The sequence below is a fragment of the Peromyscus californicus genome, unplaced genomic scaffold (assembly GCF_007827085.1).
Source record: "Peromyscus californicus insignis strain IS unplaced genomic scaffold, ASM782708v3 Scaffold_8__1_contigs__length_139910024, whole genome shotgun sequence".
NCBI lineage: Eukaryota > Metazoa > Chordata > Mammalia > Rodentia > Cricetidae > Peromyscus > Peromyscus californicus.
The window spans coordinates 88,629,897-88,773,352 of NW_026294606.1; the positions used below are offsets into that span (position 1 = coordinate 88,629,897).

General features: G+C 49.1%; 3 protein-coding genes across 16 annotated transcripts in view; 2 read left to right on the forward strand and 1 right to left on the reverse strand.

Moving 5' to 3' along the window:
* Positions 1-2,205: 2,205 nt before the first annotated feature.
* On the reverse strand, positions 2,206-80,205 carry Banp (BTG3 associated nuclear protein). 14 transcript variants are annotated; one of them, XM_052727421.1, is made up of 14 exons: positions 80,096-80,205; positions 57,543-57,683; positions 55,797-55,888; positions 52,935-53,134; positions 42,304-42,420; positions 40,654-40,829; positions 33,533-33,772; positions 27,697-27,864; positions 20,996-21,126; positions 19,417-19,488; positions 18,707-18,745; positions 8,194-8,319; positions 4,711-4,854; positions 2,206-2,770 (listed from the first exon to the last, which is right to left on the reverse strand). In XM_052727421.1, exons 2-14 carry the CDS (start codon positions 57,610-57,612, stop codon positions 2,699-2,701), a joined length of 1,647 nt encoding a protein of 548 aa, XP_052583381.1. In that variant the 5' UTR covers positions 57,613-57,683; positions 80,096-80,205; the 3' UTR covers positions 2,206-2,698. The 14 variants fall into 14 exon arrangements, with proteins under 14 accessions (XP_052583381.1, XP_052583380.1, XP_052583385.1 ...); XM_052727420.1 differs by lacking the exon at positions 80,096-80,205 and adding an exon at positions 79,377-79,804; XM_052727425.1 differs by lacking the exon at positions 80,096-80,205 and adding an exon at positions 79,666-79,801.
* A 6,317-nt stretch (positions 80,206-86,522) lies between these two features.
* Positions 86,523-115,042, forward strand: Ca5a (carbonic anhydrase 5A). Its single transcript, XM_052729338.1, has 7 exons — positions 86,523-86,661; positions 92,629-92,826; positions 103,719-103,837; positions 107,953-108,048; positions 108,721-108,783; positions 113,737-113,892; positions 114,899-115,042. The coding sequence occupies exons 1-7, from the start codon at positions 86,523-86,525 to the stop codon at positions 115,040-115,042; spliced, it is 915 nt and encodes a 304-aa protein (XP_052585298.1).
* Positions 115,043-125,327: 10,285 nt separating this feature from the next.
* The window catches only part of Slc7a5 (solute carrier family 7 member 5), a 30,065-nt gene continuing 11,936 nt past the window's right edge, over positions 125,328-143,456 (forward strand). The window contains exons 1-2 of the mRNA XM_052728101.1: positions 125,328-125,886; positions 137,306-137,431. Of these exons, the coding sequence (XP_052584061.1) occupies positions 125,343-125,886; positions 137,306-137,431 (670 nt within the window). The 5' untranslated portion in view covers positions 125,328-125,342. The remainder of the gene's footprint in view (positions 125,887-137,305; positions 137,432-143,456) is intronic.

The following is a 143,456-nucleotide window of genomic DNA, read 5'->3' on the forward strand; positions in this document are numbered from 1 at the left end:
GTTTTCTCATCTGAATCTAGATTTAGTTCTCCATCCCTAGTGTCTTTAGATTTTTCTCAGCACACCTGATATATTCCACATGTTTTGACATCACAGTCATTCGAAGAAGACTGTCTTCATGAGTCCATCTTTATTTATTTGACCTATGGGTGCTTTTTTCCTCATTAAAATTTACCTTAGTTCCATCTGGCCAGAGAACACACAACACTCACCAAGCCTGTGACAGGCTGAGTTCTTTAGCAACGTTCCAGAGAACACCTAAAGAATATATGCCTTTCTCAAGCTGCCAGCTGATGTTCTACAGGGGACAAGGCCAGGGCTATTAGCCACTTGGGCACGCATTCTAGTCTTTACAGATTGTGTTTCTATATGGTTTTCAGATTCTGAAGGCTTAATATTGCACACCACTCCCATTCTTTCTTCAAGGTGGTCAAAGTGCTTGAAAATAATTCACTTATCCTCTTGCCTGTCCTGAGGTAGTCAGATTTTCCACTATTTGATTTCTTTACTCTCAAAGAGTCCATTTTATATAGATCACCTCAGATCTGTTTCTATTCCATGTGGTCCAGTGGTCTCTCACTGCGAACCTCCATCAGGGTCCATCTTTCTAGTCTTGAAAATCCCCTAGAACCATCTTCTCAGGGGGCATCTCCAGCACAGGGCCTCAATTTTTATGTTTTTGCCAAATGTAATCCATTTATCAAAAATAATCTTGAGATCTAACGGACACCAAACATTTCACCTTTTTGAGTGACCTGGTGTACAGGACAAGAATAACTGTTATCCAATCCAGACCATTTTTACCACCCCCACAAAGACACACTATCCCCTGTGTGTAACTCCCACCATCCCTCTCTTCAGATCCTGATACTTTGTTTCTATCAATCTGTCCATTCATATAATCTTCCAGAAGTAGTCTTTTACCTCTGGTTTCTTTCACTCACTAATGTTTTCAAGTTCATCATGCCATGGTGTGAGCCAGAATATCAATCCTGTGGCAGCTGAGTAGTCTTTTACCTCTGGTTTCTTTCTCTCACTAATGTTTTCAAGTTCATCATGCCATGGTGTGAGCCAGAATATCAATCCTGTGGCAGCTGAGTAGTCTTTTACCTCTGGTTTCTTTCTCTCACTAATGTTTTCAAGTTCATCATGCCATGGTGTGAGCCAGAGTATCAATCCTGTGGCAGCTGAATAATCCTCTGTATCCAGAGGCATGCCTTTGCTCACCTGTTCATGTGCTGGACCTTTGGGCTATTTCCACTTCAGGTTGCTATGAACGAGGCTGTTGTGAATGTGCACACATAGGTGTATATATGAAAACAGAGGGTATTCCTGAGATTATAACTATGGGGTCATATGGTACATTGTCACTAGCTTTCAGAACACGTTTTCTGGAGACCTGACTGTTGAAAGTACCTCCCAGTACTCCGGTTTCAAGGATTCGAGTCTGTGGCCATCTCACATCCTGCATGTCTGGGTGTGGGTTTATACCATGCTTCTCATGGCGGGTGCTTTCCTTTCTGGACCCTTCTGGAATCATTCTTCTGTCCTCCATTCTTGCCTGGGATCCTGCCCAGATGTACTATATAGGCTTGTAACCTCCAGCCTCCATGCCTTTCCCTATTTTCCCTACTCAGGGCCATCTTCAGTAGTGGCCAGTCTCCTGTGAGGATAGTCACAAACCGTGTCAAACTGTCTGTTCCAGAGAGCTGCCCTCCTCTGCTACCTCTGCATGACTAACCAACCCAAGCATTCAGAATGTGGTGGTGTGAGACAGAGGCACAATAATTGGGGACAGAAACTTTGAAGTCTTCCTAGGAAAGGTCTTGAGCATGGCATTATCAGTCAGTAAGGACAACTTTACTGGCATTTCATAAGCCACTGATGTGACTATTGAAACTGCTTTCTCTGCAGAGGCATGGCCTTTTCCACAGGGCATTCTCCAAGGACCTCTAGGGCTGCACCTTATGGAGCCTAAGCATTCAGAAGAGGATGGGCTGGAGTGACCTTGCCTTTGAGAGCTCCACCATGATGAAATGGGAGCCAGCTGCCCCAAGAGTGACCCATAGCTCCTGCTGCCCAGCATCAAGGGCTAGAGCAGGGATTCCCTGGTGGCATGGACCTGGGAGTGAGTGTGCTTCCCAGCACCCATGCTGGGAATGGGCACCCTGGGGAAGTCCTCTCATGGTGCAACAACACTGAGCCTCTGTGGCCATAAATACACTTTTATTTCATTAGAAATGCATAATTACACTGTGGAGCACTCCCCTAGCAGCGGGTCCGAAGTGCTCCAGCATCGTCAGCTGGCCCCAACACCTACGTCAGGACCCTGAAGAGAGCACACGGCCAAGGCTTCTGCTACTCCACAGTTGTGTTTCTGTTGTGTGTGGGTTTTTTTTTTCCATTTTCTTTTTTGTTATAAACACCATAGCAAATTAAAAAAAGCTGTTAAACAAAATATCGTAGTTCTTGTTTTTCTGAATGTACTCAACACGCTCTGCACTATGCTTCTCCGGAGACCAGCAGTGGGACTCAATCCTGAGGTGCCTTCCAGCAGGGGATGGCCAGGACCCTTCCCCAGGAGGAGGAGCTCTCATGTGCCCTGCAGAATCCACAGTTGTCCTGCTGAAGCAGGAGAGCAGGACACAGGGCAGGGTCAGTGAGCAGCTGTGGTGTGGTACTCCTACAGTGCTTAATCTCACTGGATCTGGATGGCTCCATGTTCAAGCTGCATTTCAGGCTGCAGAGTGGGCTGCAACGCCTCAGCCGTCTGCAAGGTGGGGGAGAAAAGAGAGCTGGTCTAGAAAAACACAGCAGCACGTTTGTGTCAGCAAGCCACCTGTATGTTACACAGAGCCACAACTTTCCCACACACAGAGAAAACACACGCCAGCCTCAGAAGCTCAGTGTGTATCAGGCTACCCCCGACTGGATGGGAAACAAGCAGACCTCACACTTGCCCAGGAGAACTTGGGCTACTGGGGCCACACTGCTGCCAATTCTCCATCCTTACTCGAGGTGTCCTGAGAAACAATGCAGATTAGCCAGGCCATGTTCTTAACCTGAAATATTTGCTTAGAATCTTAGGGTCACGCTGACTTCCTACAGAAACGGTCCAGTGTTCTAAAGTGGCATCTTGAGACAGCTTAAAGACATGGCGCCTGTCAGTGATGTACTTTAGAAAGAGAATGCAGTCACTGTTTCAAGGTGTGAACTTGCAACCTTGGAATGAGTCACCAATCTTCCATCTCAGCTGTACTTCAGGGGCACCAAAGGATAAGTTGCCTGGGCTTTGGTGCCGAGTCAGGAACAGGGCCTGCACCACATGAGGCAGAAGACTCATAGCCACATCCTCACAGCGCTGGCACCTGACAGCTCTTAACGGACATCTAAGTCTCTGCTCTTTAAAGATAAACACTTGACAAACTGTCTCCTTTAAGAAAGGAGGAGAGCAGCTGGGCATAGTGGCGCACACCTTTAGTTCCTGTACCCAGGAGGCAGAGGCAGGCGGATCTCTGTGAGTTCAAGGCCAGCCTGGTCTACACAGTGAGTTCCAGGACAGCCAGAGCTACATAGAGAGACTCTGTGTGTGTGTGTATGTGTATGTGTATGTGTGTGTGTACGTGTGTGTGGGAGTGTGGGGGGGTGTTGGTGGTGGCTTGCTTCCTCTCTCCCCAGTGGGGATGGCATGGCTGAGGCTGTGTTCAACTCACTTACAAAAAAAAAAAAGAAGGGAAGAGAAGAAGAGGATTACCGTTCAGTTGGAAGGTGTAGCCTGCAGGTGCTTTCTATGAAGCTTTGTGCTCAGCAGGCAGGAAAGCGAGCGACCCTACAGCTTTATCAAAAGTTTGCAAAAGTGAGATCAAGTGGGCAGCTGTGTGGCAGGCTGAAGGGGGCAGCCTCTTGCGGCTTGACAGGGATGATGGCTGAGGCCTGCAGACTGGAAGGCCTTCACCTTAGCCCAAGTTCCTTCCCTGAGAACCTGGAAGAGTCATTCCTAGTCTTCAGGGAAGAGATCTCACAGTGCCCTCTCCTAGGACGCCTGGCCTGGCAGCTCCATAAGCCCTTCCAATTCTTGAGGCAGACAGGCCTCAACAACTTCTGGGAGAAGTAAAATCATGACCAGCCTAGGGCCAAGGCCTGGTTCTCAGGCTCAGGAGACCAGAAACTTCTGTGAGAACCTGCACTGCTCACTATACCAGGCCCACAGCACACCAAGGAAAGAGCTCCTGCCAGAGCTAGCTAGAGGTATACAGAGGGAGGGAGGAGACTTGTCCACATGATGCAGACTCAGACTGTCCTGGGTCTTCTGCCTCCCTTCCATGGTCACCTACCCTGGTTGGGCTGAGATCACATGAGCTCACAGCTTCTGGCCTGTGACCTTCAACAGAACGGGCAATGAGTTCTCAGGAAACAGAGGCCCTGACTCTGGGCACCTCCAGGAATGGCTCTCAGGAAAGGGGGCAGGCAGAGCTTTGGTCTAGTTTTAGATCTAGATAAGCATTTCCAGACAGGTATCTCAAGTACAGCTCACACTGCAAACTGCCAGAACCGCCTTCACATCATGATTTCAGGAGTGAGGAGCTAACAGAAGACCCACGCCAGAGCTGGATCTGTGGCCTCTCTACAAGGTTCCGAGCTCTAGAGGAATGTCAGACACAGCTCCAAGTTCAGTATCTACTGGGGAGGCTGGAGGGGCCGAGGACTCACCTGGGCTGCAGCTGTGTGGTCACTCACAGGTGCCAGTTGGACGTACTGAACCTGAATGTCACTGCCCTGGAGAGGCGACCCGTCTACTCCCGTAGCAGCAGGGTCTGAAGAGGCCACGGCTATGAGCTGAGCACCCTGCAGTACCTGGGGTTGGGGACAAAGCCAGGATGGTCAGTGGAGCTTGGGTCAATCAATCCCCATCCTCTTCTGGTCCAGAAGCAGCAGGCCCACAGTAAGTGCAATGTAGCCCACTGCAGAGAGACACCTGGTTAAGTGAGTGTTGAGCTGTTGTTGACTGCCATGGAATCTGCCACATCCACATATAGCCTTCTCGAAACATCCTTGTTACACATAGACATTAGTCTTTTAAAGCCTGTGTAAAAACAAAAAAGCTAGAACTTGAAAAGAGCTGACCACAGAAAAATGCACAGGCACACTGAAGACACAGCAGGAGAGCTTAACAAAGCCCTGGGCAGAGCCCACGTGGAGCCAGTAGCTGTAGAGAGGAAAGCAAAAGGAGAGGGAGGGCTGCAGGGATAGCTCAGTGGGTACACTGCCTGTGTGCAAGTGTGAGGACTAGAGTTTGGACCGTGAGCATCCACACACAAGTCAGGAATAGCTGTGTATACCTGTAACCCCAGCAGGAAGACTGCTGGAGCCAACTCACCAGCCAGCCTAGCCAATACAGTGAGTTCCAGGTTCAGCGAGAAACCTCATCTCAGAAAAAATAAGTTCAAGATAGATGAGGACACCAACATCCACCTCTGCGTGCAAACACAGGCACAGGTACGTACACGCACGCACGCACACACGCACATGCATGCACACACAAAGAAAAAAGAAGAGAAGAGCTACACTATGGCAGAGAGACTGGAGGAGTGAACAGGCTCCTAGGGGAGGGTGTGACACCCAGGAGCATAGGTCTCGGGTGACCCCACCTCTGGGTATCCTTCCTACTGGCTTACTTCCCACAAAGTCCACTTGGTGCTCACACAACTGGTCAGGTGGCTCTAGGCAGACAATACAGAGCCTCTGTCTGGTCATTCATAGTTGCTAGGAACCAAGGAGCCCTTCCTTCATCAGGGCTGTGGACTATTCTAGGAGGGAAGGCCAGGAGTCCCAGACAAGGAACTCCAACAATGAACAGAACTGCCCATATCTGAGACACCTTTGGCAAGATGGCACACCCACCTGTGGTACAAAGAAGACAGCATGTGGCATGGTTCCCCACAACCAGAGACAGCAGTACAAACTCACCCAGTGAACTTCTAAGAGCTTGTAAATAGTGTTGGCTTGTCTGTCAGATAACATGTGCCTTTTTAAAGGACACACTCCAAGTAAGAACAGTGTCTTTTATGCTAATGAGGGTCTGCCAAACCAAAACAGACTCAGGTTCTCAGGCAGTGGGAAAAGACTTTTTTAATGACTTGAAAGCCCCTTTTCATTTTTTTGAGTAACTAAAAAAAAAGTCAGACAACTACCTGGGGATATGAATGCCAACAGACTGAATATAGCTGTCCCCTCAGAAGCTCCTGCTGGATGCCATAGTGGCAATGTCAGGAAGTGGGTCTTTCATAAGGGACTGCCTAGGATTCCTTTGGCAAGTGGTCTACCTCCTTCTTGGAGAGTGCAATGGTTGCTGGGTCAATCTCACTTCCAGTTTGATTCTGTTCACCTATGGAGGCCTTCACAGACTCTGCTCAGGAGGAAGCCGAGAGACAACACAAACAGTGACAACCTAATGTCTAGCCTGTCTCTGCACATATCCAACCTCATGACCTACCTCTCTGGACCTGCTTTGCACATATCCAACCTCATGACCTACCTCTCTGGACCTGCTTATTGCTGCTTGTCTTTATGTCAACATGTGGGGCTAGAAGGGCAGTTTCCTTGGCCTCACAGGAGCCACACATCCTGGTCAGCCACTCCACGGGCCACGATGACAGGCAGAAGGCTGTGCAAAATCAGGGAAAAGCTGGCCTTCACCCATCTCCAGGTGCTCAAGTTCAAGTTAATTAAAAGGAAAAGAGTGTGCAAACACATATCTGTGTAACTGGTTTCCAGGCAAGCTCAAAACTCAACATAAATACTTGCCTGGGACTTCTACCCCAAAATACCTCAGCACTGCCACTACTTCCCACCCGCTGCTCTGGCACAGCGACTGCACAATGCTACTGGCCAATCCTGCCCTCTTCTGAGCAAAGCAGGGCAACAGATGCTAAGTTGCCCAACAGTTGGCTGACAGTAAACACACCCTGTTTTAGACAAAGGTTAGCCCCTCTTGGGGGGGAAGCCTGAATAGAGTAAAATGATCTGGTTTGTCAAGAGGCATTGACAGAAGCCTCTGGCTTCCTCCTTCCACTCTGACTTGTAGTCAGGTTCATTATTTTTGCTCAGAACTACATTTCTCCAGGCATTGTGCTTTGCTAAGCAGTCCAGCTTCAAACAAAACCAAGAACTTTATATTTAGGGAAAGAGCAAATGGAGCTCTTGTTTTGGGCACAGCCTTTGGTGGTAGACTGGCTCTTCTAGACCTTCCCACTGTGTGAGCTGTCCTTGACCTCTCATGGGCAGCCAGGGTAGCTGGGGAGCTCTCCTCCCCTGCATTTACTCACCCATAGTACCTCCTGCCCTCCTACTCAGCTGCTCAGTGGGTCCCACATGCTCCTGTGCCAACCCTGCACCCCATCAAAACTATGCTCTGCAGAGGAATGGACTATTCCCACCCAGGATGTGAGTCACAGGAGCTTCTGCAGGAACATAGGGCCAAACAGACAGGACAATATCTATGGCCCACTTGTGCCCGGCTGTCTCCCCTGCCCTGCCCTGGGTCATCTAACAGGGCAACCCAGCTGGAAGCAAAGGGTGGCTCCCCATGTGCTCCTTGATCAGCAGAAGCAGCAGGCTTCAGAAGGTAGGAAAGAACACTAACAGCAGAACTGCTGCAATAGCAGCATGATCCTGCCTCCATGAATAAAAGGCTCTGTGGTGTGAGGGATCTGAGCTTGTCAGATGGGCCTGTGTCACTAGCCACTCATCAAACCATATGCTTTTATATGCCATCAGTAGTTTCAAGTATGCCTGTACACATGTCTTCAGACACATATGGTCATATGTGTGTACATGCATGAATGTGCATATAAGGCACACACCTGTTCACAGACACCTCATCAGCTCTGCTAAACTCCTAACATGCCCCTCTCTTATGGTGTCTCTGGTGTTTCTGGCTACCAAAGCAAGCTCTTATCCTCAGATCTCTGTAGGTATCCGAGCATGGACAGTAGCCGTTATGTGGCAGCCTTATAAGCCTGGGCTCACAGTGTAAGGCACTGTCTAACTTGCTGTAGGTTCTGAAAGAGCCAGATACCTGTGGAAAGCAGGCCCTGCCTGCTCTCCAGGGCTCTAACCTGATACTTCTTCTCATGGTCCCTGGAAAACACTGGTTAGGCCACCCACATCTCCCAATAAGAAACACTTACAAACCTGGATCATCTCATTTCCAGCAGGCAGATCAAGTGTGTCTCCTCCCAGAGGCCAAAGCTGGGAGGGATTAGCCTGGGCCACTGAGTCACCGCTGACAGGAATGGGATTCTGGCACAGGCCCCACGACTGGAAGAGATCAGAATGGGGGCTATAGGCTTGGCAGTGACTTGTCAAGCCACAGACCCCACCTTGTGGGGAAGAGGTGGGAAAGGGGAGGTGCTGGCACACTGGGGCTGCCTGGTTTGCTATCTCCTGGGAACTCAGAAGCCAGGCCACCTTTGGAAACCTCAAGTCAGGAGTTATAACATAACCACAGTTCCCCAATCATCTTACATTTTTACAGATTCCTCCATAATGAGTCTAAGGTAACTGTAACTGCTTTTAAGGAAACTTCTGCAATCATGGAACCCGTTTCCCAGAAACCTCTACCTGTGTTGATTGCAGCAAAGCAGCAGCCTCCCTGCTCAGCAGCCCGACAGTGCTGTCCTGCCCGCACTGCCAATAAACCACTCTCTATATGAAACATGAAGCTGGTAAAATCTGCAGTGCGGTACTGTAAGAAAACCTCAATTTGCAATGTTAAGACAAAGGTGTAACTTGATCAACCAATCAATGAATGGAAGCAAAATTCTCATCTGGGAAAAGCTCAGAAAGTCATGGCTTTCAAAGACAAGAGCTACCAGGCCTGGCTTGCAAACTGTCTCCCAGTGAGGAAGCTGTAGGGCCTGGACCCTGGCTATGGGATCTGACCACATTCATTTCAACTGTGGGAAAGAACTGGTGAGCTCTCACCTTGGCTGGCTGCTGTGAAGAAGAAACTTGAAGACCAAGATCATGTCAAGGGTGCTATCATCATGCTCACAGGGAGGGCACTTGCCTGGGAAGGCCTGGCCATATCTGAACTGTCCAGTTCTGGCCATGCTTCTTGGGCCTGCCCCTGTGTGTCTCTGGTCCACACTCAGGATTTATCATCCTAGTGACCAGTCGTCTTCTAGCAACAGGGGCAGACACAAACCTGTTCTGCTGTGTGGGCCATTTCTGAACCTGCCTCTAGCACCAGAAGAGAGAACGCTCCAAGGCACTTCCCAGGCACTTACCAAAACAAGCACCTTTTAGCATTATTAGCATGATGGCTAATAATCCTAGCACTCGGTAGGGAGAAGCAGGAGATCAGTAGTTCAAAGCCAGCCTTGGCTACTTAAGTGAGATGGAGGCCAGCCAGAGCTATATGAGACCACAACAACCCAAGTATGGTTTCACTGGAAATGCTACCCCTGGTGAAGGGTGACAGCCATGAGGACTGATGCAGGAAAAGTCAGCTGGGTGGGTATGACCTGTTCACCCCCAAGAGCTTCTTTGAAACACTGCAGCCTGGGATAGCAGCCAGGGCAGGGAAGATGACACCTGGCATCTATCCTTACAAACAAGGCTGAGGAAGGTCCCAGCAACACCAGAACTTGCTGTGACTGACACAGTAACAGTCGACTCAAGCACTCAGCAGGTATCTACTACAAATGTTGGAAAGAGATGGTTCATGTGCTCTGCCTTGTTTAGAGCATCCCTGTCACAGCACTGTGTAAGAACAGCACAGGCATACTGCAGTGAGCACAGGGAAGGCCCGCTGTACTCCCTGAATCAACTGCATCCCAGTCTCTGGCATGTCCTGGCAGTGATTTGAGAGACCCACTGCAGGTTGAGGCTTGACTTTAATGTTAAGTTGGTGGTGAATAAAAAAAAAAACGGAAGTCAAATCCCGGCTGCAGGATAGCAAAGATGAGCTTGTGTTGGGTGCCCAGGGTACACTCTGGCCGCCCAAGAAGACCGACTGCTCAGTCTGTTTAGGGGACCCTACTGAAGTAAGAGTCTGGCAGACATGAGCCCTCAGCTACACAAGGAATGCAGCAATGCAGGCCACCATGGCATGGCACACAGGGGCAAGTTTCCCATTATCTCCCAATAACAAACTTTCAGTTCCTTCACTCTTCCTGCTCACTCTGCATCTGGAACAGAGCCCTGATCTGCAGGTTCTCCAAACAGGCTCTGCAGTGTGGAAATGTCTGACTGCACTGAAGTGAGTGCTGGCGCCCAGACCAATAGCCAGACCCATCACCTCCAGGCAGCCAACTCCAGCTAGCCTGTAGCTGACCTCCAGTGGACTTCCCAAGGGACAGCACAGCACTGACAGGCCAGAGACAAGGACAGGGAGCAGGCGTGTGCTATATTCTCAGCTTCAATGGTAGCCGTTCCCCTAACACATTTTTGAAGCAGTGCCTATTTTTCAGACATACGAAAAAGTGGCAGAGGGCAAGAATTCAGAGCAGGGCACTCAGAGAACCTGGGAGCACTGTGCTTTGGAGCACACACCATCTGGTTTTCCTCCATCCACCGCCAATTCTGAAGCTCTACTTAAAACCCAACTGAGATAATGCAAAACTGGTGCAAACCCTAAAAATAAATGCAAGAAGCCCAGGACCTTTCAGCAGTATCTGCATATGAAACTGAGTCCCACCAAAAATCTATTAGGAGACAAAACCAAAACAAAACAAAGGGCAACACTTGTGCTCGGGTAGACACTCACTTGTGTTGATGAGTGTGTAGCCAGCCCGGCCCACAGCTGTGGGAAAAGTCTAAGAAGCTTCCACTTCTTTCTCTTACTCACTTGATACAGCCGAACAAGGGTCTTTTCCCAACCTCAAAGGGTAGTTTTCTCCAGAAGAACAGTGAGGTGCTAGAAAGAACTATCCAACCACTGACTGGCCCAGACAGTGACCATCCACCAACTTTCCACACACACACACACACACACACACACACACACACACACACACACACACACTCCTATGACAAAGACAAACTTATGCATTGTTGTCCCTCTCCTGTGTGTATGTTTGTGTGTGTGCACACAACACACATGCTCGCCCACATTCACATACATTTCCAGCAAAAGATCAATGCAAATTGTTCTCCACCTTACTAGACTGAGATGAGATCTCTCACTGAATCTGGAAATTGCTAATTTGGCAAGCCCAGCTGGCCAGTAAGCTCCAGGAAAACTCTTCTATCTGCCTCCCAGGGCTGGAATTACAGATGTACACCGCCACACCAGGCTTATTTACGTGGGTGCTGAGGATTGGAACCTAGGCCCTCATGCTTATGTGGCAATCACTTTACAAAATGAGCCATCCCCCAGCTACTAATTTTTTGGTCTCTGTTCTAGTTAAGGTTACTATTGCTATGATTAAACACCAAAAACAAAAACAAGTTGGGGAGGAAAGGGTTCACTTGGCTTACACTTCCACATTGTAGTCCATCACTGAAGGACAAGACAGGACAGGAACTCAAACAGGGCTGGATCCTGGAGGCAGAAGCTGATGCTGAGGCCATGGAGGGGTGCTGCTACTGGTCTGTTTCCTCTGGCTTGCTCAGCCTGCGTTCTTATAGAACCCAAGACTACTAGTCCAAGGACAATACCACCCACAATAGGCTGGACCCTCACCCATAAATCACTAATTAAGAAAATGCCCTACAGGTTTGTCTACAGCCTGATCTTATGGAGGCATTTCCTTTTTTTTTATTTTAATTAATTAATTAATTTTATGTAGCTTCTCCTCCCTCCTCTCCTCCTACTTCTTCCCTGACCTCCCTCCCCCTAATCTTAATTGAGGTTCCCTCCTCTCTGATGATTCTAGCTAATGTCAAGTTGACATAAAATTAGCAGCACAGTCATGTAGCCTGCCTGGCCTGGAGAGGTGAATGAGCGGCTGTCTACCTCCGCCTCTTGAGTGCTGGGATTAAGTGCATTTGTACATGCTCAACTCAGCTACAGAGTCTTTAAGCCCTCTAAGCGAATTCTACTGAACACATGTCCTTGAATTCCAGTGTGTGAGTGTGAGTGTGTGTGTGTGTGTGAGTGTGTGAGTGTGTGTGTGTGTGTGTGTGTGTGTGTGTGTGTTTACATGTGTTTGCATGGGAGAGAGGTAGTGGCACGCACATGGTAAGGCCAGAGGAGAACATCAGATGTCTTCCTCCACTGCTTTCTGTCTCACTCCACTGAGATAGGACATCTCACCAGACATGAATCTCGCTGCTTTGCTTTCCTCCCTGGATTTGCCTGTCTCTGCCTCCAACGCTGGGGTTCCTAGATACATGGCCATGCCCAGGTTTTACATGTGCACTGGGGATTCAGACTCAGGTCCTCATGACTTTGGTGGGTTCAGGGGCTGCAACTGTTTGATAGTCCATGCTAGAGCCCCTGGCTGCATCTCATCTCCAGAGCCCCCAGGAAGAGCAAGGAGAGAACCTGGGCTGTGAGGCAACAGGTGGTGCAGTGATCACATGCAGGCTGCCTGGGAGAAGCTCCCAATCTGCAGCCTATCCACACCTCCAGTACAGAGATCTCCCTGGCAGAGTGGGCTTGCGACACAGAGCTTAGCTACAGAGCCCTGAACGGGGCAGGGGGGCGGGGCGCAGGTGTTAAGGTAGACTGGACAGCATGCTACCTATGTGAGATAGAGCTGGGGGAGGGGGTCCTATGGACTGGATTGTATCCCTTCAAGTTTGATTAACCTCCATTTCCTAGTATGACCTCCCTTAGATATTTCTATTGGATCCCTAGTAGATAAGGACAGATTCTAACCTAAGGACAAGTATCTCTCCAAAAAGTAGGGACATCTAAACACAGGCATAATCTAGAAGGCCGTGCAACAATAGAAGCTATCTGAAACGATGTGACCACAAGCCAAAGACTACCAAGAACCTAGTGTAATTGGCAGGAAACTCCTTCAGAAGTAACAGAGGCAGTCTGGCCTTCTCTGTACACTTCTGTACAGGCAGCATGGCCACCGCTGAATGCCTCTGTACAGGTGGCCTGGCCTCTTCTGGACACCTCTGTCCTCTAGAACACTGGGCGAGGACTTTTTTTTTTTTGTTCTAAGGTCCAAGTAGAGACCAGGAGTTTAAGGGTCCAAATTCCAAAACACAAAAGAGCCTTTCACTTGAAGCCCTCAACTGGACCACAGGCTGATAAGAACTTCCCAGAATACCCTGAGGCCTCCAGAGGCTCCTGTCCTCTCCTGCAGCTGCTTTAGGCCAGCTCACTGTCCTTCAAAGGAGCCACCAATGGTCTCCCCTAACTGGCTCCCTAACAAGGGTGGCAAAGGTGGGTGCTGGATTTCTGCAAAGATTCCTGGATGTCAGTAGGAATCTGCAGTTATCTTAATGTACATGAGTCACCAGTCCAAAATATACAATCAACAGTGACTTAAAAAGCCAAAATCCAGTTCTGAACTGGGCAGAGCAGGCCCTTCATATAGCCTGAGGAGGAATGGAGGAAAGATCTTCACATACCCTTCGGTAAAGACAAAGCCCTCCATACCCACCAGAGCATGACCCATTTGGCCGACAGGGCAGAGCAGCAGTTGCCCATCCTCTGTCTTACTTGTAGTTTGAGTGCTGAGTGCTGCCAGGCCCACAATTTCCACCTGAGCCACAAACCTATGATGCGGCCCAGGCCTCCTGAAGTCCAAGCATTTCTCAGAGCCCTGTGCCCCAGGCCTCTGCTGGCAAGGAGTGCAGCACTCAGTCCTAAGACCCTGACTCTGACCCCAGAACTCAGAGAGTAAAGTGGGAAGCAGGAGAGGATGGGACACTGACTAGCCTACCAGCCTTGAGAAACTCTTGAGAAGCACCCCAGCCTCTCACTTGGGTACCTCTCACCCCTACCTCAGAAGTCCTGGCCTGAGGTGGGAAATAGCAACTATGTCCCCACTAAAGCACAGTGGCTGCTCTCAAACACAGCTACTTAGAAAACCAAAAGCTTCCTTACATGTGATGGCAGTTGGTCTTTATGCTAAGTTGTGACATCAGCAAGAGGCCACTTTGACTTAACTGAGTCCAAAACACCAGTACGTGGATTGTTTTGGGTGTAGAGAAACTCTGCAAGCAAAAAAGCACTCCAAGAGTGGACTAGGGGCGGGAGGAGAGTCTACGTCCTGATGCACAGGTGTCCTTGTTTCCATGGTAACACTGGACACTAGAAAAAAGGCCCAGCACAAGGAAGGCTCCTTCCTGGATCTCTTCACTGTGGCTCCACATTCCAGAGATAGGAGTTCAAGCTATAGAGTCACCCACTGAGGAAGCCATGTACACTCTTCCCTCCTGTCCAAGGCTGAGAGGTGAGGGAGGCAAAAGACTGGACAAGAGGAATGGGCACCTAGTGAGTGAGGGGTCTTGGAGCTGTGTGGAAACACACAGGAAGAGCACCCTGCTGTGGAGGCAAGCCAAAGCCAAAGACTACAGTGGCAGTTTCTGAAGTCTATGTGGAGAATCTCAAATGTCAGAGGATCTCACAGCCCTGTCTGTCATTTAGCCTAATCAAAACAGAATGAGGATGCCTAGGACAGGAGAGACACAGACTAGGCCTGTGTGAGAAGCAGTCAGGGAGTTTGGAGCCCCAGTCCAATAGTACCTGGGGCTACCTAGGTTGGCGCCAGCCAGGATTCTGGGTACTTAGCACAGATGTTACCTTTTCTGTTATTCCGAGCTGCATTCTGCCTGTTAGGAAACACAGCATGGGACACTGACTCATTTGTCCAAGTTCATAGGGCCAATAAAACCAATGGACAGAGGAGGCCTTTAGGGCAGTGTCCCAGCCTGCTGTCCTCCATGACTGGAACCACCACTTGTCTGTGACAGGTTTATTAGAAAGGAGCAAGGAGCCGGGCGGTGGTGGCGCACGCCTTTAATCCCAGCACTCGGGAGGCAGAGCCAGGCGGATCTCTGTGAGTTCGAGGCCAGCCTGGGCTACCAAGTGAGTTCCAGGAGAGGCGCAAAGCTACACAGAGAAACCCTGTCTCAAAAAACCAAAAAAAAAAAAAAAAAAAAAAGAAAGGAGCAAGGAGAACGATGGCTCACAAATCATGCCACCAAGAAGTTCTAAGATTTACTGGGACAAGCCTAAGCTAAGGCTGAGCTCTCATAATAATAAGTCTCCGTGTCCTCATTTGTGAGCTGGCAGCCCAAAGAAAAATCTGACTACATTCATCCAATTCACACAACAAGCCTCTGTCTGGAAGCATCCAGCCACCCATCCTGCTGGGGCTCAGCTCCTCCAGAGGACATGGAGCTGTGGAGATGGCTGTCCAAGGCACCTGAAGTTTGCTCAGCTCAGTTTACCTGGAGGCAGGCACTTCAGAAATGTTTAAAAGTTTGAGGATCACCAGGAAGGAAACTACTGCAGGGAATGAGACTACCTGCAATTAGAAACAGGCCTGTGCCTCCAGGCCTAGCACACACAAGTTTTTATAAAGTTGATTTTTAACCTTTAAAAAAGTATGGGTAGGCCTGTGCATCTGTTTGTGAGTATGAACATATAAATACAGGTGCCCAGAAGCCAGAAGTGGGCATCAGATCCCCTAGTGATGTAGTTACAGGCAAATGTCAGCCAGTCACCTGACATGAAAGCTGGGAACTGAACCCAGGTACTCTGCAAAGCAGGCAAGTGCTCTTAGCCAGCCCCAATAATGTTTAAACAAGGTTCTAATATAATTCAAGAATTACCTTCTGACTTATCAAAATGAAGGAAAATGTACTGATATTTACAGTACAAGTGTCATTCGTCTGAAAAACTGGAATATCTTAGACCACTAGGCTAAGCTGACAGCAGTAGTCATCTATCACACTGTGTTCACAGTCCATGTGGTATGTCATAAGCAGCATTCAGGAGCTAATGCACGGGGGCTAGAAAAGAAAGTGAACATTACTACAGCAGCTACAGAAGCTAGAGTGAAGCCCACGCTGCCTTCAAGAGCTAGTCTGACTACACACACTCAAGAGAGAAAGATCCTGGAGTCATGTGTGAAATCACTTTCACTGAGGCTGGAAACCCAAACACAAGCAGCTTCAAAGGCGCATCACCCCTGTCTAGGCACGCTGCTCTCCACTACAGAACCAAACTACCCTTCCTGGGTAGCTATCAATGTCAACAGCCCACAGAGAGGAAGCTCAAGGGGCAGTAATGGCTCACTTCAGAGCTCAGGTCTGTGGGCAAAGCGACGATCCAAGACCAAAGTCAAGGCCAGCCCCCAGGGGCCTTCTTAAGGTAGCCACTAGTTTACTGGCCTCAAGAAGTCCTCATGACTTCAACCTCACTGTTCACCATTTTCTTCTTTTTTTTTTTTTAAGATTTATTTATTATGTATATAGCATGTATGACCAGAAGAGGGCACCAGATCTCATTACAGATGGTTATGAGCCACCATGTGGTTGCTGGGAATTGAACTCAGGACCTCTGGAAGAGTAGTCAGTGCTCTTAACCTCTGAGCCATCTCTCCAGGCCCTGTTCACCATTTTCAATGCACCCATCCACTGTACTGCAACCTTTAATCCTATGGCTCTTCGCATTTAAGGACTTTTATTTTCCAGAAACTTCTGACAACCCACACAAATTAAAGACTCCACTATACTGACATTGTGAAAACTGAAATCCCTCTGACAAGAAATTAGTACTGTATCAACACATTTGTCACACCCACAGTCCCCACTCTGGAGCCCTACCCTGTCGTAACCCCTTGCATGAGGAGCCTAGATTTCCCTGACCCTGCTTTGACTTCCCACCAAAGCTCCACCTAAGCAATTCCATCAGACCATTACAACCCTACCCAGACCACTCCAAATGGTCCTAGTCCTGAACATGCTCACAGCTACAAAGACAGGAGCAAGGGCAGCAGTATGTCACCCACCTTCAGTAAAACATTCCAGCATTCACACCAGGATGAAGGAAGACCTAAGACCAACTCGGGATAAAGAATCTAAGATCCACAGGCACAATCTTCTTGTGGACCCAGGAAGAGGACAGGTGACAGGGCTAACTGTCCCCTGCACAGGTCTGGTGACTTTAGCTCCACTGAGAACAAACACCAAGGTAAATGGAACATTTGTGCTTTCTGAACCATAAATGAAGCCATGCTGGGTAAGGTTACTGAACAGACTGGAGAACTGGCCAGATGACAAAATGAGGACAGAATCTCTATAAGTGGAAAGCAAAGACAACTGGCTAATGGGCCTGCAGAAAACAGTTGCTTCGTGAGCACATGCTGTCCGTTTCCATCAGAAGACAAGCTGCCTCCAAGAGAGAAGAGGATGCCAGCAGTACCCTTTGATGTGTGGTCCCAGATACAGTGACACTGGGAAGGGGGGTTGGAAACAAAGTATGGGGTTTACAGGTGGAAAGAATCAGAGATGTACAAGTTACTTCTCAGTGTGAAAAGTGACCAGTATTACAGCTTCTTGCAGGGAGGCTGCTTAGAGCAGAGTGGGTAGTGGATCATGGCTGGCAGCAGTGACAGGCTTCTGAGGCACTGGGCCCAGGGGCAGAACCAGGTGTCTGCCTTGGAAGCTCAAGCACTGGCTCTTTCGTAGCCTCTCTGCCCGACAGAAGCCTGTGGCTGTGGCCTGATAGAAGCAGCCGGTCCGGGTTAGACGTTGGGCTCTCTGCCCTCAGGTCAGCAGACAGAGCCAAGCATCAGGCAGGCACTTCTGCCTACAATCAAGCACAAGCATCACACTTAAACTGTGAAAAGCCTGCTGTGTTGTTTTTTCCAATTCCAGGCGAAACTTTATTCATGATAGAAACAGTGGGAAACTGAGGTAATGGGCTTTGCTTTCTCATCTATGAAAAGGTGCATCCTTTCATGTTATGGGGAAACACCAACATAACAAACACAGACCACAATGTCAAAAAAAGCAGAGAGAGGAACCAACTACAAGGCTGAAACTCCCCAAGAGGAAGGCTATGAGAACCAATTTCTGCCACAAGCTTTGCAGAAAGGACTAGGGTTCTCTTTAGCTCTGACTCTTTCCCAAAATGGGTAGCACAGGGAAGACACATGGGTCTTCCAGCACAGAGAGTGTTAGTTTTGGAAAACAAGGAGCAGAGCCTCCTGTACGGTGAGTGAACTCTATGTGTCACCACAACTTCTTAAGCTGTATTATGCAAACAGAAGCCTGTCCTGACTATCCATAGTGACCTAGAGCTCACACCAACCTTCACAAAAACTCCTTGAAGGCCACAGAAGTGCAAATCCCAACTGCCACCATGAGCTTCCCTCCACCCTGTGGCACTCACTCCTCTCCTGAGGAGCCTGGGATACTTCACTAAGCACAGAAGTCCTTCCAGGTATATCCAATAAAGAACTGTTCTCCTTATCTCAGAACAGGAAGGTGTTTAAGTTTGACAGCAATAAGCAAGAACCAAGTCTACCTTGTCCCACCTGTGCAAATGTCATCAAACTTCCATGGAAAGTTGCAGAAAGCAATGAACTTGGGGAGTTTCTTCTCTGGTGCAGAAACTAATGTGAGAGCCCCCAAAGCATCCATGCAGGCCAGAGCCCCACCTGCACACTTCATCCCAGCTCCCTCCTGCTGCAGGCAACCCCACCCCACCCCCACACCAGTGTCTCATGCTGAGGAATACAGACTGTGAGAAGGTATGGATGGGGGACAGGTGAACACTTACCTGTCCATCCTGGCCAACATGATGGATCTGTAGATTGCCCTGCACAGGGAAAAAAGGAGACAGAGTGAGAACTTCCCTACACTATTCAGAAATAACCAGGAAACCACTAACTGTACAAAAATCCAACCCCTTTTAGCAATAAAACCCACAAAAATAAAACAAGTACTATAAGGTGAATCTTTTTTTCTCTTGTATTAAAAGCATAAAACTCGGCCGGGCAGTGGTGGCGCACGCCTTTAATCCCAGCACTCGGGAGGCAGAGCCAGGCGGATCTCTGTGAGTTCGAGGCCAGCCTGGACTACCAAGTGAGTTCCAGGAAAGGCGCAAAGCTACACAGAGAAACCCTGTCTCGAAAAACCAAAAAAAAAAAAAAAAAAGCACAAAACTTTAAACCTGTTCCCTCAACTCTGACCCACAAATGAAAATGTCTTTCCTTTTCCTTTTTAAACAATTGCAGATTCACAAGGCATGTACACAGTAGCACAATATGGCCCACAATAGGTAGGAAGTTACTCCCACCACTCTGAGTCTACAGTGTCTCTTCATAGATCCCATTACGCCATCATCAATTATAAAAAACACCAGTCACCCACTGAACCAGGCAGACTCTCCTAGAGCACTCTTCAGGCTCTTCTGGAATAGCATTGGTTCCATAAACTGAGTACATGACTGTGTGGCCTTGTGAGCTTGCAGGGTGACACCTGACTCACCTCACTGTCCTGTGTGATCTGCACCTGCTCCCCTTGAGGCACCTGGGCAATGTGGAGGTGGCCCTGTGGAATCCACAGCAAGAGAAGACACCAAGAAGCATCAGAGAAAAACAAACCAAAAGAAACAACAAGCACCCTCTGCCAACTTGATGCCTACCTGCTCTCAGCCCAAGAGAGGGCAGGGTCTGATTACCTTAGTGCAATGTGTGCACTGGCTGAGCTCATCCCACAGCCTCGTAAGTAAATGTTCATCACATGATTTATGCGATTTGCTGAACTTTTAAATGTTACTTAACAACTAAGAATGTGCAGTCACAGGGGGAATACTGGTAAGGGTGGCAGATGGGAGGAGTCACTCGCATGCACTGCACTGAAGTGGAAACACTTCACGGAAACACTAGTAAATGTGGCTCCACAGAAGCCCAGGGTCCGACTCCTATCAAAATCCTATCTGGGGCTGGAGAGATGGCTGAGGTTAAGAGCACTTGTTGTTCTTGCAGAAAACCTGAGTTCAGTTCCCAGCACCAATGTAGGACGGCTCACAATACCCCATAACTCCAGCTCCAGGGGATCTGAAGCCCTCTTCTGGCCTCTGTGGACACCTGCACTCACATGCACAAACCCCACACAGACAGACACATGCATATACATAACTAAAAATAAAAATAAATCTTTTTATTTTTGAAATCCTATCTTAGCCCAAATAAGATCTTATAGCAAACAACCTGCGGCAGGTGTTGGGCTGCTTCTGCTTTACTGTGCACAAAAACCTGTGCCAAAGGGATCTCTTCCCACTGCTTCCCAGACTTCCCCACTAACCAGGTGAAAATACATGCTGTCTGGTCAGTTACACAAATCGACAAGCCCATGAAACCCATCACTTACAGTCACTGTTTCCTTTCAAACAGCCCCGTAGCCAGTGGACAAAAAGCACCAGCATGACCCTAGAGCTGCCCTCAAAGCTCCTTGCTCTCCAGCAGTTTCTGAGGTGCATACTTCCCATCTGCCACTGTCTGTCTGCTTAGAGTATACAGAAGACTCTGCCTAGCCTTTGTGCTGCCTATGGCTCAGAACACAGCACCCTGGCCGAGGCTTGCCTCTTTACTGTGCAATGCCTGTAGTAACCCAGCACATGTTAAAGAAATGCTGCAGAATCCAAGGCCATCGGCTTAGACCTTTTCCACTATGAAAGGCTGCCTGAGATCATGAACCAAGAATTATGCTTCCAGGGAGACAAGCAGAAAGAGATTCCTTCAGACAGGCTGCACACATATGGGTGACCTCAAAATTAGTACAGGACCAAGAGATGAACCATAGGGACCAGTCAATGTCCTGCAGGGATTTCTATCACTAGGTTGTTCAGCAGCAGCCAACAGCCATGTGCAAGGTTGTCATACTACTTCTCTAAATGAAGCACTTTCACCTCACCTCAAACTATCAGTGTGCTGCTTTCTCTCCCTGCGCCATCAACATTCCCCCAGCTCCCTCCCCCAGCTCCCTCCCCCAGCTCCCTCCCCCAGCTCCCTCCCCCAGCTCCCTCCCCCGAACTCCCGAGACATGTGAGTGAGAAGGTACGTACTACTTGCACCTGGCCATCCTCTCCAATCTGGTGGATCTGCACTTGCTGTGCATTGGCCAACGCATAGTGTAGGGCCTGTGGCTGCGACTGCTGTAGCTCACTGGCGGGTGGAGGGGTACCAATCATGGTCTCTGTGGAACACAGGAGTAAGTGTTAGGATCCTCAGGTCCCACATACAGGGTGACACTCAGTCATCTTAGCTCCCTCATGTCTCCCCTCTCAATTCCTGAAGAAGAGGGAAGAAGGCATCTTGTTCCTAAACTCAGGTCAGTACTTCTCTGCTCTGAGAGCTGTCAACAGCAAGTCAGGGGAAATTGAGATTTGTGACGACAGAGGCAAGCATTGTTAAGATTCAATTGACACTGTTGTAACCAACTCTTTTTCCTGCAAACACATAGACAAACTACTGACCTAATGCAGGTCTGTCCACAGATATGACCCACAGGGCTATGCTGAAATCAAACTACATCTATAACACACTTAATTAAAGTAAGGTACATTTGGTTTGATATCTGGTATGCTAATTTTAACTGTAATACAAACTATAATGAATTTTCTTCCAGTACTGGAGACTGGGTCTAAAGCCTCCAGCATGCTAAATGTGTGTTCTGACACTGAGCACATCTCGGCCTCTAACTGTAATGACATCACAAGCAGAATTTCCTGAAACAGGCTATTAGGGCTTAGATTTTTTTTATACATTTTTATACATTCAATTTTCAATGTATATTATGCAGTTCCATGGCAGAGAGTTGTACTAACTGGTCAGAACAAACCTGCTGGGCAAACCTTGAGAACGTGGACTGTCATTATGTGTGGATGCGAAGCTGACTCTAAAGGAAAGCTCTATGTCCTTTCCACAGCAGCATCAGAGTGCTGTGGTTTTAAAAAGCACCATGACAAAATTAATTAATTAATTAATTAATTAATAAAAATAAATAAATAAAAGCACCATGACAACAACTAAACTGTGGAGTCACACACATGTACAGGCAGAAGATAGAAGAGCTGGTCCCTCTGCCACTTGAAACTAGTAGCTACCACACAGATGCTGCTTCCTGTGTCCAGAACAGTAAAGCACAGCATGTATGAATGTTTACACAGTGCTGACTTTCAGAAGCTTACAAGAAACTATTCGTGGTTGATGTCCAAACTGACAGGGACTAATCCATCATTAAATAAACTAGCTTTGCTGGGCATCATGGCACACCTGTAACCCCAGCACTCAAGAAGCTGAGGAGGAGGGTCACAAGCTGGAGGTCAGCCTGGGCTATACTGCAAGACCTTGTCTCAAAAAAATAAACAAGGGATGAAGACATAGCTCAATGGCAGAGCACTAGCCTGGCATGCATGAGGTCCAAGGTTCCATCCCCTAGCACCACCAAACAAAAACTAGCTAGCTGTCTTGGTTATTTTTCTATTGCTGAAGAGACACCATAACTAAAGCAACTTGCAAGAGAAAACATTTGGGGGCTTGCTTACAGTTTTAGAGGGTGAGTCCATGACCATCATGGTGGGGAGCAAGACAGCAAGCAGGCAAGAATGGTACTGGAGCAGCAGATGAGAGCTTACATCTGATCCACAAGCACAAGGCAGAGAGAAAGAGACTGGGCCTGGCATGAGCTTCTGAAACCTCAAAGCCCACCCAACTGACACATCTCCTCCAACAAGGCCACAATTTCTAATCCTTCCCAAAAGAGTGGACCAACTAGAAACCAAGCATTCAAACATATGATCCTATGGGGGCCATTCTCAAACGACCACATATCCTTGGCACAAAACTCATATACAGGCCGGTGAGAAAGCTCAGTAGGTAAAGGCACTTGTCACCAAGCCTACCAATCTGAGTTTGATCCCCACAATTCACACAGAAGGAGAGAACCTACTCTTGCAAGATGTTCTCTGACCTACACTCATGTGCATGCCACATGCACTCTCACTACCATGCCTACCCGACACACACACCCATACACACACACACACACACACACACACACACACACACACACACACACACACACACACACACACACACACACACGGAGCATGTACATGAAAATACACATACAAAACAAATAAAATAGAATAAAAGATGAATACTTATCTATATAAATATTTGTAAGGAAAAAACATCCTTTGCAGTATTGTGTGGTGGTCCCTTGTCTCTCTGCTAACAATTCTAAGGTAACAAGTCAACCCAGCTGGAATCAATACCAATTCCAAATTAACAGAATTCTGGCTTAATTACATTTTACCATCACCAAAATAGCCTTGAATACCAGAATAGCTTTGCGAAGGCAACAGCAGATGCAGACAGAACAATGACAAAGATTCCAAAAGTCCCTTAGCCTAACCACCCACTCGGCTTAATCAGATCTTTGCCAAGAATGTGGCATGTTAAAACAGACAAATGTCTCCTCGACAGTTTACAAAGCTGTGCACTGTCACAAGACCCTGTGGATGTCAAGTGGCAAGGACTGCCCCAAGCCCAGGCCCTTTTCTGAAAGCAAGTGCCTGTCTGCCTCATCAGCCATGGCCCGAAACTATATCTACTAGTTCAGGGGCAGCTCTAAGGCTAGTCCCAAACAGCACACACCCAAAGCCACCACAAGAGGGTTATAATAATCATGCCTCATGGCGGTGTGTAGCCTCCCCATCCCCATCCCCATGAACAGCGCCCTCCCAGCCCCAGGTTCTCTTCTACTCTAAACCAAAGAGCACAGAATAGGATCAGCACTCTTCTTCCTCTAATGATGTCACTGGCAGGAGGACAGAGACCACAGGTCAAGCAGAACAACAGCCACCTGGCAGTGCCTTCTGGGAATGATGCCTCGGTCAGACCAGCATACATACTACAGGGCTTGTCCATTCCCCAACAGTCACCCCAGGGGGCTGACAGCTGCCAGGGCTTCTCAGACACGCCATTCCTGGGGACCTGCCCAGAACCTAGGCACTTAATACAATGCACAGTGGCTAGCCGCCTACACAAGAAGCCAGCAGCATCCATGGCATCTTAGAGAAACTGCCAATATGTTTATAAACGGAGCAGCAATCAATCAATCAAGTAGTGTGACTAGCTACTAATAAAAAAGAAAAAAATTGAAAATTAAAAAACGAAATATAAATATCATCACGCTAAGCTACTGTCAAGCAGTGGAAAGAAACACAAATAATTAAAAAAGTCCAACCACTAATAAGTAAGCAAGCCTGACAATGACTAGAGCAGGAGCCACAGAAACAGGCACAAGCACCTGAGTCTGCACCTGCAAAGTTGCTGTTGGCTTAAAGACCCAGAAGACGCCGGGCGGTGGTGGCGCACGCCTTTAATCCCAGCACTCGGGAGGCAGAGCCAGGCGGATCTCTGTGAGTTCGAGGCCAGCCTGGTCTCCAAAGCGAGTTCCAGGAAAGGCGCAAAGCTACACAGAGAAACCCTGTCTCGAAAAACAAAAAAACAAAACAACAACAACAAAAAAAAAAAAGACCCAGAAGACTCAACTGCTTAAAGGGTGAGTTTGGGCCAGCAAAGTGGGTGCCAGTGGGTGCTGGCTAGAAAATGCAGAGCTTCAGGCCACTCCACTCTACCTGAATTAGAATATTAACTGACCATGATTCCAAAGTAGCATACCTCCACCTGACAACCTGAGCACCTTCAGACCCAGATGCATGTGTCTGTAAGCAATCCACCTGTGGAGGGAATGGTCTATTGATTGTTTGGGATATATATGGAGAACTGATGACCTGCTTTTTCTACGCCGATCTCTTGGTACCCGCACCTCTGAAGGCAGTCTAACTCACCAATACCACCACTCCTCAGGTCCTTCATGTACACTACCAAACCCTGTACAGTTGGAGTGTCTCATCCTTTTGCTCAAATTCCACTGTCACCACAAAAACTGACTCTGGACAGGCTCTCAATGGCTGTTAAACACTGCCCTGTGACCATGGGTCAGACTATGACTGTGGTGGCTTGGGCAATGTGCCCACTGCACAGACAGGTACCAGAGCTCAGCATGCATCTGAATGCAGCAGTGGAGCCTACAGACACATGCTTCTGGGCTCTACATGTACCAAGGCAGGCACTCTGGGCACCTCTACAGCTACAGAGCCCTGTCTCCATTCACCCTGTGCTCGTCATCAAGCTAGCAATACAGGCTACAACACCTCAGTGTGTCAGATCAGGGGTAAGACCTGGTTATCAAAACCCTGTCCAATAAACTCTACCTGACTGTAATTCCTTACAATTTCTAAATAATCAACCAGCTTCAACTACATGAAATGCAGATACCTAGAGTATGTTTCATCTCTAACTCTGACTGGCAATTTTTTAAAAATCTAATTTCTGCCGGGCGGTGGTGGCGCACGCCTTTAATCCCAGCACTCGGGAGGCAGAGGCAGGCGGATCTTTGTGAGTTCGAGGCCAGCCTGGTCTACAGAGCGAGATCCAGGAAAGGCGCAAAGCTACACAGAGAAACCCTGTCTCGAAAAACCAAAAAAAAAAAAAAAAAAATCTAATTTCTTTCCTTGCTACTACATTTCTATTCCTCTTTTAAGTCCTTGAACATAACTTTAATAACATTTTAGTGCCATGGGCTGTTAATTCCAGACTGGGCCTCCTTAGTCACTAGGTTTTTTGTTTGTTTGGTTGGTTGGTTGGATTTAGGTTTTGTCTGTTGTCTGTTTTGGTCATAGGTCACATTGTCCTTTTTCTTGGTATTAGATCCAAGACCGTGTGAATGTTCCCAGACTAGGTGTATGGATTTTGTTGTCTTCCTATAACAGCTGAAACCTATGGCCCAGTGTGATCTTCTCAGGCTGTCTTTAAGTTCTGGCTTTACATGGCTGGAGATATGGCTCAGAAGTTAAGAGCACTGGCTGTTCTTTCAGAGGACCTGGGTTCAGTTCCATCACCCGAATAGTGGCTCACAACCACTAATAACTCATTCCAGGGAGTCTGATGCCCTCTTCTGACTTCTCCAACATCAGGTGTGTATATGTTGCATAGACTTACATGCAGGCAAGAGACAATACACACATACGCATGCCTGCACGCATACATACACACACACACACACACACACACACACACACACACACATATTTTTTTTAAATGTTCTGTCTTTACTCTGGGGAGAACTCAGCCATGGCCCTCTAGCTCTCTCCCAAAAGTTGGACCTGAATCCAGGGTTTTTTTCTCTGGCTGGCAGATATATGGGCACCTCTTCAGCCCAATGTGAGTATGCTTGGGTACACTGACTAGGATGTCCTGCTGATATTCACTGCAGGCACGCTCAGCTTGGAAACCAGCAAGAATCCTAGGGGACTCTGTGTGACTTGGGACCTCACTTCTAGTTCACCAGGTTCACTACTTGGGCTCTCACAGTACCATTTGGGGTCCTCAACAGAAGGTTCCTTGCTGCTCCAGGTTCCAAGCTGTGTGAGGACAGGCAAACCAGCTTCTTGTTCTCAGGGCCACAGACCTAGGTCTGCACTTGTCTACACAGCAGCTTTCTACAGCCAGGTTCACTCCAGTGCCCAATTCTGCCACCTGATGAAAGCAGTATCTTCCTAAACGTTAAACTATCACATGGATGCAGAGCTCATGGACAACAACACGGGAGCCACAGTAAGACAGAGAGAACTGATGAGCCACTGCCAGAGAGCTGCCACCATTGCTCAAGCAAGAAAGGAGCAAACCACAACCTGTGTGGGTTGACAGCACTCAAGAGCACATCTAAGGTTAGTCACAAGTCATGTCTGACCCATTCAACAGCTGCACGTGAGTACACACACACACACACACACACACACACACACACACACACACCCCTCAGTCAAATATAACTCCACCAAACTCCACCAAACACATTCTAGCCATGCCTAGAGGCTCCCTCAGGTTTCCAGGACAGAACCCAAACTTCTCATCCTACATGTGATCTACACTACAGAGAACAGTGAGTGTGACCCACACAGCTGCCACTCTGCAACAACTAGAGCTAAGTATCTGATAACCACCAAAACAAGGAAGGAAGAGCACTTTCTGGAAGATGGTCAGGGAGGGCTCCAGGCGACCAGCTTTGCAGCTTCCAAAACAAAGTCCCTGGACAAAGCCTGTACTGAGAGGGAGCCCTGCCAGCCCCATGCCCACTGCTGCTCTGGATCCTGAGCTGACCCCCAAACAGGACTCAGCTTACAGGAGCTACTGCTATTGCCAAGAAAGCTATGAAAAAGAGTTTAAAAGACTATTTTAGAATTGAGAACATAGCTCAACACAAAAACTCAGCCAAGACTGCCCAGGACCCTGGGGCACAAGCCCTAGCATTGGAGTGGAAAGAGGAGGACAGGCCCAGGGGTAAAGCTCCGAGAGTTTGTCTTGGTGATCTTGAGGACAAGCCTGAGTCTACAACCTCAAACTAAGACTAAAGAGCACGATGGGGGCCCTCCAGCCACTCTGCAAGTAACAGTAACTACTGTTAAGCTGCAAGACACTCAGGAAATGAGAAACCAGGCAGCACAAGGAAGGTCCTGCATGAATTCTTCTTGTTGGAGCTCCAGGGTAAGAGAAGCAGGCCTCATGCTCTTGCCACTGCCTAGGGAGCTCCCAAAATGCCAGCCTCACACTGGGTGGGGCCAGAACTGACGAGCTCCTGGGTTGTACTCTGCATGTGAACAAAGGCTTTAGGGCAATCTTCTCCTGAGCATACCTGAGGCACTGTATGAGGATGAGGATGGTGTTCTCCGGGAGAAGCTCTTGACCGCCAGGCTCTGGCCTCGCTGCTTCCGCCGCCATGCTGTACGGCACTTGGAGTCAATGCTCTGCTTGATCCGATACCAGTCGGACTCCGTGATTCCAAATTTATAGAAGAGGTGACCTGAAAGAACATGTCCCAGATAAAAGCTATCAGATACAGGCCTTGACCTGGACCCCACTGTTGAGAGCAACAAACACAGAAGCTGAGTGCTGCTAAGAGACCTAGCTGACCTGTTGGCCTACTCCTGGAGGGCTGATTCATCTTCCAGAAAACAAGCCAGAAAAATCTAACTGCATCAGGAAAAAGAGTTACTCAGGTCACTAGGTTAGCAGGATCAGATGCAAATACTTATCTCTCTTCTTGTCTATTTAACCTTTAAATAAGCTGACTTCACCCCAACACCAAGGGGATTCCATTTCTCACAGGCTCCAGACTCCCCAGCCTCCAACTTCTCTTGCCCTAAACTTACAAGACAGCACACGCCATCCTGACTGCCTGGGGAATCAAATGGCGACTTTACACTGTACTCATGCAGGTCCTGCTAGAGCTGTAGTCCATTACCCTCTGCTCTGCTAGGCCCACCCACCTCTGCCCAGACTAGTCCTCCCTCCTCATCCAAAACTCCCCTCAGCACAGCACACCTGCTTTCTAGAACACCCATTACTTCCCTAAATGTATAGGATTCTCACACAGTGTTTATATACCCCTTCTTCCTTGTAAATGCAGGAAACTTGGTTTTGCACACTGCTGGCACTCAGTAGACACTGGCTATCTGCTCAGTGAGCAGCAGTTATCTGACGCTATCTGGCCAGTGCTCCTTGTCAGATGCTTGCTCCTGTGTTCTTGCAAGCTGTCTCCCAGAAAGCAAGTTCCTTGAGCAAACGGACTATTCCCGGAGTTACTTGATGCCCTGGGGTAGAATAGAACCCACACCTACCACTGGAGGATGGAGCCGAAAGCCATGCACATGGCAGAGCACCCACTGGGACCCAAACTGCTAATCCTTATGTATACAGAGCATGCGAGGAGCATCAATGAACAGCATGCAGATACTCTCACTCAATAATAAGGAAATCAAAGATACACAAGGCCACCAGAAACAGACAACAGAATAGAGGTGTCAGACTATTCTAAGTCTGGCCCCACATTTCATTAGCCCATGTGATACCCCTCCCTCTTTTCTTTTTAGGACTTCTTGTGCTGTCACTTGACTTTGCCAATTAAAAAATATTTTTACTAAACCGTGTGTTGGGGGCAGGGTGTATGCATGCATGTGCACGAATGTTTTTGTGCATGTGCACATGAGGGCAGATGCCCACAGAGAGGTCAGAATCATTAGATCTCCTAGGGCTGGAGCTATAGACAACTGTGAGCCATTGATGTGGGAGCTGGGAACCAAATTCAGGTCTTCTGGAAGAGCAGTAAGTGCTCTTAACCACTAAACCATGTTTCCATCCCATGGTCCTTTGTTATATCCAACAGCAGCAGGAAAGATGGTGGTGAATGACACAAGACATTCTCTTCAACACAGTGACCTCTGTAGCTGGCTCATGCAACTTCGCTGATTAACAGGAAAATAAGTGGAAGAAATTCAAACTATAATAATGAAAAGCCTAAGTTGAAAAACTTCCTGTTTTGACTATTAAGGCTATTGAGTTTGGATCATATACTGAGAGTTAAGTTACCACCCAAACTCTAAAACTGCTTCTGTTGATACCAAATACAAGAAATAATGAAAACGAAGCCTTTAAATGCTGTGTCAAGTCTCAGGCATTAGGAAATATCTTGACTTTTCTGTGAGCATATGCTCAGAGAACAATGACAGGAAGACTTCCGTGATCTGGAAGGAGGCTGGACGCTGAGAGTACCACATGGAGCCCAGCAGCACTTTTCACCCTCCCTCATGAAAGGGAATCTGAGTGTGAGCTAGAAACTCTGGTCACCTAAAATAAACACAGAGTTATTATTCAATAAACCACTGAGCAATTATATGTGTTGCATGTGGCTTTAGGTATGGATAAAGGCCTCACTAGGTCACAGGCTAGTTATCTGGCCACCAGTCACAGTCACCACAGAACCCACTACTGACCAATTACCTTATCTGATGCACATTTGAAAACCTTATAGAATAACAATGTCATCGCCCTTGTGACCATTTTGAGGCAAAAACTAGGAACAAGAGACACATTCTGTAAGACCAGCCTCAGCCTCAATGTATAGTTTCTGGCTATCCTCCTATGCATCTACCTTCATCATACCTGAGGACCTCAGGTGAAAGCTTCAGGGAGACAGACAAGAAAAGGCCTGCTGCCACACCTTACTCAGAAGGCTGCTCTGAGGTCACACAGTAGAATCAGGCTCAAAACCAGAAGCCCTCAAAAGAACAGAAGCCTCCATTTGCTGGCCTGTGGATCACCTGTTGCCCAAGGAGTGAAGCATTTAGCCCAAAGGAAGACTAAGGTCAAGGGTACACCTGTGCTTCAAGCTGTGGAAGGTGGCCCAGCTTGCTCTCACCCACTTGCAGTGGAGCCAGGAAGCACCTCCCATCATTGCTAGCAGCTTTTCCACCCTCCAGAATTCCACTGCTAACTCTTCAAATCAGAAAAGCAGCTTCCCAGCTCTCACTTAATGAGCCTACACAGGAGACTGCCAGGAGCTGTGGGAAAGGCAACAGACTAGAGGAAACAAACAGAGCCCCTCAGTGGGGGGCACATTACATTATCAGTCACAAAGGAAGGAGGGCACTATTACTGCTGAAGCAATCTCAAGTCCATGGAGAAAACCATGCAGGGAACTGCACGCCAAGAACTCATTTCTCATATTACAGACCTGACATAATAGCAGCCCCCCAGGAAAACAACAGACCCCACCCATGGACAGGAAGGAGCACTGGGCGAGGGGGCACTCTGAACAGGCCTATGCCCATCCAAGCCTCCCAAGGAAAGCCTGTCGGGCTTTCCCCAACTCATCCTGGCCCGTACATACTTCCTTACAACTACTCCTGCTCCTCTTAGTCTGTAGTCTCTGATGGCCAATCTAGGTCAGGTCCACAGCAGGGTCCAATCCCTCTGAGAAGAGGTCTCCCACCTATCTCCAGGATTCACAAGCTCCTTGGCTACCAGCTCAAATTAACCAAACTCTTCTCTGGCTCTCTGGTCAAACTGGTGCTCTTAGTATATCCCAAGACCCCTGCCAGGCCACAGCAGACCAGTGCCACACCTATGCATGGGCTGTATCCAAAACATATGAGCAGTTTTCCCAATCTACCCTTCAGGATCTAAGAGGAGACAGCATCTGATTATCGAAGCTCAGAAAAACCCACATCCCTGTGCATTGATGGGAACAGTGTCCCTCAAAATTCATGTCTTTCTCAGGACCTCCAAATGAGACCTCACTGGGAACCAGGATCTTTGCAGTATGACTGAGGATGAGGTTACATTAGTGGATTTCACTCCAGTACAACTGGTATGCTTATACGGAGAGGGGAGAAACAGATACAGACACCCAAAGAGGACATGGCCAATAGAAGCAGCACCAGCAAGCACCGAAGCTGCCAGCCACCACCAGAGGTAGAGGCAAAACCCCTTTAAAGGAGGAGGAGCTGCCCTGCCAACAGCTAGACCTTGCATCTGGGCCTGTGTCTGAATGCTCAGTCCATGGACTCTGTTAAAGCACCCCTAGGAGCCCAATATACCCCATGATGCATCAAACCAGGAGAGCTCTCTGGCTCCCACAGAATGTGTTACCTGCAACTTATGACCAAGAAACTACCTGCTCTAGGTAAGGGTAGCTTAGGAAGAGCCACTGCATGGGTGGTGGTGACGCAAACCTTTAATTCCAGCACTTGGGAGGCAGAGATAGGTGGATCTCTATGAGTTAGAGGCCAGTCTGATCTACATAGTAAGACTGTCTCAATAAAAAGGAAAAAAGAAAAGAGTCACTGCATTCATCTATCTGCTGGTTATCTGTAGGCATGTATGTAGTTTTGTACAAATTAAGAGCCTTCATTCAAAGCACTTTCAAAGAGCCTGGAGTCCTCGGGGTCTCTCATCCACACCAGCACTCTTTACAGATATACAGAGATCAGACTGTGTGTGTGTGTGTGTGTGTGTGTGTGTGTGTGTGTGTGTGTGTACGCGCGCGCGCACGAATGTACCCATGTGCATGTGTGTACGTGTGTGTGTATGTTTTAATTAATTTCTGGCACCTGGCAGACTGGAGCATGCTCATCTGCAGAGTTCAAGCAGAAGCTTGGATGATCCACTAGCAAAACTCTCAACAACTCAGCCTACATGCTCACTTGAAAGAGCACCACTTCCATCCCCAGTGCACTCCCAAGGAAAACACTCAAAACCATTCAAAGGCATACTACTGCTCTTTCTGCACACACTTTCACTGATGACTCAAATCCTGGGGAGCTAACCAATCCTTTATTTCTCTCCCCATCTTCCACTGTGAAGACGGCACTTAGAGACAAGACTACAGCTAACAAGACTAGCCGAATAAGGCCAGCAGCAGGCATTACCATGAGATTCTGAAGGAGGGGTAAAGCCAAAGTTTGAGGTAATACTAGACAAGTTAAGGCTTGGAGGTCAAAGGTGAACAATCATTTTTTTTAACACTCAATGATTCCATGTGAGCACTAACACAGTACTGATAGATGGGCTGGGGTAGGAAGCTGGGTAGGTTTAGCCCCATCAGTAGCCTCTGAGGGTGGGACTACTCCAAGGGAGGAAGGAGTCTGTGTGGTACATCCTTATTAACAGCCTGCACTCCTTCCCTCACACACAGCCTACAAATTCAGCTGCCAAGTGAACACAAGTGCAGACCATGGTTTGGGGAAGGCAGGCAGACTCTTCTGCAGATGCTCATAGCCTTAGTGCCCTTTTCTCCCCAACCCACTACAAGCCCCTGCAGCTAGGTCAGGGTGTCTAAATATGGGGCACACTGGTCTAACACTCTGAAGCCCCAAGGCCAGTCTCTCTTTCTAAGGAAAGTGTTAAATACCTACCTTCTGTTAGATATTTGATAGAGCTGTGGTTCTTCCGGCCCCAGTACTTCCCCATGTGGCTGTCTCCTCAGTAAGGACAAAGTAGCTGCCCCCTCTGGGATGATGGAAAAGCCAAAGGTGTGGTGGCCCCAGTAAAACTAAACATACAACCAGCCCAGGAATCATCCTACATGTGAGCAGAGGCCCCACCTGCCAGTTCATTTCAGGGAGTTCTGGAAATGAATAGTCTAGGAGGTTGGGCATCAGACTGGGTCACTGGTAAGAGGGGTCTGGGCTTCTTACATGCTTTCCAAGTATCACCAGGAAGACAGAGAGAGAACCAGCTTGATTGAGTAGTATTCCTCAAATAGGAAAACACCAAGACCATGTTGGGTACTAAAATTGGTCCCAGAGTGCTACTAGCCTCCAACACAGCCAGATCAGCCCATGGGCATGTCACAGTGCCAAGGCCAAGACCTCCCTGAACAGACCCCACTCATGCCACTGGGCAGCTCAGGAGCACTGTGGCCGGTGGGCAGGAGGGAATCCCACCTCTGTTCTCTCTTCTTCAAGAGCAGCCTAAGGATGACTGACACTGGAATCTGCAACTCCCTGGAGAAGCACATTCCCAAGTGTCCCTCTCAGCACAGGGCACCACACAACATCTTGCCAAGCAAATCCTAAGTCCAGATCCCCATCTCTGTGATGACCAGAGTTTGGCATCACCCCCAGCACTGGAAATACGGTCTAAATTCGGCTCCCTGACCACCTCAGCTATTATCAGCTGTGTGAACTTACACCGGATACCGTAGATAGTGAGGGGGTCCAACTGCTTCTTCCCATGCTTGCCCTGGCCCGACAAGTTGGACACAGCCTGCACCTCTCGATGGAACAGGTAGTCCAGCAGCGTTAGGGCCATCTTCTCGGCTGTGCGACAGTTAGTGCTGATGTGCAGCATATCGGAGGGGATGATGGCACATCGTACCCGCATCTCAGGGTTATTTTCATCGCCCAGCCAGGTGCCATTGGGATAGTCCTCTGAAAGAAGAGACAAGTCTCAGCAAAGCTCAGAAGCATGTTAAGACAGCACAGCACACAGCTCAACTATAAGCTCCCTGGGGCTACTAAGCCAAGCTCCCAGCCTCCATCTGGTTGCCAGGAACACCAGAGCTGAGATACAGCCACTGGTGTTAGCCAGTAGCAGGCCCAAGCCATCCTGATTGTAGAAGAATACATCAAACAAAATATGGGCCCAAATACCAGGAGCCCCTTGGGATAACAGAACTAAAAATGAAATCTTAAAGGGGGATAAGTGTGCTGTTGCCGTAGAGTCCAAGCACTGCCGGTCTCTAAGATCTACAGGCCCAAGATCTTTGACCACACTGCAGTCAGTGTCATGTGCACCTCGCCCAGACAGCCTCTGCCAGGTCCCTTTATCACACTACTGTCTTACAACATCATGGGGATAGCTAGGCATGGTGGCACACACCTTTAATCCCAGCACTCAGGAGGCAGAGGCAGGAGGATCTCTGTGAATTTGAGGCCAGCCTGTTCTACAGAGCGAGTTCCAGGATGGCCAGGGCTGTTATACAGAGAAACCCTGTAAGAAAGAGAACAAGGGGGAGAGAGAGAAAGAAATCCAGGTTGAGGGAGAGACAGAACATGATAGAGAGACATGCTAGCAGGGTGGAGCATGGGCATGACCTCTCAGCTATAGCTAAGGATGGAAATAACTGAACTTTGGAACTCAGAGTCAGATGAATAAATAATCTCTTTCTCAATGGTATCAATGGAATATAAGTAGAAAGATGGTTCTTGGAGACAGATCCTGTTCTGGAAGTCAACCAGTCACCGTTATATCCAGTATGCATATAAAAAAAATTCAGTGGAGCTGGGCATAGTGGCACACGCCTGTAATCCCAGAACTTGGAGGGCTGAGGCAGGGCGGGTTATGAGATCCAGACCAGCATGGGCTACATAAGGAAACCTGATCTCAACAAACAACAAAACAAAGCAAAAGTGGAGACGATCTAAAGACACATCACTAAATGAACCATGAATTGTGGGTGTACAGTCCCCTCTTAAGCAAGAAGCTTAAGTGAGCTAAGCAAGAAAACCAGTGGCAGCAAGTGTGGCAGTAAGTGTCCCCTGTGGGGACAGGAAAGGCCTAGGTCTGCTGTCAAGTCAAGAGAGGCCTAGGTCTGCTGTCATTCAGGGATACAGAGGACAAACAGGAGGGAGAACTGCCCCAGAAGCTACCTGCATTAGCTTCCACAAACACAAAGATCTGGTGCCCTCTGACCTTGGGCAGACTACCATAGAGTCCAGGTTCCCACTGCTAACACTGAATCATGTCTCTACACAGAACAAGATACAGCATCCACTCACATCGCTATCGGGAACACACCTTTTGTAAATTCAGGAGGAGTATACTTACTTTACTAAAATGCTAATCCAATTTTAGCATCTGAACAATGCATTCTTGTAGTTTTACTTTATAGTACAAGCAAAATAAACATGCTTTCTCTTCCAGTCATATAAATCTTCAATGACATCACCACTTTTGAAAACTGTTAAAATGAAAAGCTTCCACCAGCAATTTGGATTTTTTTTTGCTCTTCTTTAAAGAGGATCAGAGTACAAGCAGCTGCTCTTAGTGTATCTTAAGTTCCAGAAAAATAAAATTCACGAGGAATACCTGGATGAACATTTCTATCCCCACCACTACCACCATACCCACCAAGCCCCAGTGTGGAGCCATTCTGGTTCTATGCTTCCACTTCCCTCCAGAAGGAAAGCCGACCATGGAGTAACTCCTTCCTGAGCCCAAGCTCTGTGACAGTCCTGTCTCACCGACGCCCTTGTCCCTAGTCAAGAGCACCAGTCACACTTATCCTAAGCCATTCCTGGGTCTCTGCTGAAGTCCTGGAGGCCAATGGCATATGCCATTCTCCAGCAGAAGGGTAATAAAAAAAAAAACTAGAGAAGGTGTGATCCGTGGAGGCTTCAGGGCTGTTCAAATACTACAGACCCCAGGTCAAATTAGCTACCTGGGGTCAGCCTCAGCCTCCTACACGCAAGTTTTCAGACAACAGACTTAGAGTCACGAACTAGTGTTAAGTATATTTTTCCATCCATTCAAAAAATTAATTCTCATGTGGCATTTGTAAAGCCAACCTAAACAGTTTACCAAATTAAGGCACATGCTTCATGAGATACTCGTGGTTCTGAAAATAAATATAACCAGAATGAAGTCCCCTGGAACTTACCAGACAAGAAACAAGAATCAGCATCCACTGCTTTCCAGGCCACACTGCCACACAAAGCCCAGAATGTTCTCAGACCCAGCCAAGGGCTGATCATACTTATTTAACCCAGTTCTTCCAACAAGTGGGCAAGAAGAGCCTCTTTGTAGTCCAGAAAACACCTTATTCTTGTGCATTTATAAGTATCTGCCACTCAAAGGGGTCCAGGAGCACCCATGGAATATGAGGCCACATCTGTGTCCACATACCCATTCTTGATAACCTGCAGCTAGACTTTGAAATGCTCTGACATAACCTCGCTCCACACATGGATGGCTAGGTATCTAACCAATGTTCCACATGGGAAAGAGGAGCAGAAAGGCTGGAAGGTGGCGTATGCCTTGAACCAAGGGAAGGCCAGCCATGTGCTAGAGTACAAGTATAACAGCCAGAAGCTACTTCTATGGCACAGAAGTGGAGAATATTTGAAATTCATTCCATAAACTACAAATTCAATTTAGAAATGCCATACTCCACCATTTTCTTTTCAAAAGGGTTTTTTGGTATATATATGATTTTTGTTTCATTTTTCTTTTTTTAGTAAGCTATTTTAGATCAACAATTCTATTATATAGTTGTGGTTTCTAACCAGTAATGCACAGGTATTTCTTAGCATATGAAAACTAACCACAACCAAGAAGGACTCTGTTATCCTATACCATGTGGTCATTCCAAAAGCAAGATCCATGCATCTGCCATCAGCTCATTTCTCTGTGGTTGGGCATCTCAGAGGTTGGTCACAATAAAGGAAAACAGCAAAAACTAAGCTGCAGGCTATTTGGAGCCTGCCCAGGCTGCCACTAGTTTCACAGTGCAGGACCTAAAGGGCATTTGTCACAGGAGGTTGTCAGTAAGTCTTGACTGATCAGCAGAATGTGGCATGGAACTATACTTGCAGAAACCATGGGCTGAAGAAAGAGCATTCTGAATCAGTGATAACTGAAACACAATACTTCCTCATTGTAATTAAGTGTTCAGCATTTTACATGGAGGATTAGCCCATCCTCTAGGAATTATCAAATGCCTGCACTGTGGGAAAGGAAACCCAACTAAATCCCTTAATTAACAGATCTGTTTTGATTCATTTAGCTAATTTGTATCTGTCACACAGCCAACTTAGCCTCTGAATGACTATGTCCCTCACATTCTCAGTGTTCAAGAATGACCTGACTACCACAGAAGATATGGGCAAAAACTAGGTTTAAGAAGTACTGCTCCAGGAGGCTGGAGAGATGGCTCAGAGGTTAAGAGCACTGACTGCTCTTCCAGAGGTCCTGAGTTCAATTCCCAGCAACCACCTAATGAGATCTGGCGCCCTCTTCTGGTCATACATGCTGTATACATAATAAATAAATAAATCTTAAAAAAAAAAAAAAAAAGAAGTACTGCTCCAATATTTAGAAGGCACCTTCTATCTCACCCAAACTAAGTTTACATCACTTAAAAATTACCTAAGTAAAAAACTGAACTACAATGAAATGGCACAGGCCTGTCATCCCAGCTACTTCAAAAGCTAAGGCATAGGACTGAAATTTCAAGGCCTATCATTCCTGGCTGCAGAGCAAATTCAAGGCCAGCCTAGACAACTTAATGAGATACTGTCTCAAAATAAAGAATGAAAAGAGGGCTGGGATATAGCTCAGTGGTAGAGAACTTGCCAAAGGCCCTAGGTCCAATGCCTAGTACCCTAAAAACGAAACAAACCAGGAAATGGTACCTTCGTGCTATAACCAACTGATTTCAAATTTTATATAAAACATTTGGAATTCTTAAGTAATAACTACTTCGAGGTCTGGTTCTCAGACCCCAGGCACACAGATACTCAGATAAGAAGAAGCATCTGTCAGCTTGCAATTCTTGGCTCTTCACAGGGGACAAAAAGACTAAATAAACCCTACAAGTTTATCATCCAAGCACCCCATATCAATAATGCTTCTATGGCATGAGCCAGATGGCTTAACACTTCTTGCTGAGCAAGGAGACAAGATCATGACTCTGAGTCCCACAGGGTAGAGGCCAGTACTGTCAGGACTAGTGGGCAATGAGTCTGAAGTGAGACACTGTAATGCTTGGTAGTCCTCCTAGCACCTCCATGTGAAACAATCACTTAATAATGATGCCACCTGTCTGCACACACTCTTTAGAAAACCACTGTGCCAGCACATGGCTCAGCAGGATCATTTACACTGCTAATAAGACAATGTGATCTACCTTTCCCAAAGAACAAGAAAGCCAAACGGTTCTGAACCATGACCTCTTCTGCAAAAGTAAAATCATAAGTTGGGGAATGTCCAGTCCTAGCACTGGAAAATGGAGATTCCTAGTGCTGCCCACCAGCACCATGATTATGGACATAGGCGGCTTTTAGTATGGCTGTGACACGGCTCAAAGTCTCTTCTAACAACACATCTTACTCAGAGATGCAGCCTCTACTTAGAGAACCTGAACTCCGACACATGTTTCTGATCCTCCTTAGGATACCAGTAACAAAGCAAAGGTGCCTAGCATGGTTCCTTTTCCTGAGTTCATTTCAATACAATCTGCTATTTCCCCAAATGTATGTCACACTCATCACATCACCAAGTCAGATTCAAAAGGGAAAATTCTATTCTTATGATAATCCAGACTCCCTGGATTATCAAGGTTATATTCCTTAGCGGTCTATACCAGGCCTAAGAAGCTGGTCAGACCAACCAGAGCTTGCACAGCTCCCACAGGAAAGGAGGGAGATCAGCCAGGCTCCTTGGGCTATTGCAGGCATGGTCCTTATGCAGCTTCCTTGAAAAAGGAATGATTGGTACCTTTCTACTCAGTTAGTGTTAAAACAGCCAGCTGTCCTAGCCTTGAGTCCAAATGGATGCCAAAACTTACACACAAGTGTTCACACTTCAAAACATACAACAGCCAAAAGCAGAAATGATCCAAATGCCTGTCAACCAACAATGTCACACCAGGGCAAGCCTGGAGCCTGAACCATGCAGCCCCTGTCATACAAAGGGGGGAACAGAGTACACAGCATGCAATCTTTGTCCTATGTGGGGAGAGCCAGGGTATGGGGACTACAGTCCCTGCCATATAAGGGAGAAGCACTGCTAATACAGCCCCTGTGTGTCTAAGGAAAAGACCAGGGCACAGGGAATGCAGCCCCTTTCCCTACAGAGGGAGGACAGGAACATTTATGGCCTGCAACCTGGATGGCATGACCCAGTCACATTCAGTGCTCACAGGAACTCCCATTCACACAAGAGGATCAGCAGCTAAAAGGGTTGGGGGGAGGGTGAGGAGGACTACTAAATGGTTTGAGGTTTCTTAGAGGAGATGATAAAAAAATTCTGCATTCAGATAGAGGTGACAATGTATAAACATGTGGATACACTAAATCAGCTTCTGTCACTGTAACAGAAACACAGTTTCTAAGATGGAAAGCTTTCAGAGGATTCAATTCACAATCACTGGGCCTGTGGTAGCCAGTTATCGTGGTGGAAACATGTGGCAGAAGAAGCTGCTCATCCCATGAAAGCTAGGACACCAAAGGAAAGGCAACATGGGGCTGGGACCCCACTCTCTCCTTCAGGACACACCCACAATGGCCCAACTCCTCCCCTAGGCCCACCCCCTGTAAGTTCTATTTCTGAGCAATAGAGCCCTGGGTGGGGATCAAGCTCTCAGTACAAGCATTTGGAAAGAGTCATATCTAAATTTTAGCAACTGCTAAAATATGTGCTGTAAAATGATCAACTGTGTGGTATCTAGCTTCATAGAAAATGTTGTCCTTACTCCTCTACCCCAACACTGCAATTTTAAAAGACTTATTATTTCTAGTATTTCAGATAAAGTAACAAAGAGTAAATCATTGTAAAGTAGAAAAAAAAAATGTGCTTACAGGAAAAAACCAATAATTTGGATATGGAAGCAAAGCCTCACACAGTTTCATGGGTAAACAAAGTATAAGCTTAGGATTCTCACACAGAGCTAAGTCTGTCAGAGTTCCTTCCTTTCTCTCCACATTACAGTCACTTAGAAGCCAAGTGCATACAAGGGCTCCAAGTGTCACAAAGTCTTTGAAATGCACATAGGCTGACCACAGGCCAAGGAATAGGCAAGTGGGCACGTCAGACTCATCAGGGAAGAAGAGCTTGTCCCACCATGAGGACCCCAAGAAATCCTGAGCAGGAGTCTAGGGAAGAAGACAGACCCCAGCACTGGCTCCTCCTGGCGCCTTACAGATCACCAAGAGGCAAACCAGCCCAAGGAGACTGTACTCCCTAAGCCTGGCAAAGCCTCTGGAAACCTGCAGAGAAATGCCAAGGACAGTGAGTGGCTAGCGGTACATGGTCATGAAAGCTATTCCTCCTCAGGAAGTAGGCCATCTAAGAAGGCAGCTCCACAAGTGACATGGAAGAAATCGGCTTCTGTGCAAGCAAGGGAAAGTGCCAACAGAACATGAGAAAGACACAGGCGCTGGAAGCCACTGTGGGATTCCCAGTTGCTTTAACTTTCTTCATCACTTCTGTATCACTCCTTAGCAACAATAAGCTACGTGTTCTTCCAAAATAACGGCACAAAGGCACAACTATGGCTGCGCTGACAAGCAGAGCAGCCCGGGTAACGTACCTTCAGAGTTCAGGGTGATGAGCGTGACGTTGCTTCCAATGTTCTGGCTTCCTGGCTGGCCACAGTTAGACACAGAGTCACTGGCCTCTGACCCGCTCTCCCCGTCTTCATTATGGCTGTCATCCTGGCCTGGCACCTTCACCACGATTGTGTTCTGCCGACGCCCAGGAACAGCGCTGGCGGGAAACAAACACAGCAGCCCACGCTGTGAGAGGGACATGAGTGGCACACTGAGACTAGCCCTGACTCACTGTGTTGTGTGGACTTATCCCAATGCCTAGGTGAGCACAGACCAACGCACAAAGTGGGTCCCCCAACATGCGGTGTGTCCCCACACGCACCCTCCATGGAGATGAGCTGCAACATAACACAGAGACAGCCTGAGGCCGAGAAGACACAGAATATAAAGCAACTGCTTAAAAAATATGAACAGCACAAAATAAATAAAACCATAACTCACTGAGACTCAGCCTAGAATCCTGCTTTCGGATCTCAGAGGTCATCCTAACCAGGCTGACCTGCACAGTGGTCATCGTGGGTTAGAGAGCCCCCATCCATCCATCATCCCTGCTGTCAGACACCCAAGATGACTCAGCCTCCAAAACACCTCCACACTCCCCAGGACTCCCAAAAACAAATCCTAGGAGCGGCTTCCAAGGCCATCAAGAACGCTAGGAGTCCCCTGGGAGCCATTCTTGGTACCGGGCCCTGAAGTGCAGCAGCAGCAGCCAACAGCTAGCAGCAGAAAGTACTCAAAAGAGACCCAAGACTGATTTGTCTTCTGAATGACCCTGTCAACATTTTGGACTGTGACCTATTACACACTACAGAGGAAACGAAGCTCTATTTCCCACCAGCAAAGTCACAGGGGGCTTAAAACTCTAGTCATCCCCAGAGGCAGGAGCCACACCAGGTCCTTCCTGGACTTGACCCCATACAACTATCCACAGTGAACTGGCTCCCCAACACTCCACACCCATGACTTCAGTGCAAGCCTGGAAACCCATCCTCTCCCCAGCAGCCTGGCTGGCCTCCAGCACCCCACATCACACCCCAGACCTGTTTCCTAGAGAACTGGACCAGGACAAGAAGCCAGAAAAAAACTGGAAAGAGCCACACCCCATGGAGAAAAAAAGGCATGACAGGAATCTGTGAGAACACTGCTGGTAACCAAAAGGTGACAAACCTCCTGAGGCACAGAGCCAGAGCCAATGGGCAGAGCTCAACACCAAGGGCCCCCACAGGGCATGGCCACCATACACTGTTATCTCTGACTAAAGTTCCATTCAACACATCTCAAAAGAAAAGGCATAAGAAACAAGCCACAAACTCACCACATCTACATCATTTACCAAACTCAGAAGAGGACCAACTGCAGGACAAATGACGGGAGGAGCAAGCTGAGCACGTGCAATACTCTGGCATCTTCACAGCAGACCCAGTCCAGAGTCCTCACAGATGCCACCCCTTCTGTTCTCTCACCCCCATCACTAAGCACCAGGCTGGCCCTCCCTGACCTGAGAACTGTGCTGGTGGCTAACAGAGTCAACCCTGTGATCACAGACATGGACATGGGTTCCGACGTGCCCTGGCTCAGAAATGCTCACTTATGACAGTGGCAGGGGAAGGTGGGGGGTGGTGGCTACTGACTTGCTAATGATATTTTCCAGGGAATCCGGTGCCCTGTTGCTCAATGGGTCTTCCATCTTGGCTACAATGGCGTTCTGCCGATCATTGTTGAGTATTACTGTAGTCTGGGGGACGACGCTATGGAACAAAAGAATCACAAGAAAAAGAAGACCTTAAAACAACAACATTCATTGTCAGAGCACATGGTCATTCAACATGGTCAGATCCGGGGCCTGCATCAAAGAGCAGGGGTCCAGTCAGGGACAAGTAAACTGGAGATTGGACTCTTCCGTTTCTTGCTGGTTAGTATTCTTGGTTGACACAAATGCATAATGTGGATGTCATGTGGATGTTTAACAGAATGGGTAGGACAGGCTAAGGCACTCTCCTGCCCTATGCACCTGCAAGCCATATCAGCAACAGGTTTACATGAAAATCAGCTTCCTTTTCTTTTTTCTTCCCTTGTGTGTAGGTGGTGTGTGTGTGTGTGTGTGTGTGTGTGTGTGTGTGTGTGTGTGTGTGTGTGTGTGTGTGTATACACACAACAGGTATGTGAGTTGCATGCAGAGGCCAGAGCAGGACATCAGGAATCTTCCTCTAATGCTCTCTGCCTTATTCTTTTGAAACAGGGTCTATCACTGAACAGCAAGCTGGTAAGCTAGTCTATTCAGCTAGGCTGGCAGGTCAGCAAGCTCAGAGATCTGCCTGCCCCCAACCCCGCAGTGCTGAGGTTACAAGATATGTACAGCCATGCCTGGCTTTGTACATAGGTGTTAAGGATTTAAACTCAAATCTTCATGCTTGTAGAAGCATGAGCTCTTACCCACTGAACCAGCCCCCAGCCTAGTTCAACCTCTTTCAACCGCATCCCTCCCAAACAATGACAAGGGATGAGCGTCTCACAGCTGCCCTTCTCAATGTTATTCTACAGCTGCACTCTAGAGTGGAGCAGGCAACCCCTGGGTAGCAAAGGGAAACATGCACACACGCCACCCGCAGCCCTCGGCAAAGTGCAGGACCGAAACAAGAGGCCCTGAGGCTTGGCTTTAAGAAAAAAAATTCTAGGAGAGAATGGAACATGGCAGCACGAGGGTGCAAATGAGCAGGACCGGCAGCTGGCTCTCAAGAGACTTTTTCACACTGCAGTCACAGTGTCAACTCTTAGCATTTCATGGCACAGAGTTGTCTGAAGTGTGTTCTGCTCTAAAGAGCCAGGACTGAAAAGAACTGCCACTTGATGCGGCCAGTTATATTACCTGAAAGCCCAGTGTCCTTGTCAGAGGAAAGGGTGCTCCATAGACATGAAAACCAGCCACCTGCCATGGTCACCGGCATCCCCACATACCGTTGTACCCACATCAGTAGGCACAACAGCAGCACCATGTAGTATCCAGCACATGCTCAGAACCAAAGCAGATTTTCCAAAATCCAAGTGTTAAGTACCTACATGCTATTCAATTTTGTTTCTCAGTCATTCTACTTATTCTCTGGTAGCACCTACAGTTGTCCACTAAACTATGATGAAGTATCCACAAGGGATCCAAAGTAACCCTGGAGATCTCTGGCTGCTGCTATGGTCCCGTGAAGCCTCCAGCATTCACACTTCTAAAATAAAATAAACCACGTGGGATCTGACACATATACACTTACACAAACAGTCATATGCACACAGAAGCCCCACTCACTCATGTTATGAAGTAATTAGAGGTTCACAGGGAGCACACAGAGGCTTGTAAACACTGCCCCCAGCTGTGAAACCTGTGTAGCCCACAGCCAAAGCAACAGCAGCAAATAACCCTGAAACAATGCAGAAGTAAAACTGAAGTCTCCTTCAGATGTCACCATTTCCCACATGTGCACCTGTGTGGCTCAGGGCAGTGTGGTCTCCTGCACAGGTCCAAATAATGTCCCTTTCACAGAAACAGAACTTGCTGACACCTCCTGGGATCTCTCTAGAGAACCATCTGTGTTTGATCTTCAAGAATGTTATGTAAATGGACTTGCAGGCCATCCACAGCAGCAGCTCAAAATTGTTGCTTATGGCTGAGGATTGCTCCACAGCATGACAATGTTAATCAGTCTTGCCCACTGAAAAGTAGTAAGAGTGTTTGTAGGTTTCTGCATGACCACAAACTCCTGTGCCTTGGTCATGAGCACAAATGGTCCTGAACACAACTACTACACCAAACAGGAAGGACACCCAGCTTCCAGAGACCTGGCCTTGCTGCTGCCCACCTGGGAGCTCCTGCCTCTCCACATCTAACAGGGCACAAGGTCCCCCTTTGCTCTGACTGGTATACCTGGTGGCCAAGAAGCTGAGGACTTGCAGGTACCCTCAGGCCAGTCTCCTCACAGTAACACAGTGGTTCATTTATTGCTGAGTTTAGAGCATTCTGGCTTCAGAACATCTTTACCTGTCTATGCTATTCTTTTCATGCTCTTCTCAGCTTTCCCAGGTCAACCTGCCTGCCTGCTTTCCCTCCTTCCTTCCTTCATCAAACTGAAGGATCCTTTGCCTAGTTCTAGGCCCCAAAGACCTCCTGTAACCTTAGAGCTTAGATATGACAGTAGACCTACAAGGGGGCTCCTGTCCAGGTCCACTTCTGCTCCAGTGCCAACTGCAGAAAAGATACACTGTGCACAGAGTGGCTTCTGCCCTTGTTACTACCTGGGCTGTCCCACAGTATGACTTTCTCTTTTCTCTATTCTGCTCCAGGAGCCAGCTGTCTACTCCCCCTTGGTTTGTTCTTTTTAAATTCTCTTTATGATCTCTACCCATTCTTTTACAATCTTGAATTAACTATTTATATGTCTACTCATAGCTGCTATTTTTTCTATTAAATAAAAACAGTGAAATAAAGGCTGAAGAGATGGCTTAGGAATTAAGAGCGCTGGCTGCTCTTGAGAGGACCTAGGATCAGTTTCCAGCATCCACATGGTGGGTAATAATCACCTATAACTCCAATTCCTGGAGGTTTGATGCCCTATCCTGGCCTCCATGGGTGCTACAGGCATGTGGTACACTTACAAACATGCAGGAAAAACACTCAGGGATGGAACAAAATAAGTCTTTTTATAAGACTTAATGAAAATCAAGAAAAAGGGAAATAGTATGACCCACAGACTGTTGGGACTTTTGGAGGTGGGATTTGGTCTAAGACAGCATCTTGCTATGTATCCAAGGTGAGCCTCAAACTCTCAAGCCTCCACTCCCCAGCCTCCACCTCCCAAACACTGGAATTGCAGGCAAGTACAGTCACTCATGGCCTGACTGTTCGATTCTCAAGTGATGTTAATTTGTAACGGAGATTACACAAGCTGAATAGTCTTGCCTTCACATAACATTATTCAGTAGTCAGCAGCTGTGAGACAGGTTGTGAACAAGTCCCTCTCCCCTACTGTGGTCAGGGGAGTGTCAACAATCAGTGTCTGGCATGCCTTCTGGGGTCTAGAAAGATGACAAGCATTGACTGCAAAGGCTTCAAGAGAAGAGTATTGCTCATTCCTAGTACTGTGAGACAAAACCCCAAGGTGCCTTCCACATAGACAGCATGAGATGGGACACTGAGTAAAACAAACACACACAAACACACACAAACACACACACACACACACACACACAGCACGAAATGGGGCACCACAGTGCCTTACACTTACACACAAACTTACACAAGCAAACACACACACAGTATGAGATGGAGCACTGTGGTATCTTCCATAGATGCTACAACCCAAAACAGAGACAGGGCAGGGCACCTTAGTGCCTCTGCCACAGACAGCAAGCAGCTCAAAGACAACTCACCTGCCTGAGACCACAGAGTTGGCAAGGCACAAGTCAGATAGGAACCCAACACTCTCTTATAACAGCAACTTTCTAAAACAAAATAAGAAGCTAAGTTTACACTACTTCTCACAAATCAGAATTTTCTGAGAGAGGAAGCCAGAGTCCCAGTAAGAGAACCTAAGACCTATTTTTATTTTTACAATTTCCCTGGGTAATTCTCATGAGACCTCTGGCTTAAAACCAAAACAAGACAAAAACTATACAACAACCTGCAAGTTACACACCCCCCAGGACACACCCCGGAGATGCAGCTCTGCTGGATCGCCTCCTTTCACACCTGTTCCTTTCCTGATACAGTGCCCACTCAGCACCTCTGGTTTATGGTGGTGTCCCCTGCACAGGGGTCTTCTGTCTACTTTGTGCAAGAATGCACTGCCAGCACCTCAAGACCTCAAGCCACAATCAAAGTCTGCTCGTTTCAGGCCCACATGAATTCAAGACTGGGCTCATACTGAGCCAAGTGTCTTGGGGTTCTGAGGTCTTCATGCTGCTAGCCAACACCCCAAGAAAGACAGGAAGCTGGAGCATCAGAGCCTGCATGCAGTACTAAGCACACAACAAGCAGAGGATGTCCAGAGCCGCTTCACCCACCAGTCAGAAGTCAACCTCAAGCACTGCAGATGAAGGAGATTTGAAATCCAGTGGGTGTCCTGGGGTGTGGCCAGCATGCCAGTGGGCACTTAGTGAACAACAAGTAACGGGATTTTTTACAGCTCGGGGTCACCAAGGCCTGCAGAACCCTGAGCACTGGCCATGAATCACCCCAGTCACAGCACTCCAGCCTTCCTCTTTATCCCCATCTTTTGATGGAGACACTAATGTCAGAAAAGTCTCCCACTAAGCCAATTACAACGGCTTGTATGTGTAATCCCAGACTGGCGAGACTAAGCAGAAGACTGATGTGAGTTGAGGCCTCCTGAATGAGAAATACTGATCCAGATGGCAGCACTGGCAAATTTCTATCTTTAATACTTATAATGCACGGTACTAGTAGTATGACATCAGAATAAAGGGTATGTTGGAAAGGGTAGGGGACAGATCTTCTGAAGATGAACCAGAACTAGCCCTATGAAGCATCTTCAGAAAACAAAAATCAGGAGTGAGGCAAACACAGGACAGAACATATGGAAATGAGCACACAGCAGACGCAGTAAAGGCAGAGAAATCCAAGAGGAGAAGGAAAACTCCAGTCAACAGGGTCTTGTTACAGAGGCCAGGTTAGCCTCCGATTCATAGCATCCTCTAGCCTCAGCCTACTAAATGTTGGGATTAAAACTGTGCACCATGAGAGGAAGACCACACCTGACACTGCCCGGATGGCCAGGAACCAGAGGCAGGACAGCCCAGAGACCCAGAGACAGGATAAAAACAAACACAACTGGCCAAAAAAAAAAATGTGTACCGCATACCAGACTCAATTCTTTTCAAAACCTAAAGAAAAACTACTAAACAAATGTACTTAGGGGCTGGAGATATGCCACAAAGGTAGAATGCCTGCCTAGTATGTGCCAGATTTCATGCCAGTGTTGGAGGTGAATTGAGAAACGAGCAAACAACTGGAAAGTGAAATATAGAAGATTCATGGGAGGGGATGGAGTCATGGCTCTTTCAGGACACAAGATTAGTTTCCAGCACATCAAGTGGTTCCCAACTGTCTGTAACTCCAACTTCAGAGGAACCAACACCCCCTTCTGGCTTTAGAAGGACACACACTCATACACAGACCACAGACATACATGTAAATAATTTTTTTTTAAGATTTATGGGAGCTGGGGATGCAGTTCAGTCAGTAGAGAGCTTGCCTAGCATGTCCACAGCCCTGGGTTTGAGCCCCAACACCTCATAAAGCTCAACACTCATGAGGTAGGAGCAGAGGCAGTCAGAGGCCAGTCTAGGATACACGAGACCATGTCTCAGCAAAGGGGTTTGGACTACATATATAATTATGAAGTACTTAGAAACAATAAGAAATGTACAAGAGTTGTACTGGGAGAAATAAAAACATGACACATAGATGAAGAGATTCACTTTGTTCCTCAAACAACCCAGGATGGTCATGATGACAACTCTTCCCAGAGCAACCTGGAGCCGGCAGCACAGTTCCCTTCAAAGAGCATGGTTCTGCAGGTCTGGGGAAGTCATCTGAGCTGTCAGAACATTCACAATCTATCAGGACAGTTCACTTTGCTGTGTTGGCTTTGGGGAATGGAGCATTTCTCTGAGTTAGCAGGGTTTGCTAAGGACTCCTTAAGCTTCATGTATGTGAACTGGTGGCCCACTGGTTAATACTCAGCCCTGACATGCAGAGAGGAACGTGTATGGCTGTGCAAGGCAGCACAGGCCAGGCAGGAAGATCAGGCATGACATTAAACAGAAACATCCACAACTCAAAATTAGATAAGAAGTAAACAAGCCCATCACTGCCGAGAGACCAGATACTCCACGGTCTAACAGCCCTATCTTGATCCTACCACAATCTGAGCCTACAGAGTAGAGGCTTCTGAGAATGCCGACGGCCCCAAACGGATGCAGGAAACATAAGGTTCCCACAGCACTCACAGAAGAGATGTTCAGCAGGAGACCAGTTCTCCAAGAAGCAGGTAAGATAGGAGCTAGATCAGCTTCCCCATGAGCTTCCTTCAATGGGAAACAAAAGATCCCTGGGAACTAAGAAAGATCCCTGGGAACTAATATATGTAGTTGGATTGCTAGAGGGAGTTTAAACCATTCTCCATCACACACTTCAAGTTTCTAAAGTTTACTAAAGTCTGAAGAGAAAAGAAAAGAGCTAAGTTTTGTGCAACTGCCCTGAGGGAAGTTTTAAAATCACTTTTTTTTTTTTTTAAATTTTGAAAACCAGCCAGGCGATGATATCACATGCCTTTAATCCCAGCACTTGGGAAGCAGAGCCAGGCGGATCTCTGTGAGTTTGAGGCCAGCCTGGTCAACAAGAACGAGATCCAGGACAGGCACCAAAACTACACAGAGAAACCCTGTCTCAAAAAACAAAAGAGAAAAAAAATTTTGAAAACCACTATTATACAAAAACCTTTCATTCATCACAACTGGTTTTTTCCCTCCGTGTGTGCTTGGTTTGGTTTTGCTTTTGAGACATAGTCTCATGTAGACCTCAAGCTCATTGTGTAGTTAAAGATAACCTTAAACTCTGATCGCCTGGTTTGTACCTCCTGAGTGTGGGGATGACAGGCATATGCTACCACATTGGGTTTACACAGTGCTGGCGACTGAACCCTTACTCACTAAACCACCTCTCCAGTCCTAAAATATTTTTAAACCTTTAAAAGCAAAATATCTATTGCTTTTAAAAGAAAGAAAGAAACTTTGTCCTAGGTAATAGTCTTAGTCAAAAACAAACAGAAATGCCTGGTTTTAAAAGTTGTTATCAAGTAATATGGTTCTACAAGACAACCCTGGAGGCATCATGCTATCACTCTGGTTACTGCCTGCATTGGTTCCTGGCCTGAAGCTGTATCAGTGCTGAGCCGGGCGGTGGTGGCGCACGCCTTTAATCCCAACACTAAGGAGACAGAGGCAGGCAGATCTCTGTGAGTTCGAGACCAGCCTGGGCTACAGAGTGAGTTCCAGGAAAGGCGCAAAGCTACATAGAGAAACCCTGTCTCAAAAAACCAAAAAAAAAAAAAAAAAGAAAGAAAGAAAGAAAGAAAAGAAAAGAAAAAAAGATGCCAGTGCTGGCAACACATTACTGGCCTTATTGGAATGCTTCAAGCCCAGCATTAAAAGACTGGCTAATCAAATCACAGGCTTTCCACAACGATGTAGATGCTTCAACACCTACTGCCTCTCCAAACATCCTCAACATTAACATACCTCATTGCCATCCCTACAAGTACAACTATTCAAAGTCAAATGGCATACCTACAGGAGAGACTCAAGCCAGGCACAAGAGAATTAAAGTCCATTTCCATCTCTGGAAGCCAACTGCCACTGCAGGATGAAACCCCATCCCTGGAACCTTACAAACATTTTTATCGTGATTAAGCTTTGGCATCAAAGAAAACAGGCCTTCTTTTATTTATTTATTTTTCTTGAATTTACTCATTCAGGTGCAGAATCTGAAAATCTGGACCCAATGCCAGCTGTGGCTGGCAGTGTTCCATGGCCTTCTGTCTGCCAAGGAGCACAAACAATTAGATGAGCACCCCTTGGAGCCCACAGCAGCCTCAGCCTGTCCAACCAGGTAGGCTATGACCAGCAGAGGGCACAGATTTCCAGAGCAGAGAGAGGGCCTTGGGACCCACCTCCTGCTAGATCTGGACCTCTGCAGTCTCTCCAAATGGGAGGCAGTATCCTTCAGGGACTGGCTCTATGTGCTCTGTGGAGGCCTCCTTAGAGCTCAAAGACTTTGAGGATGACACCTATATTAGTCCTGTGAGTTACACATACAGCCAGCGAGTAGTGGTCCCAGGTGACTAAGTTAAGAGTATATGATCTGGACATAAGATCATTCGGCTTATGTACTTCTCTTAAGTATCCAAGGCCCCAGGTAAACAGAGCACAGGACCTTATTATCCAGTATGATACTGCCTTTTAGCTGTTTCTGGAAACCAGTCTATGCCCCACTGCCCAGGTTCTGTGGGAACAATTCTCATTTCTTCTCATCACTGACTTCATCCATCCTTCACTGAAATCCTAGGATTCAGCGCTCATCCTCTAGGATGCTCTCAGGTTTCCTGTTAACAGCTTTCTAGAGAACATGGCCCCTGTCACCACTACACCCAAGTAGTAGTGTCTCAGCTCTCTATCTTTCTAATGACAAAACTGGATCTTGGAAATGTCTGGGACCTGGGAACATCCAACCAGGTGACCCTGACACCCAGTGCTCCCAAACAGACAGAATTCCAAAACATATGCCCTTGAGGCCAGGCCACAAAAACACACCCTCTTCCACTCCAGGCCCTCCCATAACCTGGCAGAACTAGAACAGAGAAAAAGATATTGTCAACACTTCCCCAGTCCTGAAGACAGCCTGTTTCAGGAGTGATGACTGAGGTGTTATCCCCTAAATAGGCATTACCTTATGAGAGAAGAGGATCACTGCCCTTTATCTCCCTCTGACAACATCGGTGCTGTTTGGTGCAGGCTCAGAAGCTCTGGAGTCAGTGTGACAGACCTGGTTACCATGTAAGATGCTACCAGAGTCTAACTGTGGGCAAAGAGGCTAAGATGGCCTTCAGTGCCTGAAACAATCTCCTCTAACATGAAACCCTCTAACACACAAAGGCCTAGGTCTTGAGCATTCACATGAGGACCATGTGTCCCATGTGGACTTCAGACACAAGATATCCTTGCACAGTTTTTATATAACTTGAACTTTCTAGGAACTCAACTAGCTGTCAGTCTAGAAAGAATTACACTTAGCATCATTGGAAATGGCACAAAGAATTCGCCATTCTGAACATTCCACTGCCAACTGGTTGGTGCTTACAACCACAGCCTCACACCAGAAGACATGTGAGGCTTATCTCTGCCATCCATCGCATGCTGAAGCACAGATTTTACCACGTGCTGCTGTCCTTCCACACGTGCCTCCCTCTTGTAAAGTAGGCCACTCCATACTTAAAACTGTATTTCTGAACATTATGTTTGGGGACAAAGGGGCATTTCAAAAACAACTGCCTTAAGAGGCAATCGGTCTTTCTGCGAGCTTAAAAGGAAGCCTGCACAGACACTGGCAAGTGTCTGTGGGGAGAGACATGATGAGCTGGGCAGCCCACTTCAGTCACAAGAGCAACCCTGCCTCCTCTGAGAAGCTAGACACCCAAATTCCTCATGACAGAGGGGGACGAAGGGTGAAGCTGAGGTGCTCTTGAGAGCTGCAGGAGGCAGTGAGTGACTCTGTCCAGCATGCCTCATTAGGAACCATCTCAGAAAGAGGACAAGCAGTCACTTCTATTCTCGAGCACCTCAAAACCATCCAAAGTAACCCCTACTCTCCCTTCCCCATATTCCTTAAAATCCACAAGGCACCTACTGCTGCTCTAGTTACCAGCACCCATGGGCAAGGTGGCATCCAGCAAACACCCACCTTCAGCAAAGCCACTGGTGTCCCTCTAGCCTTGCTGTGGCTCCCACTGCCACCCAACTTTTCTGTTCTTCCCAAACCCAACAGGTAAGAGGCTGTAGGCCTTAGAGCGCAAAGATAACACTGTGCCCACTACCACAAGCGGACTTCCTCCTCGACACTGTAGAAAAGAATAAAAATAGCAGGAGTACTGGGTGGGTGTTGCTGTCCTGAAGGATCTCATGCCACACTGCATATGGACCCAGGTTTTAGAAGGACACCTTCTGAGGCACCTTTCCATCCCACTAAGCCAAGCATGAACCTTTCATGCTAGCAGAGTACAAACCATACAAAGCTCTCTAGGAGGCTACAAACCTTCTATTTTAAAATTAGGCACAATGCAAGTATCAGACTTAGCAGAAAGTTTGCTATGATCAAGTAAATTTTATAAACACCACCACTGAAGAAAACGTAGGCAATGACCAGCCAGAGGGAGGAAAAGAAAAGAAGCAACATACATGGGCCAAGTTCACGGCCAGGTGCAAGGAAAGAGGAGTCCATCTGCTTAAGCCAAGAAGAAAGTTGGAGCGACTCAGGTCATTCCAGCACAGAGTCTGTGTTTGGTTTCGGTCTAAGTGAAACCAGTACCATGGAACCACCAGGGCAGATATCGGGGCTCGGGCAGATCAGTAACAGTGGCGCCTGGGTTGGCACAGGAGCACTTTCCCAGGATGGCCTGTGGAGCCTTGGCTCTTCTGTACTTACCATCGCACTTTGTTGCAGGTCTGGGTGGCACCAAGTGGGGAACCAGCCACCATGGGGACCTGGATGGGACTGTGCTGTTTGTTGGTGACCAGGTCGAGCTTCTCTTCCAGAGATTTGCAAGTAGCCTCCAGAGCTTGCAGTTTGGCCTCGATGCTATCCAACCGCAAACATATCGTCTGGTTAATAGAGTACAGGAAAGACTGGAAGTGAAAACAGAAAAGCTTCAGAGAGGGTGTCTCACGCTGTGAGGGGCAAGTTCATGGACCCTAAACAGCTGGCTCCTCACTCCACCCAATTCAGCCCTGGGCTATGCCCAGGTATTCAGTGAGAAGCCCTGAGCAGTGCCCAGGTATTCAGTGAGAAGCCCAGCCCTCTGTATCAAACAAGACCCTTTCACAATCTCACCTGCATTAAGGTCATGCAGTAATAAGCTTGTCATGTGTTCATCAGTAGACTCACACGTTAAAACTACAAAATCTTTCTTATGATGACAGATTATACCTAACATCCAAACAGCCTGGAAAACACTGCACACTCACATTGTATCCAGCCACCCAAAAAAATGGCTCGACACTGGTATACTCCACTGAAATCTGGCAAAGATCCCTTCCAAGGACCTTCTAAATAGCAAGCATGCCACCTAGTGGCCCACAAAAGGAGCAACTACCAAGTTGAAATAAGCCGGCAAGCAGCCATGTTTAAACACAAGAACATGCAGACCAGAGGGAAAGGCCTCATTCACTCCCTCAACTGCCAGTCCTGTCAGGAGCCACCAGATGCATGACACACATAGGAATTTTACTGTGAAAAAGACGTCTAGGCCAGCATTCAGGGTGCTGATTAACGACAGGAAATACAGGAATAAGGCCAGCAACATCTGAAGAAAACAGAATGAGGAGTCGACTGGAGGAGATGTGTAGCCTTAGGGGCACATCAGAAGGAAGGTGCAAGCTGGCAAGAGTAGAGGCTCCAGCTCAGGCTGACCCTGGACCTCAGAACACAGGCAGTCAGAACAGCCTGCCTCTCCGCACCTAGTCCAAGCTAGTGGGGGCCAGTCTCTTCTCATTTGAAAGGGAACCACAGAATACTATCAAAATCACAACAGTTACAGTGGCATATAGCACATCACCAAAGCCTAGGTGCAAAGAAGCATGAATGCATGGGTCCAGAGCACTCTGAGCAGCCAACCTTGGCTCGCAAGAACTCTGAGCTTGCTTTATCCCCTGCTACCTGCAGCAATTAGGAACAGCCCCAGAAATGTCCTCCATACCCCAAACCCTCACATCTACCTCTGCACAGCACCACCAGTAAGGAAAGGGTTCAAGAGAGGACCCTCCCCTGCTAACCATTCTCCACAGAAGCAAACACCAAGGCTGTGTGCCGGAGGAAACAAGCAGCAGCACTGGACTCATCTCCAAGGGTCCTGGTCATCACTGGAGGCAATGTCAACAGTGCAGGGAGATAGAGGCATCATGAGCACTAAGTGGTGGACAGTTCTTGAGACAAGACCATGGACCACTATTCTTTATAACTGGACAGCATCAACTATTTGCCTCCCAAGTTCTTTTAATAGTTAAACCATTGTTTTAACTCTGAATGAGAAATGTTCTGTCTAGAGTTTGGGTGAAAAAAATCACTATTACAGACTAACTAATGTCTCAAGTAAATCCACAAAGAAAGAAGGGAAATAATATTTTTTCCTAACAACACTGCTCCACAAGTAAGGATGACCACAAACAGCTCCGACCTGTCTGTTGAGTTACAGCTAGCAATGTGGCATGTGAATGTCTTCCAATCCCATGACAGCACATGGTTACATGTGACAGCATGCATGCGAAGTGTGCTGTTAACAGTACCACCAGAACCCAGACAGCTACTTCCCTTTCCACTTGGTCTGTTTCTGTTTACAAATGTGTTCTGTGATACAATTAGGATCACACTTTACTTTGAAATCTGTTGCCATCCTTCTGTCCACTGGTCTGAAGTTGGATTTCACTAAACAGATTTGATTTTTTTTTTTTTTTTTTTTTTTTTGAGACAGGGTTTCTCTATGTAGCCCTAGCTGTTCTGGAACTCACTATGTAGACCAGGCTGGTCTTGGAACTCAGAGATTACCTGCTTCTGCCTTCTGGGATTAAAGGTGTGCATCATCACTCCCGGTCTGAGCTGATTTTTCAGTTCCCCACTGCAACTGGCACTGCTTCTCCTGGTTACCAGAGTGAACTGAGCATCTCAAGCAGATGCCCTCGACACAGAGGAAGCATGTGAACAGGACTGGTATCACCAAGATGCTGTTGTAACTTCTGTGCTAATAACTTACCTGCGGTTCTGCAGACATTGAGTCCCAAATAAGCAAATCCAGAAGCAATTCACTGACTGACCGAGGGGCCTCCAACCCCAGCAAACCTCAGAACTGGGGGGCCACAGCGACCCTCAGCTTTCCTCCCATCTGAGGCAGGCTTATGCACACACAGGGAAGACATCTCATTTGCCCTCCCAGTCTAATGCTTCCTCCTCTCCTCTTGCCAGGAACCTGGCCTGTGCTTTTATATAGCCTTTCGGTGGCATCTCCATGCTACAAGCCCAGGTCTTGACTGTGGCATCATCTGGAAAAAGGGTCTTTGCAGATGTATTTAAATAAATGAGATCATCCAGGCCTGGGTGAGGATAGGCCTCAGACATAGACTTTAGTGACAAGGCTGGGACTACCTAGAGGTCACAGCACAGAAGAGGCAGGAAGAGCCTCCCCTGGAATTCCAAAAGGCATGGCCCTGCCACTCTAGGGCTGCAAGAGGGTCAGTTCTGCTGTTCAAAGCTCAAGGCGATGGTAGAAAATTGACACAATGCACACAGGACCCAGACCTTTATAGAGGGATCCTGGCAATTGATCTCTAGTCGCTGGCGCTTCAAAGCAGGTTCATCATCATCTGTCACGACATGATTCTCCAAAACAACTGAAAAGCAACCAGAGACAGAAACTAGAGTGAGCATGGCGAGACTGTCAGGGCTCTTTACCACCACAGCCAAGCACAGTGCTGGCACCTTAATTACTTTGTTAAAATTCTCAGCCAGGCAGAAACAAGGCCCTCCCTCACCCCACAAAAACATCAGACCACCCAATCCATGCTCTCCAGAGTCCAGTAGACAACGCCACACTAAACCTTCATGACTTCTTCCCAGCTTCATTTAGTGTGTCTGCTGTCTAACCCATTGCAAAGTCAAAAGCAACCTCCCCTAGCCTTTGGTCCTGGGCCCACTCCCAACATGGGGCTGAGAGGCACATATGTACCAACAGTCAAAACCTTCGCTGTGTGTCATATATGCCCCAAACTAGCATAGCCAACATGTTGAGTTATGTGGAAGCTGCAGCCACGCAAGAGTTGCCCACCAGCAGCTCCTGCTGACCTTATCTGCTGTCAGATAAGCAAGGTAACCCCAATCCCAGCCTCTGCAGTACCATCCCAACTTCCTAATCTCATCCAAAATGAAGTACAAAACAAGGTCAAAGCGTGCCAGAGTCAAAGAGTAGCAGTGCTCACTATGACATTATCTCTGCAAACTGCACTTCTATTGACCTGTGCAATCTAGTCCTTTTCTCTTCACAGGAGCAATCATTCTCTCTCTCTCTCTGTCTCTCTCTGTCTCTCTCTGTCTCGCTCTCTCTCTCTCTGTCTCTCTCTCACACTCACTCTCACTCTCTCTCTCTAAGTTTTTTGGTTTTTCAAGACAGGGTTTCTCTGTGTATCCCTGGCTGTCCCAGAACTCGCTCTGTAAACCAGGCTGGCCTCAAACTCACAGAGATCCGCTTGCCTCTGCCTCCAGAATGTTGGGATTAAAGGCGTGCACCACCACTGCCCAGCTAACAATTATTTTCTTAAGAAAATTTTTATTTATTTATTAATTTTATTTATGTGTATATTATATTTTATTAGGTAATTTTATTTATGTGTATACATCTATGTGGATTATGCCACATGTGTGGGGGTGCCCTCAAAAGCCAGGAAAGGGCATCAGATCCCCTAGAGCTGGAGTTACAGGTAGTTGTAAGCTGTCTAACATGAGAACAGAACTCAGGTCCTCTGGAAGAGGAAGTGCTCTCAATCTCTGAGCCACTGCTCTGGTCTGACACAGATGACCTTCATAGATCTACTAATCTATGATTACAGAATTCCACGGTCAATATTTTACTGACCTTTATGCACAAATGTTTTCATTTCACTGTTTTAGTTTTTCTCACACCTCCTTGCCTAAAACAGGTGACACTGACTGCCTGTGCATTCCTCCAGACTCTGTGTACTCACTCACATTGGAGAGGACACGATTCTACCATCTACAGATCTCTCTTAGCAACACACCACATGCCTCTAGAGCAATGGCCTGAACTCCTGTGTGTGTGTGTGTGTATGAGTGTGTGTGTGTGTGTGTGTGTGTGTGTGTGTGTGTGTGTGTGTGTTTGTGCGCAGCACTGCTTACATCCCATGATTTGAGTTTTCACACAGAGCTAACATCACTGTTACGTCTGCTTTACTGAGGGAACAAAGTCCAGCAGAGTGGTTTTTGATACTGGAAAGACAGAGCAACAGTTCATCTACTGTCTCACAGCTCTACCTGGGTGGTCAGGACTCAGGTCTTCCACTGCAATCTGAACCACATCCGCCAAGTCCTGTTCTGACATCATCCAGAACACGAGAAGAGGGGTACACCAATAAGCAAGAATCCAGAGGTCGCGAGGTATGGGCTTTCTGTCACCTGCAAAACAAATGCCAAGAACCACAAGGGAAGATTAACGGTCACAGTGCAGAACAGATAGATCACTAGCCCTGTGCGGCCAAGGGGTCTTAGAAGTCTGCAGGTGCTTCACTACAGGGCTCCACATGTTTCCTGAGCACTCAGAAATGTTCAGAAACACAAATAACTATCTGGTTTTATTTCCTTTAAAGAAAAAAGTGAAGGGATGGCCCCAGGTGAAAGCCTCACTTCCCCACTCACTCCTCATGCCACCTCCAAGCACACCTTTCTAAGCAGGTTTGGAGCCCTCACATCAAGCCTAGCATCTCCAGTGGGCCCCAGCTGCCTACAGGAGCACTCTGTCAATCACGACCTGCAACCCATGGTTCCTCAGCCTCCTCGGTGACTATCACATCCCAGTGAACCAACCAGTGTCATAGCTGCATGGCCCTCCAGACACCCCGCCCCCAAGAACTTCCCCTAGCAGATCCATCTGCGACTTTCTTCCAGCTCCTGTGATGTTTTGATTAAGCTGCCAGAGACCTTACTCTCCAACATGAAACTGAAGCCAGGTCCATCAACACAGATCTAAATAAACAGTTGCAAATGAACAGTTACAGAAAGACCAAGACAGACTGTAGCTAAAAGTTTTCCTGGTACCTCCCAGCTAAATCTCTCTCACTCTCTCACCTGCCAGTCTGCAAAATATCACCACAATAGACAGAACTCAAAAGCAAACAAATATGACAGGTAGAGTCCTAACAACAACAACAGGAAAAAAAATAGGAACACAGGGAGTAAAAAAGACTACAAGGATGTTCAAAAATGCAATACAGAAAGCAGGTGAAGAAGACCCAAAAGTGTACTGGGAAACAACAGGAGCAAGTCAGGGCAACGAAACAGATCTCAGGACTGTTACCCAAGAGTCTCCTGGGGCTGGGGCACAGCTAAGCAATAACAAGCACACGGCCTTAGGTTCCACAGCCAGCACAGAAAGAAAGGGAGGGGCTCCTGAAAGTGGAAGTGGGGCATTGCTGAAACCACTTATTAAAAAGGGTACACCAAAAAAAAAAAAAAAAAAAAAAGAGGTACACCAGATACCTAGAGGGAAAAGAATTTTTCCTTATACATCCAAGCAAAAGACTAGATGGCTTACAACACAAAGAGAATTCAATCAAACCAGGCAAAAGAAAATGGATCAAAATATTTAAGATACTATGAGAGGGAATGAGCAGTTAAAAGTACTGCTCTTCCAGAGAACCCCAGTTCTATCCCCAGTACCTACATGGCAACTCCCAACCATCTTCAGCTTCAACTCTAGGAGGTCTGACACCATCTTCTGGCCTCTCAAGGCACTGCGTGCACATAACAGGCATACATGCAGACAAAACACTCATACATATAATCAAATAATAAAATGAAACTATGAGAAAGAAATGTAAGCCAAGAATTTTATATCTAAACAAAAATCACCATCAAGTCTAAATAAAGGCAGCAAATTTGATTCACATACAATGTCTAGGAACAGCCCCCCCCCCCCATACACAAACCCATTGTAAAGAATCTGCAAAAAGCCAGGCAGTGGTGGTGTGCGCTTTAATCCCAGGGCTGGGAGGCAGAGGCAGGCGGATCTCTGAGAGTTTGAGGTCATCCTGGTCTACAGAGTGAGTTCCAGGACAGCCAGGGCTACACAGAGAAACCCTATCTCAAAAAAACAAAATTAAACAAATAAATAAATAGAGAATCTGAAAAAAAAAAAAACCCAACTTCAGAAAACCAAAATCAGTAGAAGAGACAGTCAGCTGAGGGTACTGGGCACTGTGAGGAAGACTGGGAGAGGGAGGAGGGCCCCTTGTGTCCCACCACCACTAATAACAACTGTTTCAAACAGGAGAACACAACTACAAAATACATGATAACTGTCTTCAGTAACTGTTGCAAGGGGCACTGGAGTCCCTGCTGATAACTGAGGGTGTCTTGGTCAACACTAACTACTCACAGCACTCCAATCCTGCTGAACATTCCTGAGAGTGGAGAAGCAGACATAGTGGTGATCCAGTTTGTATCTGGGTACCACCATCTGAACAGGAAGGGCAAATGTGGACGTGGGTATATGTTGACACACTCTGCCCTGTCCAGTGATAGACAGGGCGGTGGTGGCAGTAGGCCCTGCAGCAGTATGTGTCTCTGGAGCCTGGCTGTGCTGCAAGATCCAGTCCTCAACAGAAGGAAACCAGACTCCTTGAAGAAAGGGGTCAGTACCTATTCCAGGCAAGAAACACACAAGCTGAGCCTGGACTTGTCAGACCACATGTAAGGCACTGTGAAAACCACTGGGCTCCCCCATCTGAAGGGGGCAGCCATCAAGACTTCTAGTAAGGACACCACAAACACTGCTAGGCTCAATCTACAGGACACCCGGACCAACGGGAAGGAGCTACTCTGGGTAAACATGAAAAAGCACTAAGTGTAACAGTAACTAAAAAAGTAACTAAGTGTAACTAACAGTCACTAAGTGTAACAGTTGCAGTGGGGTGAGGAGACCCTTGAAATTCATGACCGGTTTTCCTTACCAGTACTTTGGGGAAAGAGGGTGCCAGGGTCTCACCTTGCAAGAAATGAGAGAGAGAGAGAGAGAGAGACAGAGAGAGAGGGGGGGGAGGGGGGAGGGGGGAGGGAGGGAGGGAGGGGAAAAAAGAGAGAGAGAAAGAGAGAGAGAGATGGAGGGAGGGAGGAAGGAGAAAAGAGAGACAGACAGAAAGAAGAAAGAAAGAAAGAAAGAAAGAAAGAAAGAAAGAAAGAAAGAAAGAAAGAAAGAAAGAAAGAAAGAAAGAAAGAAAGAAAGAAAGAAAGAAAGAAAGAAAGAAAGAAAGAGAAAGAAAGAAAGAAAGAAAATCGTGTTGTACTGCACCACTGCTGACACACCTAATTAACACAGTAACAGGAGGGATTGTGGGGGGCGGGCTGTCTGTAGGAAGTTAAAGTAGACTTTAAGAGTTGACAAAAACTAGCCGGGCGGTGGTGGCGCACGCCTTTAATCCCAGCACTCGGGAGGCAGAGCCAGGCAGATCTCTGTGAGTTCGAGGCCAGCCTGGGCTATCTAGTGAGTTCCAGGAGAGGCGCAAAGCTACACAGAGAAACCCTGTCTCGGGAAAAAAAAAAAAAAAAAAAAAAAGAGTTGACAAAACTAAGGACTGGGTAGAAGCTAAACAACAGTTAAAGTCTGGTCGTGCAACGGCGAGATGCAAGAGTGACACCCACAGAACCCTGATGCAACCAGCAGCACAAGTCACCACACCCTAACATGCCATTTTGTTTGCATTTGATCTCATCAAAAGGGATTTTTAAGGGAAAACTGAAACTAGGAAAAAAAATACTTGCTACACATAGGCCAATTCTTTCTTTCACAGCAATAGGAAAGACTAGGAAATCTGAAACTGAGCATAAGAAATCAGTCTCAAAAAAAAAAAAAAAAAAAAAAAAAAAAGCCAAAACACGGACAGATGCTCCACCTGCTAGGTAACTGAAAACATACACATCTGACAAGGCATTGAGCCCAATAGCTTGCGGGGCCTTGGAGTAATCTCCTTGGACACAGGAACCTTCCAGTATATACACATACTGTGTGAAGATGCACTCAAAAAAGAACCATAATGGAACCCAAGCTGGAGTCTTTAGCAGCAGCAGTGGGACACCATGCACTGTGCAAGGAGTGGCTCTGAGCCTTGCTCTCTGGGAGCAGAAACAGCAGGAAAGGGGACAGACTAGAAATGCACAGCATATACCGTCTAGAGACTCAATGGCCTGAGACACATGGGAGGAAAGAACACTCTATTTCTCCTCTTCCTGCCATATTCTGCCTCTAAAATATGCTTCTAAAAAGTGATCAGATACACACATTGACAGCATCAGGGTAACACCAGGACATCACTATCCCAACTCCAATCAGTTCTGCTGTCTTCAATGTCAGCCTGAGGACTGTCCCAGAGCCTGGGATCAGGTGCAGCTCCCCTAGGTGAGGGAGAATAGCCCTGGAACTCTGTGCCCACAGCTTCCCAAGGCTTCTGAGGAGGAACTGGAAGTATAGAGCAGCAATGGCTGACAGATAATGTACCTCATGCTATACATAAAGCCTGTCTTCTCGCTTAGAATTGAGAAGCAGAAACTATTGAAGGGGTAAGCATTAGCTCTGGGCAGAGGCAACAGTCCTAAAGCCGACCAGCCAATTTCAGCACTAGACTGAACACAGTCCAGGGTCTAGCAAACCCAAAGAACTGGAAATGCACCACAGAGCCTTTTCCAGGAAAATGCACACACACAGGCAAATCTTTGCAGTTTTCAAGGCTGCACAGATACTAGAATCACCAGCATGCCTACCTTAGTATCTCAGGGCAGATGGCCACCGGACAGACTCACCTTCCCAGCTTCACCTGCAGCAAGTGCAGTTACAAGGCCTCTCCAACCCATGGCCCACAAGCCACATCCATCCCAGGAGAGCAATAAATGCTGCCCAATACAAAATCATTAGTCTGCTTAACACAGCAAGGTTTTGTTTGGGGGAGGTTTACTTGACTACATGGCTTTGGTGCATGAACTTCATAGATGATGATGTCTGTCACAATGTCAAAAAACTGGACACTCCTACAAGCCTCCCCAAGGAAACCTCCCAGGTGCGGAAGCCTCTGGGAACCCTCAAGAGAGAACTGGCCTACAGGCTTGGCCTTCTCCAGGCCCAAACATGGAAACCCACGAAGAGCAAAGATCTAGAGGGGAGGAGCCAGCTCCCAACATATGTGGAGCTGCCCCGTTCCTAAGCCACCTGCTATGGACAGCCTTGGGAGAAAGTAAGATAACCGCCTGGTCTAAACCTGCTTACTCTGGCCCTGTAGCCTACTCACAACGGCCCTACCTCACAGATTCCATGAGCAGTCCCTGCCTCTCCTAAGGAGCCAATGGCAGCGGCTTTCAAATGCCCAACCCCAGCATCTTCGTGCTTTCTAAAAGCTTTGCAAGTGGCTTAAGAAAACACTCTGAACTGGCCATAAAACCCTGAACCCTGACCTCCTCCAAATGAGGACACCACTGCCCCCTTAACTGTTAATCCAAATGCTTCTGTTGCCAGGATAAAAACATTTAAAATTCTGCTAACAGGGAAGGTTTTGATAGAAAAAACTAGGGCAAGAAGCCCAAGAAAACTGGAACAGAGAGTGGTACGCGCAGTTGCCATTTTGGCAAATTAGCTTTGCCGTTTCTCAGAAGGCCTGGGGAGTATCCAGTCCTAATGTAATAAAGCAGCTGGACTAAGACTAATGTTCAATAAAGACTCAGAATGCAATTACCAGTTAAGAGTCCTGGAGCTCCCAAGGTGCACGTGGAAAGAGGGCAGTCCACCAAAGACACAACCCAAGTGCTCAGCAGGGGTACAGGAAGATGAGGGGTGGTTCAGCCACATGTTAACATGGAAGAAGGATTTAATCTTGCCACCCCAATACACCACAGGAAGGAACACCAATGGAAAGTTCTAGGTCAGCATGTAGGAGGACAGCCATTCCCTCCACTGGAACTGCATGTGTATGTCTTCCTACGCCTATGGGAGGTACACAGCAGTACACGGGGGTTTGGGATAGTACATTTCAGACCTAAGGGGACTCCCTAAGGGGAGGCAGAGACCCAGGGTCTCCTTCCCCTTGGATTCTGCACTCTAAATTGTTTACTTTCCACGTGACTTATTTATACTATTTACTGCTTGCCAGTGATACAGCTTTTCTAGGTCAGAGTAATTCAGTGCACAGAATTAACACAAGCATCAAATCACAAGGACACCTGAGACATTCTTCCCCAATGCTGGGTCTTAAACCCAGAGACCCAAGCCACTAATCTAATAATCTAGTGAGGCCTTCTTTAATCCATCTCACTTAGCCCCCTACCTTATCCTCCCCTACCCCCGACTCCTCAGACCTCCTCTCTGCACCTTGACTGAACTCCTCAGAACTCCTGGACTAGTAAGTCACACTTCCTCCACTCGCTCTTGCCAGAGCTCCACAGACAACCTTGCTTTTCTGCCCCACTCCCAGGGCCCCTCCAGGGTGCCAAGTGCTCTAGGACCCTCAGTTAAGTCACTCTACTTCCTGCCTCCTTGCCCTGTTTCTGAGCTCCTCTCCTCTGAGTTTCACAGTCCTCCTTCCTACCAGGCTGCTCCAGCTCCAGCTCTGGCTTCTCTCCCACAAGGCTCTCCACATGCCACACACCACCCTCCCAAGGACTATCCCACTTCCTGCAGAACTATCCCCCTGGGCCACTGTTCTTCCATCTCAGCCGGCTCCCTATCAACTCCCTGCCAGGACACCCAGGGCAGGGCCTTCTGCTCAATGGGCACTGCAGACCTGGTACTCAGCCAAAAGTCTCACACATCTAGCTGACACTGCAGCACTCTCCCAGCTCGGCCTCACTAAGCACCAGCACAGACCGCTGGACATCTCTTTTAGGATATTAACTCCAGGTACCGATCACAGCCCTTCCCAATGTCTCAACTGTCAGCAGTAGCCCATGTTATCCAGCTGCTTGGACCAAAGCCTCATGCCTGGGTGGTTCTTCTATGCCATCCTACAGACTCTGGCTCCAGCTTTGCATGCACCGAGGCATCACCTAACACCTGGATTCATGTGCAGTTCCCCACCTTCTGCTCCAGAGCTCTTAACAGCAACTCAAGGGCCACATCACAGACAAGATTTCCCTGGCTCATTAACATGCTGCAAAGGCATGAGGATAGCTTGTGTGCCCTCGGCAGATAGCTACACACCAGCAGCATCCCTACTGGGCTCTCTTTCTGGCTCACTCACTGGACCTATCCAGTCACCCCACATCCACCCCCAGCTCACAAGGAACAGGCCAGTCTAGGCCCTTCCAGCCAGACATCTAGTGGCCCCTTGCCCCTTTCCCACATGTTCTCACGGGTTCCTTAGTGACACTAAGTCATTCCTAAAGGACCAGCACCCACCCTTTCAGTCCCATCCTGCCTTGTGGATGAGCATTTTCTTCTGGCTTACTGTATTTCTTAAATACCTGCTTTGCTTAAGCATCTGCCTCCCATGCCCTGCTGAAAGCTGAGCCCCAGTGGAGCATTTGAGCAGCCTGCACAAAGCCTGGCCCATGCTGCACCCAGTATATATGCCTGCGATGGGCCCAATGGAAGGCACTGTGCTCATGCCAGACACAGATCCCAGTATGACATCAGCATTGCCACTGAGAACCCACTGGGTAAGAACCCCATTTACCCTGAGCTAGCCAGTGCAGACACGACACTGTGTAGAGAGGTCACACTGTGCCTCATTAATACATACGATTGTGTCAGCACCATAAAAATTAACTTTATCACATTTCAGTAAAAACTAAAGCCAGGCATGGTGGCACACACCTGTAATCCCAGCACTTGGGAGGCAGAGGTAGGCAGATCTATGAATTCAAGTCCACCCTGGTCTACATGACAAGTTCCAGGCAAGCCAGGGCTGCATTATGGGGTTATGTTTCAAACACACCACACACACACACAAACATACACATACACACACACACACACACACACACACACACACACACACACACACACAATTAAATTAAAATTATGGACTAAGGTCTTCAAAGCCTTTGTGACTGTGTTCTGGTCTCCACAGGACTGCACTATAGTTAACTACATAAACTCAACTGCTTAGCTCTATGTGAGTACCAAACTGACTGTCAATATGGACCAGAGTCAGTGCCTGCCAGTCAGCAATGAAGAATAGTAACTGAATATTTAACTACAAACGTTTTTTAAATTTTCAAGTATTTCCAGCATCCATAAAAGAAAACTATAAGTATTAATATAGGAATTTTTAAAAGCTATTTCAGGGAAGCTGAGATGGAAGAATAAATTCAAGGCCTACTGGGCTAAAACCCTGTCTTGCTGGGCAGTGGTGGTGCACAACTTTAAAACCAGCACTTGGAGCTGGGTGTGGTGGTGCACACCTTTAATCCCAGCACTCAAGAGGCAGAGCTAGGTGGATCTCTGTGAGTTTAGGCCAGCCTGGTCTACAAAGTGAGATCCAGGACAGGCACCAAAACTACACTGAAAAACTCTGTCTCGAAAAACCAAAATAATAATAATAATATTAAATTTAAAAAATAGCTAATAAAAAAAACTGTCTAAAATATAGAGGACTGGGGTTATAGCTCAGTGGTGAGGCGTGGGTTTAATCACCATCACAGGAAGGGTGAGGGGGGTACACAACACTACTTAGAGTATAAAGCTTCATTTTAGGGGGAAAGGTTAAAAAAAGAAACACTACGGAGTATCAGCTCTCGTGACATGAAAAAATAATGAAGGCAGCAAGAAAAAAATGACAGGAAAGGCTCACTGCACTCCAGCACATTCCCCGCTGGGATGCCTGGTCAAGGCATGAACCACATCATACAGGATGTTCAATGGCTTCTTTCCTGTCAGCCTCGAGGACAGGCATCTCAGAGCTGTTTCTTACATCAAGCCTCTCCAGGAGCCCTCATGCCACATCTGGCTTGGTGTGGTTATTTCCACAGGAAGCAGGACAGAGAGCCAGACACACAGTCCTGCACTGGAATGACACGCCAGTCACCAGATGCCTGTCCAGCAGTGTGTCTACCAAGCCCACTGCTCATGCCACCAGTGAAAAGCCTAGCGTGTTCCTGATGTGTCTGGAAGGGGCTGTGGAACGCATCTACGGCTTGTCTGGCCTCACTTTATGGAAGAAAAAATATGCTTCACTGTTGGCAAAAAGCCATAAGGCCAGGAGCAGCCCTTAGCAAGTACGAGTGAAGAACAGATGTAGACAGGACACAGTGTACGTGGAAAAGGTACTCAGAACCACTGCAGGAGTGGAAAGAAGGGATTCTAGGCCCCAAGTCCCACAGTGTTCCCAATGTACTGCTTTGCTCTAGGAGACTTCAGAGTCCATGAGAGTTGGAATGCCAAGTCCACAGTGCCATAAAAATCAGGATACAGACAGACATAGTGATACACACTTTCGATTCCAGCACTTGGGATGTAGAGGCAGGTGGATGTCTGTGAGTCAAGGCCAGACTGGTCAACATACATAGCAAATTCCAGGTTGCCTAGGCTACACAGTGACTGTCTCAAAAACTAAACTAATTAAATTAGGTATACATAAAAATCAGGACAGCAAGTGTCACTTCTTGTCCCCTTAAAGAAGGAGCAAAGTGGTACTCAGGCAGCCAAGTCTACAGGAACATGGAAACTACTGAGGCATCAAAGATTACCCTATCTTTTCAAGACACAGGAGCACTAACAAAAACACAAAACAAAAAAATCCAAAAGCCAGGAGGTTAGCAACAGGATTTATTTTATTAACTAAAGCACATGGGAAGGTTCAGCTTGCTTCTTCTCCCAAAACACATCTGAGCTGGAGTATAAAAAGAATGAGGTGGGGGCTGAGATGTCTCAGGTGGTAAAGTGCTTGTTGTATATGAGGACCTGGGTTTAGATCCTCAGGACCCACACAAAGGCCCCTAGGGCTGGTGAGGCAGGGGCAGATCTCCAGAGCTTACCTGGCCAGTCAGTCTAACCAAAGTGATAAGCTCCAGGTTCAGTGAAAAACACTGGCTCAGAAAACAAGACAGAACGACAGAAGATATCCAGTATTTATCTCTGCCATTCACATGCATGCACACACACCACAGACAGAACAAGTGAATGAAACTGAGTTAGAAAATGGCAATCAGACTAGACGTGATGGTCGGTTGTGAGGAAAACAGAGAAGGCAAGTACTACTTCTTCCAGGGGTCCTGCAATACCCTTGGGAAAATATAGGCAACACTGTTTTTCTTTGAGATAGAGCCTCTAAAAAATGTTTCAAGTTAAAACTAGGAAAGAACAAATAGACCCGAGGTCAGGTCACTTCTTTCCTAGGTTGATAATGACTGATTTAATGTGTCACTTTCTCACACTTGCACACATCACACACAAGTATCTCATCAAACAAGTCCATAGGAGCAGGAGAGATAACTGGCCACAGGAAAGCCCACAAACACTATACCACCCACAGATCTGTCCAGCTAAAACACAAGCAGGATAACAAGCCTCAACCAGAAAATGATTTCTGTCTCAATGGTTTTCTCCCAGGCAGTGGACAGAAGGTCAGATGTGTGATGGTGCCAGTCTTCTGGACACAAAGGCACAGCTAAAGATTATCTTAAGAAAGCCAAATACCAGGGCAGACATAGTGGTTCAGCCCTTAATCACAGCAATCAGGCAGCAGAGGCAGGCAGACCTCTGTGAGTTTGAGACCAGTCTGGCCTACATAGCAAGTTCCAGGCCATCCAGAGCTACATAATGAGACTTTGTCTCAATATATAAATATTCAGGAAAAAGAGAGAAAGAAACCCAAGTACCTAGGAGATGGGAGGTTCCACTTAAGTGTGTGGCCAGTCAGGTCCTAAACACGACACTCACGGGCACAACCCCACTGAAGCGTGAAACGGCTGGTGTGCTGGGAGGCAGCAGCAGTTCTGATTTTTGGGTGTGGGACCTTCTGCAACACCACATTTGCTATCATATCATATCAGAATATGTTTGGATATTGTGTTATTTCTTTTAAAATAAGTCATTGAAAATTTATCTTTCCTCTTTTCAAGACAAAGTTTCTCTGTATAGCCCTGGCTGTCCTGGAACTCACTCTATAGACCAGGCTGGCCTCAAACTCTGAGGTCTGCTTACCTCTTCCTCCTGAGAGTTGGAATTAAACGCATGCACCACCACCACCCAACTGAAAATTTATTTTTTATATACAAAATAAATACAAGTACTTTTTGTTTTGTTTTTCGAGACAGGGTTTCTCTGTGTAGCTTTGCGCCTTTCCTGGATCTCGCTCTGTAGACCAGGCTGGCCTCGAACTCACAAAGATCCGCCTGCCTCTGCCTCCCGAGTGCTGGGATTAAAGGCGTGCGCCACCACCGCCCGGCTAAATACAAGTACTTTTTAATGAAAAAGAACTACATCCAAAATAACAAAGGCTTCATGAGAAGTGACATCGTCTTGCCCTTTTATAGACTTGCTAACCTCCAGGCTACAGCTGCATTCTACAGATCCTACTCGTAGCCTGGCAGAACTTCAGCCAGCCTAATGGGGAGATGCAGCTAGAAATGGGAGAGAAATTCAACAGCTTTTGCACACAGCTGTGGATACACTCCTTTGCGGTGACCCTAAAATTCAGCATTTGCTTTAGTTCTTGAAGTCTAACTGCAGCCTGACACCCCTGGAAACTTTGCACCTGATATCCTCAAAGCCCACTAATCTGTTCTGCTTGCCAAGTGGGTTTCAGGGGCAAATGTAAGCTTCCATTTATCATTCAGAAAGTCCTACCTACTCCCTAAGGTATACGCAGCCTATAGATGCTATTCATGATATACGATACTAAAAGCATTGTGCCAGGCATGGCCAAGCAGGCTCATAATCCCAGCACTCAGGTGACTGAGCAGGAGGATCCCAAGGTTAGCTTGGGCTATGATTTGAAATCCTATCTCCAAATAAATAAACAAAACCTCTTGTGTGTTAATATTAGCACTGACTCCTCTTTGAAGGAACTGTTGGGCTCACAGCAGTAAATACAGCTTCCTAAAAATTCCAATCCCACTCGACAACTCAATTTGTATCACTGATAACAGCCTCCTTAGGAGTGACAGGCTTTGCACATTTTGTAAGAAAACCATGTTGGTCAGGCTTTCTTTTGTGGTGGTCCATGAGAAAGCAGCTTGTTCAGCTTACAGCTTCCATTACTACAGGGTGGTATCCTGGGAACAATCCCAGTATGCAAATGCTCTCATCTGTCCATGTCATCAAAGTGTTAAGATGAAGTGAGTACTAACGGCTTTACTGCAACATTAGAACAATCATTTAAAAACATATATTTATTTTTATTCCTTTTAATTGTGTGTGCACGCACGCACGCACGCACGCATGCACGCCTGTGGGAATACGCACATGAGTGCAGGTGCCCTCAAAGACTAGAGGCATCAGATCTGCTAGAACTGGAGTTACTGACAGCTGTCAGCCGCCTGACAGGGGTAATGAGAACTGACTTGGGATCTCGGGAACATCAGCAAGTGCTCTTAACCATTAAGCCATCTCTCTAGCCCATCAAGGACATTCTTGGGTAAAAATACGGCATTTGATGTTTCACTACCTTGCAGAGAACACAAGAACATAGCATGGTGCCACAGGCCTGACTTGTGTTCAAGCACCAGCCATCTTCCCCACCACCAATTCTGCACCATCAGTCCAAATGCTGACACAGAAAAAGATAAACAATTTCTCATCATTCTTTTGGCCTCAGAGGCTGTCCCAGAGGCTGTAGGCCATGCTGATAACCACAGCACTTGCAGGCACGGACATTGAATCAACCTCCATCTCTGCCTATCGCTTCACCTGTGCCTTCTTTACCCAGCATTTCACCTGGTCCAGGCTGCAGTACTCAGTGTCCATTCCAGAACTTCGAGTCAAGTTCTCCTCAATTACCACTAGCTCTTCCCAACTTCTGCTGCTCAAGGGGGACCACCATCCCACAGCTCCTTGGGAAAGAAGCCTGCAGGACCTGGACATTCTGGGCATGCTCCCTTCAACAGTCCTAAAGTACCCTCCTTCTGGTTCTCCTCAGCATCCCTTCTCTGCTCACACGTCACCCAAGTGCATCAACTGCCAAGGGCCCTGGTTCCAACACAAGTCACACCTCCATGGCATACCTTGATGGCAGACTTGGTGTGCCTCCCAAACCATGCACGACTGAACAGGAACTGTACCTGTCGGCAGCTTCTGATCACTGCTTGTCCCACCAAGCCCATTCCAGATCCTTCAAAGGCTCCATTCACCCACATCATTAGCTTTCCACAGCTCTGAGTGGCTCCAGCCCTTCCAGTTGGCCTACCAATGACCTCAGCCTGTTCCTCACTCACAAACTTCATAGAGGCCACACAGTGGCAAACCAGTGCCCACAGAGAAGGTCCAGCTCCTACCGGTTTCTGTGTAACCCATGAGCCAAAAGTTGATCTTACATTTAAAACAATAAGGGGAAAAATTTAAATAACTACTGTAGTTTAGAATATAAAAATTAGATGAAATTCAAATTTCAGCCCCCATATATGGTTTCACTGGAGCACACAGTACCCATTGTCTCTCATGCTATCTGCTGCTTCTGCCACACAGCACATCCAAGAGCTGCTGGGCTGCGCCCAACCACTGGCACCCTGCTCTCCAGCATCTAACCTGCAGTAGGCAGGGGTGTTTGCACACTGGGCTCACCAACAGGGGGGCCTAGTGCAAGCTTATTAGTCACATTTCCACAAATTATGAACAACCTGGATTAGAGATGAACAGACCATAGTACATACTGTAACCTTGAACCATGGCTTTTAGAACCAGTGACCTGGACCAAAGAGATGCTACTTGATGGCTATTATCTGTACCTACTTAACCAACAGCAGAACCACCTCCACATACTTCAAACTGTGACCTACGAGGCCCAACGTACACGTTCATCTCCACTACATAAGCCAACATTCCAGGCATTAATACCAACCTGAGCCACAGCAACTGTATTCTTCTGCTGCATGCTCTGTAATGCTAGTGCACTGAATTGAAGCTAGACCAAAGCAAACACTCATATATCTGGCCAGACATGGTGGACTACACCTTTAGTCCCAGTACTCTAGAGGCAGAGGCAGGCAGATCTCTGGAATTTTAAGACTAGCCTGGTCTATATGGTGAGTTCCAGGCCAGCTAGAGCTACATAGTAAGAACATTGTCCAAAAAAAGAAAAAAAAAAGCTTACCATCATTTCCGTTTTCAATTTATTTTCCCACTGAAATGTCACAGAATGTCACAACTAACCCCTTGAGGCTCCCCCCCCCCAAAAAAAAACAGGATCAGATCTGAGAAGCTCAAATGAGCAAGCAGGATGTTCACACAGCACATGTAAGAATAAGACACTCAATGGGTGGTGGTGGCTCACACCTTTAATCCCAGCACTTGGGAGGCAGAGGCAGATGGATAGAGTTCAAGGCCAACCTGGTCTACAGAGCAAGTTCTAGGACAGCCAGGGCTACACAGAGAAACCCTGTCTCAAAAAAAAAACCAAACAAAACAAAAGTAGCTAAAAAACCAAGACACTCTAGCTTGGAGACCCCATCTCAATAGTAGTGTCTTTATTAAACCAGAACATGTCCCATGCCAGAACCTGTATATAAAATGCCACTGACTGATCACTCCAAACACATGGCAATGGCCAAAGATGGCGGACCAGGACACACCTTTTCCCTGCTTTACAACAGAGCAGGGTATCCTGGACCAAGTACACTCCAGGGCATCTTACCTACAAGGCTCTCACAGGTCCCAACCCCACCAAAAGCTACCAGGTATCTGGATGGAGTGCTCCAGTGACCATGAGTAAAGGAAGGTAACTAGAATGCTTTTCATCAATCTCAGCTATGGTAGCAACATACAGCAAGAATCTGTTTGCCTCGGGGGCTGGAGAGATGGCTTAGAGGTTAAGAGCACTGACTGCTCTTCCACAGGTCCTGAGTTCAATTCCCAGCAACCACATGGTGCCTCACAACCACCTGTAATAAGGTCTGTTGCCCTCTTCTGGTCATACATGCTGTATACATAATAAATGGGTTAGCAAGACAGCTCAGCAGGTAAAGGTACCTGCCACAAAGCCTGACCTGCCTGAGTTCCCATACTTGAAATCCACACGATGGAAGAAGAGGCTCCTGAAAGTTGTTCTTTGACTTGTATCTACACACACATGTGCACACACAGAGTTAAAATTTGAAAAACAAGTTACTCAGAATCATGTATATGGTGCATGCCTATAACCCCAGCACTGAGGCTAAAGCAGGGGAGCTGTGGCAAGTTGGTCTATACAGAGGCCAACTTGGTCTATACAGAGTTCCAAGCCAGGCAGGGATACATACAGAAAGACTTTCTTCTAATAAACAAAATTTTTAAAAATTTAAAAAAAAAAAACTTAAAAACGCAAATCCACTCATCTTTCTGCCTTTGGAACATCTTCTTTTCTTCACCATAATCTTCAGGATGAAGAGACTGCATACACCTATGAACAGTCCAGCTCTGAGCTGCAGGGACTCTCCAGAAACCACTCTACCCAGCCTAACGAACAGGAATATGGGTACTAGAGTCCAGGCTCCTCCACCTTTCAATGAATGAAACAGAAGACATGGAAAGGCCATGCTCTCAGTTCATGAAAGTCACCCTGCATTTGTACTTAACAGCCAGTTTAGGCAGACTTCACCCCTGTGGCCTCTGCCACCAGGGTCCCCTGAGTCTTCCCAGGTCTCAAAAGGAAATGGCCATTCCAAGTCAGCAATAAATGTATAGACTTTGTATTTTTCTGAGCTTATACTCTGTAGAATGAAGGCCCTAGTGTAGGATTATACAAGGTTTAGCAAAAACCCAGGAAAACCACATCCAACACAGGAGCCATTTACATCCACATCAACACACAGGAATCTTTGTGCAACTAAATACATTACTGGGATAATCAGTCAAATGTAAGATCTAGTGTTTAAGCAGCAGAAATGAAAACCCCTGATGTGATAACTGCACTGAAGTTGTAGAAGAGAATTCCCATGTTTTTAAAAATTGTTACTTAAGTATAGAAGGCTTAAGGAACCCCATGATGCAAGAAAACTTGTCTTCTCTGAGAGAGTGGACACCTGAAAACACAGGTGGAAACTACACAGGCCTTTCCTGGGACTAAAGCAAATATCCCAACCCCGCTCCTGTTCAAAAGACCTCGGGCTTTTCAAACTACAAAGGCTGTGATGGAAAAGGGTGGCCCTCCAGGTTTTAAATGATAGGAAAATGTGGTCTCTGGATCTGAAGTGACAGGAAAGGGTGGTCCCTGGGTCTGAAGGTGACTGTAAGTCACATTCTGAAAAGCTATCACTGATGTATTAATCTTTCCAGATAAACTCTAATCCTTGAAGAACGTGAGAGTGCCCGAGCCAGTGAGACAGTAGCTTCCTCCTTATACTTGCTGCTCAAGTCAGCAGGTGAGAGCCTGGTCCCAGAAGCACCCCGAAGAGCCATTACAACAGGTGGCACATGGCCAAAGCCTGAGTGTAATGCTGATCAGCACATTAGAGGGCACCTATACCCCAAATGTCCCCACTGCCAATCCACTCCCACCCTAGCCTGTGTCCAACTTGTATCAACATTTTGTGGATGACACAGGCCTCACAAACCACAAACCCAGATCAAAGGCAACCACTGTCTGCCTCTGGAGTGTAGATAGTTTCCTGGGAAACATATACACCCAACTTCTGATGTGCAAGATGGAGTTGACCAGTGAAGACAGACCACAAAGCCAGACATAAATTCTTATCCGTCTATAACAGAAAGATCCCAGGCTTTGAGTTGGGGTTCCACCAGTATTTAATGACACTTCAACTACTAGGAGCCTGAGAAATAGCAGGACAGGTACTGGCACAAATCTAAAACAGTGAACCTCTAAAGAGGCAGGACTCTTTCAGCTCCTCCTCTACTTCCTATTGGAGGAATCCCTATGGGGATGAGAGAAGAAATGATGTATCTCCACCAGGTAAAGGAGCCAAGCAATAGCACTCCTGTGATCTTGGGAGCACTCAGAAGCAGGTGGAGCTGAATGGGTTACTGATATCAACCTGTGAGCCCAGCAGCAGTGGTCATCCTTGATCTCCTTTCTCTTCCTGCTTCCTTCTTTATAAGGCAGAGCTGCATTTTAGACAAATCTAAATTATGGAATTCTGAAATACATTGTAAATATATGTAAATATTAAACCGTTACTTGGCAAAATGTGAATAATCTGAATCCTATAAACCTTTAAAACCCATGGAATATCAAACCTGGAAGGGTGGTCAGTCACATGTCATTTCACAAGGACAGGCTCTGGGAGCTACTGTCCTTGACTTTGCTGGTTTTATAGACATCACAGGGTGTGTTTACAGAACTTTGATACTCTGAGGTCAGGGGTGATATTGCCTTGTCATTGGCTGAAACGTGGCACGAGCATGACTTCACACTGACCAACAATGTTCGGCTGGTAAACTGGTCACACAGCCTGAGATCCATCCTGATCCCATGAAGGAAGTTATATAATGTCTTCAGAGATGCATCCAAAGCACAGAAGGTGGTCTGCAGCAATGATCTTCATTCCAAGCCATCCCTAGCTCTGGTCAATGCATAAGCTGAGCTCAGAAGGGGACTGTCCCCATCCTGGAAACCTATAGCTCTTGGGAACTGCAAGGCAGCTGAATTCCTTCCCTGGATCTGTTGGCAAGATGGCCTTGGGTTTTGTCTGTTCAAAGGAAACCCAGTTTGTAGCAGCAGGGTGTATACACACCACTGTTTCACTTCAGTTCAATCCAAACCCATTTCCAGCTTCCACAGGACTAAACTAACTGTCCATCTTCAGGCAAAGGAAAACAGGCCACAGCAGCTTCTCACAGAAATGGCGTTTGTTCTGACAGGTTGATCAGCACAGGACCTGTCCAGATTTTATCTGCCCTCCTCACACTCTACTAGCTCCTCCCCCACACTCAACTTTTTTTTTTTTTTTTTCGAGACAGGGTTTCTCTATGTAGCCCTGGGCTGGCCTTGAACTCAGAGATCCACCTGCCTCTGCCTCCCAAGTGCTGGGATAAAAGGCGTACGCCACCACCAGCTCATATTTACTTTCTCTGCACTGTTTATCCTCAACTTTTTTTTGTTTCTATTTTAAGACAGGGTCCTCCTACGTAGCTCTGGCTGTCTTGGAACTATGCAGACCAAGCTGGCCTCCAACTTACAGAGATCATCCACCTGCCTCTACCTCACGAGTGCTGGGATCAAAGGTGTGCACCGCCATGCCCCACTGATGATTCTTGACTTTTAATGCTCCTTAGGACCTGAGAGAAAGGCAATGGTAGTCAATATCACATATGTCCTCCATCACTTCTTTCAACTTTTTCAGTGACATGCCAAAACCTCTTCCTATCTTTTCACCCTTTCTAGCCTCTCTTGCCAGACTTAATTCTTCCAAAGCTCACTATCGTATGCAATCAACCATTTAGGTGCTTCCTCTAGAGAACCCCACCACTGAGACTCTAGAGAACCATCACCAATATGAGGTTCCTTTGGGGTAAGCAGATGTTTGTTCCACCATAGGCTAATATATATGTAATCAAACTGGACAGTTCTTAACTATGTAGACATGAAAGCTGCAGAAGTTAATTCAAGATGGGCATCAAATCCACTCTATTTCAGCAATGTTTCACCCTTCTCGATGGTGGTTCCATGCTCTGGAGGCACCAGCTCATCCACCAGGTTCCAGTATCAATTCCAAGCCCCGCTCTTTTGAAGACTACATCCATGCATGCAGGGCAGTGCCCATCGGAGTTCTAGATCTGCCCTTGAGAACTAAGGACAAGGGAGCAGCACCTCCCACCTATATTTCAATACCAGATCTCACTGCAAGCTTCTGCCTGGGATGATGAAGTGAGTTCTAAGTGCCAAGCTGGCGTAACTCTCTCCCTTGCTAACCAACAGTGCAGGGTGGTTAGGAGCACTTCCACTGACCAATTCCCTGGGAGGGATTTTATGAAGAGAAACTGTAAAACATTTACTACAGAAAACTTCAGCCTGACACATTCCTGTTGGGGCCCTCAATGCATCCATCTGTCTAGTCTTTTTATTCTAAGGGAAATGGTTTTTTTTCCTAGAAATAAATGAGATGGCCTGTAGCATGAATTTTAACAGGTCTTATTAATAAAAAACAAACCTGGAGCCAGGTATTGGGGTGAATGCTGGAAGATCAGAGAAGCAGAACAAGCCACAGCTTCCTCACCTCGCAATTCCTCAGCTGATCCTGTTTCCTTAGACTGGAAGCCTCTGTGTCCTTATCCAAATGAATCTTAGCTAAACTGCTTCTTGAAAGCCTGAAAGCTTAACCAGCTCTAGTTCCTGGTCCTCACACCCTATATACCTTTCTGCTTTCTGCCATCACTTCCTAGGATTGAAGGCTCACTTCCTGAGATTAAAGGCATGAGTCACCATGCCTGGCTGTTTCCAGTGTGGCTTTAAACTCATAGAGACCCAGATGGATCTCTGCCTCCCAAGTGATAGGATTAAAGGTGTGAGTGCCACCATTTTCTGGCCTCTATGTCTGTCTAGTGGCTGTTCTGTTCTCTGACCCCAGATAAATTTATTAGGGTGCACGATATATTGGGGAACACAATAACACCACAATGGCCCTTTAAGTTATATGGGTATTACAGTCAGCCTTGCATCATAGAATTCAATTATGCACCTTAGGATTCTATAGCATAACTGATTCTGAGAATACAGGCTAAGCTACATGGGATGGCATTAGTAAAACTATTGTTGTGGACTCATCTAGAAATCTGTACCTGGAGCCTCCACTTCCCTTAGGCACCTATTAACCACTCACAGAGCAAAGCTTGTGGCTCTTCAGTGTGTCAATGTGCACACACACACACACCCTGACCACATGTAGATTCTGAGTCCCTCACCTGGAGAAGTACTGGTCAGAGTTCCAGTGAACATTCCTCCCCCATATGCATCTAACATTTTCTCATGAATATATTTCTAGCAGAGAACTGATGTGTCCTTAGTTTATCTTTTGGGGTATTTGACATCACTGTCTCTACTGGCCTCATTAGCCTCAACCAGTTGCTTTGGAGGTACATATTTGCTGGGCTTTTTCCAGAGATAGTACTTTTCTTCCTGTCAAGACTTATAAACACTGGAGAATACTCTGGGATGACGGAAATATCAGACTGGAGGAGATATGACAACTAAATAGAGTATGGGGTCCTGAATTAGATCCTGAAACAAACAACAAAAAAAGATGTCAGTGGAATACTAGAACTTGCGTAAGGTCTATAATCTAGGTATCCTTGCTGTTAGATACATTTCTGGCTTTCTGTAGATAGTTCCTTGTATAAGATGTCAACATCAGGAGAGGAAATGAAGGGGAGAAAGCTCACTAATAGTTTCTCTCAAATTCTTAATGGCAGACTGAATCTGCAGGTGGGCCTAAGAGTGCTCATGAGCGCATGGGTTGTTAAAACTCTGCTACAAGACCCTAGCAGATGCAGCCTATTTCATTAAGTACAGCTTGCAAGTATGCCAGCCCAATGCATTGCCTTGCTATCCCTGTGCTATGGGTACAACAAACACTGCACCACGCACTTCTGGGTCAGTGAACCAGCAAAAAAGTGAAGTGGCTAACCTGAGTGCTCACTACAGAACAATTAAATGAAGTACCTACGCTCAGTGTCTGACCAGGCTCCTGCATCCTGCTGCCCTGCCAATACAGCAGAGCCAGAATCATCCACTCAACTGGAGGCAACCACAGAGACCATGCTCTGGCACACATCACGAAGACGGACGGACAGAAGGAAGGAAGGAAGGAAGGAAGGAAGGAAGGAAGGAAGGAAGGAAGGAGAAATGCTTTGAAGACAACAGGCTTTGGAATTCCTGTTCAAGTTGAGTGGCCTTGTAAATAATCTCTATTTATCCCACTAAAATACTTTTTAATATAAAGAGTACAATAAACCCACAAGAAAATAGAACACAGTAAGACGTCATCAATTTCTGACAGAGGGTCTAATCTAAATAAGGGAAACAGCGGGCCTGGAGCATACAGGAGTGAGGCTCTAGGCCTCACCTGGGCCTCAGCAGTCTCCACAGTCACCTCACAGACAGGTAGAACATCTTCCAAGCAAAGAGAAACCCTTGAAGATAAACAGCCCAGATAAAAGGTGTCCGCAACAAGTCCTCCAGATCTTAAGGAAACATGCTTGCCAAGTCACTAGAGGGGAAAACCATTTTTAAAACCCTCTCCATAGGCTCAGGGACCTCTGCCAGTTTCCTCTTGCCTTAGGGCCTAAGGCTTAGGCAATAATAATTACCTGCCTAAGGAGGTAGACCTGCCATGCAAAGCAAGAAGCTAACATTTACCACCCACCCCTCAAACAAACAAGAAATCAGATAAAAAGAGAACTGAAAAGAACCCCTAATATAGCTTCCTCAGCCTGAAGGAGAAAATATATTCATAAAACAAACTACTGGACAAAAGGAAAAGGACAAATACACTCAGAAACTACAATTTGGTGGTTTTTTTTTTTTTTTTCCCAAGATAGGATCTCACTATGTAGCCCAGATGGGCCTCAAACTCAAAGATCCACCTGCCTCTGTCTCCTAAGTGCTGGAATTAAAGTCTTTGAACCACTGTACCCACCAAAATAAAAAAAAAATGAGAGCTGAAGATAAACTGAAGCTCTCTTGGAATGAGTATAAAAGGGATTAGAAAGAAAGATGAAGAGATTCAAGTAGTCTACCCAAAATGTGTGTCACACATAACAGGAATCCCTAGAAGAATAAAAATCAGAGAAATAAATTCTCTAATGACTCAAAAGAATTTCCCAGGCTCAACAAGGTCACGCCTACTGAGCATACCTGTAAACTGTAAAGATGTTCAAATGCCAAGACGACCTTAAATTCGTCCAGGGAGGAAAGAGTTACCAGAAAGGAAGTACTTGGCAGAGACTCCCTGTGGACTGAAGAAAGCGAAGACTGAAACACTGTGTCCTGAACTAACCAGGCGTGTAGGGAAGACATCAGGACCTACCTGAGCGGGCCTTAAGAGTGTCACTGACCCAGATTAGAAAAGGACAAAGCGGAGGTGGAGGAAGCCGAAGATTTAACACTATCCTCGAGAAGTTACAATGTCACCAGGAGCAGAAAAACAAAGGCCACTACCAACAACAGGGGAAAAAAGCAAGGCTGTGTGGGATAGGGACGTGACGCTAGGTGGGGAAGAGAGCTCCAGTTATCAGTCCCGAAGTAAACAGAGTGCGGAACAGAGGCGGATGCGCCAGCGAGGCAGAGAGCCAAGAACTACCGGGAGAAGGGGCCACCTGAGGCGGCAGGGCGGTGCGCAGGGCCCGGGAGCACCGCGCGAGGCTCTGCACTGACAGACTAGGGTGGCCGAGCGCGGGAGACCGCGTCCGCGCGCCGAGGCCGCGACAGGGCCGCCGGGCGCGGGCCTGGGCGGCGCCGAGGCTCCGCAGCCGAACGTGAGCACGGCCGCCGGGCCTCGCCCGCTCGCTCCCGGCGCCCCGCACGCCCAGCCCGGAGCCTGCAGCCCGGGCGGGTGGAGGCGCGGAGGCGGCGCACGGACATTCCGCGGCCCACTGGCCCCCACCCAGCCCGGCGTGCGGCCCGCGGCCGTTGGCGACGGTTGGCGGCGGGGCGGGGCGGGGGCGAAGGAGATCTCGCTCTCGCTCTCGCTCTCGCCCCGCGGGAAGGGGGAGTGGAGGCGCGACCGGCTGCGGGAGCTGCAATTACCGTGTGGGCTGCGGAATTCTCGTGGTGTTTGTCGGGGAGATGCGATAATGGCGTCCGTCCTCGCGAGAGAAGCAGCCGCTCTGCGCAGGCGCTGCGAGCACCTCCCCGCGCCCTGCGCCCCGCCCTCAGCGCAGGCTCCCTGGGCTCCGGGCTCGAGGGCGGAGCCAGGCGGACAGGGGGCGGGGCCTGCTCTGGGCGCCTCTAGCGCGCGCTTTCGCCGACGGACTCTGGCGAACATGCGCAGTTGTCTTCCTGTACTCCGAGAGTTGACTCCTGGGACCCTTGTTTCCCCTCTCACGTCCGTGCTTTTTGCTAAAACGGTAAATCCTCCCGTGGGCAATCTGAGGAATGTACGTCCTTTCTGAGAGGGAGTGAATAGATGCTAATGCTGCTCCGATGACTACAAATCCCAGGGTACGCTGTGTGTGGCGCGATGCCTTCTGGGATTGGTAGTCTCGGCAGTTGTGATTTGCGTGCTGGGATTTGTAGTTCACCCGGATTCTGGCAGCCGCGTCCCTTCCCTGCCCTGAGGGCTGCTGGGACTTGTAGTGACGGCAACTCAGATAGGGTGTGCTCATCCAAACCGCTCCTACCTACTCGCGCCGTGGATCGGTCTCGGACGTTCCGGGCTCGTTTAGTGATGTCGTCTCAAAAGTTGTCCAACTCCCATGTGAGCAAGCAGTTGGAGCGGACGCTGTCACGGTGATAGAGATTATATGTGACATGCTTATGTATCCTGGAATAGGCGCTCCTGCGGCATCGATGTGCGCTTGTTCCCAGAAATGCTACTAGTGGCTGTTTCTGCACTTAGTCTCTCATTCACGTTCCTCTCCGGGCTCGTTCCTTCCGCATGTTCGCAGTGAGCAATCCGCCAAGCCAGGATCCGGGAGCTTTTTTCACTTGGAAAGAAAATACTTTACCTTAACTTTCCTGCTCCCTCCTCTGTGCAATAATAAAGTCATGACTCAGTGCAGCCACCAGCTAGGCGACCTTGGGAGACCCTACTGAATGCTTCTAGACCACTGCGCTCTGTCTCTGGGGGCTGGTCCTGGGCTACTTTGCCTCAAAAGTGTCTTGAAGACTTCAAGCTGGAACTGTGCTGTTAAAATTAAGACCTGTCATTTACAGAGATGAGGATGAAGTCCAAAGAGGCTAAGAAATTGCTGGAGGTGGCAGCTGGAGCCAGGAGGGCAGATTTTGGGCGTCTATGTGAATGAAGTCTTACAATTTTAAGTTGCCTCGCATCCATGTAGAAAGCAAGTTGGCAGCCTAGACTATGTAGCAAGTTCCAGGACAGCCATATCTTGCAGCGGCGGCTGGGGGATGGGAAGTTGGGTGGGGTGCGTTGAAAAGTCAGTTTCTCTTCTGGGAGCAGACGCGATCACCACGGACAGCGCCTCTGTTCAGTATAAGAAGGAAGTCTTATGTAACTTCCTTCTGGTGACCTCCGGCCCTTGGGAATGCAGGATACAGCCTACTTGATAGAGGCCACCCTAACACACAGGGCAAATATGTCGCATGAACCACCTCACAGTCATGTGTAACCTCCTGGAACGACCTGTTTGCTCAAACTACCTCATGAAATTTGTTTGCACTTGATCTTAGGCCAAAGGTCAAGGAACCACAGGAAAGCTGCATGGACCAGACCCTGGACTTCAATAAAGTCCTTAGCCTGCAGGGTCCTTTCCTTTTCACCCACCCAAATACCTGACCTCTAGACACACAGTGCACCCCCAAGACCTATACAAAAGTCTGTTTTCATGTTGTGTCCTGATCATTTTGCCAAGTGGTCTCCAACATAAAGATCTGAAATTCCAACTGACCCAGACTCCAGGGAAGCATTAGAGCAGCTACAGGAACCAAGCCCAGAAGTACCAAGAGGAACTTGGGCAGAGACTCCTGGAGGATACCCCACTTACTCCCAGCACATCTCAATCAGCATAACTCTTTAACTGTGAGAATTCTGAACATGAGTGCCTGACTGCATGGAAAACACAAAGTAATGGTGACGTCATTCACGGTGTGTTCAGCCCAGCATCCTCGTCTCCTCCCTCCCACCCATGGCTTTAGCTTTACGTTCTTGTCCATCCCAAGCCTTCAAATGCACTTAGCTGAACGATTGAGCAGATGAGTGAGTGGTGAGGAAAGGGTAGAGGGGTAACAACTAACCAGCAGTGAAGGGGTGAATGAGGGCCGTGTGCCAGTACAATTAGGTCACAATCAGAGATTAAGCTAATCATAGCCAGAATCCAGAACCGGGGTGCTAGAGTGTGTGTGTGTGTGTGTGTGTGTGTGTGTGTGTGTGTGTGTGTGTGTGTCTGTGTGTGTGTGTGTACATGTACGTGAGTGTTCTTGAGTACTTGTGATACCCATGCCCCTCAGAAATCACCCATCTTGTTTTTTGTTTGTTTGTTTGTTTTTGGTTTTTCGAGACAGGGTTTCTCTGTGTAGCTTTGCGCCTTTCCTGGAACTCACTCTGTAGCCCAGGCTTTCCTCCAACTCACAGAGATCCGCCTGGCTCTGCCTCCCGAGTGCTGGGATTAAAGGCGTGTGCCACCACCGCCCGGCCAACCATCTTGTTTTTTAAGACAAGGTATTTCAATGGTACCTGGAGCTTGCAGGGTAGATGAGCCTGACTGTCTAGTGAGCTTCCCCAGCTCTGGGATTACAAGCCCACCCCACCATGCCTGGCTGTTATACTTGGGTTCTGAGGCTCAAGTCTAGCTCCTCATGATTGCAGGGCATGCACTTTACCAACTGCCATTTCCCCAACCCTCTTTTCTTTTGATGTCCTGGATTTTATGTTACGTTTGTTTACTCTATATATATGTTCGGGGGGTTGTCCAAGTACCATGGCACCTCATGGAAATGAGAAAGGACAACTTGGGAGTCAGTTCTCTCCTACCATCTGCATCCCAAGGATCAAACTCAGGTAGTGAAGCAGATATCTCTTTTTTGAGATAAAATTTTATCCTGGAACCCATGCTGGCCTTGAACTTGTGGTCCTCCTATCTCTGCTTTACCTGTAGCTGGTTGACCAGCTTGAACAACCAGGCAGGCATGTCTCAGTTTTCCTTTAGTGAATTGCCGTTGCTCTCAAATCTCAGCCTTCTCCTCTGGGAGCTTTTCCGACCTCGTGCACTGCACACAGGGAGGAGTAGATAAAGAACTTAGCAGAGAGCAGGAAGTGAGCCGATCACCCCGTGTGATGAATGGCTACCAACCAGCCATGTTTTACTAGGATCCCTAGCCTTTGTGGAGAAAAAAGTTCATACGTACTAGGCAGTGCCCCTAGAACACACACCCCTGGTATACATAAGAGGAAGGTTGAATGTCTTGACTGAGAAGCAATGGGAAGCCTTCTCAAGGTTTGGAGAAGGGTGAATGTGCACAGATTTGTGTTTTGAAAAGCCATTCCACCTGGAGTGTTGGGGAAACAATGGGGGTCCTGCTTACCTGGGGAAGAGCAGCTGTAGAGACTCTGGTAGGGCCAGCCAGGGTGACACAGGCCTGGGGTGGAAGTTAATGCAGGAAGATGTGGACAGATGGGAGGTCCCGACACTACAGGCTGAGGAGGGAGAGGGGATCCACACCATCAGGGCCTGGACTTGCCCTCACGTGGACAAATCCACAGTGCCCTGTACTGAATGGCTGCCAGCCTCCACCCAGGTTGTGGGGACAGCCTCTCCTGGCAGCTGGCACACGCAGGCCTTTGGTAATCACCCCCTCCTCACCTGCTTCACACAGGATACTGGCCCTGAAGACTCTCCCACTAGGAACCAAAAGGACAGTTCAGGGACACAGAGAGAGCAGCTTTCTGTGCCAAAAAGAGTGGCTGTGGCCTTCTCCAGGTGGGGACAGTGGCAGCAGCAGGGCAGACTGTTGACATGCTCACTGATGGCTCTAAAGTTGGCTCACTGAGGAGCCTGCTTGGCTTCTTGAACAGCCCCTCAGAAGTGGGACCTTGACCTTTCTTCTGACCTCTGAGCTGCCAGACCAGAACTCCATGATGTCCTAGACTACTCACCAGGACTGGGCCTTTAGAAATTAGCAATGTCCACTTCCTGAGTTCTGGGACCCTTGCCCATGACTCACTTAGCCCCAAGCTGCCCTGCAGAGAGAACCCCCAGCCAACGCTTTCCAGGCAGCGACAAAGTGCCATATTGAAGTGAGGGTACCACACCATGGGCCAGCACAGCTGGCACCACAAGGAGCAGAGAAGAGCAGGCGCCACAGAGCCCCGCCAGAACGCACACACGAGACCTTGTGAGTTGTGGTTGTTTTCACCTCCACCTTTCAGGGCATGTCCTCAGACAACAATGACAGCCAGAGTGCAAGCTCCCATGGAGGCTTCTGTCCACCAACCCCCAGCCACCCCACTGAAGCCAGCCCAGAGGGTGAGTGACAGGCCCTTCTGTGATCCCCAGGCATCTGCTGTGTTCCTCACGTGTGTCCCAGAACTCCAACAGCAGTGTGTGGTGATATTTTGTTTGGGATCTAACAAGTAAAGCTTGCCTGAAGATCAGAGTGGAGAGCTAAGCCACTAGTTAGCCGCAGAGACTGGGCGGTGGTGGCACACACCTTCAATCCCAGCACTCGGGAGGCAGAGGCAGACAGATCTCTGTGAGTTCAAGGCTACCCTGGGCTACACAAGATTGGTCCAGTCTAAAAGAGAAACAGAGTCAGGCAATGGTTGGCACACGCCTTTGATCCCAGCACTAGGGAGGTGGAGACAGGAAGTGATAGGGCTGGACAGAGAGAGGAATATACGGCAGGAGGAGACAAGAGCTCAGGTCCCTTTCAGCTGAGGATTTCGTAGAGGTAAGAACTAGTGGCTGGCTGCTCTGCTCCTCTGATCTTTCAGCTTTCACCCCGATATCTGACCCCGGGTTTTTATTAATAAGACCAGTTAGGGTTTGTGCTACAGCAGCATAGTGGCTACATGTGCCCGAAGACTTCCTGCTTGGCCACACATTTAGCTGCACTTTCTTTCCAGTTCAATCTCCTCATATTGTTTGTGGGATGGGCTCAAAATCCATGGACATCCTGGCCTGGCCACTTGCCAGCTAGGAGGCCCTCCCAGCACAGGTCACAACTCTGAGCGGTTTCCTCCATCTACAGGACAGAGATACAAATGCCACAGTGTAGAGGCCAGCTTAAGGAAATACAAGGAGTCCATTTGTGCCAGCAAGATGACTCACCTAGCAGAGATGATTAACACCAAGCCTGATGACCCCAGGCCCCACACGGCGGAGAGAACTGACGGCCACAGGTTGTCCTCTGACCCCCACATGTGTCTGTGCATAGATAGGCACAAAATAAATAAAATGTAATTTAAATTTGTATTCCTTTGTTAAGTGAACTTGTTGATTATATAACTGAGTGTAAAAAAAATAATAAAGGCAAAAATTAAAAACAACACAAAATATAAAGCCCAATTCCTTTCCTGTTCCCCTCTCTGTGTCTCTCTTTCTTTCCCTCCTTTCCTCTCTCCCTCTCTCCCTCCTCTCTTCTCTCTCCCCCTCTAGGGCCCACAGCTCACCCACAGTCCATCCCAATCATCTAGGTTTTGTAGATCTAAGATCTGGAATCTGTGATGTGAGACTTCCCTATGCTCTCACAGACCCACAGCTTAAAACAATAGTAATGATGAAAGCACTCACATGCCTTCCCGTCCCTGTGGACCTCCTTTAGGAAAGGGTATTGGAGAACAGGCAGCTGCCCCAGCCTGAGTGAGGCTTCCTGGGGCCGACACAAAATCCAAGCAGCATGGCCAGGGCCACCAAATATACTTTGTCCCTATGTGGACCCTTCATGCATGAAAGAGACACTGTTGGGGTTGGCAGCAAACCTCTGGGCAGAACCCAAGGGCTTGCCCACCAGAGGGTATCCTACCTCAGTAACGACATTTGGATCAAGTAGGCTCTAGGCTGTGGAGATGGGCCCAAGGCGACTCCAGCTGCCCTCAGCAGTCAGAACACCTGTCTCAGCCCCACTCAGCCACTGTGGCCCCACTAGTCCTTATGCTCTTGAAACTGCCATCTTCTGTCCACTTCTGTGATAGCTCTGTCTCTGCACTACATGTCCCCAAGACAAGGTCAACACCACAGGGGACAGGGACTTCGCCCTCACCCATCTTTCATATTCTTTTCCGGTGCTCTTGGGGGATCCCTGTCAAGTTTAACTCTCTGGCAGGCTTGCCCAGCTGTTTATCAGACCAAAGCAGTGACCCAAGTGACCTGTTCCCAGCCAAGGCCACTGGTCCCCAGTCATCCACTCCTGAACTGGGACAGGTAAGAGTTGAAATTTAACCACTAGGTTCAGAGGTTTCGATGAGTTCCTCAAAAAAAAAAAAAAACAGAGGTGCACCCCACTCCACAGTGGCCCTGACCCAAACAAGGGTGGACAGTGGGGAACTGGCACACTTATGCTCAGAGCCACGATGCTGGGGAGAGGCCCTCACAAGCCCTTAGCCATCCTCAGGCACATGGGGCCACTCCGTGCCATGAGGCCACAGCACTGGCACTCCCGGCATTCCTGTGTGGAGAAACGCAGCAGCTGTGCCCGTAAGTAGATCCTTAGGCTGTCCCAGGTGTGAGTTAATGTTGGTGCAGTCCTTAGGGTGGCTTTAAGAGGCAACACGGTCCAGAGCTGACTGGCTTCCATTCGGATTTGTACAGTGTCTCCGGCATCTGGTGGCCCTGAGTGAGCCACGTAACTCTGGTTCGGGGGTAAAAGTGGGGAAGAGGTACTGGGAATGTGCAGTACATGCTCCAAGCCTCCAACTGGGTCTAAGACACTTCCCTGTAAAATATGTGTCCTGACTCAGGACTCAAAGTGCCTGGGCTACAGACTTTGGGCTTCAGCATTTGGAAGGGCCAGGCCCCGAGCCCTAAGTGGAGATAGCAGGTGGGTGACTTTGGAGAGGTGACAACCTTACTAAATGCCCTGCCTCCCTAAGCCTTGGTTTCCTCATCCACAGGACAGGCAAGACAGATGCTGTCTCTAGCATCTGGTGAGAAGCCAGTGTGAAAAGCTGGGTGCCCAGGGTGCCCAGCACCCACAGCCCTGTCTGCAAAGCCTGGGGCAACCAAAGAAGCACCCAGGCCTCCAAGTCTGCTCCTGTCAAGCACGAGCTCAGGCCTGGAAGGATAACAAAGAGGCTGGAGGGATGAACGTTATCCCCCAGTGGTCCAGCCCAATGTCCAGACTCTGGAGGCAAGAGCTATTCAGAGATGCAGGGAGTAGGAAATCCAAGCTGCCCTCCATAAATCAGCCATTGTGACCCACGTGTCACACCCCCACCCAGGAAGATCTGGGGTGAAAACCTTGTCACCTCCCTCCTCTTTCCTGTCCTTTCATGGACACAGCTGTCCCTCATGGCTTTCCAGATGTGTAGTACCTTCTGAGAGCCTGTTGGAGATACAGAACCCAGCCCTGACCAGCCTCTCTGTAAGACCAACCATACTGGAGGGGTACACCCACCTAGATTGCCACACAATCTGCACCAGGCCATGGCCTGTACCCTCTTTATAGTCCAGCACTTTCCAAGACCACGTGCAGGTAGGGAAGGATTACATAGAGCCATGAAACAAGGAGGGTGGGAATGGCTGAGATCTCAGGTGAGGGTCTGTCTCATGACTCCCCTCCCGCTCCTTCTATGAGGAAATGTTAATGGGAACATGTTACTGGTCTCCTGTGGGTGATTACAGCTGCTCTTATTCCAAGATGGCTGCAGTCATGTCACACCCAGAGGACGTTCCACAGCTGTCAAGGAAGGGTAATAAAAGTATTTACCACTGCAAGTTGTTAAAAGAACAAAGCAAGGTCCTCGGTCAGCAAGCCCAGGACCTGTTCTATTCAGACACACCCTGTGGGCAAACAGCTCTTGCGGTGCTCTAAGCCTAGGCCCTGAGGGTCCAAAGCCCAGGGACAAGACTGGCAGAACCAGGGGCTCACAGCTCCAAGCACTGAGAGCTGGGGGCCCGCTGCCCTGGGTTTTATAGGCCAGAGTCTTCTGGCTCTAGGATCTCAGGTTCGAGGCTCATGGCTCTGACCTTTAACCCCGGCACTTGGCGACTCTGCTGTCCTTGGCTCTAACAGCTGTGAGCAGCAGCAGACAGCAGTTGCTAGCGTTAATGCTCCGGAATGTGCCTAGGGTGGGGGATCCTCAACCCACGGCAAGAGGTAGTGCCACAGCTGTTGTGCCTACAGTGTCTGAAGTTTGGCTCCTAAGGTTTGGCAACTCATCTGGTGACTGAAGTTGGCAGCTTCTCATCTTCCATCTTCCTAAAGCCCAATGTCACCACTGCTCTGCTCTCAACTCCATCACTCCCTGGAGCTCTTTATCTGTCCTCTCAGTGCTTCTGGGACAACTCATATCAACACTGCTGCCCCCAACAACAGCTCCCTCTGTCCCCTCTTCCCGTTACCTGCTCAGCCCAAAGACAAGGTCACCTGAGAGAAGCCTTCTCCACCTACCTGACTCCACCCCCAAGACAGGGTTTCTCTGTGTAGCCCTGGCTGTCCTGGTACTTGTTCCATAGCCCAGGCTGGCCTCTGACTCAGAGATCTGCCTGCCTCTGCTTCTCAAATGCTGGGGTGAAAGGAGTGTGCCACCTGATGTTGCAAAATGAGAGGACAGGGCAGAGAGGTGTCCCCCAGCTGACTCCAAAAGGGAACTAGGTAAATTAGTTGTATAGTCAGAGGTGGGAGTGACAAGGGTTTACACCAATCACTGCACAGTCCTGCGTGCAAATGAAGGATTGGGTATATACCAGTCACAGGCCTTTTTCTGGGCCACCAAGGTACTCCCCCTCTGGCCTGGGTGGACATAGCTGCAAGAGACAACTGGAATTCACTGAGCCTGGTCTCGTAATCTCCAGTGCTGGGGAGGCAGAGACAAGCAGATCCTTGGGACTCAACAGCAAGGTAACCTAGCCTGCTCGGTGAGGTCCAGGTCAATGAGAGAACATGTCTTAAAAAAAAGAAAAAAAAGAAAAAGATGGCAGCTGAGAAATGACACTCAAGATTATCCTCTGCCCTCTATAAACATCCAGGCATGTGGACACCAATACACAAAGGTTTTCCTACCCAGGAGAACTAATTATCAATGGTTGTCATCTCCTGGCTGCATGTTCCTGGAAGTTTTTTGGTTTGGTTTGGCTTGGTTTGGTTGAGACAGGGTCTCATTATATATTGTGAAACTCTCAGGCTGGCCTGAAACTCTCTATGTAGACCTGGCTGGCCTTAAATTCTGAGATCTACCTGTCTGCAGAGTGCTGGGGTTTGTGGAATATTCCTTTACACTGTGTAAATATATATCACTGTGATTGGTTTAAGAAAAAAAGCTAAATGCCAGGGATTAAAGGCACTGAGGCATGAACCTTTTAATAGGTTTTTCACGCTCACAAGTTGGTGGGTCTTCCCAGGGCTTAACTTACCCAGGTAGAGCTGGGCCACATCCTAGATGGGGGGGAGGCACATCTGTTCAATGCATTTCTCACACCCCCCAACTCCCTCATCCCTCCCCACTCAGCCAGCAGCCACCAGGGATGTGGTTTACTCATAGAGAGCCCAATCATGCAAACATAGTTAAAGCCTCTACTCAGCCAGAAAAGGCAGAGGCAGGCAGAGCTCTGTGAACTGGAGGCCAGCCTGGTCTAATAGTGAGTTCTAGGATAGCCCAGGTTATGTAGAAAGACCCTGTCTCAAAACAAAACAAAATATAAATAAATTAAATTAAAAAATAATGTCCCTGTTTACATCATGTCCACTGATATCCCAAGTGGGAGCAAGTTGGCAGGGGTCTCACCCAGTCCCAAGTGGGAGCAAGTTGGCAGGGGTCACACCCAGTGACGGTGGCTTGGGGCACTGCTCTTCTCGGGAGGGGCACTGATCTTCTCGGGAGGCTTGAGGGGAAGGAGTAGGTGTCTGCTGTTCGATCAGCCCGGAGGATGGAAACTCATGAAGTGAGGAGGTCCTGTTGGTGACAAGTCTTCACTCTGTCCCCAGATTAGTTCCCCGGGACAGAGGGTTGGGCTCTATTGGCAGCTCATACCATTGGCACCTGGGCCACAGTTGCCCCATGGACCTCTGCATGGCTTTGTTAAATGATTCAAAAGAGAAACTCTGTTTCATTTGTGTTACTTCCCATCTGAAACCAAACCAACTTACTATGATGATGATGGTGATATATATATATATATATATATATACATATACATATGTATATATATATATATATATTTTTTTTTTTGAGACAAAGGTCTCACTTTGTTGCTGTTTTATCTTCGGCACAGTGGCTGCACCTTTGTCTACTGCCATTTCAGCCAGCAATTGTGACTCCGCAGTTACCGGCCTGCTTCTCTGGCAGCAGCCTGGCCACTCAGGCCACAGCCTGGTGGGGATTCTGTTCCTGCAGGCACCAGCTGTCACTAGAGGCAGCTTTAACTAGATCTCTGTTGTTCTATTTATAAATAGAACTCGAGATTCAAAGGCTGGGGTGAAAACCGGCTAGCTCAGAGAGGTTGAGTAGCACCTAGCTAGCCTCTCTTTGCTGCTGTCTCCCAAAGAGCATGTTTTTCGGCTCTGCCAAAAACAAAAAAAATGCCATGCTGCTCAAAATCCCTCCCCACTACCTCTGGTGTGTCTTTGTATCTCTTCCAGATGCCCTCCAATGCTCTATGATTACTTTCTATCAAATGGTTGCTAACTCAGCCTCCTGACCCAACGTTAATTTTATTTAATTGATGCAAATGCTAACTCGGGTTCACAGTGTGAGCGAATATCCTCTGACTTCAAACTCACAGATCTACCTGCCTCTGCCTCCAAGTGTAGAAATTAAAGGTGAGCACCAACATGCCAGACCATGAGGCCAACTTTACCTAGCTTGAGCCTTGTTTTGCTGTGAGAGGTGTCATATGAGGCCAGTATGAGGAACTATTTGAGACCCGTTTTGTATTCAGGTGGCATCGGTACTTTAGATGCACCAATAAGCAGCTCCCCCTCATTTGGTGGCAGATGCTCGGCTCAGTGTTTCCCTCGTGGTGGTCTCACTTACACAGCTCAGCAAACAGATCCTAAAACATCCACTCTCCCCACACCTTGAGTTTCTTGGTCAGGAAAGCCTGAGATGTCAGACTGGAAGAGAGCTCTGGTAGGGCCTTTGGACACTCTTGCATTTGGTTTAAATTCAACCTTCTGTAGCTGTGTTAAATACCCGTTGTCCAGTGGGAAGGTCAAATGAATGATTTCTAACATGTAAACTCAAGCCTCTCTTACCACAGATGTAGTCAAGGTCTGTGCTGCTCCACGGCTCTCTTAATAGAGCACAGGGAATCCAGGCTTGGTGGCCCATGACTTTGATCCCAGCACTCCAGAGGCAGAGGCAAGGGGATCTCTGTGAGCTCCGGGCCAGCCTGGTCTACATAGCAAGCTTCAGGATAGTCAGAGCTACATAGATTGTCTCGGGGCGGGGGGGTGGGGAGGTGGGGTGGGACCTAAATAATAAAATAGAGCACAGGCCAACAAAGAGCAGGGTTTCTGCTGTCACTTTGCCTTAGAATAAAAAAGGGACCCACTGATGAGGTCCTGGATGGCCACAACATTCCAGCTGGTTGTGGTGGCTAGTCCCAGAGGCTTACAGCTCTAAGCCATGAGAGCTGAGGAATGATTGCTCCAGAGTTTAGAAGCTAAGGGCTCATGACTCTGGGTGCAGAAGTTGGAGGCTTACTGCTCTGGGCTTCATCCCCAGCAGCCTGGTGTCTGACAGCTGGCTTAATCCTAAATTTCCTAAAGATCAGCAGCAGGCAATGCCTGATCATGCTACAGCTCTTGGGTGGGTCTTGAGGACTGGGACTTCTGTTTCTTCTTGTTTTGTTTTCTTTCTTTCTTTCTTTGTTTTTGTTTTGTTTGTTTTTGTTTTTCAAGACAAGGTTTCTCTGTATAGTTTTGGTGCTTGTCCTGGATCTCGCTTTGTAGACCAGGCTGGCTCAGAGATCCGCCTGGCTCTGCCTCCTGAGTGCTGGGATTAAAGGTGTGCGCCACCACTGCCCGGCTGGGACCTTTGTTTCTTATAGCTACCAGCATTACAGTTTGGGGGCCTAGGGTGTCCGGAACCATTGGCTCCTGAGGCCTGGCAGCTTCCTGGAACTCTTCCAGTAACTGGAACCTATAGTTTCCCATCTCTGCTCCACCAACTTGCTTCTACTGCTTCTGTCCCTAGCTGCTCTCTGGAACTTTTCAGGTCCCCCTTGTCCCAACTGCTGTTCCTATCACTGAAACAAGCTAAAGATCTCCCTCCTTTTCCTTATGGTCACACTCTAGACAATGACCACACAGAAGTCAAACTCACATAGGCACAGGCCAGCGAATGAGCCAAGAGCTTGCATATTATGTATATATAAGAGTTAAGTGGCTGGGTGGCCAGAAGGTTCCAGGGCTCCCTACTGGGTCTGTTCTCAGAGCTGGGTCCCTATTGCTTCATGCCTGCACTACTGACCCCTCAGTCAAGGTCTCCTCTCGGTCTCCAGGGCACCCCCTCTGGACTGGCCCAGACTCCTCAGTGGGAGGCACCCGGCAGTCTCCCATCAACATCCAGTGGAGAGACAGTGTGTATGACCCACAGATGGCACCACTCAAGGTCTCCTACGATGCTACATCCTGCAGGTACCTCTGGAACACCGGTTACTTCTTCCAGGTGGAGTTTGATGATGCCTATGAGGAGTCAGGTAAGCCTGGACTGGAGTTTGGGGGCTGGGGTCCAGGCAGTCAACCTTTGAATCTGAAATGTTCCTAGGCTGGAGCACTTGAGTGCCTGGTCCCCCACGGATAGCTCTGTTTATTGAGATATAGAACCATTAAGAGATGGAGTCTTTCTGGAGGAAGTGGGTCACTGGGGCAAGTCTTGGGGTCATATATTATCCCTGGATCCTTCCCTTTCCTCCCCTTACTTGTGTGTGTGTGTGTGTGTGTGTGTGTGTGTGTGTGTGTGTGTATGTGTGTGTGTGTGTGTGTGTGTGTGTATACGGGTGTGCATGTGCCTATCTATAGAGGTCAGAAGTCAACCTCAGGTGTCATCCTCAGGAGCCTTCCATCTTGATTTTTGAGGCACAGGATCTCTCCCTGGCCTGAGGCCACCCAGTAGACTAGGCTGGCTGGCCAGCAAGCCCCAGCTCTGCCTGGCTGCAGCTCTCAAGCACTGGAATTACATGCACGAGCACCATGTCTGGCTTTTTATGTGGATTCTGGGGGTCAGGTCCTCATGCTTGTATGGCTGAGTCATCTCCCAGCCCCGGCTCCTTTCTCCAGTTTCTGCTGCTCTGCCGTCCTTCCCCAACGCAATGGACTGTACCCTCTGGAAACTGGCAGCCAAAGTAAACCTGGCGAATCTTAAACTGCTTCTGTGAGGTGCTGGGCCTCAGGAATCTACAAGTAACTAACACAGTGGCCATTAGTCTCTGACTCTGTGATGTCACAGACTCAGCAAAGAAGGGGAACCTGGGCAGGGCTGGGAGGTCGTGCTCACTTGAGGGGTGGCTGCAGGGGAGAAAGCATGTCCCCAGCAGTCACCTGAGTCTTGATCCCTTGTGAGGATGAACGCAGAAATAGAGTAGAGTGTAACATGACCCTCAAAAGGTCTTATTAATTAAAAAAATCCAGAGCCAGATATTGGGGTGTTAGCTGAGAGATCAGAGAGACAGAACAAGCCACAGCTCACCTCACCAATTCCTCAGCTGATCTTGTTTCCTCAAACTGAAAGCTTCTGAGTCCTCACCCGAATGGATCTCAGCTGAACTGCTGCTCAAAAGCCTAAAAGATTAAAAAACCTAAAAAGCCTGTAGTTCCTGGTCCTCACGCCTTATATACCTTTCTGTTTCCTGCCATCACTTCCAGGAATTAAAGGCATGTGTCTTTTCCAAGCAAGACATGAGATCTCAAGTGCTGGGATTAAATGTGTGTGCCACCACACCTGGCTCTGTTCCTAGTGTGGCCTTGAACTCACAGAGATCCTGTCTCCCGAGTGATAGGATTAAAGGTGTGTGTGCTACCACTGCCTGACCTCTATGTTTAATATAGTAGCTGTTCTGTTCTCTGACCCCCAGATAAGTTTATTGGGGTGCACAATATATCAACCACAGTAGGGTCCTTCCCATGCCAGGGCTGAGGAAAAAAAACAAGCCAGTTAAGGCTAGTGAAGGCTGGCAACTGGCCTTCTGGGGCTGGGCAGGGGCATAGGAGCCACACTCTGCAGGCTTACAGCTCTCCTGGGTGTGGTCATTGCACACTGCACCTTCTAGTTCCAGGAGCAGAATCTCTAATGGAGGAGTTGGGAGAGAATTCCAGTCACTCTGAGGGCCTTTACTGACTAGTTGTACCTACTGCCCTCTGCTGTTCCCTTCCCTCACAGTCTCAAACCTCTGATTTCACTCTACCCCCACCCCTACCCCCATCATCCCCAGGCCCACCACCACCCACCCCACCACCACCTCCACATTCTCCTAGCCCTCTCTTAAGACAAAGGTCTCCAGTATCCGAGGCTGGCCTCACCTCTTGACCTTGACCTCTTGACCCTCCTGCCTTCACCTCCCCAGTGCTAGAGCTACAAGCTTTAATCTCAGGCCTCTTCCCCAGTGAGCTGTTTATTGCATTAGTTCAGACTTCTTTTGGTTGCTCACTGCAGAAACTCAAATTGTCTTAAGCAGAGGCGAGGGAACTTAGTTGGCTCCAATTCAGAGAGGTCCAGACACAGCGGGGTCCAGGGTGACAAGTGACTCCCTGGGTGGATTTCTAGAGGTCACAAAACGAGTGGCCTCGATTTGGCACCAGCTCCCAACAGAACAGCTGGAGAAGAGGGCTCTGTCAAAGTCTGGCCACTGCTCACTGTCTCCCCGCTGGTCACCAAGCAGGGGTGAGCCAAGCACAGTGACTCCCACCAGTGTGTAGCCAACCCAAGGGTGACCTTGACCTGAAGCAAGATGCGCACTAGAGAAGGGCAAGTGGCCTCCCACAGGACCTCAGGGCATGGCTCCCAGAAGAAAGCCAGCTGCTAGGAATCCTCACTCTCTTACCTCAGCTGACCTTAGCTCATCCATAACTTGATTGCTCCAAGCCCCACGGCCTTGCACTGTGGGAAGGCAGCAGCCTTCCACTTTGACCTCAGCCTGACCCCACCCCTGACATCACCACCTTCGGCATCTGAATCAAAGGGATGCTCCCCACCCTGCAGCAGATGGAAGGAATCATCCACGTGTCTCCCGTCACATAAACTAGCAGCACATCCTCGGCTCACATCCACCCTGGCCAATCTGCTTTTACTGTATCCCTCCGGACTTCCCTTGCCTGGTTCAAGTTCCCACTTCCACATTTCTGTCTTCTTCATTCACCTCATCAGAAATCAGGAACGGGGGTGGGGGGGGTGGAATACACCAGGAAGAGGGTAGGGGGCGTGACACCACAAAAAAAGTTTCCAGTCATAATTAGGAAATGACTCTTCCATTTAAAACAAAAAACAAACAACAAACAAACAAAAATTGGGCAAAAGGGAGGAAAGGACAGAGGTATCTCCCGAGAAGACAGTTAAGTTGGGGATGCGGGAGAGGCACGTGGTGTGGAAGGCACTTCATGTAAAGTGTGACTATTCGGGTCTCATTTTCACCAAGTGAGTGCCAGCAACTGTAGTCACATACCCACAGGGGGCACAGGACAGTTGTCCAGGGAGTCAAAGAAGACACGAGGAACTTTTCCAGGACATAAGGGATGTGATCTCGGGTAGGGTGTCATTTCTAGGGGGATGAATTACAGAAGCAGATACAGCCTGGGAATAGCTGAAGACCACTGGACTAAAGGCCTCGCCAAGGGAGGCAGCAGACAGGCTGTGGAGAGAAAAGTATGGAGATGGAGGGCAGAGGGGAGGTGCCACACAGGACATAAGCAACCAGGCCTTAAGGCTCAGTACTGGTGAGCTGCACATGAACCAGCTCACCACGGAAGCTTCGCGCTTGCAGCAGCTCATCTTTCCTGGGGTTAGGGATGGAGTCAAGGGGAGCATGAGATGGGGCTTAGAGCAGCAAGCCGGGCCTTGGGCAGCAGAAAGAGCACAGTGTGTACCCCCATCCTCTACTTAACAACAGGGGGTGTGAGAGGCCAGCCAACCCTCCGATCGACCATCTTCTCTGCTACTGAAGTTGCACACTGGCTCCATGGAACTGGAAGGAGGGATTGAAAATCAGGGCACCTGGAACCCCGCCAAAGGTTTAAGCATTCAGTGTAAGACCTCTGCTATGGTGGCAGCCAAGGGCTGGCTTTGTGCCCTTTGCAATGCTGTCCACCAGAGGGAACGCTAGCCCAGAGCTCTAGGGGGCTTCCTCTGACTGTCACTAAGGGTTTGGTCACTAAGACCCATTCAATCAGTCCAAGCGACTGTGTAACAATGACACCCTGAACTGTTGACATGAACTGAAGTCACTCTGCTACAGTCCTGGCAGGAAAGAAGATAATCAGAAGAAATGTTTCAGCTATCAGAGTTTTGGAACAATGGACCTAAAGAATTACATTCTGCCCCAGGAATTCCACAGTGGAATGGAAAGGCTGATTCCCGGTGTCAGCCCGAGGACGACCTTGCCTCCCAGGATGGTTCTGACAACTGGTGTAAGGCCCCTTGTAGAGAGACTGAACTGAGACAGTAAAGAGTCGCTGATGGGTGGGAGCACACCTTGGCTCTTTATTAGACCAATCAGGTGTTTTACACAGACACAGTAACACAGCTTCACAGAGTTTAACAAATGCAATGTAAAGGAATCCAACACATCTTTGCACCATTAAACAAATATTCCACAACCTAAGCAAATGTAACACATCTTAAACTAACATTCCACAATATGTCACCAAAGCCAAGAAACCCCAGAGCAGCTTTATTCTTGAGAGCCCAAGTCCAAGGGTGCTGTTGTTGGCCACCACAGACCAGGCTCTCAGGCCACCTGTCTGTGAGTTTAAAGTTCACAGATTTCGCCGGGCGGTTTGTGGCGCACGCCCTTAATCCCAGCACTCGGGAGGCAGAGCCAGGCGGATCTCTGTAAGTTCGAGGCCAGCCTGGGCTACCAAGTGAGTTCCAGGAAAGGCGCAAAGCTACACAGAGAAACCCTGTCTCAAAAAACCAAAAAAAAAAAAAAAAAAAGTTTACAGATTTCACTTCTATCCACCAGGGGTCACCAGTTGCAGATCAGAGAAAGACCCTGCCTTACAGAATAAACAAAAAGGAAGCCTGAAGCACCCAGAAAAATCAAGGCTGAACAGATGGCCTGGAGACAGGGCAGGAAGAAGAGCAGCGAAAAAAATCTTTCCTTATCTCTTGTGACCAGATTGGTACCTAGCCCCATTGTCATCAGAGAGGCTGTGGGTCTGCATCTGTTTCCATCAGTTGCTGGATGAAGCTTGGTCCTCTTTTGGGATTCCTAAGAGTGGGAACAGGGGCTGTCTCCCAGTCTTTTACTGGCTTTCGGGCCCTAATCCCTATACCAGGTCGCCTTGCCCAGCCTCTCAATACATGCGGAAGTGTTTAGTCTTACTGCAACTTGATGTGCCGTGTTTTGTTGATACTCACGGGAGACCTGTCCTTTCCTAAACAGAAACGGAGGAGTGGATTGGGAGGGTGGGAGGTGGGGTAGGTTAGGAGGAGAAGGGGGAGGGGAAGTTGCCGCCAGAATGTACAATAGATGAGCACATTTATTTAAGAAAAGAGAAAAAAAAGAAAAGGAAATCCTTCCTTGTATCACTGGTCTCTGCAATGTCTTCCAGCAGACCCAGATCCTAGCTAGGTGAGGTGCCTGCTGGGAGCATCTCCATTAGGGAGAAGGCTCCAGGGACCCCTGAGTCTAACCACTGGGGTGTGGATTGGTGAGTTCAAGATGCTACACGGAGTCGAGGAGAGAGAAGTGCTTGGAAGGCCCTACTTCTAACGGATACTGACTGCTTCCTGCCTACCTGCCTCCCATCCTTTTTTCTTTATCTCCTTCCTGGTCTTTTGACTGGGACTCACTGTGTAGCCCAGGCTAGACTCAAACTCGAGATATCATCCTGCCTCTGCCTCCTGAGAACTGGGATTGCAGATGTGTGCCGCCATGCCTGGCTTCTCCTGCATGTTTTTCTGAAGACATGTCTGCCAGTGTCTTTACAGGAAGGTCCTACCTTGGGAGAAACTGTATCTGTTTCAGGTGCTGTGTTAATCCCAAAAATGGGAGGAGAAAGACCACCAACCCAAATCATCCTAGGCAAATTAATTAAAGCAGGCAATTAATTAAAGCAAGCGTTTTGATTTGTGCACACTAGATGCCTCCCCCTAAGGCAGGTTTCAAAAAGTCAGCATTGGATATGAGGAAGACAAGGCTTTTATAGCTCAGGGATATAGAGGGTTTCCAAATGAGGGGAATGGGCGGGATTACAGGAGCAGAGCATAACAGTCAAGCAGAACAAGGCAATCACATCGTAGGTGGTCATCTAACCTTTTGAAACAAAGGTAGAGTTGCAAGATGGTTATAAATAACTTTTTGAAACAAAGACATGATAGCCATTTCTGGAACAGGCAGTACAGAACCATTTGTAGTTAAGGTTACAGGTGGGGTGTAGCCCACTCCTTGAGAAACAGAGGTTTAATCATAAACAAGAATGAACCTAGTTTGTCTTTACTATAAGATACTTTCAGCCTAAGATGGAGGAAGGCTGGTTCTTCCGCTATAACCTTGATAGTAGCCACAATAACAGTGACTATCAGAACAGTGAGTGGCTGTGGTTTGCCAAGCCCTTTGGGACACCAGGAGTCTTGCATTCACTCTTTCCCTTGTTCTTGTAAAATAGGTGTCATTCTTCTTCTACAAATGTCGCCTATGAGATAAAGAGACAACTCCTAGTGAAAGCCATACTCAGGCTGATCTCAGCTTCGCCCGGTGTCCAAGTCTGGGTTCTGTGGGGCTTGTGGTGTCCTCTCAGCCTGCCAACAGCTGCTGGCCAGCTGTGGCTTGTCCTCACCAAGAGAGGATTAGGAACAGAGAAGCCCTTTGGCCTTGGACTTCACAGGTTGGCAGCTGGTTAAACTCGGAGGCAACACTGGAACATGCTATTCTCTCCGAGATCCTCTGCTGTTCCAGGTTCTGACTAACAAGAGTTTCCCAAGCTTCTCTTATGCTAATTTCAAGCCCTAAAGCAGCCGCTGTTCCTGCCAAAAGCCCACTCTGTCCTGGGGAAAGCCCCGAATTACAAATAGGTGGCTATTAACAGCGACTGTTGTAACAGAGGAGACCAGCCACCGCTGTGCACTCTTGGCCTTGAATGTTACACGTTACTTTACTTTAGTTGGAGAGTCTGACCCTGGCTAATGTAATCGCCCCATTTTATCTCCATGATCTCAGATGTACCTGCTGTAAGAGAACACAGGGTGATGGGTGGTCAGGCCTCAGTGGTCAAACTTTGCTGCTGGCCGTCTCAGGGGTTGAGGTTGGCAAGTAAAAGGCTCTTTCCCAAGACTCGGCTTGCCTCTTCTTTAAATTAGTCACTGTATTATCATTATGAAAAGTCGGTTATACATCATTTTATCTGATTCTGTAGCCTTATCTCAAAGTTCCTTGCCTCCAAGGAAAGAAACCGTGCTCGGCTTTGAACTCTGCAACCAAAGTCAATGGTTGAAGGGTTCAACAGGATCTTCGGTCAACAGGTCACCTGGAACAGGTGCCTTAACTCCTAAGTTTCTGCGTGCTGGTTAGTTTTGTGTCATCTCTGGGTTGATAACCCAGAGTCCTTTTGGAAGAGAGAAACTCAATTGAGAAAATGCCTTCACCAGATTGGCCTGGTACACTTTCTTGATCGATGATGTGGGAGGGCCCAGCCCATTGTGGGTGTGGCCACACCCTGGGCTGTTGGTTCTGAGTTCTATAAGAAAGCAGGCTGAGCAAACCATGGGGAGCAAGCCAGTAAGCAGCACTCCTCCATGGGCTCTGCGTCAGCTCCTGCCTCCAGGTTCCTGCCCTGTTTGAGTGCCTGTCCTGACTTCCTCCAGTGCTGGACCGTTACCGGGAGGTGTAAACTGAAATAAGCCCTTTCCTCCCTAAGCTGTTCATTATTGTGCTACTGTTCATCACAGTGATAGAAGCCCTAACCAAGACGCTTTGCATCCTCATCTCAACGTTGGGCTTCTAGCGCCTGTCCTAGAGTCCCTTGGGAAATACCCAGTTCCCTACACAGTGTCCAGCGCATAGCTTGTCATTCAGTCTCAGTGCACCGAGAGTTCACCACGGACAGCTACAAGAGCTGGCGACCAGGAAACAAAATACTGGGACATGGAGACTTGGCCAGGGACACTCACTCCCAGCTGTCTTACCCCAAACACACGTGCAAATGGCTATTGTCCTGTCTCCTTGGAAGGCTTCCTACATGCTGGACAGTATGTCTCCCAGGGGACTCAGTCCTTACTGGAACTCTGCTGTTGAATGGGAAAACAGCTGGAAGGAGTGAGGAGCTGGGCAGGCCAGGATCCTATCGGGAGACGGGTTCTGGCTAGAGCCCCTGCACCTGCAGACCCACCCATGTGCCTGCAAACCCAGACAGCAGAAAGAGCTATTAAGGATGCCTTTCCAGTCCTTAAATAAGCACACTTGCCGCTTTGCTGCGGCTGCCTCTGCTGTCAGGGCTAATTTTGGAAACACTGTCACAGTGAGAAATTTCTGTTCCAACTTGAAAGGGCTCAAGACTGCTCCTCTGTGTGCACATTTGTGAATGATGATGGTACACCTGGCCCCAAAAGGCTCCAAGCCCTGAATCCCAGAGATCCCCAGATGCCTGGCTTCTCTCCCAAGACTTGGCTTCCCAGGAGCCTCTTCTGTCCAGTGCAAGTCACGTGGTTACTTTGCTCTGCTGGGAGACATTGAAACCTCACCCGCCTTTCCACTGAGCTTCCTCGGCAGTCCAACAAGTACTCTCTCCTCAAATACCCTTGTCTTTTTTTCCCAGACAGGGTGTCACTATGCAGCCCTGGCCAGCCTGTCACTATGTAGCCCTGGTCAGCCTGGAACTCGCTATGTAGACCAGGCTGTCTTTGAACTCATAGAGCTCTGCCTGCCTCTGTCTCCAGAGTGCTGAGATTAAATGTGTGCTTGACCACGCCTGGCCTTCCCTTACTTTTATTTGGTATGCTTCAGCCTTTGGGGATGTTTTTCTGTGAGCTTGCTTGATCCCCATGGGGGCTACTCTGCAAAAGGATCTTCTGATGTCATCAGGGAGAGTGTGGAGCCAGAGCCTGGCCCCAGTTGGGCTAGGATGATCTTTAGACTTCATCTATCAAAGGACCATGATTAGAGCTCAGATCCCTTTCTATCCTAATGGGGCCTGGGGTGACTGTCCTCTTCCCCCAAGTCCAGGTACTCAAGGATGGACCTGGAAGACAGGAACCTGGAGCCCTTTTCCTCTGTCCCTGACCATATCCTGATCATCCCTGTCCCCAAGAAGGGAGGGTGGGGGTGACTTTGCTACAAAGGTTGCTGGTGTAGGCCCGGCAGACATCGGGCTGCTCCTGGGTTCAGACTTCATCCTTTGGCATCACCCTCATCATCGTCTTTTAGAGACCTTAACGTGCTGTCAGCCCTCCAGTGAAAGCTGCCCCTTCCGCATTTGCAGCCCAAGAAAACCAAACAGGATCCTGAAATGCAAGCTCCACCATAGATTTGCCTTAGCCTGGACCCTTTCATCTGCAGACCAGAACCTCAATACCCAGTGTATAATTGGTACCCACTGATCAGACTGTCATTCACTGGGGAGAAGGCTGTTTCTGTGTATTAAAAATTCCAGCTATAGTTCAGCAGCATATGTATTATGTACACGTGTGTACATGTAAAGCCTGAGGGTAACTTCTTCGTATCAGGTGTTATTCCTCAGGATCTATCTACCTTGTTCTCTCTCTCTCTCTCTCTCTCTCTCTCTCTCTCTCTCTCTCTTTCTCTCTCTCTCCCTCTGTGTGTGTGTGTGTGGGGGGGTTGGTTTGGTTTGGTTTTTCAAGACAGGGTTTCTCTGTGTAATGGTCCTGGCTGTCCTGGAGCTCACTTTGTAGACCAGGCTGGCCTCTGCCTCCCGAGTGCTAGGATTAAAGGCGTGTGCCACTCTACCTGGCTCAAACCCAGATGCTAATGCTTGCAATAGCACTTGACCCACTGAGCCATCTCTTTATTTCTTGGCCCTTGCCTGTATATTTTTTTAAATTTTACTGTATGTATACAGGTGTTATTGCCTACATATGTGTCTACGCACCTTCTGTGTGCCTGGTGGCCATGGAGGTGGAAGAGGGCATCAGATCCCCCAAATCTGGAGTTATAGATGATTGTGAGCTGCCATGGAGGTGCTGGGCATCGAACTGCTGGTCTTCTAGAAGAGCAGCCAGTGCTCTTAACTGCTGAGCCCTCTCTCCAGCCTCTTATCTGGAGTTAGGTAATAATAGCACAAGTTCTTACAACTGGATGGGACTGACGGCACTCTAGAGCGACCATCTTGTTTTGGAGTAAGGAGATAGTGAGATTGTGCCAGCCTGGGGCCTGTCCAGACCTTGGCACACACACAGGCTACCTCTGTCCCTAGCGTGGAGTAGAGTGGAGTGCTACCCTCTGCAAGTTGTTTTCACGGGGAAAAGCAAGCACACCCCATCAGCTGGTGGCAGTCGGTGCTCAATGGCATCGTTCACTCAACGTGGCACTGGCCCCATTTGCCGCTCAGTGTTCTGGTCAGTTTTTGACACAACCTAGAGTCACCTAAAAAAGGAGTATCAGTAGGATTGCTCGGATTAGAGACCGGCCTGTGGTCCTGTCTGAGGGGGATTGTCTTCCATGGTTAACTGATGTGGGAGGGTCCAGCCCACTGTAGGTGGCTCCATTTCCCAGGCAGATGGTCCTGGACTGTGTAAGAAAGCTGGCTAAGCATGGTCCCGAGAGAAAGCTAGGGAGCAGCATTGCTCCATGATTCCTGCCTGAAAACTGAATGGAAGTGTGTCACCAACAAGTAGAAGTGTGATTGGTCACCTGGAGCTTGTTAAATGGGCTCCCAGCCCTACACTGGACTGTTGACTTTGTCTCTGTCCATCCCCCAAATGACAGAAAACCAGGTGTAATGATTGATACACACCTGTAATCCCAGAACTCAGGAGGTAAAAGCGAGAGGATCGGAAGTTCAAAGTCATCCTCAGCTACATATGGAGTTCACTGCCAGCCCGGGTTACATGAGACCCTGTCTCAGAAGAAAAGAAACTCTTGGAAATCTTTGTGGGATTAGCACATAGCAGACACCCCGCCTATGTCTTGGTGCAGGGTCACTCGCAGGGACTCGAGATCCTTACTGCCATCTAGTGGCTGTGCTCAGACTTGGTCTTCACCTATCCTAGAGTTGACTGGGAACCTGCTGCGGCAGGCATCCCTCTAGACGGAGGTGACCAAAGTCAGGCCAGGTCCACCTTTCACAGACCTCCCTGCTTCAGCAGTGCAACCATCCCTTGGGGATAGAATGTGTCCGTCACTGCCCCCTGCTCCCCCCACACACACGTAGGCAATGTTGAGCCCACACATAGCCCAGGCACAAGTGTCCCTTCTCTTATTTCCAGGGATCAGCGGTGGGCCACTGGGAAATCACTACAGGCTGAAGCAGTTTCACTTCCACTGGGGAGCAGCGAATGAGTGGGGCTCGGAGCACATGGTGGATGGTCGCGCATACCCGGCTGAGGTTCGTAAACGCCGTGAAGCAGCACACATATGGGTGCTTTCTATGTCAGGCCTCCCACAGGGTGACTGGCACCGCCACCCCCCCAACACACACACACACACACACACACACACACACACACACACACACACACACACACACACCAAGTTCCCAGACCCAAAGGATTTCCAGGGACCTGAGGCTTCCCATGTACCACTTAGAACAATAGAGCAGCTTGACCCACTTAACCGTTGCCGCCTTGTCCTGGGGCAGAGGGCGGGTGCTCTAGGTGCTCTGCTGCCGGAGGAGCTAGAAGTTCTGAGAAGTCATGTAGCTCACTGAAATTCATAGCCCTCAGTTGTGGGCTCGCTACACTTAAGGACCAGTGGCCTCATGTCCACCTAGAATGAAAACCTCCACAGTAGGGTCTCTTCTCTCCTTCCTCTACTCCCTCCTCTTCCTCCTCCTCCTCCCCTTTCTCCTCCACCTCCTTCTTCTTTTGCTCTTCCTCCTCTGCAGAGCTGGGGATGAAACCCATCCTTGAGCCATACCCCTAGCCAGACAGCATCTTCTCAAAGGCCATTTCTTCAACATCCCAGAGTGGGGTCATCACGGAAAATTAAGCAAAAGAGCCTTAGGCATTGGCTCTGAAGTTGTGGCAGTGCCTGGAAACCTCCCAACATTATATCATGGAAAATTCCCAATACAAAGAAAAATGGAGAGACCCATATGATCATAAACCATGAGGTTTCTCTCTGGAATGGCCGATTTGCCATATTCACATTGTCAGTCCCCCATGTACCCGCTCCTCTCTAGGTGCTGCCCACACTGCCCCCTCTTCTCTTTCCCCTCCTCTTCCCTTCTTCCACCAGCCTGGGTATACACTCAACATTTTGGCTTTCCATTTCACCATCTTCTGGTTGTAGAAGTGAACCAGAGTCTAGCCAAAGCCACAGATGAAGCCCAGTTCTTGTTCATTCTGAACTGGCAGACATTGCCACTAGAGGGCGCATGGTGTCTCTCCTCATCCAGTAGCAATCCTTCCTCACAGTTCTCTAGCTGGGGCCTTGTTTTGTGCTAAGATGTGTTTACTGAACGCCCTTGTGGTTGAAACATAGCTGATTAAGATGAGAGATCTTGAGCCCTACCCATACACTCCCTGTGACCACGTGGAGGTGAGAAAGGAGGAAGGAAGGCCGGCCTGGTACAAATGGAGGCCAGGGGTCTACATATTAAGACCCTTAGCCAAGAGGTCTGATGGAAATGAGGGCTCCATCTCTGAGACCTGGAGCTGCATTCTAGGAGGTCCTAAGTAGACAGGGCAAGTCTATCCTGCTGGTCCTAGATCCCAGATCCCAGACCAGGAGCATCCATGCTTCCCAGGAGTGAGCACCCAGAGCTTCCAATGGAATCCTGGATGGCAACAGGCACAGCTTGCTGACCATGATACCAAGGGCTTGCTGGTCCTTGTCCCTGAGGACTCATGGTTGGGCACAGTTAAGAATGCTTCAACCACAGCCCTGTGCTTAGGGGACATAGGTGCCCCCTGCTATATCCAAGGGGCTCTGAATGCCTTCTGATAAAGCTATCATATTTGTATGGAACCCACACACATTTTTCTGATACCTCTGCCCTCATCTCCAGGTCACTAGCACACTGTGAGTGCCACATGCTGTTGCTATTTGTTTCATTTCAAGAAAATCAAGAACAGCACAGACAGCATTTTTATTCCAAATAGTTTGTCTGTCTTTAGTTCAATGGATGTAGAGGCCGTGGGTGAGAAGGGACAACTGGACACATACCCAGACTCCCCTAGGGGAAGCTACAGTCTTATCACTACAGTTCCCAGCCAGGGCCCATGATTACCAGATGACAGGGCTACCTCCCTCCTCCCTCACTCCCTCCTCTTCGTCCGTTCCCATCATCTTGCAAATACATCAATCACCCTGTGAGGTCCATAATCCCACATGGAGGAAATGGAAGAATTACAAAATAAAGACAAGGCAGAGTTCAAGGTCAGGTGCCAAATGCGTATTGAGGACTTACCTCTCTGAGAAATTGTTCAATTCTGACAGTCCTGTGTCTTATCTGATGACTCTTGTTCCAAGTGACTCATAGGTACAGATGATCAAACTATTCACTTCTGTCTTGCCAACTCAAAACACTTGTGATGGCTACTGATAACTGTTGAGTTGACAGATAGGGGATTGTTTTTATTATGCTCATTGATATGAGAAGACCTCTGTCTTCATTACTTTTCTGTTGCTGTACAAAGCACCATGACCACCAGGCAGTGGTGGTGGCGCACACCTTTAATCCCAGTATTCTAGAGGCAGAAGCAGGCAGATCTCTGAGTTCAAGGCCAACCCGGTCTACAGAGCAAGTTCTAAGACAGCCAGGGCTAAAACAGAGAAATCCTGTCTCAAAAAAACAATAACATACAAAACAAAACAAAAACCCTCCATGACCAAGGCAATTATAAAAGGAAGGCCTTATTTGGGCTATGGTTATAGAAGGGTACGTCCATCATGATAGCAAGAGGCAGGCATGGCCACGGGAACAGAAACCGAGAGCGCACATCTTTTTATTTATTTGTTTATTTATTTATTTATTTATTTAATGCCGAATGCTGTTTATTGAAGGAGGGAAGAGGTCTTAAATACAGGCTTACAGCACAATGGGAGAACCCCAGAGGGCAGAAGTTCACTAGATGTTTTACAATCTTGCATCTAAGCTGTTAACGCCCATTATGCAGGATACACAGACAAGGAACTTCCCTTAAGCATTTAGGAGGGTGGAACCTGGCAGGGAATTAGCATAGGGAGGATATCAAGGTCAAGGTCAGCAAGCAAGGCAACAGTTACCCAAAACGGGGCCAGGACCCTACAGGTCCCCCCTTTTACTAATAAATGAGCTTCTGATGAGAGCGCACATCTTTAAACACAAGCATGAAGCAGCAAGAGCAAACTGGAAACGGCTTTCAACTCTCACAGTCCTCCTCCTCCAGTGACACACCTCCTCCAACAAGGCCACGCTCTCTTTTTTTATTTTCTTTTTTTCTTTATTAAGAAATTTTCTACTCACTCCACATACCATCCACAGATCCCTCTCCTCCCTCCCCCACTACCCCCAGCCCTCTTTCCTGAGCCACCCCGCATCCCCACATCCCCCAAATCGAGGTCTCCCATGGGGAGTCATCAGAGCCCAGCACACTGAGCCCAGGCAGGTCCAAGCTCCTTCCCACTCCACAAAGGCTGTGCAAGGCGTCAGACCGCAGGCACCAGATTCCCAGAAGCCTGCCCATGCACCAGGGACAGATCCCGATCCCCCTGCCTGGGTGCCCCCCAATCAGTTCGAGCCAAACAACTGTCTTCCATATCCAGAGAAGGCCACTCTCTTAAACCTCCCCAAACAGCGCCACCCACTGGAGATCAAGTGTTCAAATACATAGCCCGTGGTGGACATTCTCATTCAAACCACCACAACTCTTATGGAGTGTGGATGGGAACGTGCCCCGGGGGCTGGTCCCGACTGTGTAAGTGGAGAAGAGGTGATAAAATGATAAAAATGCATTCACTGGCCGGGCGGTGGTGGCTCACGCCTTTAATCCCAGCACTCGGGAGGCAGAGGCAGGCGGATCTCTGTGAGTTCGAGGCCAGCCCGGTCTCCAAAGCGAGTTCCAGGAAAGGCGCAAAACTACACAGAGAAACCCTGTCTCGAAAAACCAAAAAAAAAAAAAAAAAAAAAAAAAATGCATTCACTGATCCTCTCTTCTGATTGTGGACATGATGTGGCCAGCTGCCTCAAGCTCCCCCTGCCTTAACTTCTCCACCACGGTGGACAGTAACCTTGAATCACGAACTGAAATAAACCCTTTCTCCTTTCGGTTGCTTTTGTTGGGGTGTTGTTTCACAGCCAGAGGAAGAGAAACTATAGCAACAGTCTTCTCCCTCGCTCCCTTCGGTCCTGCGAAGCTCTTGCCACCTGTATTTGGGGAGCTCCAAGGACTCTGGCCACCAGCACTTTGTGTACTGATACGACATTGACGTGACCCAAGGGTGTGCTGGACAGAGTGGCGTGACTGCTGTTTCGGCTGCACTAGGACACATTAACATTCTTTGTCCACTCTGTTTCAGCTCCATTTGGTTCACTGGAATTCCATGAAATATGAAAATTACAAGGAAGCCACCGTGGGGGAGAATGGGCTGGCGGTGATAGGAGTGTTTCTGAAGGTAACATCTGCTGGCCATGAGGACTCTCCCACTGAGCATGGCTGGGTTTGGTCATCAGAATGGCCTTTCGTAGGGAGGGACATGGAAGGCTTCTGTGACAACCCCACCCCCACCGCCCCCATCCCAAAGTAACAGCCTAGATAGTAAGCCACCAAAGAGAACTCTTTTTTTTTTTCTTTCCCGGAGCTGAGGACCGAACCCAGGGCCTTGTGCTTGCTAGGCAAGCACTCTACCACTGAACTAAATCCCCAACCCCCCAAAGAGAACTCTTAAAAAGTGTGATGGAGATGCTGAAGAGTATCCCTCCACAGTTGATGGCTTCTGGAGGAGGTGTGGGAGGGAAGGATTCAGTCCTATTTAAGGGCAGGTCACTGAGAATTTGATCATGCTCCAGTGAGTGTATAGATAACACAAAATGGACATTATTATTATCATTATTATACTTCTTTGGGGGGAGGCCACCAGTGGGGGCACACATGAAAGGACTTGGAAGGGATTGTGTTCAGGGTGCATGATGTGAAACTCCCAGAGAACCAATAAAAATGTTATGTGGAAAAAAAACCCAAAACAAACAACAAAGAATGGCCTTTTGCACACTGTCACCTGGAAGCAAGGTGTGTTTTTATTGTCTGCTGCCTCCCAGGCTAACGCTCACATGTCTGTGCTGTGCAGCTCGGGGCCAAGCATGAGGCTTTGCAGAGGCTGGTGGATGTCTTGCCGGAAGTGAAACACAAGGTAAGAAGCATAAAACCAGCAAAGCAGGCACCCAAGTTTTACCAGAGCAACGACTTACTGGGGAAAAGTCAAAGAGTTTGGCAGAGGGCGTGAGGCTCCGGCTCTAGAAAGAGACAGGAAAGGCCGGTCCTCAGGCTCTTGTCTCAGCTGAATTCAGCTTTCCCTCTGAGCATATGCCTATAATTCCAGCACTTGAGAAGGCCGAGGCAAGAGCATTGCCAAAAGTTCAAAGCCAGCCTCCACTACATAATGAGTTCCAGGCTAGCCTTGGTTACAGGATGAGAGTCTTTAAAAACAAACAAGAAAGAAGACTCAGATGTAGCTCAGTAGGTAGAGAGCTCTCTGAGCATGCATGGAACCCTGGGTTCAATCCCCAGCACCGACATAAACTGGGTATGGCAAGAGACAGCTGCAATATTGGGAGGTGGAAGCAGAAAGATCAGAAGTTCAAGGTTACCCTTGTGATACTTGAAATCCTGTCTCAGGAGAAGGAGTGATGTGCTCTCTGCATATTCCTGCCCATTTCCCCCTCAGTGAGACAAGGGTGCTGAACTCCGTGGGGTTTCCCAAGACCAACCACCCAGGTAATCCCAGCAGCCTGTGGAAGAGTTTGATCTCGTATTTGTTCTTGTTTTGCTCAGGCACGATGTCCAGTAGTGATAACGTCTGTTAAAACAGACCAAAGTGTCTACCGGCTGGGTGTGCAAACACAGGCCAGTGCACCACCAGCACACACTTGAGAAAGAGTTTAACTGAGACCATGGACAGAGCAGACCCGTGGAGAGGGAGGCAGGCTGGGCACCGCCCAGGCTGGTGGCAGGGCCCCAGGTCACTCTGAAGTTGGCTGGGCATTCTTTGTATACCTTGGTTTGTTAGCCCGTCTTGAGAAAATGGCAGAGTAATGGTGTCACTTTTCTTTAAGACCAACCCAGAAGGGACTTTGATGGAAAAATGGAAATTCCAAAGAGATAGGTTTATTTATTCAGCACCACAACAAAGAATTCTGAGGCAAAAGGAAGCAAGGTGGCCATTAGACATGGGGACATGGGGACATGGGGACAGAGGAGGCTTCCACCTGTCTTAACAATGGTGAGAGCTGCCCTGCAGGGAAGCGTGGCCACGCCTTCCTCAAAGCTCACAGGAGTGTTTGATCTGCTCCTTGCCTCCTCTTGATGTTGAGGTCCAGATGCCCCTTGGGATGGAGACAGATCCCCTGCCCCCCTGTTCTGTCCACTCGTTCAGGAACACCTCAAGGCCGAGGCACTTTGCGCCCAGCTCCTCGCCCTCTTCCTTGCTGGCCTACAGCCAGAACAAAGCTGGAAGGCGGGATGTTTTCCCAGCTGGCCTTTGCCTCCCACAGGGGTGGGAGAGAAAGAAGCTGGCTGGGAGTGTTGTTTACTCAGGGGTCTGTTTTCCTTCCTTGGAAGATTCGGGAACTACTTTTCCCCACAGGCTGACCACAGGGAAGGCCCGGGATCTGGGACTCAGTTCTGACCCAAATCACGCCAGTCCCCTGAAAATAACCCACTGACTCTAGGACATAAAGGGACTTTTATATATACCCAGCCATGGAGAGCTCCTCAGGCCAAGGAGTAGGAGACACTTGAGGACCCCTTGTCCGTGGCTCTCTGTCTGCAAGCTTAGGACTTCTAGAGGTTTTGTGTGTGTGCTGGAGATCCTCCGTCAAGATGTCCTGGGTCCAAGGCCCTTGATCTGCCAGGAAACCGTGTGGCTTTGAGCAAGGGACTCAGTGTCTCAGAACCCAATTTCCCTATTTATGAAATTTGGATGTTGAGAGTGGATGCATGAGGGCCTTGTTGTCCTGACTGAAGTGAGGTAGGCACAGTGTCAGTCTTAAGCAAACTGGTTGGGTCCAGGCCTCAGCTGTGGTGTGAATGAAAAGTACAGACGGCTTATACAGGCTCATCCACTATTTTGATGCAGGGGTGGGGAGGTGGGGGGGGTGGGGGGGGGGCGGGGCGGGGGCTGTGGCACATGATGGCATGTCTCAAGCAGCATCGCTGAACTCAGAGCTGTCTATAATGGACTCTGAGAGTGCTCCTACCTTCCGGAGCCTGTCAGACTTTAAAACGCTTGAAGCATGGTGACTCTGGGGAGGATGGGAGGGGGAGGGAGGAGGTGAAGGTCAGGTGGCCTGGGGCTCAAATCCCAGCTCTGTTGCTCATCTGCTCAGTAGGTCCATCCCTGCAGCTCTGGACTACTCCCCTGTGGTTCCATAGCCAAAAATACAATGTCCGGGCTCAGGTTAGATGGGCTGGCTGGGGTTTGGGGTCTCCCTGGACCCTAGAGCTAGGGACTTATTAATCAGCAGGCCCCGGTACCCTGCATAGTACTCAATATTTCTGTCCAAGGGTCTTGATGGGGTTCATTTTCTCTGTCTTCTCTGTCTCTCGCCCTCACCAATGTGGGGGTCGCTGTCCTGGGCCTGCTTGCTTGAGGATCCTGGGGACCCCTAGGCCGTGGAGGCTCATGGGAAAGAGGGACCTCAGTCTCTGCACCCTTGAGTGATGATATCCTGATATGATGAGCAACATCCAGGCCGTGAGCAAGTGGTACTCCTGCTGCCAAGGTGGATTTTTCTGGGGATCCCCAGTCCCAGGCTGAGGCGAGGTGTCCGTCTCGGCAGGCTTCCCGCCTCTGTCACGTCTTTACGTTGATACTGACTTTGTGTGTACGCATGTGTATGTGGAGGCCTCAGGTGTTGCTCCTCAGGCACCGCCCACCTTAGTTTTGGAGGCAGAGTCTCTGAGCGTCCTCGAGCTCACAGAGCAGGTGAGGCTGGCTGGCCGGACATTGAGCCCCAGGAAGATGCTTGTCTCCACTTCCTCGGTGCTGGGATTGCATGCGCATACAACATCCTGCCCAGCTTTTTCACGAATGTTCTGAGGCTCGAGCTCAGGGCTTCATGCTTGCAACACAAGCACTATCCTGAGTGACTGACTGAGCAGCCGTCTCTCCTCTTTGCTTTTGTACCTCGTTCACTAATTGTGACCACACCACATTCCTGATGTTCCTCAGGTCCATCAGGCTGCTTCTGCCTCAGGACCTTTGCAACAGTGTACACATTCCAGAGACTCTTCGTTCGTGTCTTTCCTCAGATGTCACCCCATTAGGCCTCTGGGACCACGCCTTTCAAAACATCCACTGCCTCCCATCTCACCCTGTCCCCTAATTTGTTCCTTTTCTCCATCACAAAGTCCCCAGTGTGAAGTGCTGATGCTCTTCTTACTCTGTGTGGGCTCCACAAAAGGGAGGCGTTCCTTCCACTTCCCTGCGTCTGTATCGTCGACACCTGAGGCAAAGTTAGGCTCTCTGTTGCCTCAGACAAACACTTGTAAATGAATGCACGCACGCATGAACGAGCAAACGGACAGTGACATCCCATGGGAGCTCAGAAAGGCTTTATGAAACCCAGGAAGCAAGCAAACATGAACTGTGAACACGGCCTGAGGCGGAGGCCAGGCTGACTCCAGCTGTCTTAAGAGGAGGGCAGAGAGCTTGAGCCATATGTCAGGAGCAGCTGTGGGGCCCTTGGTCCCACCTGCCCCCTGTGGGAGAGAAGAACATGAGGACTGGGGTGGGGTAGGGTCCCGCAGCATGCACAGTTTTAGAGTCAGGCTGCTTCAGAGAGACAGGCAGTTGTTTTAAAACTGTAAGATTTGTCAGTGCAGCCACTGTTGAAAACACATGTTTTGGGGTCCTTAAACTAAAAAAAAAAAATGTCCATCTGACCCAGCAATCTTATGTATGGGTGTGGGCCCTGAGAACTGAAAGTCGCCCTGAAGCAAACAGCACCCACCCCATCCCATTCCGGAAGTACTATTTAAGATAACCAGAAGGGGAAGCAGGCCAAGTGTCCAACCTGGGTGAATGCAAATGAAACACAGCCTAGCCACGTGGTGGATGCTTTCCGTCTGACCAAAGCACAGAAGGACACACAGAACATCCCGGCTCCCATTGGTAATCTCAGCACTCAGGAGGTGGAGGCAGGAGGATCAGGAGTTCAGAATTATCCTTGTGTGACATAGAGATTTTTTTTTTTTTTAGGATCCAGACTCTCTGTGTATTTCACATCTGTGACATAGAGATTTTGAGGACACCCTGGGCTACATAAGACCCTGTCTCAGCCAGGTGTTGTTACACTTCTTTAACCCCAACACTCAGATTAGGGGCAGAGGCAAGTGGGTCTCTGAGTTCAAGGCCAGCCTGATCCACATAGTGAGTTTCAGGACAGCTAGGACTACATAGAGAAACCCTGTCTCAAAACAAACAAAAAACCCCACAAAACAAAAACATAACAAACAAACAAAACAGAAGGAAAAAAGGAAGGAAGGAAGAATGACTGTTCTAGCACTTGCTGTGCCATGGGTGGGCCCTGAGGACACAATGCTCGCTGAAATAAGCTGTGCGAAGACCACTGCAAAGCAGTTATGCAGGTACAGGCCTTGAATCCCAGATCTCTGGGAGTTCGAGGCTATCCAGGGCTACAGGAAGGAGACACATTGACTTCCATGGGTCTGCAGGTTCAGAGCCAGAAAGAAGACTGTGGTTTCCAGGGGTCAGGGAAGAATGGGAGTCAGTGTTTAATGAGGCAGAGAAAGTTCTGGAGATAAATGTGGGTGATGACAGCATGATGTGAATGTCTTTAACACCCTCAAACTGCACACTTGAAAATGGCAAAAAAAAAAAAATGTTCCATATATATATGGAGGAATAATTTAAAAGAGAAATATAACCATTTGGTCGGAGTCCTTTTCTTGTAAAGAAGAGTCACATTTTCCTTCTGATTCCACATATGACAATGGTGGCGGTGTAAGCCATTATTCAGCATGCTTGGTGGCCATCAGAGCTGTGGTAAGATGAAGAGGCACTTGGCTCCTCCCTGGCCTCCTTGTGCTGGACCCCTAACAGGGCTGTGATTCTTATTCTCAGGGTACACAGGTGGACGTGGGCCCTTTTGACCCTTCTTGTCTGCTGCCTGCCTGCCGGGATTACTGGACCTACCCTGGCTCCCTTACCACCCCGCCACTGGCTGAATCAGTCACCTGGATTATCCAGAAGATGCCCATTGAGGTGGCCCCAAGCCAGGTGAGCACTGCAGTTGAGTCACAGTCCCAAAGGAGGCCATTTTTACCTGCATCTTCATCAAGATGTCATGGCGGGGCATTACCAGACTCCATTCTCTGGCACATCTATTATGTGTGTCGTGGAGTAAAGTCAACCTCTGGTGCCCTTCCTTAGGTATCATTCACCTTGTGTTTTGAGACATGGTGCATTGGCCTGAAACTCATCCATTAGGCTAGGCTGGCTGACTAGCCTCAGGATCCCCTGGCTCTGCCTCCCCAACCCTGGGATTACATGAGCACGCCATCATGGCAGCCTTTTTCCATGCATCCTGAGGCTGGAACTCAAGGCGAGCACTTTAAGGATTGAACCACTTCCCTAGCCCCACTGGCATATTTTAGATGTTCCTGAACTGCTAGAAGGATTTTTCCATTTGCATGAGAGTCATTGAGTATAGGCCCCATGATCACACATGGGGTGTTGATGGGGCTAGCATACATCATATTCCTTGAGGTCCAGGTGTGATCATTGTCCTGATGACACTTAATTAAACAGCCCAGCCAGGCTGTGCCTGGGAAAGTCCATGTAAGAAGAAAAGTGATGCAAACTTGGACCTGAGTTCTTGCCCATCTTGCCACAGGAGTTCAATGGAGGATGGGGGTTGTAAATGTACACATTAGCAGAAAAAGGTACATCATGGCATAGGCCAGAGAGCTCCTTCCCTACCTAAGTGGCCCACTCAGTGACTGACAAGTTAGTTGGTGCTGGCTGTAAACTAGGCCTCAGTACCCTTCTGTGGGGCCTTTCTGTGGGGCTAGTGGGGCTCTGTCATGTCTGTGGGCTCTCCAGTCCCAACAGAGCGGCAGCAACAGTGCCTCTAATGAATCTTCTGGAGTCACTGGTCCATTATACTGTGTTCTGGGGGGGTCATGGGCACCCCTGATTCAGTTGGGGGGACCGCACAAGGCATGGGGGACACCTGACTCCTGCCATGCTGGCATCGGCTCACTCTGGCTGCTCCCTATCCCAGCTGTCAGCGTTCCGCACACTCTTGTTTTCTGGGCATGGTGAGGAAGAAGAGGTGATGGTAAACAACTACCGCCCGCTCCAGCCCCTCATGGACCGGAAAGTCCGTTCGTCATTCCAGGCCACTAGGGTGGGAACGAGGTCCTAATCACAGGAGGATGTCTGCAAGGCTAGGCGGAACAGAGTGACAAGGAGGTGTGCAATTTGCAGGGGTGTCATGTGATTAAAAAGAAGATGAGATCATTGCTCTGGTCAACCTGCTTTTTTTGTTGTTGTTGTTGTTGCAAGTAAAAGAAATACTTTAAAGAAACCGAAGGAACAGAGCTGGAGGGACAGCTCCGCCCACAAAGCGCTTACCTAATGCCATAAGGACCTGAGGTCAGATCCCCAGTATCCACACAAAAAGTGTGTGCATGTAAATCTCAGTGATGGCGATATGGAAAGTGGAGACAAGTGGATCCCTGGAAGCTTGCAGGACAGCCAGCCAGGACTATGCCATAAATTCCAGAACCAAGAGAAGTCCTGTCTCAAGCAAAATGTGGGATGTATCTGAGGACTGACATGGGACACCCTCTGACCTCCACATGCAAAAAGTGCACATTTGCATCTGTATACATATGTACACCAAAATACCCAAATCTCTCTCACACACACACACACACACACACACACACACACACACACACACATACACACACACACACACACACACAGAGAGAGAGAGAGAGAGAGAGAGAGAGAGAGAGAGAGAGAGAGAGAAACTTATGCACATAGGGTAGAACCCTGGACAGGGCCATCTCAGGAGACCCAAGACAGGTACAAGATGGCCTTCAAGACTGAGCAACTTGCCAGATGAGGTGGCTCATGCCTTTAATCCCAGCACTGGAGAGGCGGGGTAGGGTCAGGTGGGGTGGAGGTGGGTCTTTGTGAGTTTGAGGCGAGCCTGGTTTACATAGTGAGTTCCAGGACAGTCAGGGCTACATAGTGAGATCCTGTCTCAAAACAAACAAAACAAAACAAAAAACCTAAACAAATTAAAAAAGACGGAGCAAATCATCTACACCTAGATTGTTTGGTCTGGCCTCAGCTCTGTTCTTTCCTCTCTTCACACGTTGTTTTCTGTGCGTCATTGTTAGGACCCTCCAGAGTCCTCAGCAACAGAGGGTGAGAACAATATCTTTTTCTTTAGTGTCAAATCTGGGGATCCTATAACATAGTATGGAGGACTTAAGGACCCCAAGTCCATTCAGAGTTCAGTAAGACCGAGGCTGGAGTCAAGGTGTAAGTAAGCAAGGCTGGTTCCTTCTGGAGGCCCTGGAGAGAATCAGTATACAGCCCCAGGCCGGCCTGAAATTCATCATCGTCAGAGCTAGCCCCCACTACTGCTGGTTTTACAGGCACAAACCACCTTTTCCTTTCCCACACTCTGACTGTACTTCCACGGTCACCTCTCCTCCTGTGATCTAGCCCTATGGCTTCCCTCCAGAAAGACCCCTCATGATTACCTGATGTCCCTACACAACCCAGATCAGCTCTCCATAATAATGTCTCTAATCCCACTGCAGAGTCACTGAGGCCAAATCACACATCCACGGGGTCAAAGATTAAGATGTGGGTATCTCTGAGGAGCATCGTTGTGCTCAGCACAGACTCTGTGAGTCCCTTGACATTCAGGAAGGGATGTGGTATAAAGTAAGAGGGCCTTGAAAGGGGACACCTGCACTCCCCACCACATTGCCCCTCGACACCCCTCTGTTGTACACCCTTCACTGTAGGTTGTGTGCTCTACTTTACTGGAAAAACAGATGGTATGCTCAACTGCCAGGGCCTTATCTGGATGCCCCACCTGCTTGTGGGGCCAAGGAAAAAGAAGTGCTGTTGGCAGCGTGTACAGCCTCACTCCACTCCACTAGCCAGCTGATTATGGTGACCTGGGGCCTCAGTGATGACCTTCCTAAAAACATCATCCCACATGGCATCCTCGCCTCCAGCTGCCTCACACTGCTCCATCAGGCCGAGCCTTCAGCTTCCTGCTTCTTCCTGGCATTCTCCACCCTTAGATGCCCCTGCAGCTCGCCCCTTCCTTGGTCTCTGACAATGACCCACTACAGAATGCTCACTCTTTGTCACATTTTGGTCCTTATCCCTACTGTTTCTGTTTATAACCTCTCAGCCCAATGTACCCAATGTGTTCTGTGATCCCTCCACCTCTGTTATCCTTCATCATCAGCCTCCTAGGATTCAACCTCTAATGGAGCAAAGACAGTTCATCCCAAGATGGTGGCGTCTGAGTCCCTAGAAGAGCGCTTGGCACATAACAAGCCCCTCAGTGTTTATTTCATGGATGAATGGTGGCTGCCTCCTGTGCCTGTACCTGCTCTTTCCACCACAGAGGTGAGCCTGCGCACAGCACACAGCATCAGGAAGCCAAGAGGAAAGCCAGGCTCAGAGGCAACATTTGCACTCTGGATCAGGACTACCTGGGGTCCATCACCTCTGTTCCAGGTGCCAACAGGTATCCTGCCACCTCAGTCATTCTGGGCTCTTTTTTTTTTTTTAACTGCTTGCTTGTTTGGAAGCAAGAAAATCTCTATCCATATGGTAGTTATAACATTAACTTTTCCCCCCTCAGGTAGAAACACAGTTCAACAAACAACCTCATGGCGTTATCTTCAAACATCACTCAACTGCCAGGTACGCAGTGAGAAACAGCACGGAAAAATAAGCACTAATCTGTTCCCCAAGGCACACTGTGTCTCACTGGGGGAAATAAAGAATAAATATGTATTCTGGTCCACAAATAGCATGTCGAATCAAAGAGCGTCTGCGTAGCCCCTGGGTTTACTTTGGCAACAGTTCACTCCTCTCCCATCCCAGAGCTTCCCATGGTATCAACAACCTCCATCCAGGCTGGGCAGTGTCCTGGAGTAACTACAGAGAACCAGCCTGGGCTTCCTGACACGCTTCCTCCTGGAAGAGCAGGGTAGAGGCTAGTGTCCATCTGTGACCCTGGCAGTAGCTGGCCCAGGTGCAGCAAGCCCCTGAAGGCCACTCTTGACTTCCAGGCCCTTTGGGTGTCTTGGTGTCATGGCTACTAGAGGGTCAGGTGGCTCTGTCAGTACAGACATGATGCAAGAGGGGACGTGGTCTTCTTGTCTTCAGTTGGGACACAAAATCCATTCTTGAGACTTGAGGAAATAGAGCCATCCTCAAGTCTCTAATGAAGGAGCTTCAGTCCACATGAACAAGCACTACAACAAGAAAAGACCACACATGGAGGTTTCTGACATTCTGGTCATGCATGATAGTGCACACCCGCAACTGTAGCACTTGGGGTGCTGGAGCAGGGGGATCTTACATTTGAGATTACTTGTCTGCTTTCTGCCTCCCCAGTGCTGAGGTGACAGATGAGCACCACCATGCTTGGCTTTTTGTAAAGATGACACCCAGGTCCTCAAGCTTGCATATCCCAACCCTCTGTGCCTCATACAACAAAGGAAAAGGCAACATCAATGAGAGGGAATGTCCTGAAGTCAAATACAGGCATAAGGCAGCTTCCACTGGACCAGATCTTTTGCAAAACTGTCAGAAAGGTGCTTGGACCTCGGGTTCTGTGGGCAAGAGGCCTCTCCTGTGGTGCGCCAGGAAATGGGACTGGGGATTTGAGCCTGGGATGAGTTAGAGAGAGGAGCCACATGTTAATTATCCATGGGCATCCGTTTTCATGGGGTCTCAGAGGCAGAGAACGCAAGATGGGGGCACCTACAGAGAGGGAGGGGCTTAGCTCCACTGTGCTGCCATGTCACATCCAACAAGAACTCAGACGGGATCCTGCAGCGACTCTTTCCTCTGAGGGCACAGATGCCTTTGTCTCCTAAAAACTATTCCCTTTTGTTGGCTATTTTTAAAAAGCCATGCTAGCCTGGAGACACTGATACACTCCCAGGAAGAGGACTGAGCCCGGACACATTGCTACAAAACTACAAACAAAATGAGAGGAAAAGGCTTTGATATCAGCCCTCAAAGCAGCAGGGCGAAAAAACAAAGGAGACTCCCTCACAGGCCTGAGCGCTCTGTCCAGAGACACACCATTGTCTTCAGAATATCTGGCTCAACTTTGAAAGTTCAAGGCTCTCTCCTTGGCTCTTGTGTTACTTCCTCCAGTCGTAAGAACGCGAATGTGTGTGAACTCTTGCTGGGTCCGTGTGAAGAGGCCACATTTGACCAATCTCCCAAGGCTACCTCGTAGGGACAACAGCCACAGTCTCATCGGTGTCCCTGTCCCCTATCCCAGTCCTCTCTCCATAGTCCATTGTGTAACCTGGGTCATCAGCCTCTCTCAGCCCCAGAGCACGTACAGACATCCTAAGAGGCCCCAGGGTCACTTCTCCCCTCGCTGGATACCCATTTTTTTTTTTTCTTCCCCTGAAGTAGTGTCCTTGCAGAAGCCCTCAAGGCCTAGACTGTGTCTACATCCATGTTCTGTGGTCAGTGGGTACTGCACAGCTCAAGACGTGTCGCTCTGTTGACAGCTGGGCTGTTATGCCTGCCGTCAGAGCCCAACTTGACACTCCGAGGCCCCTCCCAGCCAATGGCTCCTACATCCACCCAGTGCCACAGACAGACTTAGGGATGCCTGCCCTCTTCAGCTCCTATTCACCATATCTAAGAAATCAGTGGACCCTGTCAGTGGGACACCGAGATCATCAAACCTTCTGTTTCACCTAGTGTCATGCCCTGACCAGCCTCCCTGCCTTTTGGCTCAGCCACTGCCCTTCCTCTCCCTGCTTGCACCAAATTTGCTTCTCTAGCGGGAAAGTGTCAGCGTGTGTGCTTGTGAAACAAACATGATCCTCTAGCTTCCCCGTTCCGGAAGCTTCTTGTGATACTGAGGGTTAATTAAGCACCTGTCTCTCCCAGAGGGAGTTGGGGCCCCTTGCTCTCTTACAGAGACAGACAGCTGTGTGTGTGTCTCCATGACTGTTAGCAAGAGCCACTCCTTCCTACCCTTGACCTCCTCAGCCGTCTTCCCTGTCCATGGGCCTCCTGGGTTCTCCCTGAGCACTGACAGAGGGAACAGCTTGCTTTCACCTCAGGCCCCTCATCACCTAAGGAGCTGCAGAGGGATAGTGGCAATGCGTCCCATTCATGCTTGTTGAGGCAGGGTCTCACACAGACCACACTGACCCGGAACACGTGATCCTCCTGCCCACTAGCTTCCCAAGTGTTGGGGGTATAGGCATGTACCACCAGGCCCAGTCTGACCACAGCCTTTTTGGGTTCTGAGGCAGAGTCTTTCCTATCCACGGCAGGAAGGATGGAGGGTAGATGTGCTTCTAGGGTTGAGATTAATCTCTTCATCAGAATTTCCTGTCAGTTTGGGGGTCTTTTTCAGCAGCACTTAAATATTTCTGCACTTCAAAGTTATCTCTAAGCAAGGTAAATGCTGCTGATCCTTTTTACTGAATTCCAGAAATTCTGAGAGCCGTCTAGTACACATGCTCTCAAACACATAAACCCAAATCTGGCCATAGGCACCCTAAGGACAGGTGTGTGTGTGTGTGTGTGTGTGTACTCACACATGGTATAGTCCTCCTTTTGTCTTATTTCATAATTATACATGCAGTTGAGTCTAATTGTTCAGTCCAATGACTATTTATTGACACCACCTGTTAGAGCACAGGGCAATTAGGTACATCCAGAGACAAAAGACCATGGGGTGGTACAGTCCTGTAACCCTACCAGTGCTTGAGAGGCAGAGAGAGGCAGACCTTCGTGAGCTTGAGGCCAGCCTGGTCAACATAGCAAGTACCAGGCCAGGGCTACATTGTGAGAGAGGAGAGAGACCCTGTCTTTAAAACAACAGGCCCGTGGCCCCAGGTGAAAGGTGCATGCCGCTGAGGAGCCTTGAACCTAGAGGTACTCAATCTGAGAGAGGCAGAGATGAAGCAGGGTGGAGGGCATGCAGGGCTGGGGCTGGGGCATTAAAGCAGAGAGAGCTGGGGCAGAGGAACTAGCAAGGCCCGAGAGATGAGAAGGATCAATGCAGAAGCCTGAGGGGCCTGAGGAGCTGCCCAAGAGCAGGGGCAGGGTGTTTCACTCATGGCATTTTGGTTTTTGAGACAGGGCTTCATGTAGTCCAGGCTGGCCTGGGACACATGCTCCTCCTGCCTCCGTTTCCGGTATGTTTGGGTAGTTTATAGGTGTTTGCTGCCCAGTACTCATGGGTGAAGGGATCAAATTTCTTCTTTCCCCACAGCCCAAATGATCCCAATTTGTTCCTCCACTGGCTTCACAGTACAGGGTCCTGCTCTCTGCAAGAGTAGTTAAGAACCGGGGCTGGGTGCGCTCAGGGCGTTTGCGGTTCGTTTGGAAAAGGACTCATCCTATGCACCTGCTCTATGGTTTTCTTGCAGGTCTGGGCCCCTGCAAGTTGGGGTTTCAACGAGGACTAGTGAGGCAAAATGAAGACAGGCTCACAGAGCCCAGAGCCCTGAGAGGGTCCAGTTATCTTCTCACGCAAGTCACACTAGGTTCCAGACACGCCTGAATAGCATCTCCACTGCTGGAGACAGGGCTTGCTGCAGGTGGTGTGCTGTCTCAGCTCGTATGTACTAGGTATGTCCTAGTGTCCACTCCCACTTCACAGAGGCAGACGAAAGGCCTGCTGGAGGGACAAGCAGAGGCCACTGTTCCCAGAGGCCATGGATGCTCAGGGCGTACATTCACATCAACCGTGTGCCTAGCATTGCTGTGGAAGGCCCCCTTCTCACCAGCTTTTGTCATCAAGAATCTGGAGGGAAAAAAAAGAAAGAAAAGGTGTTTGGGGTGATGATGGCTCGGTTGGTAAACTGCTTGCCTTACTAGCATGAGGGCCTGAGTTCAATTGCTCAGAACCTATATTTAAAAAGAAAAAAAGGAAGGAAAGAAGGAAGGAAGCCAGCCAGCTAGGTGTGGTGACACAGGCTTATAACCCCAGTGCTGGGGAGGCAGAACTAGGCAATCCAGGGTGCTCACTGGCTGGGCATCCTGGCCATCCCACTCAGCAAGTTCCAGGCCTATGAGAAACCCTCTTTCAAAACATAAAGGTTTAGGGGGAGGCACAGTGGTGAAGAGCACTTTTTGCTCTTGCAGAGGACTCAGGTTCAGTTCCCAGCATCCATATGGTAGCTACAATCATCTGTAACTCCAATTACAGGGGACCCAATGCCCTCTTCTGTCCTCTGAAGACACCAGGCACACACACACGGTGCACAGATACATATGTAGGCAAAACACCCGTCCACATAAAATAAATATAAAAAAAACTTAAAAATGAAACAAAGAGGAGGTCATAAAAATGACTCAGAAGGAAAAGGTGCTTGCAGCTAGCCTAACGACCTAAGTTCAACCCTTGGGACCGATGTAGTAGAAAGACTGACTCCTACAAGTTGCTTCCCCCGACACACACATTTCCATCTGTAGAAACGTCCAGGTTACTGTGTCTCTGTTGTGTGGCTTTTCATGGGTAGATGTGAACAAACTTCTACTCATATCAGATAGGGCACTGATGGACCCCGTCCCATACAAGTCCAGTTGGTGAATGAATGAGTTCCTTACAGAAGATAGCAGCATCAAAAAAAAAAAAGTCCCACCCTTGCCTCCTTCAGTCTTCCACCTCACTACGCCATGTGCAACTAGGGCAGGAGAGTACAGTGGGTAGCACAGGTAGGAGGGCATGACTGGAACCTGACTCTCCCCATTTCTATGAAGGACTGTTAAGAGGTCTTGAGAGGGTCTCACCAGTGCAGATATTCACACCTGCTCTGATTTCAAGATGGAGATGGGAAGACAGGACTCCACAACACCCTGTCAGCCCTGTGAAAATACACAACACCATTTCAAATCAATTGCGGACCAGCTGAAGAGCACTATGGCCCCGGGTGAGGAAATTTGGTGTTTAAAATTAAACTATTCCTGAATCCACCAGTAGATGGCACTCCTGGAAAAGATATCAGAGTCTTAGCTGTTAGAAAAGGAGTTCCAGGGCAGGGAGAGAATGAACGCACACCAAAGCTGCTTTGCAGGAAGAATTCTAAGGCTCTGCTAACCCTGTGAAAAGCAGCAGGGGAGGAGACACACCCTGGGTCTTGGGGACATTCCCTGGACCTGGTTTCCCTTTCTGGGAAGGACCACAGCAGCTTCCCCGGACTCCAGTCCCCAGGTACCAACTCTCCCAACTGTCCCAGGGCACTTTGCTAAACAAAAGGTTCCCTTCTGCCTTCCTTGTTAATGTTCATTCTTCCTCTGAACTCCAGACCCAGAACAGCCATTTTAACCTGCCTGGTTTCCCCCATGACCACTTTCCTTGGCCTCTTGTAGTGTCCTTGGCTTAAATTGCGGTTGTGATTTTTACACTTCCGTGGACTATTGCTACTTCTGGCTCAAATCAAGGCTCCCGCATGGCTGTTGTGCAGAACCTAGCTACTGTGAATGGGAACAGGCTCCAAAAGATGCAAGGGTTAGCCACCCATAGGTGAGAAGTGGGCAAGTTGCTGGCCTTGAGGTTGGAGGCCCCGAGGGTGCACATACTGGGCAGGCGAGTTAACACACCTACAAAGCCGGTGTCCTCATTTACAAAGCGGCTCTAAGAGTTGCCACATGTCATTTTAAATTAGGAGCTGCCCCTTGGGATCTTAGCAATGTCTCAGTGAGTTGGTGGTATGCTTTTGACTTTCTGAAGGGATCGTGTAAAGAACGAGAGGGGCAGCTGGCAGCGGGGGCGCACGCCTTTAATCCCAGCACTCGGGAGGCAGAGGCTGTGAGTTTGAGGCTAGCCTGGTCTACAGAGGGAGTTCCAAGACGGCCAGGGCTGTTACACAGAGAAACCCTGTCTTAAGAAAAAAAAAAAAAGGAAAAAAAAAAAAAAGAAAAGAATGAGAGGGGCAAGTTTTACATCCTTCCCAAAGCCACCAACTTGAGCTATCTGTAGTATGGCATGTTAATGTCAGTGTGACCTTTTAGCACCTTGGTTGCTCAGGCTGCACAGATTCCAGTTTGTCATTGCAAATGTATGAGTGACATACTGGAATGGGTGGCGTGGGAGCTCCAGAGACATGCCTGGAGTCCTTGGCTGAACACCCCCTGGACATGGGCTTCCAAGGATAGCTCTGGCATTCTTGGCTGTGGCTATAGCTGCAGAGATGGCGAGAAGTTTGACCTTCTTCATTGGTCGTGCCTCAGGAGTGGGGAAGCCAGAGGCACCTGCTTGGCCGACGAGACTGTTTTGCAAAGCACACCTAGATCATTGCATCCTCACAGGTCTGAACACTGCATCCCCTCATCCTGGCTTCTGCTTGTTTGTGAGATTTCTTGAGGACCCCTTAGGACAGAGAAGGGAACAGTAGGTTAAAAGGTAACCATGGGGCTTCCAGGTCTGACACTGACCAGTGACTGGAACTTTTTCCCAACACACCTGTCAGCTCAGATCACCATACCCTGCCCTGCAACCAGGCCTGGGGTGATGACAGCCTTTTCAGACTTCTGACCACATTGACTCAAAAGCCCTCTTAGCTAAGATTTCCTAAGAATGACAAGCTAAAGCCTTCTCACCCTACAGCCTGCCTTTAAAATCCCTACAAAGATTTGGGGGTTTCTCTTACGTGGGGGTCCCTGTCTTAACTGAGTATGCAGGTTCCTCTCTTCCAAAGCTTGCTTCTCCAGGTTGGGTGTACACTAGGCATGCTTCTGGCAAGACTCTCCTTGGGATCAGAAGGGTATCTAAGTCCAGGAATGGGCTGCTCCCATCCTGGCCTGCTCTTCCCTGCTTCCAGAGCTGATGGATCACTTCACCCTCTGACTTGTTCCTCCAGGTTGGACCATATGCGCCCCCCCCCCCGCCCCCCCGCCGCCCCGACCTCCCAGATGCACAGGATGTGCAGACTGGAGGAAGGCGAGATAATTCCGGAACTTCTTGGTCTCAGCGAGGCAAGGCCTGGATTCCCTGCAGGTGGTGCATTCTGAACCACGCTTCCGGTGCTTTGACCCCAGGCGAGTCCTCTGCATCACTATCTTCCACTTGGGGCAGAAAAGGCAGGAGGGAGGAGAAGCATGCCCTTACAGTCCGGCCCCCGGCATCCTGCAGAGGGACTTGTGAGGTGTGCTCCCCACCAGCGTAGGGCACTCGGGTGGTCTCACGCAGCACTAGGCTGCAGTCAGCTTCCCCACTTGCTCTAACAGGCCTGAGGGCGGGGCCCGCGGAGGAGGCGGGGTCACGCGGGGGGGGTGATGGGTGGGGCTCTTGCGGACCGACCAACGGCGGCAGTGATGGGCGGGGCTTGATGGCGGGTTAACGGCGGGGATAAAACGCCGAGAGGGTGGTGCCGGCGTAGACTTTTCTCTCTGTACGCGGAGAGCGGCTCGGCCGCGCGCACGCCGGGTATCTAGGCCGAGCCGGGAACGCCGAGAGCATGGCCGGCGCGGGCGCGAAGCGGCGCGCGGTGGCGGCCCCGGCGGCGGCGGCGGCGGCGGAGGAGGAGAGGCAGGCGCGGGAGAAGATGCTGGAGGCGAAGCGCCCGGACGGCGCGGACCCTGGGGGCGAAGGCGTGACCCTGCAGCGCAACATCACACTGCTCAACGGTGTGGCCATCATCGTGGGCACCATCATCGGCTCGGGCATCTTCGTTACGCCCACCGGCGTGCTCAAGGAGGCGGGCTCGCCCGGGTTGGCGCTCGTGGTGTGGGCTGTGTGCGGTGTCTTCTCCATCGTGGGCGCACTCTGCTACGCCGAGCTGGGCACCACCATCTCCAAGTCGGGCGGCGACTACGCCTACATGCTGGAAGTCTACGGCTCGCTGCCCGCCTTCCTCAAGCTCTGGATCGAGCTGCTCATCATTCGGCCCTCCTCACAGTACATCGTGGCGCTGGTGTTCGCCACGTACCTGCTCAAGCCTGTCTTCCCCACCTGTCCAGTGCCTGATGAGGCAGCCAAGCTCGTGGCCTGCCTCTGCGTGCGTAAGTAGGGGCCCGGGTACGGGCTGGAGCCGGGCGGGCGAGAGCCGAGGTCCCTGGTCCTACAGTTCGGCAGCACTTTCTACATCCCGCATGTCCACCCTAGCATCTAACATCTCTCCATCCCTGGACCATCTCGGCAGTTTCAGGGTACAGTCACAGGTTCCAGAACCCACGTGCGTTTCATTAACTCATTCACAGTGTCTACACTTTCGGATCAGCCCCCGCGAGACCTCAGTGGGTGCCGGCTCTGATTCATTAAAATACGAGCGGTCTACCTTTTCCCGGATGAGAGCAATCCTCCCTACCTCTTGCAGTGCACCACGTGGAGTGGCTGATGTGCCAGTTTCCTGTTTCAGCTTTACTGCTGACTGGTTGCTAAGAGGGAAATTGCAGTTTGAAAAAAAAAAAAAAAAACACAAAAAACTTACGTTCTTCAGACTGGCCTGTCAGGAATTAGTGCATGGGCTGACGCATAAGAAAACAGTAGTAATAAATGTGTGTGGTAGTTAAGGCTGCTTGCTCATTAGGACAGAGCAGCAAAATCCTATAAAAACTGTGAGTAAAGGACTGGCGCTTGGCCGCAGTCTGTGGGTGGGCTTGGGGGTCCCAAGATGTACCAGGTAGCAGCTGTTGAGCGTAGACCTTACAGGACGGATTGACTTCTGCTTTGTAAAAACAATTGGGATATTTTTCAGGACGGGGTTGGGGTGTGTGAGTGTGATCGTTTGAAGGACAACCTAGAAATGGTGCTTCTTTCAGAATTTACAGATGAGTTCATTCAACTGAGACAGATTCTCTGTTTGCTTTAGGAACTGCCTTGATAATGCACACAAGGCGAGGGCGACAGGGCCGCAGGGCTACACTGAAAGTTTTAGGTTGTGGGCCGTGAAAGCAGGGGGCCGCTTAGCCGCGGAGCCGCTGCTGCTGAGTGGCAGGCAGTTCCTGTTGGGACTTTGGCCTGAGACTTGTCTTTTGTTACCAGTTACATAGCTTTCAAGCGTTCTCTAAAATTCTGAGACCTCCATCCTGCTCTGTGGAGACTGACAGGATGATGACATGTAAGGTCTCCGTGCTGGTTGCTTAGTTTGTGTGTCAAAGATGGTCAAAGATTGGTCTGCAAAAGTCCTGGGCTGGCAAGGGACAGCCTAGCCTTGGAACAGCAGATTACTGTACTCGGCTAGTCAGAATTTTAAATGTCCAGTTTTCGTCATTAATGGGAATTACTTGGCCTTTGGGCAAGATAGGGAATGGCATGGGTATCTTTAGGGATTTTTGTTTGTTTGTTTTTGAGACAGGGTCTCACTGTGTAGACCTGGCTGGCCTGGAACTTTCCTCTCTCTGCCTCCCACGTGCAGGGGTAAGTGTGTACTCCACCATGCCAGGCTGGCACGGGTATCTTTAAAGAGCCCACACTCTCTCGTCAAAGTGGACTTCTGCGGGTGCTCGTGAAGTGTAGGATACCCTTCTTGCCCCTCGGGAGGCAGTGAGGGTGAAGGGTTTACAAATGGCCTGTGTTTTAAAGATGTTTTTCAATGTTTTATTTATTTTGCACACTGGTGGAGGTCAGAGGATAGTTTATGGGATAGTTCTTTCCTTTCGCCACGTGAGTCCCAGGGATAGAACTCGGATCTTCATGTTTGGCAGCAAGATCTCTTATTCTCTGAGCCAGCCGGCGGCCTAAATGTCTTCTTTCTAAAAAAAAAAAAAAAAAAAAAAAAGGGCAGTGGTGGCACACATCTTTAATCCCAGCACAGAGGCAGGTGACTCTCTGAGTTCGAGGACAGCCTGGTCTACAGAGTTCCAGGACAGACAGCCAGGGGCTATACAGAGAAACCCTGTCTTCAAGAAACCAAAAAAAAAAAAAAAAAGTAAAATAATAGCGTGAATGCATAATTGTTTAAATATTCAACTTATATAAACTTGTGAGAGTCAAACATGAGATCCACATTCCTATCACCTCCCCCGGAGGCTGATGGTAAAGTCCTAATTGGATCATAGTGGACACTGTTTTTAAAGCCTGAGGGAACTCAGCATGTTTCAACTCTTCAGGAAAGCTTCATTTAGGGCTCCAACAAGCTTACACAGCATTAGGAGTTTCCAAGCCTTGAGAATGAAGCTGAGGGTGGGGGGTGGGTGATCTCTCAATCCATGGAGCCTAGAGCAAGCCACATTCTAATGGACTTCTTTTGTGATGTAAGGGTTTTGATGGTTTTTTGATTGTTTTCATTAAGAAAAAAATTAATTGTTTGAGTGTCTTATCTACATGTGTGTCTATGCACCACCTGTATACCTTGCCTGTGGAAAACAGGACAGTCAGAACTGTTGGGACTGGAGTTATAGACAGTTGTAAGCCATTATGTGGGTGCTGAGGATTGAACCCCAGTCCTCTGGAAGAGCACCCAATGCTCTTAACTATTGACCCATCTCTCTAGTCCCATGACACAGGGTTTTAAAAACTAACGTAAGTAGCTTTCTTACAATCCTTTGTGGCTGCTGTGGGTAGAACCCTCTGGTAAGTTCTAGAACAGACACACCCTGGCCTGAGTTCTGGAGTGTTCAGGTGAGATCTGTCAGTCATCCTCTTTCTGCTCACTTGGTGTGCACCTGACAGGTGCTGCCGACGGTTCGGTTTCTGTGAAGCACAGGTGTCAGAGTACTGCTGCTTTCTAGTTGGAAGGAGGCCTCTCGGCTTCTACAGCAGAGCTTCATCTCTGCCTGCTTAAAACAGGCAGAAGTCTAGAAAGGGAATCGGGCTCGGCGGCAAGGCAAGAGGACCCCCGGCAGCCCTAGTGCAGGCCCAGAAGAGCTGCACAGTCTTTCAAGGCCTGGGTGTTGCCTCTGGGAGGATTGGACTCTGAGGAGTTTCAGTGTATGTCATTGAGTGCCCTGTTCTTTCTGGAGGGCACTTCTGGGAAACATAGTGTTCCCTGGCTTCCATGCCTTGGGAAAGGCCCTGAGGCAACACCAAGAGTCAGATTTTTAGAGCAGAGGTCTGGTTCCCATTGGTGGATGCTTCTAGTTCATTGTGCTTGTCTCTCCACAAGTTTCCTTCACCCAGTTAAGACTGTTGGGAAATGACTCGGCATCGGCCCAGAACAAACCCACTTGTGGTAAAGGTAGATGCCCTCTACCTTACAGTGAGTCTGGATCTCTCCCTATATCCTCGGACCTGGTGTGGGAAACCTGAAGAGGAGTCTTTCATAAAGAGTAGAAGATTTGCTTTCCACATCTTTCTGGATGGCCATGTGCCTGTGTAAGTGAGGCCTGAGGGGTATGGCTTGTTCTTGCCCAAGCAGAGCACAGTAGCTTGGGTAGTGTCAAGTTGACTTGGAGCCAGTACGTTTCTACTGCTGTGATGAACGCCATGACCAAAAGCAATTTGGAGGAAAAGGTTTTATTTCATCTTACCTAAGCTTGCAGTCCATCATCCAGAGAAGTCAGGGCAGGAACTTGGAGGCAGTTAATTGATGCAGAAGCCATGGAGGAGTGCTGCTTACCTGTTCCTTCCTCATGGCTTGCCTGGCCTGCTTTTTTTATGGCATCCAGGACCACCTGCCCACCCATGGCACTCCGCACAGTGAGCTGGGCCCTCCCACATGAATCATTCACAAAGAAAATGCAGTATAGACCTGCCTCCAGGCAGCTTTTCTGGGGATATTTCTTAAATTCAGAGTCCCTCTACCCAAATGACTCTGGCTTAGTACCGGATATGTCTTGTTGCAGAATCCTACAAACTGGAGCTGAGATTCTGTCTCGGCTGGGATTTATCTAATCTCACAGGGCCGTTGCTATCTGTGCTGAGGTGCACAGGAGTGTAGCAGTCTAGACTCCAGAACACAGCACAGGCTCTGGGTGTGGTCAGTTCTCTTCTCTCTGGAGAGAAGCCCTGGATGGAGGGGTCTGAGCAGGCTCACTGCTCCTCAGCCACCTGTGTCACTTTCCCAGGCTCTGAGTGTAAAGGATATGGTCTGCTGACTAGTATAAACTGTTGAAGGTGTGCATCCTGTCCTTTTCCTGGCTAGGTGGAGGATGGGACCCTGTCTGCTAAAGTTTGATCTAAGATGACTGAGAACACTTGTCACCATCTCAAGAGAGAGAGAACAACTGCCTGGCCCGGATTCCCCAGTGCCAGGAAACTCACTACTCCTTACTCTCCACCAAATAAGTTGGGCAGGATTTTGGACATTCTTAGTTGACATGTGCCTGGGGACCTGGGACCTGAGATATTTCCCACCTGGTATCAGATCAGGAGCATTGTGTTTCTGATTTGAGAAATCCATAAGGACCCTCTGAACCTCCACTTGTAACTCTGTAAAATGGGGGTCCATCCTGCCTGGGTATTGGTGGAGAGTTTGATTTAGCAGGGCCAATCACACAGAATATGTGTCTTCTGTTCTCTGTCCCATGTCCCTCTTACCATGGAGCAGCCCCACAACCCACCTCTGCATTGAGAAAAGGACGGGAGAAGGGAGAAGGAACCTCTGGAGGATGTTAGCTGCCTCCTTTCCTCTGAAGCTTGGGCTGCAGGGCATAAGCTGCCAGTGGTGGGGTCTGGGTGAAGAAGTGTGGGCTCCAACTTGGCCCTCCCTGGATTTCTGTTGGCCATCGGACTGGCCAGGCTCTTCTGACCTGAAGGCCAGTGGGTCTGCTGAGTAGCAACTGGAGAGGATGGGGTGGCATGGCTTTTTGCCCCTTCTCTTCAAGTCACCTGCTGGTTTCTACCCCAGGACTGCCTCTGCTGTAGACCCCGCTCCTCAGTCCAGGCTTTTGCAGGCCTGGTTTGGAGTTTCTGGGCACTACCGCTGCCATGGCTGAGCTGAGGCAAAGGCTCTGGTGTTGCTAAGGTGCCAGTGGCCCCAGTGGAGCCATAGCTCAATGCTGCCAACAGCTCAGTAATTAGCACTGAAATCGGCTTTCCCAGCCAGACATGAAAGTGCATGCACACTGAGCAGATGACACCCAGTCACAAGACCCGGGCCCAGACAGGAGTAGTTCACAGAACCTGTGACCTGGACAGGTAGGAAGTAAGGCAGGCATTTAGGCCTTAAAGCATTTCTAACCTTTTTTTTTTTTTTTTTTGCGGTGGCGGCGGCGGCGGGGCGGGGGTATGGACCTCTGGGTAATCCATAGCATGCCCAGGCCCTGAGACACACGTGAGGGCAAGCACCCTGAAAGCATTGCCTCCTGCATGACACACATCTGGCCTCTACATAGTGCTTCTGTTATAGCCTTTGAAATCCATGTAATCATCCCCATATCTCACAGCTAGGGAAACTGAGGCAGAAGTTAGACTGGGAGCACCCAGCCATGCTCTGAGCAGGGTAACAGGTGCCAGGATCCTGGGGTGGCCTTAGTCACTACATCCAGGAGTCTATTCTGCTAAGGTAAGGAATCAGGCTGCTCAGAGTTTCATCAGCATTTTGATTCCTGAGGATGGGGTCCTTTCCTTTTGGTGTCTGTAGGAAGCTGTCCAGCCACCCTTTCATCACCCTGCCACAGTTTCCACTGGGATGAGCTTTGCACAGCGCCATCTGTCCACCCTGGGAAGTCTTGGAGGTTGAGATGCTTCTCATTCTTACCACCCTCCTTATCCATCTCTGGGACACTGTAGGGGTGACACAGGCTTAGGAAGCAGTCAACAGGCTCAGCACCCCCACTCAGCATGACTGGTCCCAGAGCCTTGTGAATTGCTGGCCATGGGAAGCTGCCTCAAGAGCAGCGTTCCATGTCCAGGTCTTACCCATTCTACCTTCAGCCAGTCTTACATGCCAGCCTCTGATGTATCCGCTAGACAGCTTTGTTCCTTCCACTGCCCTGACCCGGCTGGAGGACTCATACCGAGCAGTCCCTGTCATCTAGCAGGGTTCTAACTGTTGCTTTCCAGGTGGCCAGCCACATCACACCTGTGTGCCACAAGGGAGGCTAAGAGCCTGAGATGTCTTATTCCTGAGCACCAGCCATCAGACCAGTCATTGGCTGGATATTTTTCTGTGCCGTGCCCACACTTCCCTCATGCTAGGATTTGCTGCTATGTAAAGAATTAGCAGGATTTCCCATCCCAGTTCTCAGGAGCCTGGTGTGTGCAACCTGATCCACACTGAGTCATCCTGACCTTGGGGCTGGCCAGCATCTGTCATTGCCAAGACCTTATGGTGTGGCAGCTGCTTGTGGCCAGTGAGGGGCCTGCCTTCAGCTTATGCTTCTTCTGAACAGGCCACCAACTCAGGCTGCAGGACTAGAAGGGTCTAGGAGTATATCTTTACTGGGTTCCCTGGGGACTCATTAGCCTGGGTTGTATGGGAAGATTCAGGGCCACAGAGATGGCCTGAGCCAGCTCCTGACTCTTGTCTCTTGAGTTGTGAGCCCCCCAGACATGTGGCCCAGGGTGGGGTTGATAGTTTTCACAGCAATGAGTAAGGTAGAGACGGCGGGGACATTCCTGCTGAGTGGAGTAGCTTCCTGAAGTGCTGTACAGTGGTGTCCTCAGCTGGTAGGCCCATTCAGCTGGCAATTCCCCTAAGGATTCTGCCCTGGCTGTTCTCATTGTACCTGTTGGACCTGACTAAGATGGAGAGAGGCCTTGGAGTCTGTTATTAAGAGCTTCGTGCCCTCCCTGCCCCCTCCCCAACACAGGTTGCATCCTGGTGACATCTGAATGCACCCTGACATTTAGCAAGTTTATTGCAGTGTTTGCTTCCATCTGCCATCCACACTTCAAATACACAGACACACACGCATACATCCCTACAGCTAGACTGCCCTAATGTTGCTTTAGGAACATCAAGGTTAGTCCTGTATCTGGCTATGGTTCTTAGGGATCTGGGGGCCCTCCTTCAACCAAGAACTGTTGTGTGGATGGAGCAGGTCTGACCCACTTTTTCTTGATAGCTTCACTGATGAAGGAATTGGGGGGTGCCATATGTTGATGTGTGAGACTGCACTTAGCTGGTGGTGAGAAACCCTTATCATTCTCCTCCACAGCTTCGTTCCTTTGGATCCTCAGCATTGCAGTGATGAGATTAAAAGGACCATGAAGCCCTTGGCATGGGATTTAAGCCATATGGTGGTAGTTGTGGTTCTGCTTGTGGAATGGGCAGCAGAGGCTTAGAGGTGTTAGGTATGCTGTGGAGGCCAGGCAGCCTTTTGGAACTTCCAGGAACCCTTGAGACCTCTTGTCTTCAGGGAACTTGCTTTAGAAGAAGTCTCAGGAAGTCACTGAGGGTGACTGGGTGTTTTCCTTTGGCCCATCAGAGTGACATCCTATGCTAGAGTTGTGTCACACTCTGCAGGTTTCCTGACCTCAGTGGCCAGCAGTGGAGAAGGCCTGTGTGGCCACATGGATTCTCTGGATCCCAGAAAAGGAAGTCTCGAGAAGTCGCCCACTGGTGTGTGAGTGGGTGCCCTGGGCTAGTGGCCTCAACATGTGGGAACTTGCGGACCTCAGAAGCTCAGCTGTCTTGGACTTGTCTGGGTAGAAGTTCTAATCATTTGTTTGTTTGTTTCTCCCAGCACCTGGGGAGTCTGGCCAGATGAGCACTGGGGTGATTGGCCACTAGACATCCCATTTGCTGCCAGGCAAACCCTGAATCAGTGCACAGAGGGGCTCACTGGGGCTCTTGTGGGCTCTCCCTGGGAGACTTGAGTGGGGAATTGGAGGAAACTAGACTTCAAGGAGTCAGGAGATGCTGCTGACTCCCAGGGAGTCCTGTGTTCATCAGTGGGATTGCCTACTAATTTTGGGAGCCTGTGTGTGCTGGCTGAATTCAGATGGAGTCACTTGCAGGAGTTGTCTCTAGACAGGGTCCCAGGTCTACCGCGAACTGTTGTTTAATGAGAACTCTACTGGGTGGGCTCGCTGAGCCAGCCCACACTCAAGCCTTAGTCCAGCTGTTGGTCCAGGGCTAGAAGTGCCCTGGGGGACCAGCCTAGCCAAGCTTCCTGGAACCAGTGAAGCCACCAACCACTTCCTGTACCCTGCCTCAGGAGCCTTGGGAGATTTGTTGCTAGTAGGGGAGTCTGGGCAGGACTAGCCTCATTTGCCTGGTGAGGTTCTACCATCTGCCAAATTGGTGTGAGTAGGCAGCAGCTTCTCGATGGCTGTCTCTGCCCTGAGTATGGTCCTCAAGGGGAAAGATCCTGGTACTTTCTTACAGACCCCAACCAGATCGGAAGACCACCTCCACACGGTGTTCTGGTGCCAAATGCCTGCTCAGCCATGGGTCAGGTGGTGTCAGGGTGACCCTAGAGCTTCTTCCATGGCTGGGGCACTGTGTTGTGCTGACCCAGCCAAACAGTAAAGGGTCTCTGTGGCATGCTATACTTCTGTAAGATGTGAACCATGGAGCCCTGTGGTAAGCGGAGTAAGTGACCTTGGGCATCACCATGCAGCTGGCTAGGGATGAAAACTAACCTGACATGTGAAGAACAGTCATTATCAGGCCTGTGGTAACGGGGCCTGGCCTACCAGCGGTCTGCACCCAGTATGAGGCCCTGGGCTTTATCTCACTGGCCCAGCTGGTTCTGAGAGCCCCCACAACCTCACTTATCTGGGGTGCCACATGGGGAACTCCAAAGAGGACCAGCTTCTACCTCCTGTGCCATGGCCACGCTTATCTCCCTGACAGAGACTGTGTATGAAAAGCAGCCAGTCCTGCTGCCTGTGTCTTTGGTGGGGAAACAGTGGAGAGGCGGCAGATTGTCTGGGCAGGGAACTGAGGTTCCTTCCGGTTGGTCTTCTGACCGCCTCTCATGACAACGTCTCATGAAGGCCAGAAACCCCAGTATTCAGATGAATTCATTCATTTATTTCAGATTATTTCGTTTTGAAAACAGAGCTGTGGGAAATAATAATACCCTTGTTTGCTCGTTACCGAGTCAGTGAGCATTACCATTTCATTACCTGCTTTAGTTCCTTTTATAAGAGACGAGAGAGTATAGAGTCCCTTTTGTTCTGTCTTAGTCTAAGGTCAGAGGAAAAGTCAGCAGCTGGGAAGAAAGAGTTCAGTCCCAATTGCTGAGGCCCGGCACGAGCTGGACCTCCTCTGGCCACTTGGCCGGGAGTCTGGGCTTAGGCCTGTTTTAGGCCAGGGAGAAGCTGGCTTGGCCCTCAGACAGGGCAGGGCGTCGGGGTAGCAGAGGAGGGGCCCATTGACAGCCAGGATGGTGCTCTAATATGCTGTTCCCTTCCTCAGAGGTTCAGAGGGACACCTCATACAGGCGACCCAGCAGAGGCACATTATCTGGAGCCCAGGGCTGTGTCATTCTTGCCCTTCAAAGCCAGAAACCAGAGACCACAGCTGCCAAGGCTGTGGCTGCAGTCACAGCGGCTTCTGGCTTAGGCACACCCCTCCTGCTGGTTCACCCCAGCCAAATGCGATCTGGCTAGTGATGCAATCTGCCAGCTTCTTGCACCCAGAAGTCTGATATCTGGGGAGAATCACGAGAGGCTTGGCATCTTGGGCTTTGTCATCAAACCTATCAGGACATGTGAGACTGCCTCTGAAAAGCTGGCTGAGAGAATGGTGACCTCTGGGTAAAAGGACAAAGGCTCCAGGTGGGGAAGCCTTTCACAGAGGGCTCATGTGTCCATCCTGCATTCCCTTCTCACTCCTTCACTCTGGGAGACTTGGAGTTTTCAAGCAAGTTGTTGTAGCAGCAGCTACCCAGCCAATGGCGCTTTCTCAGAGCTTAGTCACAGCCAGAGTTACATCAGCCAGAGCTGTAAAGAGGGAGGTGACTCAAACGATGAGATCTCTGACTTCCTGGAGGTGAAGCAACTGCCCGGGTCTCCATCCCCAGCACCAGGGAGTCTTCCTGTTTCCCTCTTCCACTTGAGGTTGGCCACGTCCAGATAATTAATGTGGATTTCTGTCTTTGTGGTCTGCTCCCCAAACTGCAAAATTACGTGTAATTAGTCTGGCTAGGGAAAATGCTGCCTGGCGTCTGTGAGGCCTGAGTCAGCACAGCCTCTCTGGGAGTTGCTCTGTAGGGAAGCAATGAGCTTCTTCTACATCCTGGAGAAGTCAGGATGCTGGTAGACTGGTACCTTGCTGGGGGCTTCTGTACTGGTTAATGTTTGACCAAGGCAAGCCAGGATCCGCTCCCTCCTCCAGAGTGGTGTGGAGAGGCTCCCTGGCTCTCTTGGGGCAGGAGCCGAGGAAGCTGGAGTCTCTAGTGTGGGGACCCAGCTGCTACCAAGGTGGTGGGGTAGGTGTGGTTGTTGGCTTTTCGGTGTTTTTGTTTATGTTTACATGCAGTACAGTGTTGAATCCCCAGTTCCTTACTCCACACCTACACACTCTTGACATGGTCTTAGGGATCATTAGGGGACCAGGAAGTCCTATTTCAGCTGCCTATCTGCAGTTCTTTTGGTTCCTGAGACCCTGCCTTCACCCTGTGTGTCCAGTTGCTCAGGTGTCTACAAAATACTAATCATGGTTTTCCTGTTCAATATATGCTGGTGAAACAGCAGTATAGTTGGCACATATGTCTGTTTTGTCATGCCCTGAGCCCACCTGCAACATGTGAGAACATGTGTTCCCTTTGGTCCTCACCTGCAGCCTATGCCCACCTTGCCCCGTTCTTTCCTCTTGGCTTATCAGATTCACACAGACAGGATGCTCACCTCCCTGCTTTCACCAGCCCCGTGGAAGGTTGTCTTTGAGGAGAGGGTCACCTCACAGCTTTCAGTGCTGTGCTTGCCCCTAGCATGTACTATCAAAGAACCACATGGGTACCAGGGTTAAGTGGACGTCCTCCAAGTGGCGGGTTTGGATTTCACTTGAGACTGTAGCCAATGTTCTTCCACAGGATTGGATATACATAGGTAACAACAGATGAAGATAGTTCTGATGAGGAGTCCCTCAGGAGGTTGAGACCACTCAGTTACGTGGAAATCTTAACCAGGCACGGTGGCACATGCCTAATCCCAACCCTCAGGAAGCTGGAGCGAAGGATCCAGAGTTAAATGCCGATGGGGCTACACAGTGAGACTCTGTCTCAAAAAGGCCCGGATAATAATAATTCTAAAAATAAGAAAGAAACTGGACCTGGTGGTGCAGCCTGTCATCCCAGCACTCAGAAGGCTTTGGCAGGAAGGTCTTGAGTTTGAGCCTAGCCTGGGCTACATGGTGAAACCCTGTCTATAAAAATCAAAAAGAAAAAAGATGAAAGGAAATTTGTTGCAGGCTATCCAGGGCTCTTTGAAGAGTTGGTGTTTCTAACCTTTGACCCTGGCCCCAGAGAACCAGCTAGCTTATCAAAACAAGTTCCAGAAAGTCAGAGCCCACGGGCAGGCAGGGCTTTGCCTCCGTGGGATTCCAGCCAGGAACACCTGACCTCCTCTGTGCCCCGACCCTGGACTGGGCCGCCTGCCCTTGGGTACTCATGCTTTGCTCTCTCTCCGTGTCCTTCCCCACAGTGCTGCTCACAGCTGTGAACTGCTACAGCGTGAAGGCTGCTACCCGAGTACAGGACGCCTTTGCTGCTGCCAAGCTGCTGGCCCTGGCCCTCATCATCCTGCTAGGCTTCATCCAGATGGGAAAGGGTGAGTGACTCGACGTGTGACACCTGCTGTGTGACATCTACCCCCCACCCCACCCTTCCAGTGCAGTGAGGAGTCGGCCTGGTCCTCCTTGGCTACCTCACCAGGGACCTTGAGTTGGCCCCAGGGAAAGTTGAATGGCAGAAGAAACTGTGAGCTCCAGAATGTGTACAAAGCCCTGTCCCTAGCTAAGGGCAGGAGTCTCTGAAGCCTCTGGGGCGTCCCAAGTGTCTGCTCATCTGTGCAAGAAGTTGGGGGATCAGAGCTTCCACGTGGCAGGGTTTCGCCCACCACGGCACCCTCCCTCTGCTTTGTGACCAGCATGTCCCACGTGGGAGGGCTCCCTGAGGACTGATTTGTTCTCCATCCAGAAGCGTGGCTCTTGCCGATTCTCATGCCTGTGTATCCAGTGACTGTGTGGCAGGCATTGGGACTTAGGTTTCAACGACGTGAAGAGTGCCTTCAGGAGTGGAGTCACTACCGGAGGACAATGGAAAGCCCTCACAGTGTGTTCAGATGAGGGGCCCAGTGGCTGTACAGCTGATGAGGAGCACAGGGAACAGGCCTGGAAGCGGGGAGCACTGTTCTAAGTTAAGCATGTCAGTGGGTATAGAAGCATGGCAGACCTCTTGTCATCTGCCGCTCAGACAGGCCCTGCTGGCATGAGGAGCGTAGAGCAGCAGGTTAGGCTGCAGGGACTCTGGTCACACACGGTATGAACTTGGGGAGATGATCTGAATCTCTGAGTCTCTTCCCCTGGCTGCTGGGAGGAGTGAAGGGGAAAGTGAGGCGTGTTCCACACAAGGTCTGCGCTCTCTATAATCCCCGTGCAAGCCATGTGTGGTGCTCCGCCAGCTGTCTGGAAATCCTAACACATACAGGCACACTCATGTCTGATTGTCTTCCTGTCTCTTTGTCCACCTGCTCTTCATAACTGTGTAATATTCCACAGTAAAAGTGTATGTGGTTTATTAAGGAGTCCCTTTTGGGAGATAGAAACACAAATGTCTAGGTTTTGAATTCCAGCCTTTATGGGGTGAATTGAAGTGGAGACCCTGAAGGTCAAACCTAGCCCAGGGTCCCTGTTTGCAATCCTCCTTTGCATTTATCTCAGTCTGTAGCGGCCTAAATCAAGAATGGACAGGAGCTGGCCAAGCTCCTCCCTGAGCGTTGTGGTGTATAGTAGCTGTTACTGCCCCAGAGAGTTTGGGGCACTGCTTAGGCAGAGCCAGAACACTGCAGAGTCAAGCACTCAGCAGCAGCCAGTGCTCAGCATCAGTCAGTTACCAGGAGCTGCAGAGGAAGCCCTGGGGCAGAGGCAGCAGGGACCTGTCTTCATTTCACAGAGCTGGGGTTTGGCTGGGTCTGCCTCCTTTTCTGATCTTTCTGTATGTATAAAGTTCTAAGTCCCTAGGTACCAGAAACTGAACTTGCCTTCATGGGGCAGTATCTCCTGTCTCCTTACAATCCAGTCTCTTGACTATGCTAAGGTTCCTGGCTGAACTGGGAGGGTGGGAGTGGGGTGCCTGTGATGGAATCAGGTCCCTTCCCTCTTCGGTGGAGCCTCACTCCACAGACTTGAGCCAGCCTAGGAACATGTATCCACAAGGGCGTGGAGAAGCCTGAGGGGTGGGGCCTTCCCTCCTGCAGGGGTGAGCGCTGTCTGCAGGAACTCCACATCGTTCCCTGTGGCAGAGGTCTTCATGGCCTCATTTGTCTGTACAGTGTTTATGTGTGACTGGAACCATTTGCCACTATGCTTGAGGTGATGAAAATTCTAGAGTATGGCCCAGGTGGGACTTCTAGAGCGGGGCCCAGTCTTTGAAGAGTGTCTGGGCAGGGATTATCAGGGGTATAAGAACTGCTCACCTGGAGTCCAGTAGCAGAGTGGCCTGATGCCTTTGCTAATTCAGCTACCAGGAGCTCCGTGGGGCTCCAGAGAGTTCCTCCAGCCCCTTCCTAGATGCATTTTGGAGGCCATTCACATTTCTGGGAATCTGGTTAGCAAGACTCTCAGGCATAGAGGTGCTGTTCAGATGCCAGGGGAGGAGCTGGGTTGAGCATCACCTGGACACTCCAGGGAGTGGTCAGGGCCTGTTTACAGGCAGAAGGAATCGTATTCTGTGCTCACAGCCCCCAGTCACACTGCAAAGCATGTGGCTAGAGGTAGGAGTGTGGAGGGGACCTTGTTTGCTGCTGTGATGCGATACAGACAGAGAGGAATGTAGGACCGGAACCCAGTGTTAGTGAAAACAAACCTAAGTAGGGGACAGCAGAGCTTTTGTCGGGCTTGAATGCACAATGTGTTTATAATTCCGGTGGCTGTGGCAAGCACGCCCTACGCCCCCAGCAGTTCCTTTCTGAGCTCCAGGACTCAATGCAGCATCGGCAAAATTCCTGGGCGGGTTTCCTCCGGGGATTTGTTCTGTTACCCAGATGGACGCCTTGGCTTCTGGAGGACAGTGTTGGAATGTTGACCCCTCTCCAAAGAACTTGCCCACTCTCGTTTCCCATCGGGCACAGAGTTCTTAGAGAACCCTGGTGATCACCAGGTCCTTGAAGGCGGAGGCTCTGACACTGGTCATGTGTGTGAGCCTGCTTTAATGGACCCTTCTGTGGGTCTGGGACATGGTGGTCATTTCCACCTGGCCCTGGGCAGCTTCCTCATTGACCACCCCAGCCCTCTGGTGACCCTGCTGCTCAGGCTGTTTTCTCATCTGGAAAGATGATAAACCTGTGGGCAATTGTTCACTCCTCCCCTGCCAGCCTTCCACAGAATCTCTGCAGTCCCTCATGTGGGATCCAGTGAGGACTGGGCCTGCACTTGAGAGCTTATGTCACTGTGAAAGGGCATCAGGTAGCCACAGACCTGTGGACAAGAGAGTTGCAGACAGAGTAGATGAGGCTCTGACCCAGGCTGGGAAAACCCTCCTAAGCATCCCCTCCCCCAGGTCGCAGGAGGGAGTACAAAATGGAGGCACTGTGGCTGCCTCTGCTGCCTAGCAGGCTGGAGAGGACTCAGCCTGTTGCTGGTATCACAGGATATCTGCACTTGGTCCAGTGGTTTCAGAAGTGCAGACAGTGTCCAGACTGGCATTAGATCTGACTGGGCTTGTGGGTGGAAGTGGGTGAATTGTGGTGGCAGCTTGGCCAGTGTGACCCCAGAGAGAAGCCCTGGAGACAGCCTAGAAGACCTGAAGTAAGAGAGACAACAGGTAACAGACATGGTGGGCAGGGACTCCACTGTCCTTGACCTGCTGTGTCCCTTTCTAGTTAACTGGCCCCTCACCCACAGCACCCCGAAGGGGTTATGGCTTGAGGTCAGACTGTTCCCAAACACAAGTGGGTGCCAGGCCTTCTTCTCAAGGCCAGGTGTGGGAGTGCGTTATGGAAGGTTCTTCCCTTGTGCCCATTAGTGGGCCCAGGTCATCAGAGGACACAAAGTAGCTAGCTCTATTGTAGTTCTGTTTTGTATGTACCACACAGCAACAGGACAAATTGACCTCCCAAGGCCATTGCAGATTGTAAGGGACAGCTTGCAGATGATGGTGTCCTATAAAACTTTCTCCTTTTCTCCCACTTAGACTGCTCAGAAAGGGACTTTACTGGCTGGCACATCTGTACAGTGTGACACATCTTCATTAGCCTGAGCTGTGAGTGAGTGGTCACCTGCTGTCCAGGGCTCATGGGAGGGGAAAGTGCCACCGTTGGATGCTGGCATGGGTGAACAGCTACAAGTGGGCTCCTCAGTTGTTTGTTAGCCGTGTCCTTTGTCAGTAGGTGACAGTGACCCGTGCCTCGCTCAGGAGACCAGGCCTGCCCCGAGTTTCATGGGCTTCAAAATATTGTTCACTTGTGAACTCTTAGTGAGGTACCTTAGGGTGAGAGAGGTGGGGTGCCGTGCCCTGGATCCTGCAGCTCAAGGGTAGGCCCTACTGTAGCCACAGGCACAACAATACTGTGTTGGCGTGCTGAGGTCCCGTTGCTTGCTGTATTGAGTGGTGAGGAAGGCGGGTAGCCAAGTTCTGGAATGGCTGGCAGGGTGGCCTGCATCAGCAGCACTCTTGAGAGCTCCGCTGGGCCCTGTTATCTGCAAGGACCAAGGCAGCAGCCTCAGGTGGTTGGCTGACTGAGAGCTGCCCAGTTCATGGGTGGTTCCTTCTGTGTTGTCGTGGGGCAGGGAGCTGTCCCTTGAGGTCTCCTCACACCAGAGCACTGTGTATCTTGTGGGGTCAGGGCCTCATCTGAAGTCCCTTGTCACTTTCCCTGGCCATATGCAGGCACACTGGGGTCCGAGCTGTAGCACTTCAACTGCTCTGCTAACAGGAAGTAGGATAAACAGCCTGGAGCCTCCAAAGCCACCCAGGGAAGCCTGGGGACATGTTTGGGGAGGGGAGTGTCCACTCATCCATCTACCTCCAAAGCTATCTTTGGAGGGGTACCCTCAAGCTAGCCTCAACTCCGTTGGGGAACTTAGGGTATGGATCATTGTGGGGCAACATCTCAAGCTTTGAACATACTAGGACCAACTGGACATCATGCCCGAGGCCTCCACACACTCGCTTCAGATGCATGCCAAGCTTGGCCAGTCTTCCGCATGGACATCCTGTGGCCTGGTCACAGTAATGTCCCTCCTGGGACTCCCAGAGCAGCAGGCTACATGGCCTCCTCCTTGTGGCCACCTCATCTGGGCCACCTGAAAGGATTTCATCTGCAGAGGCTTCCTTTACAAGTAAACGTGTGTCTGTAGAAAACTGGCAGACCCACAGTTAGCTGAGCAGTATATAGCCCCACAGCCTGTTGGAGGACAGAAGCTGGTAGTCCCAGCGCAGCGCCGTCCCTGGGTTGATTGAGGTTGGCTATAAGGGTGCTGTGGGCTAGTGAGGCCCAGCTAGTCTTGCAGGACCACAGTGCCCTAGGTTTCTCCTGCTTGCCAGCTCTGTACGGCCTCGGAGTGGACCATATCTCGGGATAACTAGTTTCTCCATGCCTGGGGCCCAAGTGAGTAAGTGACCTGGTCTTTCCTCCCACCTCTGACGTCCCAGAGGCAGACAGGACTTGGCACACACCAGCCTTGGGGAGCCTCTGTCCTCTGAGTCAGGGATTGCAAGACTGGCTGTGTCCATGGTTGGGAAGGAACTCAACTCTGTCCGTTCCCACCTGCACACAGCGTCTGTGTGTGCCTGACCAGGCATCTATCCAGGAAGGCAGGCAGGGCGCTTTGACCTCAGGAACCTCCTTTCTTTTGAGGGGAGGGGGTTCCCATGGCCACACTACATGACACAGTGTCAGTGGGTTGCTATTCCCTAAAGTCCTCTTCCCTCGGCCTCTGAGCAGTCCCACCCCAGCTACCCCTGCTTTCTAGAGAACTCTGATTTGTGGTTTCTAGGGCTGCACCCTGCTTGTGCAGAGCTTCTCAGAGTAGTGCCATCAGCCTTGTGGAGAGAAGCACTGGATGGCTGAGGAAGGGGAGGCCTGCCAGCCAGGCCCAACCTGCCATAGCCAGAGTGGGAGAAGGGTTCTGAGACAGTGCACAAGCCCAGAGGAAGTTGTAGTGGTGCTTCCAGGACCAGAGTATGGTGGAGTTCCCTGGTCCCAGCCGACCTGTGCCATTTACACTACAAGCCTGCCTGCCTGCCTCCCTGTCTTGTTACGGTGGCTCTGGAGAAAGAGACACTGGATGGCACACCTTGGCTGCCCTGGCTCTGGCCATTGTTAAGTTAGCAAACCCTCATTTAGTACATCATCCAGTGCCTGAAGTTGTGTGGACACACAGATCAGGCCTGACTGGGACTGTGGAGAACAGGCGTTGGGGTAGGAGGTCGGCATTGGACTTGGCAGAGCCTCCTTTAACTGTGAAGGTCATGCTGTGCACCTTGACCAGCATCTCTGGTCTCTGCCACTAGATGCCACTAGACTCCCACTACTTGTCCCCACCCCCAAGGTTTCTTGGTTAAGCTAGGGCAGTTACCTCTAAATTCCTGCCCCACTTCCGGCAAGGTGCCTGTCTCCTGTTTCTCCTTCTAAG

Excerpts from the sequence above, each read along its gene's own strand:
- Banp (XM_052727415.1), bottom strand. The coding sequence starts at position 77,311 with ATGTTAGATGCATATGGGGGAGGAATGTTCACTGGAACTCTGACCAGT. Across the intron at positions 18,746-19,416 it reads AGATCACACAGGACAGTGAG|GGCAATCTACAGATCCATCA; the intron begins GTGAGTCAGGTG and ends TTCCCTGTGCAG. Across the intron at positions 8,320-18,706 it reads ATGTTGGCCAGGATGGACAG|TCGTGGGGCCTGTGCCAGAA; the intron begins GTAAGTGTTCAC and ends GATCTCTTCCAG.
- Ca5a (XM_052729338.1), top strand. The coding sequence starts at position 86,523 with ATGCTCAGAGCCACGATGCTGGGGAGAGGCCCTCACAAGCCCTTAGCC. Across the intron at positions 92,827-103,718 it reads TGATGCCTATGAGGAGTCAG|GGATCAGCGGTGGGCCACTG; the intron begins GTAAGCCTGGAC and ends TCTTATTTCCAG. Across the intron at positions 108,784-113,736 it reads TGCCGGAAGTGAAACACAAG|GGTACACAGGTGGACGTGGG; the intron begins GTAAGAAGCATA and ends TCTTATTCTCAG.